The 118,685-nt window shown below is 49.3% G+C and overlaps 2 long non-coding RNA genes across 4 annotated transcripts in view; both read right to left on the reverse strand.

Moving 5' to 3' along the window:
* LOC141582550 (uncharacterized) overlaps positions 1-665 on the reverse strand; it is a 3,489-nt gene extending 2,824 nt beyond the window's left edge. The window contains exon 1 of the long non-coding RNA XR_012515412.1: positions 391-665. This is a non-coding gene — a long non-coding RNA (uncharacterized LOC141582550). The remainder of the gene's footprint in view (positions 1-390) is intronic.
* Positions 666-6,701: 6,036 nt separating this feature from the next.
* On the reverse strand, positions 6,702-106,539 carry LOC141583474 (uncharacterized). Of its 3 annotated transcripts, none has more exons than XR_012516091.1 (4): positions 101,907-106,539; positions 71,500-71,596; positions 16,158-16,315; positions 6,702-8,659 (listed from the first exon to the last, which is right to left on the reverse strand). It is a non-coding gene; the product is annotated as an uncharacterized LOC141583474 (long non-coding RNA). The 3 variants fall into 3 exon arrangements; XR_012516090.1 differs by lacking the exon at positions 6,702-8,659 and adding an exon at positions 12,124-13,816; XR_012516092.1 differs by lacking the exons at positions 6,702-8,659; positions 16,158-16,315 and adding an exon at positions 68,680-69,798.
* Positions 106,540-118,685: the final 12,146 nt, after the last annotated feature.

Below are 118,685 nucleotides of genomic sequence, written 5' to 3' on the forward strand. Positions count from 1 at the left end.
AGATCGCGCCATTGCACTCCAGCCTGGGTAACAAGAGTGAAACTCCGTCTCAAAAAAAAAAAAAAAAAAGCGAAATAATAAGTCGCAGGGAGAAGCCTGGCAGACGCCACCCTCATCGAGTGATCAGAATGGACGTCATCAGGAATGGGACAGATGGAAACCCTGCTCCCGCTGTGGGGTGCAGCAAGGAGACAGCATCACAGAACAGCCTGCAGAATTCCTACCACAGACGCAGGACCTGAATCTACTCATGAGAAACGTCCGAGAACCCTAAACTGAGGGGCATCCCACAATAGCACCGTGGTCGGAACGTCAAGGAAGTGCCCAGGAGCTGCTGTAGACAGAAGCCGACGGGGGAGACTTGACAGCTAAGAGAAGCATGATTCTCACCTGCACTCTTTGCTGCAAAGAACATCACGGGGAACGTGGCAAAACAATGAGGCGGCTGGAGATGACGCGGCAGTGATGCTTCAGCGTCTGTTTGCTGAGTTTGGTGGCTATAGTGTGCTTAGTTAGAAGACGACTTGCTTTACAAGAAACAGGCACTAAAGAATTTGATGACCAGGCGCCGTGGCTCACGCCTGTAATCCCAGCACTTTGGGAGGCCGAGGCGGGTGGATGACCTGAGGTCAGAAACTCGAGACCAGCCTGGCCAACATGGTGAAACCCTGTCTCTACTAAAAACACGAAAAGTAGCCCGGTGTGGTGGTGGGTGCCTGTAATCCCAGCTACCTGGGAGGCTGAGGCAGGAGAATCACTTGAACCCGGGAGGCAGAGGTTGCAGTGAGCAACGAGACTCCATCTGAAAAAAAAAAAAAAAAAAAAAAAAAAAAGTTAATAAAATGCTAAGAACTTTATTTAAAGAAAAATGGTGAACCTGGGGAGTGATTTCAAGTTACTCTTAATGGTTTGAGGAGGGGAGGAGAATCACTTGTACTGTACTTGAAACTTTCCTGCATGTATAACATTGCTTCAAAATGAAAAATAATTAAAACTTAACAGGTAACAAAAAGTGAAAGGGTCTTGGCTCTGGCTTTGGGAGAACGTTTCAAGGCGTGTGTCTTTGTTGGTGCGAGGGCTCCCTCTCGTGGTTATTAAGGCACAATGCAGCATGCAGCCCCAAGTCGGGTCGGACACTCGGTTTACAGCTTCGGATGTCCTTAGGGGTCATCACGTCCAACCCCTTGTCTCTGGCCAGGGTTTCTCCTCACCTAGACCATAAAGTTACCTGTATCTTCAGCCTCCAGAATTCCAGAATCCCTTTGTGGTCCCACCACTGGGAACTGCCCTGAGGGCTGGACCGCTTGCAGGTTCTCTGGCATGCAGGTAAGCTCTGAGCCAGTGTGATGAGGGGCTGGGCGGGTCACAAGGGCCGCGGAGGACAGTCTCGGGCACATCCCCTCCCTGCTCGTAACTTCAATTTCTTCATTTCTACATTGGAAACCATGAAACTTGCCCAGACTTTCACGGGAGCTAATGAGAGGGAAAAAAATGGGTCCCAGGTCCCAATTAATGGGTGACTGCATGTCCAAGGTGCCTGGGGAAAGCCTGATTTACACTGTGTGGCATAATTACTAACGACCCCTCATTCTCGCTCACAAGTGTCTCTGTTTGGAAGATACATCATCTGGTCATCCTACCAAGTATAGATGACATCCCGGGTGAAGGATAAATCACACAGTCACTCCGCCACCTGTGGACTCACTTCCTAATGGATTTTTGAAGCGTTTATTCCCACCCATTCCACTTTGGACATGACCCTCATCCAAGCGATTAATACAAACTCATGTGAGTCTCGCTGTTAACAAATCACGAGAGTGAGTCTCGTCTGAGAGGGGAGCTGAGTCAACCTTTGGGGGCCGGGGACTTGGTGGCCAGCTGGCAGGGCAGCAGCTCTTTCTCCAAAATTCCAGGAGCCTGGGCAGGAAGCTGGGGCCCAGGGACCTGAGCGTGTAGGTTACAAGGTGAATTGTTGAAAAAGAGATTTAAGATCATAGTTGAGTTTTGTAATGGAGGGAAATGAAAGCAGTATCTCTCACCCTCTTTCAGGAAAAAGGAATGCAAGCCTGAGCGCTAGGGTGGGGCTGAGGTGGGCGAGGGGTGAGAAAGGGTAGCAGCCTTTGTGTGTTTTGGGGGCTGTCACCAGATCTGGTCCATCCCAGGGTGGGTCTGGCTTTTCCTGGGGTAGGGGCAGGCCTGGGAGGATAGGGTGCTTTCAGGATCGGGGAGAGGGTAACAGGGTACCTGGAAGATGGTGGCTGTGAAGAGCCGGCTGGGAGAGGAGACGAGAAGGTCGTGAGTTCCTGAGATGGGGTTCTGTGGCTGCTCCCCAGTGCAGGCAGAGCCTTGTTGGGCTGGTGGGGGAGGTCAGGGGACTGGACGGGGGTCTTTGGTGGCCCTGGGCACAGCCAGCAGAGTGGAACATCTCAGTAGCTGGCTCCATGCAGCAGGGGCCAGAAGACAAAGACCAGGTCCTATAGCAGACGTTTGCAGAGGAAGGGGCAGCATCAATGTCAATGTCACAGCCTGGGCTGTGAGCCAAGCCCTGCCCCATGTCCTGGAACACCACGGCCATGAGCAACTTCTTGTAGGGTTGAAGAAGGGGTGGGGATCTAGGGTGCTGCAGAAATGCTATAGAAACTGGCCCTTGTGGGTCGCATGCGTTGGCTCATGCCTGTAATCCCAGCACGTTGGGAGGCTGAGGTGAGTGGATCACCTGAGGTCAGGAGTTTGAGATCAGCCTGCCCAGGATGGTGAAACCCCGTCTCTACTAAAAATACAAAATTAGCCAGGCATGGTGGTGGGTGCCTGTAGTCCCAGCTACTCAGGAGGCTGAGGCAGGAGAATCATTTGAACCTGGGAGGTGGAGGTTGCCGTGAGCTGAGATTTCACCATTGCACTCCAGCCTGGGTGAGAGCACGAGACTCTGACTCAAAAAAAAAAAAAAAAAAAAAAAAGAAAGGAAAGAAAGAAAGAAGGAAGAAAGGAAGGAAAGAATAAAAGAAGAAGGAAAGAAAGAAAGAGAAGGAAGAAAGAAAGAAGGAAAGAGAAACCGGCCGTTGTAAAGGGAGTGTGGAAGGCATGTGGATGCAGATGAGCTTGACTTAGAAAACTGAAGAACTGGGACATTTCTTCCACCCAAGTGTAAAGAAGACTTCAGGCCAGCTGCAGGAACTCAGTGAGCTTGTCTGAAAGGGACCAGGCTCCCGGGAGCTGGGCTTGGGGTGCCGTAGAGACTTGCAGTTCAAGTTTCATTTTCTTTTTCTTTTTTTTTTTTTTTGAGACGGAGTTTCGCTCTTGTTACCCAGGCTGGAGTGCAATGGCGCGATCTCGGCTCACCGCAACCTCCGCCTCCTGGGTTCAGGCAATTCTCCTGCCTCAGCCTCCTGCGTTCAAGTTTCATTTTCATTCATTATTTTTTAAATGTACATTCATTTGCAAAGGGCATATGCCCCAGAAACCGGGTAACATGAGTTTATATGACAGCAGGCCGCTGGGAAGTGGGTCGTTTAGTGGGGAGGCGCCTTCCACAGCCAGGTGCTTCAGGACACGACCTCAGGCCCGCATATCCACCCTGCAGAGAGTGACTATTGCCAGCATTTTTCAGATGGGGAAAAGAGGCTTCATGGAGCGCTGCGACCCAGCTGAGCTCTTACAGGCCGGTGAGTGAGGAGCCTGGGATTTGTCTGTCTGTGCTGTGGCCACTGCACCCCACCCGCACCGTCTCCAGCTCGCCGCTCGTTCCCTGGGCCTCTTTGGGTTTCAGGCCCTGGGCTGTGGCGAGAGAGCCCGTGAGGAGGCCTGGGACACTGCCGCCCTGTGGAGGCACCTGGTGCTGGCCTGGGGGCCACTGATGGGTGGCAGGGGCAGCAGTCAGAAACAAGAGCTGTTCGTTGCCCGGGTGGGGGCAAGCCAGGGCCCTAGGGCGCCTGTTTGACTGTCCCCGGCCTGGCCCCAAGCCTTGCACTTGAATCCCACCTTGCAAATCTTGCCAACTGGAACCCTACAGAGAAGAGAGTTCTGGGAAAAGCAGTTCTGAACCTCAGGGGAGAGCAAAGGTGCCAAGTGACACCCTGGTCCCGCGCAGTGCCCCTGGGCCTGGCCTCACCGCTCCGGGTGCAGAGTCCTCCTTTGCCAGGGAAAATTCGTCGCCATCGCCCTCCACAAACGGGCATGTGCAGGGAGCCTGGCAGCTGCTTTGTGCCCAACACCGTCACTGAGTCCAAACAGAAGGTGTTACCTTCAGACGTAACTTACAGAGAACACGTGGTGCTACCGTGGGCTGGGAGAGCTTCGTATCAAGGTAGTAGCTTTGTCTTCACGGTCCTCAATGTCCTGAGGGAACCGTCAGGCCTCTCAGGGGAGCTGGGGGCTCTGGGGGAAAATGCAGGGGGAAGACGGCTTGGCAGCTGTCCCTGCCCCGACACACACTGGACAGGGACACAGACCAGCCCCATCGTGCCCCTGCCGCAGCCTGGAGGAAAGTCATGTAATTCAGCACTGCAGCCTTTCAGGGGGCCTGGGGCTCCTACGTTCTGAAGGGAAAGAGGAAGGAGGGAGGGAGACGGGGCAGGGAGGGAGGTGGGGACCCATTTCCATCTCTCTGTGGTTTCCTCTCCCCATCCTCCCCCTCCTCTCTGGCCATCCTAAGGGTCCCTCAATGCTGCACGGGTTACAGAGTCCCCATTTCTCCCTATGGCCACTGCTCTGGCATTAAGACGTGGGGATGAGAGGGGAAGAACAGGGCCCTCTCCCTGTCCCCCAGAGCTGGCCCTGCGGGGGGCTCAGGAGCCTCTCTCTAGAGCAGGCTCGGGTGACCTGGGCAGCTGCTTTCAGAGTGCTCTGTGCCAGTGGCCTCAAGCTTTCTCTTCCTGGGGGGAAGCACTGCCAGAAGGAAGCCTGGCCTGGGGGGTACTAGAATGAAGCCAAACTCCATCACCCTTCTCTCATGCCCATCCCTACCTGTCCCCAAACACCCCCCACCCAACTTTTCCCACAGAATTAGCCAATTCGAAAAAGCTTCTCTTCCCAGGGCTGACAGCGGGGCAGCCGCACGTGGGGTGGGCAGTGCTGGGACAAGGAATAAAGATCCGGATCTGAGTCCAGCCCCTGCTCGGGGATGGCTGTCAGCATCTGGACACGTTTCTTTCTAAGTTTTGGACCTGAGTTTCCACCTGTGATGAGCAAGCTCGTGCCCACCTCACCAGCCCGTAGGCAAGATGGGTGGGAGGCAAATTGAGACCCCAGTGCTGTGCCAGGCGCACGGTAGACATGCAATAAAGTATAACGTGGGATAGGTCTTTTTTTCTGAGACTGAGTACCACTCTGTCGCCCAGGCTGGAGTGCTGTGGCATGATCGCAACTCACTGCAGCCTCCACCTCCCAGCTTCAAGCAATCCTCCCACCTCAGCCTCCCAAAGCTCTGGAATTACAGGTATGAGCCACTGTGTCTGGCCTGTATGTATTGTTTTTGTTTGCTTGGGACATGGTCTCAATCTGTCACACAGACTGGAATGTAGAGGTGCGATCTTGGCTCACTGCAGCCTTGACCTCCTAGCTCAAGCAATCCTCTCACCTCAGTCTCGCAAGTAGCTGGGACTACAGGCTCATGCCACTATGCCTGGCTAACTATTTATTTATTTATTTATTTGTAGAGATGGGGTTTCACCAGGTTGCCCATGCTGGTCTTGAACTCCTGGACTCAAGTGATCCGCCTCCCCTGGCCTCCCAACGTGCTGGGATTACAGACTATATATTGCTAAAGAAAGAAAAAGCACTAATGCCTGAGGGCTAGAGAGAGCTTGCTGAGGAACCGGGAACCTAAAATGCTGCTTCTGGGAAACAGTGGCCTGGTAAAGGGGTGTGGCCAGAGGACAGCGCAGAGCAGAGCCAGGAGAAACTGCTCTGGGGGAAGAGGACGATCTGGAAGCCTTGGAGGGGGTGTGCGGAGAGTGAGCTATTGACGTGTTTCCAGCACCAGCTCCTCTTGGAGTGGCCCCACCTCTGTGATGACATCTCCATCCCCATCCCCTTAGCTCCTGGGCCAGAAACCCAGGAGGCAGCGTTAGTCCTCCTGCTCATCCCATACCCAATTCATTGGCAAGCCTTGCTGAGTTTTCCTCCTACGAAGCTCTTGCATGTGCTCACGCCCTGGCAAACCATGAGAACAGGAGAGGGATGGACGTGAAGGCTGGGCAGCCAGAGGGGTGGATGGCAGTGGCCCTGAGCCCGGCTGCGTTTGCGCAACACGTCCTGGTATGTGGCCTGGTATGGAACACAGACCCACTTTGCTGTGCTGAGGACGCAGGCACCTGATCGAAGCCTGGCCCCTTTGCTTCTTCTAAGATGGAGGTGGATTATACGTGAGTGGTGAGCCAGGTGCGGTGGCTCATGCCTGTAATCCCAGCACTTTGGGAGGCCGAGGCGGGCGGGTCACCTGAGGTCAGGAGTTCGAGACCAGTCTGGCCAACACGGTGAAACCCCATCTCTACTAAAAATACAAAATTAGCCCGGCGTGGTGGCAGGCGCCTGTAATCCCAGCTGCTCGGGAGGCTGAGGTAAGAGAATTGTTTGAACCTGGAGGGCGGAGGTTGCAGTGAGCTGAGATAGTGCCATTGCACTCCAGCCTGGGTGACAGAGTGAAATTCGGTCTCAAAAAAAAAAAAAAAAAAAAAAAGTGAATGATGAGCAGAAGTAAGGGCAGTTCTGTGCCCATCCTAGCAGCCAGGTCAAGGGCCAGTAGCAGCCACCTCACCAGGTAACCCCTGCAGCGTGGAGCCGGCTTCCCTCACTCCTGTGCATTGCGTATGCTTGGGTTTCTTGCCTTCACATCAGCTCTGAGCACTACTCAGGAGCCCTCCAACGTGCGCTCTGTTTAATACCTGGTTGGTTTCTATTCGTGTCTGGCTACCAAATAAGCTGCAATGGAACCCAGGAGTTCAGAGACATGGGGGATGCCTCAGGATTTGGGCGGAGAACTTCTGGAAGGAGGTGGGACTTGAACAGAAGTTTAAAGGAAGAGAGAGGGCTTTCCGGGGGGAGGGCCGTCTGCCCACAGTGAAAGGTAAAGCTCTAATAGTGAGCAGCAGTGAGGTGAGGGAGAGTTTCTGGGAACAGAAGGAAACTTTGGAGGCTCCCCAATGTATAGCCCCTTCCTGGTAGGACCAGCCCTGACTCTCAGTACCTATCACTGTCATGTCACCAAAATGAAAAGTGCCTCAAGATTCATGGATGCACGTGGCTTTCCTGAGGGAGTATAATTAACTCACTTCATTTGTTCGTTCTTCAGATTTAATTGGGTGTCTGCTTAGTGGCAGGTGAATGGGGACACTGAGGTGGATACATGTGATCCTTGACCAAGCCAGATTCAGTTCAGAGCGGCAGACAGGTACCAAGACAAGGCAGCGTGACAAGGCTATGCTGGGGAATTGCAAAAACTTTGGGGGCACGGAGAAGGCAGCAGGGACCTCTGCTTGAGATGAGTCGGAAAAGACCTTCAGAAAGTAGGTTTCCGTTCACACTAACATGTCAATGACTAATATCGCATGAAATCTGTTCCTGAAACAGATGAGCAAATGAATATCTGCCTCGCTAGCCTGGAGTCAGGATTGATAGACAGGTTTTGGCAGCCAGCAGGGAAGCAGGATAGTGCTGTAGTTAGAAGGGTAAGCTTTAACACCAGAATACCCGGCTTCAAGTCTCAGATCTGCTATGTATACCCCATCTGACCCGCGCCAGTGACTTCGCCTCTCTGAGCTTCTTTCCTTAACTGGAACAGAAGAATAAAAGGAAGATTTACCAGGCTGGGCATGGTGGCTCACGCCTGTAATCCTAGCACTTTGGGAGGCTAAGGCAGGCGGATCACTTGAGGTTGGGAGTTCAAGACCAGCCTGACCAACATAGAGAAACCCCATCTCTACTAAAAATACAAAATTAACCGGGCGTGGTGGTGCGTGCCTGTAATCCCAGCTACTTGGGAGGCTGAGGCAGGAGAATCGCTTGAACCCAGGAGGCGGAGGTTGTGGTGAGCCGAGATGTCACCATTGCACTCCAGCCTGGGTAACAAGAGTGAAACTCCATCTCAAGAAAAAAAAAGGAGGTGGGATTTACCTCGTAGAATTTGGGGGACGATGAACTAAGATAATACAGGGTACCCAGCACCTAGTTAACACTCAGCACACGTCAAAGAAAAAGTCAAGCTCACCGTGAAGAAGAGAGAGGATAACGAAGGAGAATGAAAGGCCTCGAAAGTTAGGCCGAGAAAATAAAATGTAAATAATAGCAACCAACGAATGTACGTACAGATGTGCTCTTCTTCCTCATTTCATCTTCCTGACAACCCTGTGAAGCAAGTCTTACCTTCATTTTCAATTCCATATGTTGCAACCCCTTCCTTTTATAGAGGAGGAAACTGAGGCTCAAAGGAGAAGCAATTTCCCCAAGACCTCGTGCGCAGCGTGAAGATGCAGTCTGGGTCATCGGGCCACGCCCCTGTGCTCTTGCTTGAGCCTCGTGATGTGGCTGCCTGGGAAGGCTGCGTGGAGCCCTGCAAGGCTGGGAGGCTTCACTGGGCACTGCAGGTGTGGCTGATGAGGAGACAGAACTGGCCGGAGCGGAGGCTCTGCGCTGGGGGGCTCCCAGAAGGGTCCAATGGCGATCCCTTGGGGAAGACAGACAAGTGGGCAGGGAGGCGAGGCAGATGCCTTACAAATGAAAATGCAAAAGCCAAATGCTGTAGCCTTTCTGGGGCGTAGGGCTGGCCTGCAGGGACTGGAGGCAAGGCCTGGTGGCCGAGCTCTGGGCTCCTGCACTGCGGGAAGATCCTCCTGGGGTCAGGCTTTTCCGCATACCTCCTCTTGTCCAAGTAGACACTATAACTCCTGCTCTGCCATTCAGAACACAGGGGCTCGGACGAGTGCAGTCACTGGCCCAGGGTCACAGAGGAAGAAAGTGGCAAACCATCACTCAAGCCAGGTTCTTCTGTCTGTGATGCTACATTCCTTTCAAAACATGATCCTAGCAGCTAATGAGAATCGTTGATGACTAGAAGCCACAGACAGTGCCGAGCGCTTTACTTGGATTACCTGTAACCTGTATGTCCCTCACTTGTTTTATAGAATAGGAACCTCAGGCTCAGAGAGGTTATATGAGATGCCTGAAGCCACACAGCATTACCACCCAGATCTTCCTTGACCCTGAAGCCCATACTTCTTCCTCTACAGCCTGTTTCCCAAAGTGTGTTCCATGGGATGCCCATTGGCATCCTGGCAGTGGAGGTGTTGATGAACAAACATTTTGGGAAACATTGGGTTAAACAGTGAGCTTCATATTAAGTTTCTCAGAAACTGTAATAATCTATTTTGTGAATCTCTGACAATGGAAATGGGTGTACACAAACTGATTAGGTCCTTAAAACTCTTTTATCATTAAATATTGCATTGGTTAGAAGGATGTTGAGTTGCAAATGGGAGAACCACTTCCCTCAGTAACCAGGACGGAAATAAGCAGCCCAGAGCTGATGTGGTGGCTCTGACATGGCACTGGAATGCCAACTCCTTCCAGCTTCCTGCTCTGCCCTCCTTAACATGTAGCTTTCATCCTGATAGTTGCAAAAAGCCCCTTCAGGCACCACAGCTACATTCCAGGCAGGAAGCAGGAGAAGGCAAGGTGCAAAGGTGAGTTTGAACCTTTATAGCCTGTAAGCACCCTCCAGCTGACTTCTGCTCACATCTCATTGGTCAGAAGTACATCACATGATCACTCTAGCTGCAAAGGAGCCTGGGAGAGTGAGTATTTCTAAGAAGCACCTTATCAATTGGATGGAATCAAAGGCCGATGGGTAAGAAAGGAGAGGATGGATACCACAAAACTCCTCCCGGAATTAGCGTTCTGTGAACCTAATTTAGAAAACATTGCTCTATACTCAAGCACTGCCCCCTCCACTTTATTTTTCTGCTCAGATTTCCCCCGCCTCCTACTCCACAGTTGATGTGCTCCAAGTACATTGTGGGTTGTGCAAGACTGAGGAACACAGATGTCCATCTTCCCTATTTTATTACCTATCTGCTGCTGGAGGGCAAGGACATAACTTACTTTCCTAGGTATCTGCGGCAGGGCAAGCCCTGGCACAAAAGCCAATTAATCCTACAAATGGCATGCAGAGGCAGAGAGTGGTGCAGAATGCCCTGCTTGGTTAGTTGAAGCAAGTACCAACTTAAGCCAGTATAAACAGAAAAGCAGACTCTTTAAGAAGGACCCAGAGGGCTCTGGGGAATACAGGGCCGTAATGCTGGCAGGGCTCAGGACAGGATGGGACAGTCTGAAAGCAAATTAGGATGCCAGGAAGCCTCTCTCCACATGGGTTATTTCATTCCCGTCTTAGTCCCTTATGGCTGCTATAACAAAATACCATAACCTGGGTGGCTTAGAAGCAACAGAGCTCTATTCCTCATGGTTCTGGAGGCTGGGAAGTCCAGGACCAAGCTGCTGGCAGATTCAGTATCTGGTGATGGCCTGCTTTCCGGTTCAGACATGGCGCCGTCTCACTGTGTCCTCGCATGATGAAAGGGGCGAGGGTCTCTCTGGGGTCTCCTTTATAAGGGCACTAATCCCATTTACGAAGGCTCCACCCTCCTATCTAGCCACAGCCCCCACCTCCTAATAGCATCACTTTGCAGGTGAGGGTTTTAACACATGAATTTAGAGGACACGCACATGTTCAGACCAAAATTGTGCACTGCCGATAGCCCACGTTTCTCTGCACCTCTGTCTAGGAGGCAGGAAGAAGATGGTGGCCCCTCAGTTCCCAGTGTAAATGAGCTCCAGACCCAACTGACCCACTTGGTCCAATTCCTAAGCCTGGAGAAAGACTGAGTAGCCCAGTTGGGTCAGGTATTACCACCTGTGTCTTCCCAGGGTGGGCCAATCAATTGAGTCCACCAGAGCGGGATGGGGAGGAGATAGCAGGGCTCATGCAGTGCAATGAGTGAGGGACTCTTAAGGCAGATACCCGAAGATGTGACCATCTCAACGTAGGATGTTGTCATATAGCAGAGGTCAGCAGATTATGACCCATGGGCTAAATCTAGCCTGCCACCATTTTGGTAAATAAGGTTTCATTGGAACAGCTATGCTCATTCATTTATGTCTTGTCTGTGGCTACTTTCGCACTGCAACAGTGCAGTTGAAGAGCTGTGACAAGGAGCACGTGGCCTGCAAAGCCAGATATTTTTTTTTCTGGCCCTTTGTAGAGCCAGTTTGCCAATGCCTGTATTATAGGGAAGAAGACTGTCTGTCTAGGAGCCAGATAGGGGGCAAGGATCTGTTGTTCACATCTGTATCCCCAAAGGCCACAGCAGGGGAAGCTAGATGGATGGATGGATGGATGGATGGATGGATGGATGGACAAACGGATGGACAGATGGACGGATGAAGTCCGAAGGCAGAAGCTGGAGTTGCTGTGAGTTCTCAGACCACTTCCCTGGATTTTGAGCAGCGCAGAGGGACGCTGCGGAAGGGTGTTTTTTCCTCCTCGTTCGCTCAGCCCCACATCTGCTCTTAATTGAGGCGTAGTGGTACAAGCCTGATTGGGAATAGCAGGGGCTGGGATGTGGTGAACATTAGGGAATAGTCACTTGGCGGGCTCCAGAGCTGCCAAAAACGAAAGTGTGCCGCTTGGCCAGATGTTTGCTCATTACCATCCGCTCTTCCTCAGAAACGTTTTAAGGGAACATTTGTTTGTTGAGGAAACACAGCTGTTCCCAGGGAACTGGGTTTCCCTCCTTTGGGCAGAGAAGTGGGGGAGGGGACTGTCTGGAGAGGGACACTGGGACGCTGTGGGTGGGTGGCAGCGAAAGACTCTGTGTCCGGCCAAGGGCAGGGTTCCATGAGGACAGCCCTTCCAGACATCCATCCATCCATCCATCCATCCATCCATCCATCCTTCCATCCATCCATCCATCCTTCCATCCATCCATCCATCCATTTTTTAGAGACCCTCAGTCCTCGTGCTCACTTTGCAGCGTGACTTTCTCCACACTCGTGAGAAGGAGGGACTGCTAGCTGGGTTTCTCAGAGAAGGAAGCAAGGGCTGGAAGGTGAAGTGACTCGACCAAGGCTCCCGAGTGGCCGAGCCCTGGCCTGCAGCTGGACTCTGGACACTAAGACCCCAGCCCGTGCACAGGCCCCTCATGCTCCAGCTTATTCTGGGATGTGTCTCCTTTGGGTCTCAGCCTCCCAGCCTGCTTGCACTTCTGTCTCTGCATCTCATTTTTCATTTCCTGTATCTCTTCGTCTTTTCCTTCTCAACCCTGGACTTCTGGGTTTCCACTTGATTCTGCCAGCCTCCCGCTCTGCCCTTCTGGGGGTACCCTGCCAGCATCTGTGGGTGTGCAGCTCTGTCTGAGTGGGGCTCTTCCTCCATCGGTCTCCCTTTTTCTCTGACTCGCCCCCCCATGTCCCTCTCCACCTCTGTCTTTCTTTGTGCCCAACCGGTGCCCCAAGACACCATCTTGTGTCTGGGGCAGGGTCTGTGCGATTTTTGCCTCCACTGGGGAAACTTACTTCTCTCTCTCTCTCTCTCCTTGGCAAATATTTCTGGTTTTTTGTTTTGTTTTGTTTGTCCAGATAGTGCTTTCCAAGTTGTGTGTTATGACCACGGGCGGATCATAAAATCTGTCAATAAAAGCTAGGTTGTGATCAGCAACTAAAAAAAAAAAGAAAAAAGAAAAGAATAGAAAATATCCGAATGTGTTACACACACTATTTTGTGAATTATTTGTTTCAGTTCTCTGCATGGATCTGGATTCCAATGTAAAATATTTTCACAATGAGATTTGGTTAAGAATATTTGAAAACCATTGAGTAAAGGTGCTTTGGCCACAAGTAGCAGAAAGTCCGATGCAAAAGGCCCAAAAGGAAGGAATTAGTTATCACCACTACGAAAAGTCCAGGGGGCGGGGCTGGTGAATCAGGGGCTGGACGATATCATCAGGGAGTCAGGTTCTTTCCTGTTTTGTCTTTGATCCTTCTCAGTGAGCCAGCTTTCTGCCCTCACGGTCACAAGGAGGCTGCTGTGGCCGTCTACCCCGACAGGTCCAGAAGAGAAGGAACCTTTGTAAAAACCAGGAAATCTTTCCTCTCACATTTCACTGGCCAGGACACGTGCCCACCCCTTAACTCATCACTGACAAAGGAGGCAGGTTTACCATGAATGGTTTTCACAAACTAGCACGGAGCCCTTCCTGCAGTGGGTGTCTGTGCAGAGGACAGTGGGCAGCAGAGGCCAGGGGCCTGTCTTGCCAAGGAGAAGATGGAAAAGCCTGTGGGCCGGGCTGCCACCATCTGCGCCGGCCTCTCACTGTCCCTTCTGCCTGGGTGCCTGCCAGTGTCCCTTTAGTCCCTCTTTTGGTCTGTCTTGAGGGGAGGCCATGGCGTGTGTGGGGTATCGTTTAGGCTCTCTGTGTTAGTTTTCTGTAGCTGCTGTGACAAATCACCACAAACGGAGTGGCTTAAAGCAACAGAAATAGATTTCCTCACAGTTCCGGAGGCCCGAAGTCCCAAATCAAGGCTGGCAGGCTGGGATCCCACTGAAGGCTCAAAGGGAGACTCCTTCCTTCGCGCCTCCAGCTTCCGGTGGCTGTGGTCATCTCGGCTTGTGGTAGCATCACCTGTCTCTGCCTCTGTCTCCCCACGGCTGTTTCCTCTTCTCTCCATCTCTCCTCTGTGTGTCTTTCACAAGAACACTTGTTATTGGATTTAGGGCTCACCTGGGTAATCCTGGATGATGTCATCTTGAGAGTCTCAACTTTAATTACATCTGAAAAGATTTTTTTTTTCCAAATAAACTCACGTTCACGGGTTTCTGGATGTGGGCATATATTTGAAGGTCACCCTTCGACCAGGGCAGTAGGGCCTGTGAGCTGTTAGAAAGACATCTCTGGGCCGGGCGCGGTGGCTCAAGCCTGTAATCCCAGTGCTTTGGGAGGCTGAGTCGGGTGGATCATGAGGTCAAGAGATCGAGACCATCCTGGTCAACATGGTGAAACCCCGTTTCTACTAAAGATACAAAAAATTAGCTGGGCATGGTGGCACGTGCCTGTAATCCCAGCTACTCAGGAGGCTGAGGCAGGAGAATTGCTTGAACCCAGGAGGCGGAGGTTGCGGTGAGCCGAGATCGCGCCATTGTACTCCAGCCTGGGTAACAAGAGCGAAACTCCGTCTCAAAAAAAAAAAAAAAGAAAGACATCTCTGATCCCCCAAGAGGGTTATAGGGCCCTGTTGTTACTAGTCACCGTGAGCCTCTTAGAACACACTTGGAAGCTTCTGCTGATGAGGTGACTTGCAGTGGGACCCTCAATCATTTATGCTGATGAGACAATTCAGGATAAGGACTGGCTATGTCTGGAGAAGCAGTCGTGGCATTAGAGAGCTGGGATTTTGAGTCATAGGATATCAGCCTGACCTCTGGGGAGGGGAGGTGGGCTGGAGATTGAATTCCGTCACATGGGCAATGATTCCATCAATTACGGCTATGTGAAACTCCAGTAAAAACTCTGGACACTGAAGCTTTGGTGAGCTGCCCTGGTTGGCAGTCCTCTGAGTTGGTCACATTCAAGCCTGAGAGGGTGATGTGTCCCTGAAGATGGTGGGGGCTTTGCATTCAAAATCCACCCATACCTCGTGTACATGTCTCTCTCTCTCTCTCTGGTTGGCTCTGATTTGTAACGTTCTGCTATAATAAAACTATAATGGCCAAAAAGACAAATGTGGTAGGATTCCACCTGTACAAAGCACCTAAGGGATCATATTACAGACACTGAAACTGTTTGTTCCAGGAGCTGGGAGGGGTGATGGGGAGTGGTTGTTTGATGGGTATGGAGTTTAGGTTTTGGAAGGTGACAAGCGTTCCCAAGATTGGTTGCACAACAATGCAAGTGTGCTTAGCACTGCTGAACTGGACATCTAAAGATGGCTAAGATGGTAAATTTTACGCTATGTGTATGTTACTACAATTTTAAAAATTATAATAAATATAGTGCTTTCCTGAGTCCTGTGAGTCTTTCTAGCAAATTATCAAATCTGAGGGTGATCATGGGAACTCCTAAATTTGTAGCCAACTGGATAGGGTATGAATGGCCTGGGAAACCCGTGAACTTGCAGCTGATGTCTGGAGTGAGGACAGTCTTGCAGAGGACTGTGCCCATTACCTGTGAAGCGTGGCCGAGCTCCACATCAATGAGGAAAGGGGAGGAAGAAAGTGAGAGCTGACTTTTGCACCAAGTGGCCTTAGGATCCCACCCAACCCTGAGTTGCTGTGATTCCTCTAGGAAGAACCCCAGCTCCGGAGCACTGTCCCCTCACCCCTGCCCACCACCACTAATCTGCTCCACTTACCAGTGCTGGGATCCTGCCCCTTGATTCCCTTTTTAGGATGTGTGTGTGCATGAGTGAGCATGTGTGTGTGAGTAAGCGTGTGTGTGAGTGGGAGCATGTGTGACCCTGTGCATGTGTATGAATATATGTGAGCGTGTGTGTGTCCGTGTCTGTGACCATGTACGTGAGTGTGCATGTGTGTGACCATGGGTATGAGTGTGAGCATGTGTGTTTGTAAGCATGTGTAAGGATATGCATGAGTGCATGTGAGCATGCGTGAGTGTGCATGTATGTGAGCATGTGAGCCGTGCATGTGAGTGTGATCACGTTTCATCATGTGCATGTGTGCATGTGTGAGCATGTGAGCCTGTGCATGTGTTAGTGTGAGCATGTATGTGTGCATGAGTGTGCATGCATGAGTGTGTGAGCTTGTGCATCAATATGTGAGCATGTGCATGAGTGCGCATGTGTGAGCATGTATGTGAGTGCAGGTGTGAGTGTGCATGTGTGAGCATGTGTGTGAGTGCATGTGTGAGCGTGTGCATGAGTGTGTGAGCATGTATGTGAGTGCAGGTGTGAGTGTTCATGTGTGAGCGTGTGTGAGTACATGTGTGAGCGTGTGCATGAGTGTGTATGTGAGCATGGATGTGAGTGCAGGTGTAAGTGTGCATATGTGAGCATGTGTGTGAGTGATGTGTGAGCATATGCATGAGTGTGCATGTGTGATTGCATTCTCTTTCCATCAGGACTGTGAGCTCCTCTAGGCCTAGAACTAGACTTTTTACCTTTCTGTTGCTTGCACCACCAGAGTGTTTTCTGATGAACGGATCCAGCCTTCTCTCTCTTTCCAGCCTGAAGGGCTTCCTCTTTGCTGGGCACTCACTGCCCCGCTTCCATCGTAAGAGTCTGCCTCTTTGAGTTTGTGCTGGATTGCTTTTGGAGTCTTTGTAGACAAAGGAAGGAGGAGAGCTGTTCAGCTACAATCCAGCACAGTGACTAACAAAACAAACAAAACACCGCCTGGCAGCGCCCCAAGCTCACCACCCCCGCCCGTGGTCCTGAGGCCACAAGGAGGGGTCAGACCCTCCTTCCCAAGGATGACCTCGCAGCCCCTGGGGAAGCAGACTGCTTAATTAGAACACCTTTAGTCAGAAACGCTCATCCATTTATAAGGAAAACAGCAACAGGCTTTTAAGGACATGCCATAAGTTTTACAGTTATTGGATATTTCAACTTGTTTACAAAAGCGATATTGTTAAATGGCCAACGGCCAGGCCCAGTTGTTTTTCCTCCTGTGCCTTCTGACAACAGGAAAGCATATTATCTCCCCCCAGCCAGCTCCCGGGAGGTGTGTGCAACTGCATTCCATTTTGCTATCTGTTTAATTATCCATTCAGCCCGGCTTACACTAAAGCTCTTTCTCGTTTGTTCACAGCCAGATCTGCTCTGGAATGCAGCGAAGAGCTCCTTCCCGCTTTCTCAGCCCCTGCAGCAGCTCCCACTTCACTCCAAGAAAATGCCAGCCCCCTGAGAACCTGTCCTTTTGGAACAGTGGATCAAAAAGCTGACCCAAGAGACCTTAATTTAACACCTCTGTGTCACGGGCTCCTTACGAATAGAAAGATACTGCTTTAGAAGACTGGTTTGCAAGCCAGACTGCTGGGCCCTAGAAGCCTTGGGAAGATTGGAAAAATAAACCTTATTGACCTCACCATTTCACGTTCTGATTTAGAGGGTGTGGGCCCTCTAATCTGACTTTTTTTTTTTTTTTTTTTTTTTTTGAGACAGAGTCTTGCTGTATCGCCTAGGCTGAAGTGCAGTGGTGCGATCTAAGCTTACTGCAACCTCCGCCTCCTGGGTTCAAGCAATTCTCCTGCCTCAGCCTCCCGAGTATGGGATCAGAGGCACATGCCACCACACCCAACTAATTTTTGTATTTTTAGTAGAGATGGGGTTTCACCATGTTGGCTTGGCTGGTCACAAACTCCTGACCTCAAGTGATCCATCCATCTTGATGTCCCAGAGTGCTGGGATTACAGATATGAGTCACTGCCTAGCCTAATCTGAAGTTTTGAAAGCTCCCGTAGGTACCTAGCAGTGGCCAGGCTTGGGGACTTACACCTGTAATCTCTGCACTTTGGGAGGCGGAGGTGGTAGGCCGAGGTGGGCAGATCACAAGTTCAGGAGTTCGAGATCAACTTGGCCAACATGGTGAAACCCTATCTCTACTAAAGATTAAAAAAAAAAAAAAAAATTAGCAGGCGTGGTGGTGTGTGCCTGTAATCCCAGCTACTAGGGAGGCTGAGGCAGGAGAATTGCTTGAACCTGAAAGGCAGAGGTTGCAGTGAGCCAAGATCATGCCATTGCACTCCAGCCTGGGCAATAGGGCTAGACAAAAAAAGAAAAGAAAAAAAAAACAGGAAAGAGGGGTTCCAAGATGGCTGAATAGATACAACTCCAGTGCGCAACACCCAGCAAGAGAGATGCAGAAATCTAGAGATCTCCTAGCTCCAACCGAGATACCAGGTGCATTTCAATGGGTCTAGTCCAACGGTGAGCAAAGCCCACTTAGGGCAGACCGAGGCTGGGAGGGGTGCTGCTTCACCCAAAAAGTGCATCAGACCAGCGAGTCAGAGGCTCCCCCTCTGGCACTCGGGTCCAGATACAGTGCTTCCCCCAAAGCCTCAGCAATACATAGAACAGGGGATCTTTGCCAGCCAAGCTCCAGGAATTACAAGCACGGAGTTGAATAATAATCCAGGACGGTGTCCCGGACTGGCGCACAGACCTAAACAGACACATAAGCCCAAAAGGCAGCTGGGAGAACCTGTGGACTGAGTTGTTGCCCCCTCCCCCTGCCCCGAGAGAGAGAGGGAGCTGCAAGTGGGAGCGGCTGGGTGGGCTCCTACCCCACGACTAGAGAGAGAGGAAGCTGAAAGTGAGAGATGGCTGGGTGCTGCTGGGCAGGTCCCTACCCTCTCCCACAAACCCCGGAGGGCTGAAGCTCTGACTCTAGCGGGTTGTGCAGCCAGTGCCACAGTCTGAGCTGAACCCTGAATGATCCAGCCCAGTGGAAGAAGGGCACAACCCACCATTAGAGGGGTGGGACTGGGCTACTTTTTTTTTTTTTTTTTTTTTTTTTTTTTTTTTTTTGAGACGGAGTTTTGCTCGTTACCCAGGCTGGAGTGCAATGGCGCGATCTTGGCTCACCGCAACTTCCGCCTCCTGGGTTCAGACAATTCTCCTGCTTCAGCCTCCTGAGTAGCTGGGATTACAGGCACGTGCCACCATGCTCAGCTAATTTTTTTGTATTTTTAGTAGAGACGGGGTTTCACCATGTTGACCAGGATGGTCTCGATCTCTTGACCTCGTGATCCACCTGCCTCGGCCTCCCAAAGTGCTGGGATTACAGGCTTGAGCCACCGCGCCCAGCCTGGGCTACATGTTTTAACAAAAAACACAGGATGCCTACGTAGCAACGGGGCTGCATTCTTGACAACCCAGCAGCGCCTATGGGTCAGCAGAAGAGGCGGGCCTAATCTCCCAGTATAAACAAAAAAGACACAGGAAGCTTCCCTAGTAACCTGAAGGAGGCCCTAGAAATCCAGTAGCGCCTCCACAGGCAGACAGCCGAACTCATCAAGCAGCTCCCTGACAACACAGCCAGGTAAACCCACAAAGATGGGGAAAAACCAGCACAAAAAACATGAAACCATCAAAGACCAGAACACCTCTTCTCCTTCAAGGGATCGCAACTCCTCAACAACACAGGATCACAACTTGACTGAGAAGCAGTGCGATGAATTGACAGAAACAGGCTTCAGAAGGTGGAAAATAACAAACTTTTCTGAGCTAAAGGAACACGCTCTAACTCAATGCAAAGAAACCAAAAACCTTGAAAAAAGGTTAGACGAAATGTTAACTAGAATAACCAGCTTAGAGAAGAACATAAATGACTTGATGGAGTTGAAAAACACAGCACGAGAACTACGTGAAGCAAACACAAGTTTTAATAGCCAAATCGATCAAGCAGAAGAAAGGATATCAGAGATTGAAGATCAACTCAATGAAATAAGAAGAGAAGGCAAGACAAGAGAAAAAAAAGTGAAAAGAAATGAACAAAGCCTCTAAGAACTATGGGATTATGTGAAAAGACCTAACCTACGCTGGATGGGTGTACCTGAATATGACGGGGAGAATGAATCCAAGCTAGAAAACACGCTCCAGGATATTATCCAGGAGAACTTCCCAAGCCTAGCAAGGCAGTCCAAAATTCAAATTCAAGAAATACAGAGAACTCCACAAAGATATTCCTCAAGAAGAACAACCCCAAGACACATAATCATCAGATTCACCAGGGTTGATACGAGGGAAAAAATGCTAAGGCAGCCAAAGATAAAGTCAGGTCCCCTACACAGGGAAGCCCATCAGACTCACAGCAGATCTCTCAGCAGAAACCCTACAAGCCAGAAGAGAGTGGGGGCCAGTATTCTACATCCTTAAAGAAAAGAACTTTCAATCCAGATTCTCATATCCAGCCAAACTAAGCTTTTAAGTGAAGGAGAAATAAAATCCTTTATGGACAAGCAATTACTGAGAGATTCTGTCACCACCAGACCTGCCCTACAAGAGCTCCTGAAGGAAACGCTAAGCATGGAAAGGAACAAGTACCAGTCACTGCAAAAGCAAACCAGTTGGCAAAGACCAAAAATACAATGAAGAAAACGAGCCAACTAATGGAAAAGAAAACCAGCCAGGAACAAAATGGCAGGATCAAATTCACACATAACAATACTAACATCGAATGTAAACGGCCTAAACACCTCATTCAAAAGACATAGACTGGCAAACTGGATAAAAAGTCAAAACTCATCAGTGTGCTGTACTCAGGAAACTCAGCTCACATACGAAGACACGCATAGACCCAAAATAAAGGGATGGCAGAAGATTTACCAAGCAAATGGAGAACAAAAAAAAAAAAAGCAGGGGTTGCAATCCTAGTCTCTGATAAAATGGACTTCAAACCAACAAAGATCAAAAGAGACAAAGAAGGACACTACATAGTGGTAAAAGGAACAATGCAACAAGAAGAGCTAACCATCCTAAATATATATGCACCCAATGCAGGAGCACCCAGATACATAAAGCAAGTTCTTAATGACCTAAAACAAGATTTAGACTCCCACACAATAATAGTGGGAGACTTCAACACTCCACTGTCAATATTAGATCAACAAGACAGAAAATTAACAAGGTTATCCAGGACTTGAATGCAGAGCTGGACCAAGCAGATCTAATAGACATATATAGAACTCTCCACCCCAAATCCACAGAATATACATTTTTCTCAGCACCACATTGCACTTACTCTAAAATTGACCACATCATTGGAAGCAAATCACTCCTCAGCAAATGCAAAAGAATGAAAATCATAAGAAACAGTCTATCAGACCACAGCGCAATCAGACTAGAACTCAGGATTAGGAAACACACTCAAACCTGCACAACCACTTGGAAACTGAACAACTTGCTTCTGAGTGTCAACTGGATAAATCATGAAATGAAGGAAGAAATAAAGATGTTCTTCAAAACCAATCAGAATGAAGACACAACATACAAGAATCTCTGGGACACCTTTAAAGCAGTGTCGAGAGGGAAATTTATAGCAATAAATGCCCACATGAGAAACAAGGAAAGATCTAAAATGGACACCCTATCATCAAAATTGAAAGAGCTAGAGGAGCAAGAACAACAACAACAACAAAAAACTCAAAAGCTAGCAGAAGACAAGAAATAACTAAAATCAGAGCTGAACTGAAGGAGACAGAGACATAAAATCCCTTAAAAAAAATCAATAAATCCAGGAGCTTGTTTTTTGAAAAGATCAACAAAATAGATAGACTGATAGCCAAATTAATAAAAAAGAAAAGGGAGAAGAATCAAATAGATGCCATTAAAAACAATAAAGGGGATATCACCACTGATCCCACAGAAATACAAACTACCATCAGCGATTACTACAAACAGTTCTATGCACATAAACCAGTAAACCAGGAGGAAATGGATAAATTCCTAGACACTTGTACTCTACCAAGACTAAACCAGGAGGAAGTTGAAACCCTGAATAGACCAATAACAAGGGCTGAAGTAGAGGCAGCAATCAATAGCCTACCAACCAAAAAAATTCCAGGTCCAGATGGGTTCACAGCCGAATTCTACCAGACGTACAAAGAGGAGCTGGTTCCATTCCTTCTGAAACTGTATCAAACAATACAAAAGGAGGAAATCCTCCCTAACTCATTTTATGAGACCAACATCATCCTGATACCAAAACCTGACAGACTCAACTAAAAAAGAAAACTTCAGGCCAATATTCATGATGAACATTCACGCAAAAATCTTCAATAAAATACTGGCAAACAGATTGCAACAGCACTCAAGAAGCTTATCCATCACGATCAAGTAGGTTTCATCCTGGGGATGCAAGGCTGGTTCAACATACACAAATCCATAAATGTAATCCATCACATAAACAGAACCAAAGAAAAAAAAACACATGATTATCTCAATAGATGCAGAGAGGGCCTTTGACAAAATTCAACAGTGCTTTATGCTAAAAACTCTCAATAAACTAGGTATTGATGGAACGTATCATAAAATGATAAAAGTTATATATGACAAACCTACAGCCAATATCATACTGAACGGGCAAAAGCTGGAAGAAGTCCCTTTGAAATCAGGCACTAGACAAGAATACCCTCTCTCACCACTCCTATTCAATATAGTATTGGAAGTTCTAGCCAAAGAAATCAGGCAAGAAAAAGAAATAAAGGGTATTCAATTATGAAAGGAGGAAGTCAAACTGTCTCTATTTGCAGATGACATGATTGTATATCTAGAAGACCCCATCATCTCAGCCCAAAATCTTCTCAAACTGATAAGCAACTTCAGCAAAGTCTCAGGATACAAAATCAATGTGCAGAAATCACAAGCATTCCTATATACCAATAACAGACAAACAGAGAGCCAAATCAAGAGCGAACTCCCATTCACAATTGCTACAAATAGAATAAAATACCTAGGAATGCAACTAACAAATGATGTACAGGACCTCTTCAAGAACTACAAACCACTGCTCAAGGAAATAAGAGAGGATATAAACAGATGGAAAAACATTCCATGCTTATGGTTAGGAAGAATTAATATTGTGAAAATGGTCATACTGCCCAAAGTAATCTATAGATTCAATGCTATCCCCATCAAGCTACCAATGACCTTCTTCACAGAACTGGAAAAAACCACTTTAAACTTCATGTGGAATCACAAGAGAGCCCGCATAGCCAAGACAATCCTAAGCAAAAAGAACAAAGCTGGAGGTCTCACACTGCCGGACTTCAAACTACACTACAAGACTACAGTAATCAAAACAGCATGGTACTGGTACCAAAACAGAGACATAGACCAGTGGAACAGAACAGAGTCCCCAGAAGAAATACCACTCATCTACAACCATCTGATCTTTGATCTTTGACAAACCTGGCAAAAACAAGCAACGGGGAAAGGACTCCATGTTTAATAAATGGTGTTGGGAAAACTGGCTAGCAATGTGCAGAAAGCAGAAACTGGAATCCTACCTGTCACCTTACACTAAAATTAACTCCAGATGGATTAAAGATTTAAACATAAAACCTAACACCATAAAAACACTAGAAGAAAACACAGGCAAAACCATCCAGGACACAGGTATAGGCAAGGACTTCATGACTAAAACACCAAAAGCAATGGCAATAAAAGCCAAGATAGACAAATGGGATCTAACTAAAATTCAGAGCTCTGTACAGCAAAAGAAACAATCATTAGAGCGAATCGGCAACCAACAGAATGGGGAAATTTTTTTGCAATCTACCCATCTGACAAAGGGCTAATAACCAGAAACTACAAAGAACTAAAACAGATTTACAAGAAAAAAACAAACAATCCCATTCAAAAGTGGGCCAAGGATACGAACAGACACTTTTTCAAAAGAAGACATATATGAGGCCAACAAACATATGAAAAAATGCTCATCATCACTGGTCATTAGAGAAATGCAAATCAAAATCACATTGAGATATCATCTCACACCAGTTAGAATGGTGATCATTAAAAATCTGGAGACAACAGATGCTGGAGAGGATGTGGAGAAACAGGAACACTTTTACACTGTTGGTGGGGGTGTAAATTAGTTCAACCGCTGTGGAAGACAGTGTGGCGATTTCTCAAGGATCTAGAAATAGAAATTCCATTTGACCCAGCAATCCCATTACTGGGCATATACTCAAAGTACTATAAGTCGTTCTACTATAAAGGCACACACAAGTTTGTTCACTGCAGCCCTGTGTACAATAGCAAAGACCTGGAACCAACCCAAATGCCCATCAATGATAGACTGGACAGGGAAAATGTGGCACATATACACCACGGAATACTATGCAGCCATAAAAAGTGATGAGTTTGTGTCCTTTGTAGGACTTGGATGAATCTGGGAACCATCATTATCAGCAAACTGACACAAGAACAGAAAGCCAAACACCGCATGTTCTCACTCATAGGTGGGTGTTGAACAGTGAGAACACGTGGACTCAGGGAGGGGAGCATCACACACTGTGGGCAGTTGTGGGGGTAGGGAAGAGACAGTGGGGGGTGGGGAGGGTGGGGAGGGATAACATGGGGAGAAATGCCAGATATAGTATGCACTTAAATAAATAAATTTTTAAAAAAAAGAAAAAAGGAAAGAGAAATAAAGGAGAAAGGAAAAGAAGGGGAGGGGAGGGGAGGGGAAGGGAGGGGAGGGGAGGGGAAGGGAGGGGAGAGGAGGGGGGAGGGGAGGGGAGGGGAGGGGAGGGGAGGGGGGAGGGGAGGGGAGGGAGGGGAGGGGAGGGGAGGGGAGGGGGGAGGGGAGGGGAGGGGAGGGGAGGGGAGGGGAGGGGAGGGGAGGGGGGAGGGGAGGGGAGGTGAGGGGGGAGGGGAGGGGAGGGGAGGGGAAGGGAGGGGAAGGGAGGGGAGGGGAGGGGAGGGGAGGGGGGAGGGGAGGGGAGGGGAGGGGAAGGGAGGGGAAGGGAGGGGAAGGGAGGGGAGGGGAGGGGGGAGGGGAGGGGGGAGGGGAGGGGAGGGGAGGGGAGGGGAGAGGAGGGGGGAGGGGAGGGGGGAGGGGAGGGGAGGGGAAGGGAGGGGAAGGGAGGGGAAGGGAGGGGAGGGGAGGGGGGAGGGGAGGGGGGAGGGGAGGGGAGGGGAGGGGAGGGGGGAGGGGAGGGGAGGGGAGGGGAGGGGGGAGGGGAGGGGAGGGGAGGGGAGGGAGGAGGGGAGGGGAGGGGAGGGGAGGGGGAGGGGAGGGGAGGGGAGGAGAAGGGAGGGGAAGGGAGGGGAGGGGAGGGGAGGGGAGGGGAGGGGAGGGGAGGGGAGGGGAGGGGAGGGGAGGGGAAAGGAAGAGAGAAGAAGCCAGGCTTCCACTTAAGGGCTGCGCAGGTACTAGCAGCTAGAGCTGGAGCCCTTTGGCCTTGATCACCTCTGCCTGTCTTTGCCCTGAAGTTCTGTGATGCTCTCTCCTGGTGGAGGGTGAGGGTGAGTGGTCAAGTCCCCTGCTCTTCTCACCAACACCGGGTAGGAACTCCACACCTGCCCAGCTGGCTGGGCTTGAGCGAGCTCACACCTGGAGGAGTCATCTCAGGTGGACAGGGCTGGGAAGCCATCCTGCAGCTATGAGTAACTGGGAGGCACGGATGAGCTGACGCAAGGGTTTTGTGAGGGTCTCTTTGCGGAACATCTGCACTGGCTCGGCTGTGTCTGCGGGACCTGGGAAAATGTATCCCTGGCCCGGGTTTCACTGGGAAAGCACCTCCAGACGAAGGTGGACTTGGCCACTGCTGCTGGCTTAGCTGAGGGCTGTGGAGAGGAGGGTAAGAGGCAGGGAGCTCAAGGTGAAAGACCCTGCTCCCAGCAGCCTTGGTTTGTCCCCAGAGAAGTGACCCCAGGGAGAGGGGCCAGGAGCTCCCGCATTCAGACTTCCTCAGCCCTTCCCTCTGCGGTAGACGGAGCGAGGACATTAACAACGGTAACAATCTAGTGGATTATTACTCTCTTTCCTTTCTTTCTTTCCTTCCTTCCTCCCTCTCTCCCTCCCTCTTCCCTCCCTCCCTCTTTCTTTCTTTTCCTTCCCTCCCTCCCTCCATCCCTTCCTCCCTCACTCCCTCCCTTCCTTCCTTCTCATTTCAAAAGCCTTCACATCTTTTCCTACAACTGTACACTAGGGACAATCCAAACAGCCTGTGAGAGGGTTAAATGAGACAGCACATGTTTATGACCTGGCATGAAGTCATGGGGCAGAGGTATAGCTTCTTTCTGTCTTCTCTGATGTTTTGCTGAAATGACTGACAGTAGATAAATAGGAGAAAAACGTTTACAAATATATTTACATGTATGTGAACATGGCAGTCCTGAAAATGTGAGATTCAAAGAAGGCCCAGATGGTTGAGGCTTCAACACTCTCTTGATGACGGGGAAGGAACGGGCGAAATGTAGGCAATTGTGAGGGATGGTGAATAATTTCCAGGGGAAATGAATGAGCCCAAAGAACAATGGCCTGAAACAAAGTTCATCTGAGCTCTGGGGGAGGTGGCAGGAAGGTGAGGGGCAGCCCTTCACTGTGAGCAAAGGTTGTCTCATTAGGCAGATAAAGACTCCCAGGTAGCCTTTCTGTGGTGCCCTCAGAAGAACGGATGAAAAGCCTGTTTGGGCATGGTGACGACTTTTAGTTTCTTCTCCAGTGGTTAATCTTTCCTGGTTATTTGGTGAGATTCCTGGGTAGGGGGAGGGGCGTCCCAAGACAGTTGCATTTCTTTTGGAAAGAAGTTTCCTTAGTCAGCTAAGAAAATTTCGGAAACAGTCTCCCTCTGCACTGGGATTGTGGGAAGAGAAACAGAAGGTTAGAAAGTTAGACCGCCGTTAAGGCCTCCAGTTTTTCTTATTTCAAAGTGCTCCGCATGCCAAAACGTCATGCTCTGTGGTATTGTTCTCTGTGCCCCAACAAAGTTTCTATCCTGGAAACTTCCTTTCTCTTCCCTAACTAGGTCGGAGCTCTTCCCTCCTGGATGAGCTTCCCCGATTTACCAAGTCCACGAGCTTTCTTGTCCGTTGAGTATGGTACAGAGGGAAAGGGTTGGGCCACAATGTCCCCTAGAGCCACAGGCTGGTCTTGACTCTTCCACAACCTTTTGCAAGTCACTTTTCTGCTGTGGGCTTCAGTTGACTAGCAGTAAAAATGAGTAGCTGGGCTAGGTGACTCTGAAATTGTCTTTAGCTTGATCAATCTTAACCTCGCATTGACGTATATCACACAACCACAAGTAGACTGATGGCACAGTTGAACAAACATGGGCTTTGAAGCCAGACAGATGAATGTTCAAATTCCAGCTCAGCGCCTTACTATCTGTGTGACTTTAGCAATTGCTTAATATCTCTGAGTCGCGACTGCCTGTCTGTTATGTGAGATCATAAACAGAGGTCCCAAAACGTTATCCCGAGGATGCAGTTGGATGATATATGTTATGTGCCTAACGCATAGTCTAAAGCTCAGTGAGTGTTGGTTTCCACTCTCTAATTTGCTGTACCCACCGGGTGGTCCCCCGGGTCACCGGGTCAGATATTCCCTGCCCCTGTTGCTTTGCTGTCCCTGGTCAGGCAATTGGTGAGTGAACAAATTCTGGCTGAGCTCTGCTCTGGACATGCATTGAGAGGGCGGTGGCACTCTGTTGCACTCAAGTGGTTTCAGCCTTGCCAATGGAGATAGGTTGAAGATATGGCCTGGACACGGGGTCTGCTGGCATCTGGAGGCCACAGATGCTGCTAAATATCCTCCAGTTTACACGAAAGCGCCACAGCAAAGGATTACCAGCCCCTGGTGTCAGTAGCGCCTGGGTTGAGAAACCCTGGTGTCGGAAAACAGTGAGTACGCAGGGATATTCATGGGACACCGATATCGTCTGCTACAAAAACCAGGACCCAAAGTGGGTGTATTAGTCCATCTTCACACTGCTGATAAAGACATACCTGAGACTGGGTGATTTATAAAGAAAAAAGGGTTTAATAGACTCACACCTCCACGTGGCTGGGGAGGTCTCACAATCATGGCGGAAGGTAAAAGGCACATCTTACGCGGCGGCAGATGAGGGAAAGTGAGAGCCAAGTGGAAGGCATTTCCCCTTATAAAACCATCGGATCTCATGGGACTTACTACCACGAGAACGGTATGGGGAAAACTGCCCTCACAATTCAATCATCTCCCACGGGGGTCCCTCCCACAACACACGGGAATTATGGGAGCTACGATTCAAGATGAGGTTTGGGTGGGGACACAGCCAAGCCATCTCAGTGGATGAAATGACTCTGTCTAGCTCACACCAAGAGTTAGCAACAGCTGGAAAAGAGAAGCTGGATCTTTGGGTTCATCAGCTAGGGCACTTTCTGCCACCTTGCCCGTTATATCTCAGCACCCAGACTGTCAGGTTTCCTGGCCCATCCTCCTTGACATGGTTTAATAAGCAGAAGTGAGCATGTCATGAAAAATACCAAAGGGTTCCAGTCTACTTTTTTTTTTTTTTTTGGTAATAGAGTCTTGCTCTGTCGCCCAGACTGGAGTACTGTGGCATGATCATACTTCATTGCAGCCTTGAACTTCTGGGCTCAAGTGATCCTATTGCTTCAGCCTCCCAAAGCGCTAGGATTACAGGTGTAAGCCACTGTACCTGGCTCAAATCTATGAAATTTTAAGCCCTTCGCTGACAGAGAGACTTAGCCCTTTCCTCAGACCTGAAATTATGAAAACATTCCCGCCCAATAATTAATGTAAGAAAAATTTAAATGTTTAATAAGTAAAAGCAAGCAAAGTGAGCTAGGAATAAGACACCTCTGGATGTTCATTATGCTGGATTCCTGGACAGTTAAAGTAGTTCATGCATTTCCCTTTGGCTTGTGGCTCCATCTCAGTGGTGCCAGGGACATCGGCGTGCCGTGTTACACATTACAGCCTAAATGCCTGGGTGAGGCCAATGGAATCCTGCCTTCCAGGCGAGGGCTTGATTCCTGGCCAGCAGAGCTGAGAAAGCCAGCAGATGACTATGTCCACTATTTGAGCTGCCAGCGGCTCTCTCACACTCTCACACACGCCTGCAAATGCGGAGCTGCCAAAACAAGTGGTTCTATGCGAGGGAAAGGAATTTATTCAATTAATTCCTGCAATTACTTAATGAATTCTGTAATTAAGTGTTTTCGGTAATGGGTGGGTAGGTGGAAAATCATAGCATCCTCTCTGCATGGGGAGTTGCCTTTGAAAGGTTGCAGCCAGTTAGGATGGCCCAGAGAGGGAGTGGACAGAGGGAAGAGGATGGTTTGTGGCACTACCTGAAGGGGATGCTTCTTCCCTTGTAGCCGCAGTGACCTCAGAGCTCAAGGAGCATTAGGAAGACCCGGGCTGGACGGCAGTTCCATGGAATGAGATCAGCTCCACCCTCAGTGTCCCTGTCTGTGAAATGGGGGCTAACACCATCTTTCATGTATCTTTTCTTCCTTCCACTGATGACAATTCCCTAAGGTCCTGATGTGTGCCAGACTCTAAGCAAGGCACTGGGGCGGTAACTGAGGAAGAGAGAGGAGGAGGGGTGTGGGAGAGGCCGTGGAAAGCGAGGCCTTGCAGAGGGTCCGCAGGTTGGGCAAGAGTTGGTTGGGGGTATTATTCCGTTTTGACAAGCCCTGGGCCAAGACTCCATCTGTGAATCCACCGTCTTCCCCACCTGCTCACAACACCCATGGCCTGCCCTCCCCTTTCTTGGCCACATGTCCGCTTCCACCCGGCAGCACCCAAGGCTGGGCTTTCCCCCAAGGATGCCGTGGGATGCCATGACCTCAGGATCCGAGGCATCCTTCACCCCTCCCACACACCTCTTCTCCCTTATCTGCTCAGTCCCTGTCTGCCGCCTCGTGGTTGCCGATGTTTCAACTACTTTATTATTGGTTCGTTTTCCCAGGGGTTTGCCTTGCCTCGAAAGCTAAGCTGCACTGCGCATGCCCGTTAGGATGGCTATGGTCAAAATAACAGAAGATAAACGTTGATGAGGATGTGGAGAAATTGGAACCTCTGGGCATTGCCGATAGGAACGTGAAATGGTGTGGCTGTTGTGGAGAACACAATGTTGGTTCCTCAATAAATTAAACATGGAACTTCTGTACAATCCCGAAATTCCACTTCTTAGTACGTACGCAAAAGAATGGAAAGCAGGGACCCTGACAGGTACCTGTACACCCAAGTCCACAGCAGCATGATTCATAACAGCCAAAAGACGGAAGCGACCCAAGTGTCCATAGAGGGATAAATGGAGGAACAAGATGTGGCGTATCCATACAGTGGATTATTATTCAGCCTTGAAAAGGAGGAAATTCTGACGCATGCTGCAACGGGAGAAACTGGAGGACATTACAGTAAGTGCCACGAGGCCGCGTGTTGAAAAAGCAGCCAGTTAGATTCAGCCTCCTACCGGGAGGAATCGCCTCTGCTGAGGTGAAGTCGCGATGCTGGAGAGGTACTGACGGGAAGAGTAAAACCCTCGGGAAGGCACAGAAAGTCCCTCTCCCTCCTCCAGCCCTGCTGCAGGGATCCAGCTCCCTGTATTGCCAGGGTTTAACAGGGAGCAGTTGGCAAAGCAGGAATGTGGTTTGCGGAGTCCCAGTCTTTGGGTCACAAAGCAGAATGTAGAAGGGTGGGTTCGGAACTGAGATAATGGCCCAGTAACTGACACGGAGCGCGCCTGAATCCCAGAAGACATCACTAAGCAGTGAGCGAAAAACTCATGGAGCTGCCTGACTTTAGCTTCTTGGCATGGGAGAACGGGGATGCCTCCCGGTGTGAGCCGCTTGTTCCTGATCTGCTTTTCTGTGATGAACCAGCCTCTGTACTGACACAGCTCTTGCCCCCCACAGTGCCTAGCACAGGGCTGCCACATTGGTCGACATTAATCAGATCGAACAGAAGACCCCCCTCACAGCAAGTGTGGTCTTGAGGGACTGGGACCCTGGCTCAGGTTCCTGGGATTAAGTATCTGCTCCCTCCCTCAGCATGCTAATTCAGGCTAGTTTTTATCTCTCCTATCCTCTGTTTCCTCAACTGCAAAATGAGGGTATCAAAACCAGTTATCTGGGCCAAACATGGTGGCTCATGCCTGTAATCCCAGCACTTTGGGTGGCGAGGCAGAAGGATCGCTTGAGTCCAGGATTTCAAGACCACCCTGGGCAGAATAGGAAGACCTTGTCTCCATAAAAAATAAAAATAATTAGTTGGGCATGGTGGCATGTGCCTGTAGTTCCAGCTTCTCAGGAGGCCAAGGCAGGAAAATCACTTGAGCCCAGGAGTTTGAGGCTGCAGTGAGCCGAGATCATGCCACTGCACTCCAGCCTGGATGATGGAATGGGACCCTGTCTTGAAAAACAAACAGGCCTGGCACGGTGGCTCACGTCTGTAATCCCAGCACTTTGGGAGGCCGAGGTCGTCGGATCATCTGAGGTCAAGAGTTCGAGACCAGCGTGGCCAACATGGTGAAACCCTATCTCTACTAACAATATAAAAAATCAGCTGGGCATGGTGGCAGGTGCCTGTAATCCCAGCTACTCGGGAGGCTGAGGCAGGAGAATCACTTGAGGTGGGGGTTGCAGTGAGCTGAGATTGCACACTGCACTCCATCCTGGGTAACAAGAGTGAAACTCCATCTCAAACCAACCAACCATCCAGTTGTCTCACTGGGTTGTGTGATGCTGGGCCCGCTTCACACACAGTAAGCATTCTTTTAGCCACTGGTGTTGGCCATCAGTTTACATGCTGCTGTTCTGGCAGTCGGGTTTTGAATTGTCCCTCAAAAAATCCAGCTGCACTCTGTGCCTCACAGAGAGAGCCAGGCTGTGCAACTTACCTCCCTGGGCTCAAGCCACCACCCTGATAACCTGCCTAGTACCTACTCCCAGGCCCCACCATTCCTCCCCGTTTCTCTGGGTTGCTCATTTCTTGATGTCTTCTGGTTGCCTGAATAATTTCCTGTTGCTACGGCTTCATAGCCATGCGTGCTACGGTGCCATGTCCTGCCGCTAACTGGACTTCTTTTTCCTGCAGCTGGCTCTTGTTCTGTTCTGCATGCTCTTCCTTTCCAGCAGTCTTGTCCCTCTGCCTGCTCCTTGAGCCCTTCCATGGCCTTAGTGAGACCGGCCAGGGATGCTTATTTCTGTGAGGCTGCTCTGCAGCAGACATTCTTTTCTTTTTTTTAGACAGAGGCTCACTCTGTCACCCAGGTTAGAGTACAGTGGCATGATCTTGGCCCACTACAACCTGCACCTCCCAGGTTCAAACGATTCTCCTACCTCAGCCTCCTGAGTAGCTGGAACTACAGGCTCGTGCCACCACACCCAGCTAATTTTTGTATTTTTTTTAGTAGAAGTGGGGTTTCACCATATTGGGCAGGCTGGTCTTGAACTCCTGACCTTGTGGTCTGCCTGCCTCACCTACCAAAGTGCTGGGATTACAAGTGTGAGCTGCTGCATCCGGCCAAGCAGCAGACATTCTTTTCTTGTAGCTGCTGTAGCTTAGTGGCTTAAAGTAACATGAATGGACTCTCTCATGGTTCTGGAGGCCAGAAGTCTGGCATCAAGGTGCCAGCAGGGCCATGCTCCCACTGAAGCCTCTAGGGAAGAATGTTTCCTTGCCAGTGCCAGTGTCTGGTGGCCTTGGGAAAGTTCCTTGGCTCTTGGCAGCATCACTTCCATCTCTGCCTCTAATCTTCTTTCTCTGTCTCTGGGTGTCTTTTCTGTCTCTGATGAGGACACTCTCTTTGGACTTAGGGCCCACCCTCCTCCAGTATGATCCCATCTCAATTTTCACCTGCATTGTATCTGCAAAGACCTTGTGTCCAAATAAGATCACATTCTGAGGTCCTGAGTGGACATACATTTTCAGGGAACACTGTTAACACATAACACATGGCAAGCTGGAGAAGAGGGCCCTGCCTCCCAAGAGACTCCTTGATAATCCATAAAGACAAGCTGAAGACAAAGCAGTGGCTGTCCCCATTTGGACTCAGGGGAGCCACTATCACCTCTGAGGCAACTCCAACATTTTAGCCCCTGTGACCACCCAGCCCCTGGTGCCCAGTGGTCCCTGCTGGACTCCCTCAGGAGGTACTGTGCCCCACCCCTTGCATCTCACCTACATGCTATTGGCAAGGACCCCTGTCAAAGCACACACTGTAAGAAAGCCATTGCAGGGCCGGGTGTGATGGCTGACGCCTGTAATCCCAGCACTTTGGGAGGTTGAGGCGGGCAGATCAAGGGGTCAAGAGGTTGAGACCATCCTGGCCCACATGGTGAAGCCCCATCTCTACTAAAAATATAAAAATTAGCTGGGCATGGTGGCACATGCCTGTTGTCTCAGCTACTCTGGAGGCTGAGGCAGGAGAATCGCTTAAACCTGGGAGGTGGACATTGCAGTGAGCCGAGATCACGCCACTGCACTCCAGCCTGGGCAACAGAGTGAGACTTTGTCTAAAAAAAAGAAAAAAAGAAAGAAGAAAGAAAAGCAAGCCATTTCAGTTTGGGGACTGGTGGTAGAGTGAAGGAAACAGGAAGAGGGTTAAACAAATAAAGGCAAAATCTTCACCATCCACAAAACAGTATGCAAAAACCAGGGCATTCCTCCAGACCATCAATAAATAATCCAGACCACAAAAATAATACATTAGACAGCTGGGGCAGTGGTAGCATGTGAAAGACTGTGGAACTTCCTAAAATTAATTTTCTTCATTTTGGTTTATTAAAATTGCACTCATCTATTCTCCCCTGTTAAATATTTTATTTTTTCATATTAATGGTTGCAATTTCAGCTTGTGCCTGTTTCTGTCATTAACACTGTACCAACTTAATATCATTAGTAGTTTTTCCCTTAATTATGTGACTAGAGAAGAAAAACATCAAAGTTTCCGTGAAATTGGAATAGTATATCTAAATTGCCTCATGTTTATTTTAACATTAACAGTAAATGAAGCTAATGGGCTTTTATATTATTAAAAGCACTCATTTGTGTCCTGCCTGTTCTAATATATAACAAACCTTTAAAAGATGTTAAGTAATTAGTTATTTAATAGGGATGGGTGGAATAGATCAAAAGAAAGGAATCGTTGAGAGTAACCCACGTGTGTAGTCTCGGGATTTGTCCCTTTTAGAGCTTGCAAACGGGATTCCCTCTCCCCATGTCCCCTGACCCACTGTTAATGTGTTAGCTCTAATTTATAATGACCCTGGAGTGTTAAAGCAATAAAATCTATTGCTGCAGCCCTATGGAAGACACACGTGTGTGGGGGGCAATCATGTTTGCAATTATTTCTGGGCAACATCCATTCATAATTCAATACCTGCTCACGGCCCGTGGTTGCTGGAGCAGCTCAAGCCCGTGCTGGGCTGGGGCTTCAGAGGCCCTCTGTGGGAGGGAGGCCGGTTTAGCCCTCCTCCCTACGTCCCTGACTCGCAGCTCCTTGCCTCGTAGCTGGGGTCTCTTGGGAGGATGCCAGTGAATAGAGGCATGTGTCTGAGTTAGGAATGCAATGAGACCTGGGGAAGGGCTGTGGCTGCCGGCTCTCGAAGACGTACTAGATTGTTCTCACTCTCCTCCTGAAAAACCTGCACTGGCTCCTCGTGGCCGTCCCTGCTAAGGCCAAGCTCCTTACGGGGCATGTGAGGCCCCCCCCCCCACCTACTCAGTGCAAGCTGCTGCTTTTCCTGACGTTTGTGCTCTGTTCCATCCAGCTGTGTCCAGTGCACGCCACGTTGTCCCGCCTCCTTGCCCCTGCTCATGCTGTCGTTTTTCCCTGAAATCGCCTTCGCTCCTTCGTCTCTCCATTCAACTAGGCATTCTTTACGAATCAAATTCCAGATTCTCCAATAGGCCTCTCCTGGTCCCTCTGTGTCCTGAATTCCCAGAGTAGTGTTTCCCAAGCTTGAGCATGCATCAGAGTCTCTAAGAGGGCATATGGCAAAACGGCCCTAGAGTGGTAGATTCAGAGGTCTTGGGGATGCCTGAGAACTTGTATTTCTCACCAGTTCCCAGGTGATGCTCATGCTGCTGGTCTGGGGACCCCGCTTTCGGAACGCCCAGAGCATATCTAGTCGCTCCAGATCATTAGGCACGGTGCTTGTTACCCGTATTTGCTTAAAGTGTCCTCTGACAGCGTCATGTAGCTTGTCTCCTCAAATAGACAGCAAGATCCTCAAGGGCAGGGACTTTCTATCCTCCAAAACACCACTAGCTCAAGGATGGGCTCATGGTGTGTGAGCCGATGACTCCTGATGAACTGGTTGGCTAGTTGCCATGTTTCATTCACCTGGAGAAATCTCCACTTTACAGGTGAGAAAGCTGAGGCCTAAAGATGAAGTAGATTGCTGGAGGTCACATAGATGTGACGTGACAAACAAGATTTGAAGCCAGGTTTATCCCCAGAGCCTGGCCAATGCCTTTTTTTTTTTTTTTTTTTAGACAGTCTTGCTCCATCACCAGGCACCAGGCTGGAGTGCAGTGGCGCGATCTCGGCTCACTGCAACCTCCACCTCCCAGGTTTAAGCAATTCTCCTGCCTCAGACTCCCAAGTAGCTGGGATTACAGGTGCACACCACCATGTCCAGCTAATATTTGTAGTTTTAGTAGAGACGGGGTTTCACCATGTTGGTCAGGATGGTCTCGATCCCTTGACCTCATGATCCACCCGCCTCGGCCTCCCAAAGTGCTGGGATTACAGGCGTGAGTCACCGCACCCAGCCAATGCTTCTTAATTAAGTGACGTCAAACATGAGGCCCCTATTTTAGGAGAGTGACTGCTTTCATCACTGATAAGCTAAGGAGTTTGGGTTGCTTATTTCGTCAACGGTGGAACCTGAGATGCTTTCCCCTGGGTTTCGTGATCCTTCCTTCTGTCTGGGTAAAATATACGTGGGAAGTAAGCTGCCAGGCTCCTGCTTCCCTGCTAATCAATTGCTGCACTTTATAGCCCTAACTTTAGGTTCAGTCTCAGAACCCTTCTCACTGCACCAGTGCAATGGATTGGCATTTCTATGGCAAGATGAAGCCCGTTCATAATCTGTCCAACTTCTCCACTACGCAGGTGAGAAAACTGAGACCCAGAGAAGAAATGCCAACATCTATAAAAGGCACTGCGACTTCCTCATTCTTCTCTCCTGATATCTTGCTCTGAGGGAAAAAACCATGTCTTGAGGACACTCAGTTAGCCTATGGGGAGGCTCAGGGGGTGGGACACTTAGGCCTCTAGCCAATAGCTAAAAGGGTGGTTTCCTTGGAAACAGATTCTCCACCTCCAGTCCGACAATCTGGAGTTTTTTTAACCGGCACATTTAATCCACTTACATTTAATGTTTAGTCCTGATATGTTTGCATTTATTTCTTCTACATCATTTTGTGCTTTTTATATGTCCCACCTTTTCTGCTTCTTTTACTCTCTTTTCTTGCCTTTTTTAGATTAATGAAATACTTTTGGCCATTCAAAATGGCTTCCTCAATTTGAAAGATACATCTTCTATTTCTATTCTTTTAATAGTTCACCTAGAAATTACAACATATGTATTCAAAACTTATCAATAGCTAATATAAATCAATAACCTTAACTGTCTCCCAAACTATAAAAAGAACTTAGAACACTTTAAATCCATTTCACACCTGACTTATGGGTTGGTGTTTTCATATTTTAGATTCTATCTTTTATTTTAATCCCACGTAACATTATTAGCAACGCTTAAAGCAGTGAATGTTTACTTGGTCTTTTCTGCGCAGTTCCCAGTTCTTCTGTTCTTTGTTTGCTTTCATACTTCAGCTCCTCATCCTGGAAGAACTTTCCTTTTCCCTTTAGTCCAAACTTTGGCATTGCCTTTAGTGAGGCACTTCTGGCAGCAATTTTCTTTCTTTTTTTTTAATCTGAAAAGCCTTAATTTTACTTTGTACTTGAAAGACACTTTCACTGGCTACAGAATTCTAGGTCAGAGGTTGTTTTTGCTCAACACATGCTAAAATTTTGTCTTCTGGCTCCCAACTGTTGCTGTTGAAAGTAACCTGCTACTCTAGCTTTTATCTTTTGAATATGTTGTAGTCTAGTTTTTCCCCTTCTCTGACAGCTTTAAAAATATTTGAATCTTCTTAGTCCTATATATTAAGAAAAAATATGTGAATGCTATACATACTGTTACATATCCTATAGAAATAAATCACTTACTTATAGAAGAAAAATTTCTCTTTGTGTTTGGTGTTCTCCAGTTTCAGTCTGACAAATCTGCATGTGAATTTCATTTATTTGACCTTTATAGGGTTGATTGGTCTTCTTAAAATCATGAATTGGTTTCTTTCTTCAGATCTGGAAATTCTTAGCCATTATTTTCTAAATTATTGGCTCTGTCCACTTCTCTCACTCTCCTCCTTCTGGAGTTCTAATTTGATGTATATTACGTCTTTTCATTTTTATCTCCCATCCATAGCTCTTAACTTTTTTTCCATATTCCCCATCCCCTTTTCTTTTTTTGTTGGATTCATCTAGTCCACTGATTCTCTATGCAGCTGTATCTCTATGCTGTTTTACTTATCCACTGTTTCCTTATCATTTCCAGATGTGATATTTCCTTCTTTTTAGAATCTGCTAAGTCTCTCTTTCAAACATTTTCTTGTTCCCTGTAGATATTATCAATCTTGTCTTTTTCCTCCTTCTGAATAGTAGCATCATTTCTTTATATTCTGTACCTGCTAATTTTAATATCTGAAGCCTTGCAGATCTGTTTCTGCTGCTGTTTCTGTTGGTTCTCACCTGGAGCCTTGTTTCCTTGTGTGCTCAAGTTCCTGGTTATTTTTGGTCTGAGTTGTTTGTTCATTTTCCTCAGAAAACTTATTTTTGGTACTTCTTTGAGGTTTGGGATGAAAAGATCTGAGCAGCTTCTGCCAGGTACCCTAAAGACACCTGAAGACTACTTTAAATTAAATTAATCATAATGGTTATTCTGACCATTGAGGTGATGTAAATTTGGGCTGTAAATCTAGTTTTCATGAGAAATTATTCATGACTCACTAAATTGTAACCCATTTTTGAGGCTCCATCTCTGTTTTGGAAAAGGCTGCCTACCCCCACAGCCATGTGAGAAATTCTCTATGTGCCTTCTCATTTGACCATCGCCCCTGTCCCGGAAGGAGGGTAGTGGTGTGCCATTGCACAGACGAGAACTGAGGCAGTGATTTGGTCCCAGACCCCAAGCATCCCCATGGTAGCTTTACATAAAAATATGTAAAGTAAGAAGGATTCACTTGAAGTAACTAAAAGGTTTTCTCCCATTCAAATGTTAAAATAATATTTTTTTAAAGTATAAAAAAATGGAAGGATTGACTAAAAGGGATCCAAATAGGAATACAAGGTAAGAAAAAAATAGGTAGATAATAAAAACCTAAAAATAAGAGGAGGAGGTCGGGTGCTGTGACTCACACCTGTAATCCCTGCACTTTGGGAGGCTGAGGTAGGTGGATCATGAGATCAGGAGTTTGATACCAGCCTGGCCAATATAGTGAAACCCCATCTCTATGAAAAATACAAAAAAAATTAGCCAGACGTGGTGGCAAGCGCCTGTAATCCCAGCTACTGGGGAGGCTGAGGCAGGAGAATCAGTTGAACCCAGGAGGTGGAGGAGGCAGTGAGCCAAGATTGTGCCACTGCACTCCAGCCCAGGCAACAGTGTGAGACTCTGTCTCAAACAGAGGAGGAGAGAAAAAGAGGAGGAGAGGGGTGATTTTAAGACAAAATTAGGGATTAAAGAGGAAAAATCCAGTTACTATCAGGCCAGAGATAAAGAGTCCTGAGAACCCCTGCAGGGAGTGACAGCACCTGTCAAGAGCACTCCCACTCTCCGCCCTCTGGACCCCTCTGCACTGCAGTAAGAAGAAGGGGACAGCCCGAATTATCACATTTTATAGACAGGTAAACTAAGGCTCAGGGCACTGACATACCTTGCCTGAGGTCACCCTGCCATGAAGAGCCAGGCCAACACGAGGCTTCCCCTTATGGAGCTTATGGGAGCAGAGGGACAGCTGAGACCTGAGCATTCACAAGCTGCGTGGTCAGTGCTAGCATGGGGATGTGCAGGGGGCGGGGCCAAATCACTACTCCGTCCCGAACCTCCAGTCCTCATCTGTACGCTGACATTTCAACTACTTTATTATTGGTTCATTTTCCCAGGGGTTTGCCTTGCCTCCAAACCTAAGATGCACTGTGCATGCCGGTTAGGATGGCTATTGTCAAAATAACAGAAGATAAATGTTGATGAAGATGTGGAGAAATTGGAACCCCTGTGCATTGCTGATAGGAACGTGAAATGGCGTGGCTGCTGTGGAGAACACGAAGTTGGTTCCTCAAGAAATTAAATGTGGAACTTCCATACAATCCAGCAATTCCACTTCTTAGTATGTATGCAAAACAATGGAAAGGGCAGAGGGGAGGGTCAAATAAGAAGGCACACATGGAGGTGGGGACAGACAGCTTTTTCCGAAACAGGATTGAGACTCAAACTGGGTTACAGTGGAGTGGATCATGAGTAATTTATTTTAAAAAGGAAATAGGGTCGGGCATGGTGACTCACAGCTATAATCCCAGCACGTTGGGAGGCCGAGGTGGGCGGATTACGAGGTCAAGAGATTGAGACCATCCTGGCCAATATGGTGAAACCCTGTCTCTACTAAAAAATACAAAAATTAGCTGGGCATGATGTCGCGTGCCTGTAGCCCCAGCTACTCAGGAGGCTAAAGCAGGAGAATTGCTTGAACCCAGGAGGTGGAGGTTGCAGTGAGCCGAGATCACACTGCTGCACTCTAGTCTGGGCAACAGAGCAAGACTCCATCTCGGAAACAAAAAGGAAATAGAACAGAATAAAAATCTTATATGCATCATATGTAATAAGAGGATCACTTTGTGAAACCTACCTACTAATAACTCTGTGGTGTGTGTGTGTGTGTTTGTGTGTGTTGTGTGATGCTGGGTCATGTGGGAAAGTATTTTTTTTTTTTTAAATTTACTGTGGGTTATGTTCAAAGAACTCTGAAGGCCACTGACCTTCCAAGTGGTCAAGAGCAAGCCTTTGAAGCCACACAGGTCTGGTTGAAATCCTAGCTCCCCCTCTTCCTGCACTGTGTGACACTTCCTTCCCCTCCCAGGCTGCTGCGAGGGCTGATGAGGCAACGCTTGTGGACAAGCTATTAGAACAGCACCGGGGACGTCCTAGGACCTCTAACTACTGGCACCTGTTCGTGTTATCATTGCCCATATCATACAGCAGGACCTCAAAAGAAGAGCTGCCCCTGACTGAAACAGGAAGGGCAAAAAGAAGGTTGTATTGTTGCTGCTGTTCTTTTTTATTTTTATTTTTTTTGAGACTGGAGTCTTGCTCGACTGTCACCAGGCTGGAGTGCAATGGCGCGATCTCAGCTCACTGCAACCTCCGCCTCCTGAGTTCAAGCGATTCTCCTGCCTCAGCCTCCTGAGTAGCTGGGACTGCAGGTGTGCACCACCACACTTGGCTAATTTTTTATATTTTTTAGTAGAGATGGGGTTTCACCAGGTTGGCCAGGCTGGTCTCGATCTCTTGACCTTGTGATCCACACGCCTCGGCCTCCCAAAGTACGGGGATTACAGACTTGAGCCACCACGCCCAGCCTGTTCTTTTTATGTCAATAATGATCATTTTTAGGCATTTGTGTATTAGGTGCCAACCTCATTTAATCCTTGCAGCAGCTAGGTAAAGTAAATTCTATCACTGTTTCCATTTTACAGCTGAGGAAACTGAGGTGAGGTCCCCAGGCCCTCAGTGACTCCAGCTTTGAGCCTCCCGGTTGCTCCCTCACTGCGGATCTGGGGTCGCCCTCTGCCCGGTCTGCAGGTTTTCCATCCTCACTGCTCTGCCCTGCTTTCCTCAGGGCACCAGCCCTTCTGCTTGCTAGTGCGCTCCAGATGTTTCTTATTCAAAATCCCTCCCCACACCCAGGCTTCCCAGAGGGTGCCTTAAGTGCTGGCAGCGGCCAGGGAGCTGGTCACAGGGGATGGTGAGCTGGGAAGACCCTGTCTTTGAGGCTGGAGCCAGGCCTGGAGGCTGCGACTCTGTCGACCTCTGCTCCAGCCTGTGTGACCAGAGAACAAAGCTTAGCTTCTGCCATCATCCCCTGGACTGAGAATGCACCAGAAAAGGGGTCCTTCCCAGGAGCCTCAGCTTGAGAGATGACCCCGGCTCTGGAAGTTGAGAGCCACCATCGCTGGAGCGAGGCGCACGGGCAGCCTCCCAGCTCAGTGTCAGCTGCCGGCTCCTACCACATCGATCATCCAGTCCTTAAGACATATTAAAATGGATTTAAAAAGACATTTTGCATTTTCTCTCCTTAACACCCACGTTATTGCCACACATCGGCTTTTGTTTTAATTAAAATTGGTTTTGAAATCCTCCATGAAACTTCAGTGGGATTGTTAAAGGCGGCAATTTCCTTATCGGCAGTGCGTCCCCACAACATACTGTAATAGTTATTTTCCAACAAAGCACAAGTCTTATTAATTTAGCTCAATCAAATCAGCACCACGTTAATTTACGGGGCTGTAAAAATCTGGCAGTGCCGCTCTAGATCAAGGAACTTAGGGCAAGCAAGACACCAAGTGGGATGTTTATTTTGTACAATGGTCCCTAACTGCATTTCTGTGATTTAAAAGCTTTCCGAGGCGTGCGATGATAATATTACATGCATATAGAATTGTGTGTTTGCCATGCCTCATTACTCCCCACAGAGACCCAAAATCATCTGGTATTCAACTCCTACCTAAAATATTTCCTTTTACATACAAATATTTTTTCTGCTTTAAATGGCTTCTCTAACTTTTTTTTTTTTTTTTTTTTTTTTTCCTGGAGCTGTAAAGCAAGATTGCTTCCTGCGTAGGCTTCTGTTTTGGTCCAGTATTGATCCTTAGTGGGAGTTGCTAGGTAGGTGGTTGGCTTTCTCCTCCTTCTTTTCCTACGGCCAGTTCCTGCCCTATACAAAGCAGGTGCAGGTTTTCGTGGGGTTGATTTTGAATTTTCTGCTCATGCTTTCCCTCCCCTTTCGGATTCCTGCTTCTGGGTGTACTTTTACTAAAGTCTTTCTCAACAGCTAGGAATGTTTCTCTCTCACTCACGTCTTAATAACAAAGCTTCATAATAATTATTAGAATGCTTTGCCAAGAGAGGCAAGCTTAGCAGCCAGTAGAGGATTTGAAAGGCAGTGTGGGTTGGGGAATTGCAGCAGATGTGGGGTGGAAGTGAGAGATGAAGGCTCAGGGAGGGCAAGTGACTTGCCTAAAGTCACACAGCAAGTTACGAAATCCGCTGGACTCCAGGACTCCTCCGAGACCCTCTGGGATTCTCTAAGCCCTAGTTTTCCTCTTCTGAGATCCTCCAAGACCCAATTTTCTCATCAGTGGAATGAGAACCTTAAGAGTTGCTGCTGGGAGTTTAGCACAGGGCTCAGTATACAGTGGCTGTTAAGCAATGTTGGATATGGCTTTAATTGTCTTGCCCTTCCTCAGCAAGGGCAGGCCTACTTTTTCAAGTGCCCCACTCCAAATCACGGAGCTGGACTATACTCAAGTACAAGCTAAGAGCTACTGTCATCTTAGACCTGCAGAGCTTCGCTCACTCTGCATACAAACGTGTTTCCATCCGCTCCGGGAGGACACACGCCTGTCCTGGGGATACAGGATGGGCTCTGGAATCCTATATATGCCTTAACTCACGGACACATGACAACCTGTCTCAAGATGGGCAGGCAAGGAAGCCCATTTCATGGATGAGAAAACTGAGAGTAGCATAGAGTTTCAATGACCGACCTAGAATCAGACAGACAGGCGGCAATGGCAAAGGGGAGATTCCAACCCAGGACTATGGACTCCAAGGTGAGTGTCCTTTCCAGCACGCTGGCAGCCTCTGGTGCCCTGGCCAGTCTGCAGGTGCCTGGGTGGATGGTGGCGAGGTTTATGTGGGGAAGCGTGTTTCCTGGTGGTGGGATAAGGAGCTGCTGATGTGACAGCATTTGAAATGCGACACAGGTACCCGCTGCCTTCTCCGTGCCTATGGCCAGGCTTAGAGAGGCCTGTTCTCTAGGTTAAGTCTCACCTTTCCCCCACGTATGTACTTATCTATTAATTCTATGACCCACATGGCCCGGGAATGTTCCTTCTCTGTCCCATTAGTGAGAGTGAGTTTCTGGTTTGCCTAGGCAGCAGGAGAGGCCTAAGGGCTCCGCAGGGCTTTGTGCTAGTCAGGGGTGGAGAATCTTCTGCGTGACTGTCAGATGCCACCACATCCTTAGTGACAACAGCATGGGACTCACTCCAGAGATGGTCCTTACCACTTCTGGACAAAGCTCTTATTTGAAATTCATCTTTCCCGGTGTAAAACCCATGCCAACATCTTCAGTAAAGCATTATCACTTCACTGTGAATGGCCAGACACCCTCCCCAATCTGCCCAAGGCCAGGAGGTTTCAGAACCCCCTGGTGATGGAGAGTGTGACAGTCATGCCAAGCACCAGCTCAAACCCACATATGCTAGCTGAGGCCAACAGTCTGTGGGCCAGGGCAAGCAAGGTCTTATTTCCTAGGAGGGTGGAGAGACAGAGATGAAGTGTCAGAGATGAGAAGACAGGGAAGGGGCGTGCCAGGCCTCGGGCAGACGCAGCGCCTGCTGCTGTGCATGGCTTTGAGGCATTGGCTGGGGAATGCTGCCCAGACAGGTCACTGCTAAGAGGCTCAGTTCTAGGTAAATTCGAACCCTTTGACTATGTACCAGGGAAGGATCACTACAATGGGAAGATGTGAGCTGACAGTGCCTACTGGATAAAGTTTCAGAGGCAGCTTCAAAGCTGGACAGTGAAGTGAAGGCTGCAAACATCACTGTCCACGTGATTCAACAACTGCTTTGAGAAACCTGCTGTGTGCCCAGCACTGGGGTGGGCTCTGAAAGGAAGAGGAAGCAGAAAGCCCTCTCCAAACAGGCCCTGTCTTCCCAGAGCCTGCCAGCTGCTGCAAGGCTGCAAGCTCCGGGCCCGTACCTGTGTCCCCATGAGAGAGCCCGTTCCCATTTCTGCTGCCTTTGGCTTCTCCTTACATGGTCTGCGCTGGCTCTGGGGGCTGGGCGCAGGAGGGAGTTGAAACGCCTGCAGAGGAGGCTGCTCTTTGGACAGCCTAGCTCGGCCCCTGTAAGCAAACGCCAAGCCTGCGCAAAACGAGGTCCTGTTGCAGAATGACCAGGCTGGGAGGTTATCATTTGCCACGGAAAAGGTGGCAGAGACTTGGTTGCTTTCAAAATAGGTTCCTTGGACAAGGCTCCAGCTAGGTCTTGGAATTTCTTTTGTGTGCATTTGAAGATGCACCCTTGGGGCAGACAGACTTCACAAGGACCCTAGATGGGTGAACCGATCGCAGGATGGACTTCAGCCTTCATAATTCCCTGGGTTGGTTATGCTTGTGCAGTGAACAGCCTGTACAATTGTAATTGGTGGCTTTGATGGCCAGCTGCATGGTCAAAGCTCCCAGATCCCTTCAGCTGTTACCAGCGGGAGGATCCAGGCCTAGGCTCTCCCTTGACATATAGATCACCCCAGATCTACGCCGAGACTCCTTCCCAAAGGTGGAGGAAGCTGTGCCCTAACACCTCCACCCTACATAAAACCAACTCACTCAGAAACTCAACTTCACACCCCATGACCTCCCGCTGCCTTGGCTTCATGGAGGGATCAGTGGGCATGGCAAGGGCAGGAGAAGACCCTCGAGGACCCCTTCCACAGTCAACGCCAAGCCTTCTCCCGTTCTTGCCGCTCTTTAAGAAGGCTTTCTAAAGAAGAGGAACCTTCCGTGGTAGCAGATGGCGGATAAGTAGGAATGGTAAATAGTTTTAATTACTGCATAATGTAAGTGAGACAATAAAGGAGAGGCAGTGGAAGCAAGCTGCTGCCGCCGAGGCCCTGAAACTGTTGTGGGGCCCAATTTGTCTGGCATGTGCTGTTCTCAGTCTTGGGAGGGCTTTAAAGAGAACGCCGAAAATATTAATTGCCCGCCTCACTGGCCCATCCATCTTCACAACCGAGTAACACGCTTTTTTAATTTCAGGGGAATCGTTTTCAAATGGGAATCATGCAAATGAGTATTTTAGCTATTCATTTGTTTTACTGCGAGCGCTTTGTGAGCAAATGGCCTACAGCTTGCAATGAATTAAAAGACATGGGCACTGGAGACCGATTTTTAATACAAAGTCTTGACTCGGAGACGACCCCGACCAGCAGCACAGAAAATGTTGGCATAGCAACTTTGGGCATTTTCATGCAAATTGGCTTCTATATAGATGATACGAATGCAATGTTTTCCTTCAACTAATCATCATAAAATTAGTTTCACTATATTTAAATGCCTCCACTTAATGCATTATATCCATATGCATGAAATTGCCTCCGCTAATGCAGTACATAAAATGCCAAAGATACAATGAATAGCCAAATTGCAAGCAGTTATGTTATCTCCCATAAAAACGACTCCCCTCCCCCCTTCTTTTTTTTGTGAGTATGGGTGTTATTGAATGTGTGGGCGCCAAAGGCATCTATCACAAGTTGATATTAGCACGCAGACTCTCTCTCTCACACACAGGAAGCACATCCCGAAGTCCTCTACAGTTAAGTAACGGTAAGGTTGTAACACAATCTAACAAAAGCCAGATGAGGGACGGGGCTGGCCAGGTTGTGGCGGCAAAACCAAAACTCCCCTCACCGAGTCTGCACCCAGAAGACAGAGTGGAGCAGAGTGCACTTGGCTTGCCTGGCAGTGGAACTGGCTCCGGGAGGGGTGGTTTCAATGCCGCATCCTCAGCCACACTTTGGATAGGGAGGACTGAGAGGGATGAATCTGAACGACACATGGAGACCCAGAAACTGACATGAAATAGTCAACAGTGGAGCTGCCATTGCTAAGATCGGTGCTCAAGTCTGCACCTGGCCGCCTGGAGAGAAGAAAACTGGTAGAACATGATCTAAGTCAGTAACTGAGAAAGGATCGAAGAGGAAGGAAGGGAACATCCATGGAACACCTAAGTTCTCGGCACGGTGCTTGATGCTGTCCATCTGCTATGTCATGTCACCTTTACAACAAAAGTTAAGAATTCGACATGATCATCGCTGGCCTTGAGGAGTAGGAAATGGGTCTCAAAGTTGAGGAATACTTGAGGTCACAGGACCAGTGAGTAGCAGAAGGATTTAAACCCAGCTCACTCTGATTCCAAAGCTGCACTTGCCTCTGTGCCAGGCTGTCCCCTGCAGGAGATGAGAGGAGCTAGCTGTCCTGTCTGCAGCAAGGCAAGGCCAAATGTGTAGAAGAAGAGACTGGTTTTATGTCTTTCCATTACCTCTTGGCTTGTGTTCTCTATCCATATCTGATCAGTTTTCAATCTGGATCCCAGATTCCTCCAGGGTCAAGGGGACTAGGCTTCTTGTGGACAGAGAACAGTGCTCCCCAATCCGCTACCTGGGCCTCTGCCTCCTCCAATCCCACCAGGAAACTGAGGCTCTTCACTCCAGCCTTGGAGTATTTAAAATTTGGCTTAAATAGATGGGTTCTACTCATGTTCAGGGTAGGAGTTAAGAGGGGGAGAAGCAAAAGGTACAACTGGAAAAATACAAGCCCTTCCTTTCCAGCTGGAGATGGAATTCCACCTCGGGAATGCTCTGCCTCTCTTTCCTTGGAGGACTCTGTGTTTGGCTTAAGTGGGTGGCATTTCCTCACCAGGAGGCACGAGGTAGCTTTGGAAAACAGGGTGGCAGTTCCTCAAAGATTAAAAATAGAATTATCATGTGATTCAACAATTCTGCTCCTGGGTATATACCCAAAAGAAGTGAATTTGGAGCTCAAAGAGAGATTTGCACAGTACTGTAGCTCCTAACCACAATACTCACAGGGGCCAAACAGCAGAAGCAACCCACATGTCTACCAACAGATGAATGTGTAAACAGAATGTGGTCTAGCCATCTAATGGAGTATTATGCAGCCTTGAAAAGGAAGAAAATTGTGTCACATGACACGACATGGATGAACTTTGAGGACAATATGCCAAGTGAAAAAAGCCAGTCACAAAAAGAGAAATACTCCAGTGGAGGTTGCAGTGAGCCGAGATTACACCATTGCACTTCAGCCTAGGCAGCAAGAGCAAAACTCCACCTCAAAAAAAAAAAAAAAAAAAAAAAAAAAGATAAATACTCCAGCCTCAGCAACATAGCAAGACTCTGCCTCTACAAATAAATAAATAAATAAAATAAAATAAATAAAAATAAAAAATTCCAGGCGTGGTGGGCTCTGCCCGTAATCCTAGCACTTGGAAAGTTGAAGTGGGAGGATCTGTTGAACCCAGGAGTTCAAGGCTGCAGTGAGCCATGATCACACCATTGCACTCTAGCCTGGGCAACACAGTGAGACCCTACCTCTTAAAAAAAAATGACAAATACTGTATGGTTCCAATTATACAATGTACCTAGGGGTGAAATTCATAGAGACAAAGTAAAATGGTCATTGCTAGCGCTGCAGAGAAAGGGGGTGTGGAGTTAAGGTTCAATGGGTTTAAAGTTTCTGTCTGAGAAGATGAAAAGTTCTGGAGGTGGATGGTGGTGACAGCTGTACAATAATGTAAATGTTTTTAATGCTACTGATCTGGGCCAGGCATGGTGGCTCTCGCCTAAAATCCCAGCATTTTGGGAGGCTGAGGCAGGGGGATCATGAGGTCAAGAGTTTGAGGCCATCCTGGCCAACATGGTGAAACCCCATCTCTACTAAAAATACAAAAATTAGCTGGATGTGGTGGCATGCACCTGTAATATCAACATCGCTTGAACCTGGGAGGCAGAGGTTGTAGTGAGCTGAGATCACGCCACTGCACTCCAGCCTGGGTGATAGAGCGAGACCCGTCTCAAATAAAACAAAAAACTACTGATCTGTACTCTTAAAAATGACTAAGATGGTACATTTTATGTTCTGTATATTTGACTACAATTAAAAATAATGTAAAATTTTTTAAAAAATGCATGAAGTAGGAAGACATCTTTCCTACCCCAAGCATGTCACAGAAGTCAAGGGACAAACTCTCTGAGAGGCTTGATGAAGAACAGACTCTTGGATTGCTCGGGCCTGGCCACCTCTCGAGAAACACTTCTGTATTCAATACAATTTTGTTGAACTAGATTTAGTGACAAAGTGAGGGAGGCCCCAGGAGTGGCAGATTAACTAGGTCTGATGCATGGATCAGAAACTCTTCCAACCTCGTTTAGGTGACCCATCCACATTTCCTTCTAAATTTCTGCCTTTTGTCATCTGTCTTACCTGAACAAACCCTTCCATCTATGAGCGACACACAAATACTCCTATTTAATTTATTTCCATTGATCTTTTTCCTTTGCTTCCCCTCCACCAGTGGCTTTCTCACCACTCAGAATCGTTATGGCTACTGTGCATTTGCAAACATTAAATAAGTTGGCACACTCTTTTGCAAATTGAATGATTTAGCCTAAGCATTAGCCTACCTGTCATCCTAACTAATGTGTCTCCTCTAAGCATCGGTCCTATGGTTCCAATAGCAGCCACCAGGTGGCAAGTTTTGGAAAACTCCACCTATATCAAATATGGTAAATGCTGCCTCTGGTGGCTGTTTTGAGACTTGCAGACATGATGCCTAGGGGGCAATTAACCAGGATTTGAGGGGACACATCTGTATTAAAAGGCCAGCCTCAGCAAGGCGCGCAACGCCTGTAATCCCAGCACTTTCGGAGGCCAAGGCAGGTATATCACGAGGTCAGGAATTCGAGACCAGCCTTGCCAAGATGATGAAACCCTGTCTCTACTAAAAATACAAAAATTAGCCAGGCACAGTGGCGGGCACCTGTAATCCCAGCTACTAGGGATGCTGAGGTAGGAGAATTGCTTGAACCTGGGAGGCGGAGGTTGCAGTGAGCCGAGATGGCACTCTAGCTCTAGTCTGGGCAACAGAGTGAGACTTTGAAAAAAAAAAAAAAAAAAAAAGCCTCTTTGAGTGACAGTAAGTGTAATGGCTCTGAAGATGCCCCCCAGCTCCAGCTGCTGTCACACCCTCTGGTGCCTTGAGCTCCCAGTACACCGATGTCTTGTGTCTAACCTACATCTGTTCCAGGGCTTCAGGCTTCAGCTCTAGCTGTACTCAGTGGACCACTCTCTTTCATGGCCTCAATCTTGAGGTAGGATCAAAGGTCCAAGCTCATTCTGCTTCTCTGCTTCTACCATCTTTCCCAGATTCGGGTTTTTAATTGTCCTGTCATGGAATGCTATTGTGGCTTTGTTCCTGGCACACCCTCCCCAGTGCAGCTTTCTTTATAGTTTCCGCCAGATCGGTACCTCCTGCATCTGGAGGAAGCTGGATCTCCAGCTGCATGGAATCATGTCATCTGTGATCAGCAAAGGGGTTGTTGCCCTTTGGAGAACTTTCTTCGGCAATTAATAGTGTTCTCCTAGTTTACAAGCAGTTAGAAAAGAAACAGTGACTGCTAAAAGTCAGTGAGGATTCATTAAGAAGAGTTACCCCAAATTCACCTGGCTTCCCTTCTGATGGCATGCTTTAGGCCTAATGCATTTGTATTTCTGCCAAGCATTTTGAAAGTCCCTCTTGTTGGACTTGTGAACAAAGTGGAGAGGTGGGGCAAGAAGAGAGTTTAAACACGCAGATTCACAGGTGGTTAATCAACCCTTCACACAGAATACGGAGCAATTGATTAGAGGGAGGTCTCTGGTGAAACTGTAGAGACCCATCCTTATGTCTGTTCTATTCTGCTTTTCACTCCCTTTTCTGAAGACTCTAAAGGCAAACTTTCTGAATCCCCAGGCGTGGGCAGAAGCCCTTGAGTGACAAAATCTGGATTGGAAAAGTGTTTAATAGGTTACCAAAAAACGGACTGAATGCAAGCAAGTGAAACTGAACAGATAAAAAATGTGAAGTTTCCCATTTAGGTTCAAACAACCAATCGCCAGAGCACGAGCGTGGGAGGGCGGACACTTGATGTGACAGCAGGTCCTTATTTCAAATCCCTAAGGTTTTAGTAATCTGTAAATGAAGTCCTAACTAAAGATGTGGTGCATCTTGCAAGGGAGGGAACTGAAACAGAAATTTAAAAAGGAAAGACGCCATACAGCTGCTAAGAGAACTAATGTCAGGTTTGATTGTATCAATGCAAGTGTGGGGTAAAGATGGGGGTGGGGCTGGACCCACTGTCATGGTGCCCATCAGACAGAGCAGCCCTGGAGCCTAAGGGAAGCTGGGTTGCTGCGTTGAGCTGGTCAGGGATCCTGCAGTCATTTCATGAGTGACACATGAGCTGCAGAAGGAAGCAGGCACCGCTATATCCCCAAGAGTCACTGAAGCCCCTGACGCAGACAAGGTGCTGGCTGTGTTTGTGGGAAGAACAAAGGCATGAACGATCAGAGGAGTCAGGAGACTTTCTTTGACTGTTTCCAAGAGGGAACCGGGTCCAACAGTGGCAGTGCCCCAGAATATCATTGGTCCTCTGAACTGCCTTTTAATGGGCCCACCCATGAGCCTTCTCTGAAAGCCTATTCCTAGGAATCCACTATGAGTGGTTTGCGCATCTTAGAGTGGAAAGAGACGTTTACTCCCCATTCAAATCCCTTCTCTACCATTTCTGTGTGAACAGGCAATGACTTCACTTCTTAACTGCCAAATGAAAATACGACGCCTGCCTCCTTAAAGGTTTGCTGTGAGGATTAAAAGAAATGGCACATGCAGGAACCCAGCACCTAATAAAGGATCAGAAAACGTGCAGAATGAATGAGTTTCCGCTGACTCCTCTCATGCACCCCGATTCCCCGCTCAGCATCACTGTTGACAAATATCCCTCGGTCCACCAAATTCTTTTCCTCCTTCAGGCGCTGAGCCTTCGCTCTCCCATCAGGAAGCCTCCCTGGCCACTCCCTGCCTCTTCTGTTTCCCCAGATGACTTACTGTCCGTTCTCACCTTGTTCCCCAGCTCACCTGCAGGACCAGAGGACATCTGCCAGGGCTGGCCCTCCAGGTCTGGGCTCACTGCCTCCCAGGACAACATCTCAGTGCTGCTAACCGGACCGGGGCAGTGTGGAGTGAGGAGCAGCACCCTCCCTGGGGACTCTGGAGACCCGGACTCCAGCCCTGGCTGTTCCAGAACTAGGCAATTCCTGTCCCCTCCCTGGGCCTCATGGAAGCCTCTCCAGACTACCCCTCGCATGTGGTAATTCTCTGAAGTACTGGGATTCACGGCACTGTCAGTGACTACGAGGTAAAGACGGGGATCCCAAGCAGAAGGGGCCACCTATGTGACAGCCATTTTTACCTTCCAAGGAAGACTCGGGTCCCTGGGGACAGTGACACGCTCTCCCTACCAGGGTAATTGTCCCAGTGTTTCCCCTCCTGGTGAGGACACTCAGGTCTGTAGCCTCCTTCTGGATGCTCTGATGTCCCATCTCAGACAGATGCCCTCTGAGGCTTCTTGACCCTCTTGTTTCCTTACAAGCAGAAGCACCCTGGCTGGGGTCTCTAATCCCCAGAGACCTTGAGAAGCTCCTTTTCCTCTCTGAGCCTCATTTTCTCCATGTATACAATGAAAGGATTGAGTTAGATCAGTTCTGAGGCCCCTATCAGCAATAATGTCAAAATTATTTACCTTAGGGGGGACCCACCCCCAATAATGGAGGCAGAACTATCAAAACAGGACCTGGAGTTAGTAAACAAAGCTTATTAAATGGAACTCTCAAATAATTATTCTCCCAATCTCAATCAAGAAACCCAAATAATCTGGCTTCTCAATTTGCTCCAGCAATTTCCTTGAATTTCTGCTGTTGATTAGTTCGGGTAGCCAGTTAATGGAGGCTGGCACACCAGAGCCATTCATTCTGTTTTCTTAGAGGCAGGCTCCATTTTGGAAATCAGAACCAGGAGGTAATGGCTTTGGAAGTATTGCCAACAGGGGAGGAGGGAAGTCCTCACACAGCGTCATCACTGCCTGGGATCTCACAAAGATGACCACACTGAGGGTAAGAATGAAGAAGGATAGGGAGGGATGTCCCTGGCAGAGGGTGCCCAGCCATAACTGGGGATGGAGGTGGCTGGATGTCTGGTGAGACAGAGCTGGAGGCAGCAGAGCACAAGGGCAAGCTGGCTGGGATCTGAGGCGTCCAGGCACATCTCTTGCAGGGCGACAGAGGGGCCAATAATGGTAATTCACACTTAGGTACTGAGCGCTTATGCCAGAGGAGGCAGAAATTCTAATTCCAGGGACAAAGTTAACTGGCCACCACAGAGAACTGGCAGATGTCAGCGAAAGGAGTAAAGGCTCAGGCACCCAGAGGCTCAGAGTACATCCATTCATTCAAGAAATATTCATTAATGACCTACTATGTGCCAAGCACCATTCTAGACTCTGGGGATAGAGACTGAAACCAGACAGAAGAGCCCTGCCCACGTGGTGCTAAGTCTTGTGGAGGAGTCAAGTACAATTAATTGTGTAACATAATGGCAGGGAGGAATTGATAAGGGCCATAAAAAATAAGGCAAGAGAAAAGAACGGAGGCCGGGCGCGATGGCTCACGCCTGCAATCCTGACACTTTGGGAGGCTGACGCAGGTGGATGACCTGTGATGTCTCTACTAAAAATACCCAAATTAGCTGGGCATGGTGGCAGGCACCTGTAATGCCAGCTACTCAGGAGCTGAGGCAGGAGAATCGCTTGAACCCAGTGGAGTGGAAGTTGCAGTGAGCCAAGATCATACCACGTCACCCCAGCCTGGGCAAAAGAGTGAGACTCTGTCTCCAAAAACAAGAAAGAAAGAAAGAAAGAAAGGAGGTGGAGAGTGATGGGACTGCTATTTCAGATAAGATGGTCAAGGAAGGCTTCTCTGAGGAGGTGACAGGGAGCAAAGACCAGGATGAAGAAGAGTGAGCAAAGGGCCAGAGAGACTATCTCCATTAGCCACACTCAGTGATTTCTGCTGATGTCCTAACGGCCAGAGCTGGGTCACTTGGCTGCCTCTGCACAGTCACTGGAAGGGAAAAGAGGGTTTCACTGAGGGTAACCAGGACAGCCAGTCAACACTCTGTGCCCTGGGTCATCTTATTAGAGCCTCCCAGTATGCAGGGTGGCTCTGTGGGGACGTTCACCCTGGGTCACCCGAAAGACCTGTTTCTTCTCTGATGAGAAATAGCCACATAGGGAAACAGGAAAATCCAGCTCCAGGTCTAGCTGTGCCACAAACCCGCTGTGTGACCTCAGGCCAGATGCCTGTGGTCTCTGGGCCATGCTGGAGCCACCATGAGACAGCTTTCTGCTTAAAGAGTCTCAAGTTCCAAGTGCCACCCCCTTTCAGCCACCGTGAAGTCTGACATTTAGAGCCACTAAGAACCCAGCTGGGTCTAGGAGGGGCACACAGAATGGGCACCTTCCCGAAAAACACACAAGTACTGAGGGGCAACCCAGTGGCAGGTGTGGGACAGGGGTGGAGTGAGTGAGGCTTCACCTCCCCCAGAAACACAGCTAAAGCTCAGTAATCAAGATACATCCTATTTTAATGCAGCCTTTTAAAAAATCAAAATCAATGCACAAAAGCCATGATGAACAAAATATGAAAACTTTCAGTAAAGACAAGATCAGGATTACTTACCAACTTTTCCTTTGCAGAGGCACCAATATGGCTATGCTGTGTGGCACTGTTGCTGACCTTGTCTTTATTTAAAACTCTGAAATTTTGTTTATCGTCCATTTAAAAAACATATCTGCCAACACTTTGGGAGGCCAAGGCAGGTGGACTGACTAAGCTCAGGCGTTCAAGACAAGCCTGGGCAACAGGTGAAACCTCGTCTCTACTAAAATACAAAAATCAGCTGGGTGTGGTGGTGAGCACCTGTAGTCCCAGCTACTTGGGAGGCTGACGTGGGAGAATTGCTTGAACCTGGGAGGTGGAGGTTGCAGTGAGCCGAGATGGTGCCACTGAACTCCAGCCTGGGTGACAGAGCGAGACTCTGTCTCCAAACAAAACAAAACAAACAAACAAAAAATATCACATTAAAATCTTGTTTGATGACTGAGTATTTGGGTGCCTCCTTAAATCTTGCTACCAATGCAGTTGCCTCACGCGCCACCATGCCCAGCTAATTTTTTGTATTTTTAGTAGAGACGGGATTTTACCATGTTGACCAGGATGGTCTTGATCTCTCGACCTCATGATCCATCCGCCTCGGCCTCCCAAAGTGCTGGGATTACAGGCTTGAGCCACCGCGCCCGGCCTCCCGCTATTTCTTTAAGAAGACAACATGCCATAGCCATTAAAAATTTAGTCCCACAAATTAGTAGCGCCTCTCTGAAGTGCCATAGTTATTTAATCATAGTAAATTTGGGCCAAACCCTCTCCTGGGCTTCCAGCACCTGCCTCCACATCCCTGAGGAGTTCAGCCCTCAGGACAACGCCATTCATGCCAAGTCCCTGTGCCTATGTTCCCCTAGCCTGCTGGCTCACAGGGGGATAAAACACCTTAGCCTCATTACTCAGATGGCTAATTGCAAACTGATTTAATTAAAGTATACAGATATTTCCCCAAGTTAGTTACATTTCATATCACTCCATTAGGAGTAATTGGCTGGGATGGGGAACTGCGGAAAGGGAGGCGGGCCAGGTTGGGGGGGGGGAGCGGCTGGGAGCTCCCTCAGTTGGTGCCAGGCTTGTTGCCCAACTATGGGGGGCCAACTAAAGGCATTCCTGGCACCACAGAGTCACTGAGTGAGACCCACCTCCACTCAGCAGATTACTGGGACTGCCCCTGGATCATTTTAATCACAAGCACTAACTGTTCGCAGCCTGGGTCGGGAGCCTGGTTCGAAGCTTGCCTCTGCACTTACCAGCTCTGTGACCTGCAACAGTCACCTAATTTAGCTGAGGCTCGGCTGCTTCCCCTTTACATGGGAATTGTGTAGCGCTCACCTCAAACGGTGTTATGAGATTAAATGAAAACAAGCTTCAAAAGCCCTTATCGTAGTACCTGGTGCATCGTTAATGCTTAATAAAGAATGATGTTATTGTTTGGGGCCAGGTGTGTGGCTACCGAGTGACAGGTATAGATGGTAGAAGAAACGGGAGCCTCAGAGGCAGCAATGGTGGAGTCTGGTCTCAGGTAATGCCCTTGACTATCGGCAATCTTGGGCAAATTGTTTCCTTCCCTGAGCCCCAGTGTACTCACCTGCAAATTACCGGAAGGAGTCAGAGACTCTGGTCGGTTCTCCCCATATCCATGAGTCCCTTCTTCCGTATCCACACAGCCCTGACCGGGGCAGCCATGTACAAGCTACAAAACCTACATTTCCCAACCTCCCTTACAGCTACGGGTAGCCGAAAGACCAATTTTGGTCAATGAGGCAAAAGCCGAAGTGGTTCCCTTCTTGGGCGGGGCTCAAAGAAGTCTCCTTTAAGAGGAAGCTGATGGCCAGGCGCAGTGGCTTACATCTGTCATCTGGGATGGCACTCTGGGAGGCCGAGGCAGGCGGATCGTCTGAGGTTGGGAGTTCAAGACCAGCCTGACCAACTTGGAGAAACTCCGTCTCTACTAAAAATACAAAAAATTAGCTGGGCGTGGTGGCACATGCCTGTAATCTCAGCAACTTGGGAGGCTGAGGCAGAAGAATCACTTGAACCTGGGAGGCAAAGGTTGTGGTGAGCCGAGATTGTGCCATTGCACTCCAGCCTGGTCAACAAGAGCAAGACTCTGTCTCAAAAAAAAAAAAAAAAAAAAAAAAAAAAAGGAAGCCGACTCTGCTGACAGGCACCCTTTCCCCTCCTCCGTTCTCCCACCTAGAATGTGGCCCCGATGGTTGGAGAGCTAATGGCCACCTTGTGATTACAAGGTGACCTTAAGGGTGAAAGCCACTAGCAGAGACACTTGCCAGAGAAGGAAGCTAGGAGACACTAGAGTCTTTGACGGCACCTTGAAGTTGTGGCCCCAGTTCTGATCACCTCTGGATATCACAGTGCAAGAGAGAAAGATACGCCTCATCTTTTGTGTTTTGTTTTTGTTAAGCCTTAGGTTTTTGAGTCTTTGTTATCTGCTGCTGAATGCTATCCATAACTGACAGTACTGGCTTGCCCTATCAGAGTATTAAAAACTTGATAACTGAGCTGGTCGGAGCGATCTGCTCACCTCCCTTCTTCACCAGGAGGGATTCCTCAGCCTGCAGCAATGTTCTTGCACTCCTATCTGTCTCCAGCTCCAATCTACTCCCCCACCTCAGGGTCTTCACTAGGATCCAAGACCCCATGTTCCTAGCTCCTTCTCATAGATTGCAGGCCCTAGATCTGCCTGCTTCTCCAGTGCCTGCACAGCCAGCCCATTTGCTGATGCCCATAGCAGTACAGAGAGACTGGGGAGATTTGTATATGACAGCTCTGGTGTGTTGGAAATGCAAGAATCTGCTCCTGAAACATCTGTCCCCTCGTTTCGTTGTGTGACCTTGGGAAATCAAGGAAAATCTCCAAATCTCTCTTTGCCTTGGTTTCCTCATCTGTAGTGAGACATATTTGTAGTTAGTTGCTTTTAAAGGCATCTGCCTGCCAGACACAGGTGACAAAATTTTATGGGTCCCTGAAGCAGTGTCCTAGAGGGTCTGACTCCTGCACCTTCTTCTACTGAGTAAACAGTAAACGTCACTGTCTGTCTCTCTGCAAGGGTCTGATTAATAGAAAAAGGATTTGTGAGACTAGTCTTAAGCGGTAGCAAATCTGGTGTACTTTGTGCTAAGAATTTGTCTTTCTGGTTCTGTAATGGAGAGAGGGGCGTCACAGGAGAGCATGTGGCTTTAGGACCCCTATAAGCCCGCTTCTCAAGCCGGCCTGCCAGGCTGGTCAGTTACAAACTTTGCCGAGGGTCTCTGAAACCAATACTGGATGAAATTTCTCTGTTCTGTGTCCTTAAGAGTTTAACCTTGTGACCATGTGGGGATCCCTTATCTTGGTTTTAACCATCAGGAGAACAGGAATTTGGGGGTTCGTGTCATAGATAGCCTAAAAATTATCTTGAGCAGTTAAAAGCCTTGGCAAGCTTGAAATGGGCTCTTCTAGGCTCCTTCCGAGAAGACGAATAGAAATTGCTCATTACTCTAACTCAGTAGCTAAGGCTTTGTTTTTTGACAATGGCAGCCTGGGTTCTACTCTTGGCTTTTGGAATGGAATGATTCGTTTCTGGTTTTTTATTTATGTAATTTTGCCATTTATTGAGGGTCCCCCCTACCCCCTGCCCATGGATAGCTTCTGATTTCCTGTCTTGAATGTTCCTTTCCCTAAACGACCCTGGGGGAGCTTCTAAATCTTATTTAAAAAAAGAAAAGAAAGAAACTGCTTACCATCCCTTTGAGACACCTATGTGTCCATGGTTAACATATAACCTTCGTTAAAACTGATTGATTTCAGTGGAAAGTTACCTGTGGTAGAATTCAAAAGCCAAAAATATTGGCCCCTTGATGTGGCTAACATTGGATAATTAAAAATTTTAAAGGATTTTTTAAAGAGTGCTATGGTTACAAATCAGCTTAATTTAGAGTGGATAAACAAGCTATAGGTATAGTTAAAAGGCCTTTATGTTTTTTCTCTTCTTGGAACTTGTTTTTCTGGATAAAGGTGTTTCCTTCTCAGTTGACTGAATTATTTTTCTCCATTTTTTTTTGTCTTGCCACTCTTTATGCACACACATGAGAGGACTTAAGATAACTTCTGGTAGCCTGGGACTCATTGGGAAAAACAGAGTAGGCGCCACAGACCCCGTTTTAGGCGGAGGAATCCCTCTGTTTTCCTCATGAAACCCCAGGAATTAAAAGTAGATCAGTCCCTCTCAAAATCAAAGGCTCTGTTCTGTTTTGCATTTTGTTACCTGACAGTTTGGAGTTTTAGGGGTATCAGCAATTACTTCTCATTATGAGAGAATTTTGGTGTGTAATAACTAGGTAGGAAATATAATTTCGGAGATGACTGGTAGTAGTTATGGAGGGATACTTGACTCTTTGCACATGTGGATCAGAGACACGTGCTCTCGGCCACCGGGGAGATAGGGAAACATCCCCACCCCCAACTGGAAGATGAGAGTCCCAGGAGAGGTGATGCCCGGACTACAAAGTGGGCTGCTTGGCTTTGGGTTGGCTTGAGTGGAATGCAGGGTAAAAGCACTGCCCGGTCCTCTCCCGAAGCACTTCCCTCCTTTGGGGGATCCAGGATCCAGTATAAAACGGCACCGTTAATTTTGGGGATCTGTCTTTGCCTTCGGCTGCCTATGTGGCCCTAGAAATGCATGCTTCCCTGGCCCTGTTCCTCCAGGGGCTCCACCCTGAAGCCAGGCATCCAATTAAGAAACTGGCAAAAAAAAAAAAAAAAAAAAAGAAAAGAAAAAAAAAAGAAATTGGCAAATGAAAAATCTTAGTTTTTCATTTGTCTGTATGTATATGTGTTGTGCATGTGTGATGTTTATATGTCAAACAGCTCTGATTAATTGGCTTAGAAAAATAAGCGCTTAAATCAAATATTTTGTCAGAAAAATAAAAACGTTAATATCTTTTTGTTCACGTGACCTCCATAATCTTTTGGAAATAGACAGTTTTAAAGATTATTGGTAAAATAAAATATCTTGAAAATGTAGACATTTAGTCTAAATTAAGGTCAGATATCATATTTGCTAAATGCTCTAAGGTCAAACTGTTTCTTTGATTTTGAAAATTGTTTGATTTACCTACTTTGGAGCATTAGATTGTAGATAAGGCCTGGGGACATATGGAGAGCGGTGCTCACCAGCTATGCTAAGAGTCAGACCTTATCTTCATTTCTGTCTGATGTCCTAGGCTCCACCCCAGTAGGTAATTAACATTGTTTACTTAACAGGTGTTTCACTAAAAATAGAAGTTGCTGAGAGTTAACATTGTAACATATAGTTGAGACCACTGGAGAAAGTTTTACGTACAAGGTGCATAGGGAGAGTGTTTTTGGTAAAAGATTCTAAGAAGGCATGGGAATATGGCTTTTGTTAAAGGGAATGTAATTTTATCTAGTTCAGAGGGTTTTAAAGATTGTCTTAACCTAAAAGAGTAACGGAACAAAACCGAAGGTGTAGGCAAAGTGAAAAGGGTTTGTAAAGGGTTGATCTTGTAAAAATTCTGTGGGTATAAACAACTTGGCTAAGACTTAAAGGAAATTATTTAGCTTTTTTCCGTAGGTCAAAACATTAAAATGATACTGGTGTGGGGCCAGAATCTGAGCCCATGTATCTGAATAACAGGGTTATTAGTGCCTTAGAAACAGGTTAATAGTGCCTTAGAAAATTGATCTGCTGTTTGATGGAGAATTGTAAAGAGTTCTAAAAAGTTTATGAAACTGTTAGCCTTATGGTCAAGCTAATTAAAACTGGATAAAGAGGGGGGGTGGGGAGCTGGGAAGAGATAGCATGGGGAGAAATGACAGATACAGGTGAGGGGACAGAAGGCAGCAAACCACACTGCCATGTGTGTACCTATGCAACAATCTTGCATGTTCATCACATGTACCCCAAAACCTAAAATACAATAAAAAATATAAAAATAAAAAAAAAAATAAAAAAACTGGATAAAGATATAAAATTTTATTTTAAAAACTACCTTTAACATTAAAGATGCACTAATGAAAACATGGAATTTGGTTTTCTCCTTCAAAGGTGATTTTTATGTAATGTTGAAAGATAATAAAAGGGATTTGTTTTCTCCTTTGGGTAAATGACAGGAAAAAAGGGAGGAGCAAGAGGCGCAGAGGCGGTTGGTCTCATGCTGCCGTTATTGAGTCTTGTTTGGAAAGCTCAGTCTCCTCTATCAGAGCAAAGGTTTTCTTTTTAAAAAATTTGGAGTTATCATTTCGGCCAAATGAATGACTTATGGTGACCTAGGATTCTGTTTTGTGATATCCAGTGTTTTAAACCTTTGACATTTGACACACTTTCCAAAATCAAATTATAAATTATATCTCTTTCTCGCCTAATCTTTTAGATATTAGGTCCTCTAAAGTACAAAAATAACATTTGGCTTATTTGGTACAAAAATCATACAGGAAGCATTGTCAAATATGAAAGGATGTTTGGCGTTCTTCGGTCTGTATTTGTGTAAATGTATTATTGGTATATGTTCCAAGATTATGTAAAACTGCTATAATTCTGAAATGAGTTAGGATGTGTTATCAGTAATCATTATTATGTTAAATGGCTGTGTGCCACAGAGATAAATTTCCCTGTCAATTGTGCCTTTAACTGTGCTGCTGCCCTAAAATGTTTTTGTCACCCACAGACAATTGTTGTTTGGATTTGGTCCTCTTTAAAAGATGATTTTATAATCAGCTATAAAATTTAACAGGTGCTGTTTTTTTTAGCGTGTGTGTGTGTGTTGAGACAGTTTCATTCTTGTTGCCCAGGCTGGAATGCAATGATGCGATCTTGGCTCACTGCAACCACCACCTCCCAGGTTCAAGCAATTCTCCTGCCTCAGCCTCCCGAGTAGCTGGGATTACAGGCACGCGCCACCACGCCCGGATAATTTTGCATTTTTAGTAGAGATGGGGTTTCCGCATGTTGGTCAGGCTGTTTTCAAACTTCTGACCTCAGGTGATCTGCTTTCCTCGGCCTCCCAAAGTTCTGGGATTACAGATGTGAGCCACCACACCTGGCCCAGGTGCTCTTAAATGTGGGTTTCTGATTAATAACTCTGGGAGAGTGTGACATCAGGATAGAAAAAAACCAGACTTTCAAATAGAAGAGTGAAAGGTGTTTGGTTTTCTTTGGATTGTATTTATATAAATATGTTGTTGGTATGTGTTCCAAAATTATGGGAAACTTTTATAATCTTGATATAATTTAGTATACATGATAAATAATTATAATTGTTATGTAAAATTGTTGAATGCCACAGAAGTAACCAAAATTCCTAGTCAATTGTAGCTTTAATAATGTCTATAGACTTTTGTCACCCACATCTTGCTTTGGTCCTTTTCAAAAGGCAGTTTATAATCAGATATAGGACTCACAGTGCAGGTCTCAGATAACTTTAAAAATTGTGCTATTGGAATAGAGACAAAAAACCAAACTTCTAGGACTCTCATGGAGAGCTAATGTGTTAAACATTGCTACACCTTTTGTTTTCAGAGTCAAGAGAACTTACTTCTTTAGAGCTATATGCAACTTTTAACAAGTGAGTAAAATATACTCCTGTGAACAAAATTTGGAGTGTATTTTTTCCTATCTGATTTCTCCAGAATTTGGAAACTCTTTGTGAGTGTTCTCAATTTATGGCAGTACAGCTAATTGCATAGGTGCAATAAGAATCTGTTTTCTTTTGTAACGGGATACAATTGGAGAAATTGGTTATTTTCCCAAGGCTTTGACTGGAATGGCATGCTTCTTTAAAGAATCAAAGTTGAGGCCAGGTGCGGTGGCTCATGCCTGTAACACCAGCACTTTGGGAGGCCGAGGCGGACGGATCATGAGATCAGGAGTTTGAGACCAAGCCTGGCCAGCCCTGTCGCTACTAAAGATACAAAAAATTAGTCAGGCGTGATGGTGCACGCCTGTAATCCCAGTTACTTGGTAGGCTGAGGCAGGAGAATTGCTTGAGCAATTGCAGGGAGCCCAGATCGCTGGGAGGCGGAGGTTGCAGTGAGCCCAGATGGCCCCATTGCACGCCAGCCTGGGTGACGGGGCAAGACTCCATCTCAGAAAAAAAAAAAAAAAAAGAATCAAAGGTGACTTATAGAGCCAATTAAAGCCCGTTGGGGCATCTGGCCTCATACCTTGTCCGCACAGAGTCCCTGTACAAGGTTCCAGACCTGTGGTAAGTAAAGAATGTCACTTTCTAACAGGCCCAGAAATCCCAAGTTATCTTGGGACCTCAAGAGGAGAGAATTTGCCAAACTCATTGGTATCTGAGGGTACAAACTCATGGCTCGGCTCAGCTTTTAAAAAGTCTTATCTGAGAGTCTCCATGGAACAGAGTTCTATCAAAGCCAATTTAAAAGCCTAAGTGAAAAATAATTACTCTTGCTGCATTTTATGCAAGTAATCAAGCCAAGTACAGTAAGAGGAATGTTTATTTTGTAAACAAATCAATTCGATCATGATTTGTTTTTAATAAAAATGGGGACTGGAGAGAGAAAAACTATACTTCAAAAGAAAAACATAGTACACTGTTGTTAGCTGCTTTTGAGGATTTCTTTCCTGCAGTTTCTACTACATTCTAAATTCTTTGTGGGTTAGAAGTCCCCAAACTAATGCTTTGAGATCTTTGGTTTTAAAATCGGGACTTGTACTTCTCATCCCAGGACTCGTTATTTACCTTATAGTAGGCTGTTCACTTTAACACTGCAGTAAAACTATAGATGAGAACACTAACGCTTCTGCCGCCCATCCTCGAAGCCCAGCCAGGCCTGCGTGAGTACAGAGACGGTTGCAAAGTGGTTCCACTCTTCTCACCTTGGGGTTCACTCCCATTCCCACTATGTCCCCTGTCAGCGGGAGGAAGCCAGAGTGATCAAGGGCCTTTCCCCATCTTCACAGCCTACACCTTAAGATTAAGGTGTTCAAACCCCAACGGGAGGGATTGAAACCACCTTTGCAAAATTATGACTGAGACAGTAAGAGAGATCAAATGTAACTGACTCCACCTTGCTTCTAATCTCCAACCTGTCCTTGTTCATTCCTGCGCATAGGCTGAACTAACTTTGGGAGACACCTACTTTATAGCATACAGTTTAAACAAAGACGGTAATAGCCCTTTCCCAAAACAGACTTCCTTCTTGCCTGGGACTAGATTGCCTTTGTGAGACTAACATTAGCCACAAGATCAGAAATTATGGTTTAGGATTTATGCAGCTGGAGGCTACAAGATTCTGACCCTCCCTAAACTCCTCCTAAGATCAGGGCTTCAGATATTTTGCAGACCCCGCATTGATGGATCAGCTGGCATCACCCAGATCAATAAATTGGCTCCTCTGTTCCTGTGGCCCCCACCCAAGAACTGATTCAGTGCAAGAAGACAGCTTTGACTCCCTACGATTTCACCCTGACCAATGAGCACTCACTGGCTCACTGGCTCCCCCAGCCCACCAAGTTATCCTTAAAAACTCTGCTTCCCAAATGCTCAAGGAGACTGATTCAAGTAATAATAAAACGTTGGTCTCCCAAACAGCTGGCTGTGTGTGAATTACTCTCTCTCTCTTGCAATTCCCCTGTCTTGATGAATTGGCTCTGTCTAGGCAGCAGGCAAGGTGAACCCTTGCGCGGTTACATCAGGGGGCAGCAGGGGACTTGGAGTCAGGCTTCTGGTTTGCCTCTGCCTCCAAGACCTTGGCCAAATCCTCTCTCTTCTCTGAACCTCAGTTTCCTTTTCTAAAACAAGAAAGTGTTGCACCCCAGATCATGCTGTCTATAACCAAACCTGGGGTGGAGAGAAAAGCTGGGTTTCACAGACACCGCAGATGGAAGGGTTAGGAAAGGAGCAGGCTCGGGTGGTGGCTTGGACTCTCGAGTGCTGTCAATCACTCACCCGAGTCTTCATCATCCTTGTGCACGCATCCTCCTTCCCCATTCTAGGTCTGCAGCCTGGGCCAGGCTTCTCACTCCTGATCAAAGACACAGGTAGCCGAGGAGACTCCCCAGGAAAGGGGTCCACAACGCAGGTCCTCCCTCAGCTCCCTCCTCCATCACCCAGAAGCCACCTCGACAAAGCTGACGTGTGGGGCGCTGGCCCTGGGCACTGCTCAGGGATGCTGGATCACACAGTCCCACCTTCCTCCACCCCTGACCTCCGGCCCCTTCCAGATCAGAGCAGAGCATCAGGAGGGCTACCTGGCTCAGCACCCAGCTCCCCAGCCCTCTTCCCGGCCCCTCTGCCCCCGCTCACCTCGCTGATGTGTTTACTTAAGGCTGAATTCTATATCTGAAAGTTCATTAATTTTTTGTGGGTGCCAAAATGCGGATCATTTGTGCTTATCCTCAACTAAATAAGTCAGGTCATAAGAGGTAATGCCATGGGTAGTGGAATGTAAACAAACACATTCTACCTCAATAAACATGCTAATTTCCAGCTATAATATTCACAAGTAAAAGATCTATCACGCCGACCCTATTTGGCAAAGGCAGCCGGCCTCATCCGTCAACGAGGGAGGCTCCCGCCAGTTCGCTGCAGGAGGGAAATAGTACAGCTTAACTTGCTTGATGACGCCCTCGGGGAGAAACATGAGCCTCATAAATGAGTCTGGAAATGTGATAAAAGGATAATCTTGCATAAATGAGCCTACATCATCATTACCTGCACCGACCAAGGCCAGGCACTAGGTTTTGAGTGATGTAGTCACATTTCACATAAATGAAGGCTGTGGAGTCAGTTCGCCAGCAGGAGCCCTTTGTCCTGCTACGTCCCACTGGTCACCCTAGCCTGAGGCTTCCATGCAGGATTTTGTGGGGCCAGGGGAAGGCTTCAGCCCTAGCTGGGCTGAGGCTGGTGGTGTTGCCACTGAGGGCAAAGGTAGCCCAGACCCTACAAGAATGTGAATGTAGCCCTTGATGAATGGGTGACATCAAACAGGGTCTTTCCCCAATCCAATCCATAGAAAAACTAAGGAATCTTTTATTTACTCAGTAACATGTATTGGACACCTATTGTAAGCCAAAGCACCAAGTTGCATACTTGGAACACCCCCACCCCACCGCCAAAAAAATATGAAGTTCTTGTTTTAATAGTTCCCAGTCAGCTCAGGGAGGCAGCACACGCCCTCGCATCCGTGTGGGTCTGTGCCTTCTAAGTGCAGAAGGCGCTCAGAAAAGGGTGCCGTGGTGTGCACGTGTGTTCGCTCAGATTTACGTATGGAAATCCTAAGCCTCAAGATGAGGGCATCAGGAGGTGGGACTTTTAGGGGGTCATGAAGATAGAACCCTCTTTAATGGGATTTTAGTGCCTCATCAAACAGGCCCCAGGGAGACCCCTTGCCCCTTCCTCCCTACGAGGTCACAGTGAGAAGACAGCTGTCTACAAGGAAGCTGGTCCTCACCCGATGCCAAATCTCCCAGTGCAGATTTGGACTTCACAGCCTCCAGAGCTATGAGACATGAACTTCTGCTGTTTATTAGCCACCCTGTCTGTGGTATTTTGTTACCACAGCCCAAGCCAACTAAGACATAGGGAAAGATGTGCTGGGCCTGGGGTGGGGGGGCAGGGAGGGGTAAATGACGGCAGGACACTCTGGGTGCTAAGTGGGGAAGGATCAGACCTGCACCCATCCATCTCCCTAAAGCCCATTCAGTCCTCCCTCCCTGGACAGTGGCCCGGCCCCACCCACAGCAGTGCGACTTCTGCTGTGTTCCTTGGTCCTTCTCAGTATGTTCAACAAAAGACGGAAAGATGGGGACCAATTCATAGAACCTTGTACACAGCTCGGCGAAAAGCTGGTGGAGTTCTAGATGCTCCTTCCTAATCTTCCCTGGCCCCCATCCCCAGAGTGGGTGCTGTGGGTGCCCCACCCAGGCCCCTTACACATGACATGTCTGGGACCCCCATCTCTCCACTGCTGTGAGTGTTGGTTGCTAACGTTCATGGTCACCCTTTTCTGCAGAAAACTGCCTTTGGCCGAAGAGAAGCCACCTCACCTAGAAAGGTACCCCTCAAGGTGAATGACATGGGAAGAGCGTTCAAGGCAGGGGGAAATCATGCCTTTTGATTTACAAAGCACTTTTATAGATCACTTCACAGCAAGTAGAACCAAGGACGTCAAACAGAAAGAATTTCCTTTAGAAGCCCGCAGACCGACCTCCAGGGTGAAGGGTGGCCAGGCTCTCCCTCTGTAGTAAATGCTTATTTCAGTAATGAAAGAAAATGTGTAAGTGGGTTAGCAAAATAAGTCTGAACATCTCTCCAGCTGACAACATTGGTCCATCCTCTTGTTTCCCCTGGTGCCTGTACCCTCATTAAACCAGCAAACCCTTTGCAGCAGGGACTGTGGTCATCAGGGAGTCTGTGAGACCTAGCTCTGCTCTCTGCACAGAATGATGCTCAGTGGCTGTTTGACGCGTGCCCTTGAACTGTCAACCTGAGAGGAGAAGGAGGGGATCATCAAGAGCAGGGAGGATTTGGGTGTGTAAAGAAGACCTTCATTCATTCATTCACCAAGTAACATTGTGATGAGAGAGTAGAATTTGTGACCAAGAAATAAGGAAGAGAGAAAGCTAGTGCACGTCTACTGTAGGCAGAAATTGTATTAGATTCGTTCATAGGGGGCCACTTAAACCACCAAATAACCTGGAGGTGGGGATTATTATTGCCATTTGCAGATGAAGAAAGTAGGTGGAGACCGCGGGGCAACTGACGTCCCGGTGCATCTAGGTTCAGAGTCTCGGGTCTTTTCATCCTTTCTCCCTTCCTTCATCCCCCTAGGAGGATATTTTTAAAACAGAGTTGCAGAGACCTGAAATGGATTAATCAGATCTTTACAGAAGCAAAAGATGGAAGGGCAGACCTCTGGGTGTCCTTTTCAGCAAAGAATCCTCTGATTCAGCCCACCTAGGCCCCTGAAGGGTGCTCAGAGGAGCCCTGCTGGGCAAGCCAAAGGCAGCCTTCCTGAGGTTATGTCTGAAACCATGCCCCCACCAACAAGGGAGCTGTACTCCTAGGGATTGAATGATTCAGAATCTGTTGTAGGGTTAATTTTCTGAAGGAAAAAAGAGGTATAAACACTGTAGGAGGACTGGGCTGATGAGCTCATTGGAAACCTGAGCTGCAGAAGTCTTAGTCAAAAATGCTGGCTGAGAAATTGCCGGTCCCTGCCAAGCCGGGCGAATGGAAGTTTGCACATTCCCAGGCTGCGTGTTTCAAATACTTTCCGTGGTTTCGCCAGTGGAGGGTGATGAGGGAAGAATTTGTCATTATCGACTTGGGTCTGCAAAACAGCTTGGCTGGCAGGGAGCTTTGAAATCACAGGAGGTGGAAAACCTGACTCATGATCTTCAGGGACTTGGGAATGTGGGTTGTGGGGGAGATGGGAGGAGGGTGAGAGGCAGCCAGCCAGGGAAGAGGTGGTTCTTTTGACTTAGACTGCATTCTTGTCGGCTAACCTTGGCCACTGCCTCCACTCCCTCTGGTGTGAAAGCCCCGTGCAGTTTCCCAAACGTTCTTCATAGGTGCAAACATTTGCTGAGCACCTACTAACTGCTTTCCATGCATCCTGCTGAATATCTGATACAACAATCCAAGAAAGTTGGCAGAGTGGGCATTTGTACCCATTTTTGTTTTTCTTTTTCTCATTTTTGAGACAGAGTCTGGCTCAGTCGCCCAGGCTGGAAGGCAGTGGTTCAATCTCAGCTCACTGCAACCTCCGCCTCCCGAGTAGCTGGGATTACAGGCACATACCACCATGTCCAGCTAATTTTTGCATTTTTGGTAAAAATAGGGTTGTACCATGTTGGCCAGGCTGGTCTCAAACTCTTGACTTCAAGTGATCCGCCTGTCTCGGCCTCCCAAAGTGCTGGAATTACAGGCGTGAGCCACGGTATCTGACCCTGCACCCATTTTTCAAAGGAGGGAACAGTTAAGAAGGTGAAGGAACTGCCCCATCCTATACAGCAACTGGCCAAGACATCAGTTCATCTGCATGTCGACTGCCTACCTTGCGCCGGGCACTGGGTCAAGAACTGGGGTGGAAACATGGAGACGAAAAGGCCCTTTTCAGAGAAGGGCTCAAAGTTTCACAGATTCAAACTGTTCGGTGTTTTTTTTTTTTTTTTTTTTTCAAGACATCTATATGTGCTGCCAATGTGCTATTACTAAGCCACGTGACGGGGGATGAACAAAGCAGATGCGGACGCAGACGACACCGGGGAGAGGAGATGAGAAGAGAAACACCGTGGCAGGAGGAGCCCTGCTGATGTGTCAGGGGACCAGGCTTCTCAGTGTGGCCTGTTGCTCACTGACGGTGTGACCCAGGACATGCCGCTGGTGCCCCTGCAGGTCTCCGTGTGTGAGGAGCGCCCTCTCCATGGAAGCTTCCATTTGGAAGCACTGTTCCCTACACACAGCCGCCCTCTTGCCGATGGCAAGCCCCTGCCACTCTCTGCCTGAATACCTTTCCTGGCCGCAGGAGGAGGCTACCCCCAAGGTGGAGCTGGCCAGAAACACTGGGACGTTCATGCCCCCCAGAGCAACCCTCAACAAAAGACAAGAGTTGGGGGCTGAAGACCCCAGCCTCCTCTCCCTCAGACAGGAAGATTCTGAAGACACGTGTTTCACGTGTCCCGGGACTCCCTGGAGGCATCTGCTCGTAGCCACCCTGCGTTCTCTCCTCGCCATCCCTGGCTCACATCCCCAACGGGGCTCGCTGGGACCCCTCCCAAATGAACTCCATGCACTCAGATCCTTGTTTCAGGCTCTGCTTTTTGGGGAGCAGAACCCATTTGGGGAGCCAAGTCATCTGTCTGAAGTGGGGAGTCCAGTCCGGAAGGGCTTCAGCCGTCTCTGGCTCCCACCCCATGATTGTCTAGAAAGAGCGAGGGAGGCCCAGAAAGGAGAATTTGCCAACTGCCTTAATGTGACTCTCCTGACCCTGTCCCCAGTCCTCCAGGAAAGCAGCGCTGAGCCCCACTGCCCCCGCCTCCAGCCAAGAGCAAGGGTCAGGGCAGGTGCCCAGGGGACAGGAGAGCACAGATCGTGGAACACCAACATGGGGTGCTCTGGGCTGTGAGTCCCCTGATGATCCCTACCCAAAGCCTAACTAGCCCCTCAGATGCCCCAAGGAGAGAGGCTTTGGAGAACAGGAAGCCAGTTCTGCAGAGGAGAACAGGAAGCCAGTGGGGCCTGAGGGCCAAAGAGCCCTCACTTGGCCTGGCTGCCCCCCGACTCCCTCTGCCACGCACATCACATGCCAGGGCTAAGCCACCAACTGCCCTCGGCTCTCCTGCCCACGCCATTCCCTCTAGCTGGGGTGTGCTCCCGCCCCTCCCTCACAAACTCCTTCAAAAAGGAACTCCAGCCCAGCGCAGTGGCTCACGCCTGTAATCCCAGCACTTTGGGAGGCTGAGGTGGGAGGATCACCTGAGGTCAGGAGTTCAAGACCAGCCCGGCCAACATGGTGAAACCCCGTCTCGACTAAAAATACAAAAATTAGCCGGACGTGGTAGCAGGTGACTGTAATCCCAGCTACTCAGGAGGCTAAGGCAGGAGAATCACTTGAACCTGGGAGTTGGAGGTTGCGGTGAGCCGAGACCATGCCATTGCACTCTAGCCTGGGTGTCAGAGTGAGACTCCACCTCAAAAAAAAAAAAAGAAAGAGAAAGAAAGGAAGGAAGGAAGGAAGGAAGGGAAAAAACCCCTGGCCAAGTGCGGAGAAGCTGGGTTCTGTCTGGGAATGCAGGTTCTCGTTCCCCTCTGCTACTTCTGGGCTGTGTAACCTTCGGAACCTCACCTGTGTGGGCCTCGGTTTCCTCATCCGCAAAGTGGAGAAGACAGGCTTTCCCTCCCAGGCTCAAAGGTGATGACCTAGGTTGTACCTTTTTATGGTCAAACACAGATTTTATCAGCAGGAGGCCCAGAAGGACATGAAACATTTTATGTCATCTTGAACAGGGACTTCTTGGAGGCAGCGGGCCCCAGGCTACGGAACACAGGCGGCTGCCTGTGGTTGTCTTTCTTCTCAGGGTTTAAGGCCCCGCGTACTCACGGGGCACCTCCTTGCCCCAGACCTCATTACCCAGCCAGCTGGGCCCTCAGACAGTCATTGTTCCTCTTCCCCGGGTGTGGAGCTGCCACACGCCAGCATGGGAAATTCCTCCTTTCCCTGCTCTGCGGTCAAACCCCAGCCAAACCCCAGTCCCATCCTGGGACGGCGGACCCCTAAAGGGAAATAGAGGCAGAGTGTTCTGGCTCCAGGAATCAGCTAATGGAACTGTGTTCATTACCATGTAAATGACTTTAATAGCCTGGCTCCCCCTCAGACAATTATTTAGGGGCTTGAGGCCTGGGACTGGAGGACCAGAGGGAGATGGGGGTCTCCACTCAGGGAGGGGTGCAGCATTTCCTTGGCCCAAGAGCTCCCTTCGATGGTTCCTCATGGGCGGGGGTGGACGCACAGTGGCAACCAGAGGGAAGGATGACTTCCAACCTGACCCTGGCCCATGCGGATCCTGGATGTGACACCGAGCTGCAGGCGTCCAGTTCATCCTGGAAGGCAGGGACGGAAAACGACCTCAGACAATCTCTAGCCACTCCCACCCCTCACTGTGCCTAGGGAGAAAGAGAAGCCCAGGGCAGGTGAGTGACTCGTCCAAAGTCACTCCGCAAGGTAAGGGCCAAGCAGGGGCTGGCACCTCGGTTTCCTCGCTCCTGCCCAGGAGTTCTCAAACTGGACGCCCGTGGAACACAGGGTACCTGAGTGTCCTGCCTGGAGCGTCATATGGTGAGATTTTGCTCAGTTTATAGAGAAAAGAATAAAGGGAAAGGGAAGCATTTTCTTGATTTCTGGGTGTAATTTCTGTGGGTTGTTTTTGTTGTTACCTTTTTTTTTTTTTTTTTGAGACACAGTCTTGCTCTGTCACCCAGGTTGGAGTGCAGTACAGCAATCTCTGCTCAGTGCAACCTCTACCTGCTGGGTTCAAGTGATTCTCCTGCCTCAGCTCCCTGTAGCTGGGATTACAGGCGAGCACCACCACACCTGAATCATTTTTTTGTATTTTTAGTAGAGATGGGGTTTCACCATGTTGGCTAGGCTGTTCTCGAACTCCTGACCTCAGGTGATCCTCCCACCTCAGCCTCCCAAAGTACTGGGATTATAGGCGTGAGCCACCACACCCAGCTCTGTGTATAATTTTTAAATAAGATACCCCACAGATATGATATGTAATCATATTTTCTTCCACAAATTTTTTTTTTTTTTTTTACTATGGAATTGATTATGTAAAATGTCATGGTGTTCTATAAAGGACACTGTGACTTTGAGATTCTGTACCCTGGGAGAGACCCTCAGCCTTAAGCATTTATTTTTATCTCAATTTTCCAGATAGGGGAAGAGAAACAGATACTAACAGACTTGCCCTGGGACTCTAATGGATCAGTGCTCTTTATGCCCTATGACTTGTTAGAAGTGTGTGTAATACGTTCTGAGAGAGTGTAGAGCAGGACTCACAAGGGAGGTGGGGAAGAGTGAGGTTCATGACATGCAGAGATGTTGCAGGGACGGTGCGTGCATGAGTGAAGCCCTCGAGCTGTGCTGAGCTGGCCCCGTGACACCGCTCCTGGCTGCTCACAGGTGCAGTTGTGGACGGGAGGTCAGCTCGCACTGGCCTGGAGTGGTTTACTATAGCCTGGCAGTTCTGTGGCCACTTACTAGCTGTGTGACCTTTGGCAATGGCACTATTCTCAGAGACTTGATCTCCGTTTATGTGTGTGTGAGACAGGGTCTCATTCTGTCACCCAAACTAGACTTGCACTCCTGGGCTCAAGCAATCCACCAGCCTTGGGCTCCCAAAGTGCTGGGATTACAGGCGTGAGCCACCATGCCTGGCCTTGGTCTCCTCATCTAAAAAAGAAGAATAAGAATGCTTACCTCGGCTGGGTGCAATGGCTCACGCCTGTAATCCCAGCACTTTGGGAGGCCGAGGCAGACGGATCACCTGAGGTCAGGAGTTCGAGACCAGCCTGACCAACAAGGATAAACCCCATCTCTACTAAAGATACAAAATTAGCCAGGTGTGGTGGCACATGCCTGTCATCCCAGCTACTCAGGAGGCTGAGGCAGGAGAATCTCTTGAACCTAGGAGGTGGAGTTTGCGGTGAGCCAACATCGCACCATTGCACTCTAGCTTGGGCAACAAGAGTGAAACTCGTCTCAAACAAACAAACAAACAAACAAAAAAGAATGCTTACCCCACAGGATGGCTGAAACTATGAAATCAGACGGTGCTCCGCACCTGCCTCGTGCAAAGTAATCATCCGCCTCCTCCGGCTTGGTCTCTGCCTCTCTCTGTAAATAGAGCTACATGTAAATATGCTTAAATTAGGTTCAGGTGCACAGATGTGGGATAAATGCAGTCAGCCATCAAAGCTCCCCCAGCGCCTTCCTTGCACCCCCAGTTTCATATATCCTCCCTGAGACCCAGAGTGCCCAGAAGGGCTCCAGGCTGAGGTCGCTCACACCCCCTAGACTTTGCCTGGCCTGTGGGCAGACCCTGCTGTCTTCTGCTTGGGCGCCCACTGCCTGCCCCCCTCTGCCAGCCCCTAGTTCTGCCCTCAGCAGCCTCCACTGTGAAGCCTTCACTGCTTCCAGAACAGGGGGCCCTTTGGCCCTGATTGACTCTGTGGAGGCCTCAGGCCCCTCCCTCTCCCCTTCTCTCTGTGGCATCAGATGGATGTTCCAGCGCGACCTCAGCCTGGGGTTACTTCCTGGAATCTGCTGGAAGGAAAAGGTAGGGCCGCTGAGCCTCCGCTTCCTCCCCTGGGAATGGAGGAATAACACCGTGTGCACCGAGACCGTACGAGGGAAAGGCGCGGGGGCTGTGAGCTCGTCCAGCAGCAGGGATCGTTAGCCCTTGCAATGGGTGTAACATACAGGCATGAGTGCTGATGTGCAAAATATGCCAGGCTCTTCTTGGCTTGGCGGAGTCTGGCATGCTGCTTCCTGGCCCTGGCTGCCATCTCCCCTTCCCTTCCCGTTTGACCTTGGAAAAAGCCCCTTTCCCTCCACCTGGGCGTGGGTCAGCCCCTGCTCTGTGCTCCACACTGCCCACCCTCCCTGTCCCAGCACAGCTCCCAGAAGACTGCCGTGGGCTGCCCACCCGCCTGTCCCGTGCTGGACTGAGCTCTAGGAAGGGAGGGGCTGTGCCTCATTCACCTGACTCTGGACTGGTTTTGGCTGCAAGGAACAGAAACGAACTAATACTTCATTTTTTGTTTTGTTGTTGTTGTTGTTGTTAAGACAGATTTTCACCTTTGTTGCCCAGGCTGGAGTGCAATGGCACCATCTCGGCTCACCACAACCTCCACCTCCCAGGTTCCAGCAATTCTCCTGCCTTGGCCTCCCAAATAGCTGGGATTACAGGCATGCGCCACCACCCCCTGCTAATTTTTTGTATTTAGTAGAGACGGGGGTTTCTCGATGTCAGTCAGGCTGGTCTTGAACTCCTGACCTCAAGTGACCCACCCGCCTCATCTCCCAAAGTGCTGGGATTACAGGCATGAACCACCTCACCTGGCCCTAGCTAATATTCCTTAATTGAAAAGAGGAGTTTGCTGGAAGGCCATGAACATGGTTTAAGAGGAGCAAAGAAGATGCAGCTAGCCTCAGGAAGGGCTGGAGCCAGAAAGGGGTCGCACCCCACACTTCCCCTTCATCTCTCATCCCTGCTTCTTTCTCCTGTCTCTGCCGGATTTTAAAGTGGAAGTTTCTGTTGATCCCCAAAATGATAGATACACCGTTAGCAAAGTGACAAGTGAACTACCCGCAGTGCACAATGTATAAGTCGGTGGTCAACACCGCTCGGACACCCTTAAGTCCCTCACCCCTCCGGCAGTTACGAAGGTGTTGGGAGTTAGAGGTGGAAGAGTTGGTGGAAGAGGAGCCTCTGGAGCTGTGCCTGGTGATGTGTGTGTCCTTTCCATCAGGATGAGAAACAGCGATACCTAACACTGAAGGAGGCTATGTGTGCCAGCCCCCGTGCCAGGCATTATGCATGCGTGAGCTCACTCAACCCCCCAACAGCATCTGGGGAAGGATCTCTTAGCCCCATTTTGCAGTTGAAAAATCAGGGCTAGGAAAATTATGTAACTTACCCAGTAGATTGCAGAGGTGAGATGCAAAACCAGGCTGCCTGGCTCCCAAGCCCCTGCACCCAGCCCCAGCTGTACTGTGTCATGTATGTGTCTGTGGGTGTAGTGCACAGTGTACTGTGTGTGTTAGGCACTGTGTGTCCACCTGATGGTGTTGATACAGGTGTGCACATGCATGCATGTCTGTGGACACATGTGTGTGCCCCCAGGGGTTACGCACGCATGCATGTTGGCAGGGTAGCACACTGCTTGCTGCGGAAGACTGACGGGGGAGGCACTGGCACACTTGTGTCTGGCTCGTCTATCTCCCATAAGAGCGCTGGTGAGACTTTAAACTTTACCTCCCTGCTTTTTTTTTGTTTAAGACAGAGTCTTGCTCTTGTCACCCAGGCTGGAGTGCAATGACACGATCTCAGCTCACTGTAACCTCCGCCTCCTGGATTTAAGCAATTATCCTGTCTCAGCCTCCTGAGTAGCTGGGACTACAAATGCGTGCCACCATGCCTAGATAACTTTGTATTTTTAGTAGAGATGGGGTTTCGCCATGTTGGCCAGACTGGGCTTGAACTCCTGACTTCAGGTGATCCACCTGCCCTCCATTGAGGCAATGGCCCTGGATCAAGCTGGGGCTCACCAGCTTCCAGGCCTTCTCTGACCAGGGCCTCTACTCCAGGAACCAGGTGCTGATTCAGGGAGCAGCCGGAATAGAGGGGTGAGCAGCGGCCCTGAGCAAGCTGGTGCTCAAAGAGGGCTGGAGGAGTCAGTGAGACCTGCTGCCCAGAGTGCTGCTCCTTCCTCTGCACGCTGTGGCATGACCTGTCTCTCAATATGACCAGTAGTCTAGAACGAACGGTGGAGGCAGGATTTTAAAAAACTTTTTAAAATAATTTTTTTAGAGTTGGGATCTCACTCTGTTGTCCAGGCTGGAGTACAGTAGTGAGATCAGACCTCACTGCACCTTGAAATCCTGGGCTCAAGTGACCCTCCTCCATCAGCTTCCCCACACAATGGGATTACAGGCACAAGCCACCATGCCCAGCTATAATACCTTTCTTTAACAAATACTATGAGAAGTTAAAATTCATCACATAAATTGCCTTCGTCATTCTGTTTAACATTTTGCCTATTATAGATGATACAAAACCATAAACCATCTGTCTTCCATTCAATCCAACTACAAAATAGAAAGTTTCCCACTTAAAAATAGGAGCACCTTCAAAACATTCTTCCTGCAAGTCAAGACATTCCAAATAAAAATTATAAAATATCTAAATTAAAATTTGCTTGCCATTTGAACTGTCATTACTTGTTCAGCTCCTTTTTTACTTTTGAGACATAAAAATAATTGGTTTCCAGTGTGCAATAAATGAACTTTGCTAAAAATTCTGTTTTCAGCTGGGTGCGGTGGCTCACACCTGTAATCCCAGCACTTTGGGAGGCCGAGGCGGGTGGATCACTTGAGGTCAGGAGTTGGAGACCAGCCTGGCCAACATGATGAAACCCTGTCTCTACTAAAAATACAAAAAATTAGCCAGGCGTGGTGGCAGGCGCCTCTAATCCCAGCTACTCAGGAGGCTGAGGCAGGAGAATCACTTGAACCCAGGAACTGGAGGTTGCAGTGAGCTGAGATCATACCATTGTACTCCAGCCTGGGTCACAGAGTGAAACTGGGGCCAAAAAAACAACAACCCTGTTTTCAATACCTGAAATTTGATACAAGTTTCAAAAGTTAAAATTTATTTTGGCATACTTGTTGAACACTGATTAAAAGCTTTCAATTGCTTTCAAACAAAATTTAGAGGACTCATTTACAAAATGTTCAAATCCATTGTATACCCTTAAAATGATCTACAAGGCAATTCTTCAAAGATTCGAACATGTAAAAAATTCAACTGATGACAGACCTCAAAAACAGAAAACATATTGCTGAGCAATGTTATAACAAGCCATGTTGGAGCCTGAGGCCAAAGAAAAATCAATCATACCAATCTTGCCTTTATTTAAAATTTTGATATTTTGTTCATCATGCATTTTTGCATTAATTTTGATTTTCAAAATATTATTTAGAAATATTGGTTGTCTTGATTACTGTGTTTTTTTTGTTCCCTCTTAAAATCTGTACCTGAGGCAGGTGCCTAGACCCAGCCCTGCCGTTGTGCTAAAATATGTTTTATATTCATCATCACCTTTGCCTAAAAATATCATAGTGTAATTACTCCTTTATGTATGCATTTATATACATATATAGCTATAAATTTATAGACAAGTACAGTTTCTACTTCCACTGATACTCCATAACAGCTTGTTTTATTCTAGGTTTCAATTACATGTGCACCACCGCCAATTTCAACTTCATTTCTACTGTGGATTTTTCTAATTGGATGTGAGTATTGTTTTGCTGCTATGTTCTACTGAAATATATATCCATATTTACAAACACAAATACTTCTGTCTTTAATGTTGAACGTTTAAATGGAATTTACAAGAATATTCTCAATAATGTCAGATGTTTCACCCTCACTGGAGTGAATTTCCCAAAGCTTGATTTTAATTTCATCATTGGAACCAACTGATTTTTCTGTTTGAAGCACCTGATGAGATTGATGTAAAACAGCTGAGGGCTGGCGTGTTTGGTCGCTCGGAGCAGAAGCCCTCCTCCTGACTTGGCTCAAGTTGGGGGAATTTGCCGTGGGGAAGATCACCGGGAGCTGGGAGGGAAGTTGCAGAGATCTGAGCTAGATCCCTCATTAGATAGGATGCTGAAAGACCACGAGGGATCTAGGGCAAGTCCACATGCCCAGCCACGGAACATTTCCCTGTTGTCAACATCCGTTTTCTTCTGCTCCCACCTGCTAGTTCTTTCCGGGTAGGTCAAGTTCCTCAACCCAGCAAAATGAACAGCTTAGGTGAGTTCTCGAGCCAAGTGGGTGGCTGGCCTGTGGATTGGCTGTCTGTGGGTCGAATGTCAGCCTTTTGTCCAATCAGCTGAGAACAAGGGGGCAAAGGATGGAGCAGGCTCACTTGGGACAAAACACGGCAGCCTGGAGCACATGGGCGTTTTCCTTAGGACAGGCTATGGTGATGGCCTCAGTGGGCACTGACTGCTGGCCCAGGTCCAGCCTGCACACAGCTGCTGCCTGGACTCAATGACTCCTCCTCTTCCAGGCAGCTCTTCTCTCTGCTGATTGCCTGTCTGACACTGATGCCCTGAGGTAGGTTACTGGAGCCAGTTCTCCATGTCCACTTAGGTGGACAACCTGGCAGGGAAAATGTGTCTTCCATAGTGATCCGTTATTCCCCACCCTGAGACGACATTCCCAGAATTACTAAGGGGAAACTGCCAGCCTCTGCCAATGAAGCCTTGGCATCATCTCAGGACTATAACAGCTATATTTGTGGATCCCTTGCAGGACATTTCTTCATCTCCCTTGCAGCCCTCACAGACATGGCACACTCAACGAGGAGGGAAGATTGTTGAGTGAGACTTCTAGGAAAGCCCCTTGAAAGGGGACAAGCGCCGGGTGCGGTGGCACTTGCCTGTAGTCCCAGCTACTCAGGAGGCTGAGGTGGGAGGATCACTTGAGCCCAGGAGTTCTGGGCTGTAGTGTGCTATGCTGATGGGATCACATCAATATGGTGACCCCCCTTGGAGTGGGGGACCACCAGGTTGCCTAAGGAGAGCTGAAACGGCCCAGGTCAGAAACGCAGCAGGTCAAAACTCCCATGCTGATCAGTAGTGGGATCACACCTGTGAATAGCTACTGCACTCCAGCCTGAGCCACATAGTGAGACCCAATCTTAAAAAAAAAAGCGGGGTTGGGGGGGACAAGCTCAGCCAACGCATGCCTTTGGAGCCTCCCTGCTCCAGAACTGTGGGTGCCCTATGAGAGGCAGAGCAGCCAACTTGGGACCACGAGTGGCAGGAAGGATTCTGGGACCTTGATGGTACTGACAACCCACTGACTTGCCTACCACCATATTCCTTTTACTCAAAGAAAGGAGGCCGGGCGCGGTGGCTCAAGCCTGTAATCCCAGCACTTTGGGAGGCCGAGGCGGGTGGATCACAAGGTCGAGAGACTGAGACCAACCTGGTCAACATGGTGAAACCCCATCTCTACTAAAAATACAAAAAATAAGCTGGACATGGTGGCACGTGCCTGTAATCCCAGCTACTCAGGAGGCTGAGGCAGGAGAATTGCCTGAACCCAGGAGGCGGAGGTTGCGGTGAGCCGAGATCGCGCCATTGCACTCCAGCCTGGGTAACAAGAGCGAAACTCCGTCTCAAAAAAAAAAAAAAAAAGAAAGGAAAAGACCCTTCATTTGTTTAAGTTGCTGTTTGGGGAATCACTCTGAAAGCAATTCCTAACTCACCCAGCCTCCAAATCTCTCCTTTCCCACAATTCGATGAAGCCACCAGGAGGCTTATGTTCCATTCCCGAGTGGTGACCTTCTCCCTCAGCCATGATTTCCTCAACCAGCCACAAGAAGCAGCAGTTCTTAGACACAGAACATAGTCCTAGGAATCATGAGGAGGGAGATTCACATCCCAACACTGCAGGAACTCCTGCTCTGATAGGGCAGAGGCAGAGGGGACATTTACTGAGCATCTATTATGGGCAAGAGGCTTCCAACTATTAGGACTTATTCAATACTCACAAGAACCCTGTGAGGTAGGCATTTGTCCCATCTTATCCATTAGAAAACTGAAGGATGAGGCGACTTGCTTGGTCACACAGCTAGGAGGGTGCGGCACAGCTGAGGATGGAGTTCAGACAGCTGACTCCGCGGCTCTGTTCTCTCCACCGAACTGTGTGGCAGAGCTGTAGGTAACCCCCCAGCAGTCTGGGGACAGCCCCTCCTACCTTTTGGGGGAATTGTTCATGCCCTCCTCCAACCCTAATAGGGGCTGCCAATCACAGGCCCTGGAGTGTTGGTACAAAATCCAGGTTAGGTCAGTCAGTGACCTTCCTTGGAACTTTTTGAATTGAAGTTAAGGGAAGAGGGGACGTCTCTCTGCGAAAGTGAAGCGGGGACATGTGAAGCCAGGCTGGCACATAGAGGAAAGCAGTCTTTATCCAGAGAGAGTGGTATTGACATGCAGAGAGAAGCACAGAGAACCTGGCGGGTCTCCTCCGCCTCAAGGCAGCTACACCCTCCTTTGCCCCATGGTTTGGTTGTGTGAGCCTATACACTTTTTTATTGAGTTCGTTTGAATTTGATTTCTATCATACAGCTGCCAGTGGGAATGCAATATGGTTCAACCACTTTGGAAACTGATAGTTCTGTGAAACCTGGACATGTACATAAGCTGGGGCCCGGCAATTCTACTCCTAGGCCTAGGGCCAACAGAAATTAGTGCACCTGAGGACTTGTGCTAAAGAGCGTTCGGAACAACACTGCTCCCAACAGCCCCAAACTGGAAACAACCTAAATGTCCATCAGCAAGAGAATGGATTTAGTAAACTATGGTATAATGGAATGCTATACAGCAATGAAAATAAGCAATGTACATGCAACAGTATGACTGAATCTCACAGACATCAGATTTAGTAAAAGAGTACATACTGTAGATTCCCTGTCTGTGAAATTCAAGAACAGGCGACACTAATCAATGATGACAGAAGTTAGAATAACTGTGACCTCTGAGGATAGGGGTGGTACTGACTGGGAGGAAGACACAAGGAAACTTCCTAGAGTGCTGGATATGTTCTAGATTTTTATTAGGGCGGCAGTTACAGAGGCAAAATGTCATTGAGCTGTATATGGAAGATTACAGCGTGTGGTGCGCTTTAACATATGTACAGTAAACCTAACCCTCAATTTAAAAAGCATCATCATACCCCTAAAAATAATTAATAAATAAATAGCAGCATCACCGTGCCAGACTCTGAGCCCGGCCTTTGCAGGCCATGTGCATACAGTGACTAGTTCCCACTGTCCTCCCGCTGTGTGACAGGGTGGAGGAGCTTTTACAAAGCCAGGTTCTAACTGTCTGTCTCGGGGCTCAATGAGTTGTAGCTTCAGACTACAGATTGAATATTTTCTCTTTTATCTGAAATGTTTGGGAACAGAAGGGTTTCAGATTTGGGATTTTGGGGGGATTTTGGAATATTTGATACACATAATGAGAAATCTTGGGGATGGGACCCAAATCTAAATACAAAATTCATTTATGGCTCATATATGCCTTATATGCATAGCCTGAAGGCAATTTTATACAAGATTTTAAATAATTTTGCAAATAAAACAGAGTTTGTATGCGTCGACACCTCGGAAAGCAAAGGTGTCATGACGTCAGCCACCCCTGCCGACAGTCGGTGGTGGTTTGGCGCCACCATCATTCTTGACTTTGAATTCATTTGCTGCCAATAAGCAACTGGGGACACTGGGTAAACTGTGTGTTGTGTGCCTGTGACACCCCACACGAGGTCAGCTGTGGAATCTTCCACTTGGGGCATCACGTGGGTGCTCTAAAAGTTTTGGATTTTGGCACATTTCGGATCTGGGACTTCAGATTAGGAATTCTCAACCTGTGGTTTATGTTCCTTGAAGCAACATGAAGAGTGGGAAGGGTCTACAACCATCTGATCTTCGACAAACCTGACAAAAGCAAGCAATGGGAAAGGACTCCCTATTTAATAAATGATGCTGGGGGTCCGGTGCAGTGGCTCATGCCTGTAATCCCAGCACTTTGGGAGGCTGAGGCAGGCAGATCACGAGGTCAGGAGTTTGAGACCAGCCTGATCAACATGGTGAAACCCCATCTCTACTAAAAATACAAAAATTAGCCAGGCATGGTGGCACATGCCTGTAATCCCAGGTACTCAGGAGGCTGAGGCAGGAGAATTGTTTGAACCCAGGAGGCAAAGGTTGCAGTGAATCGAGATCATACCACTACACTCCAACCTGGGCAACAGAGCGAGACTCTCTCTCAAAAAAAAAAAAAAAAAAAAAAAAAAAAAAAAAAAAAAAAAAAAAAAAACACGGTGCTGGGAAAACTAGCTAGCCATTTGCAGAAAACTTCCTTATACCTTACACAAAAATCAACTCGAGATGGATTAAAGACTTAAATGTAAAACCCCAAACCATGAAAGCTCTAGAAGAAAACCTAGACAATACCATTCAGAACATAGGCACGGGCAAAGGCTTCGTGACTGAAACACTCAAAGCAATTACAACAAAGCCAAAATTGGCAAATGGGATCTAATTAAACTAAAGAGCTTCTCCACAGCAAAAGAAACTATCATCAGAGTGAGCAGGCAACCTACAGAATGGGAGAAAATTTTTGCAATCTACCCATCAGACAAAGGTCTAATATTCAGAATCTACAAGGAACTTAAACAAATTTACAAGAAAAAAACAATCCCATCACAAAGTGGGTAGAGGATATGAACAGACACTTCTCAAAAGAAGACATGTATGCTGCCAACGAACCTATGAGAAAAAGCTCATCATCACTGGCCATTAGAGAAATGCAAATCAAAACCAGCATCTTATGCCAGTCAGAATGGCAATCATGAAAAAGTCGGGAAACAACAGATGCTGGAGAGGATGTGGAGAAATAGGAACACTTTCACACTGTTGGTGGGAGTGTCAATTAGTTCAGCCATTGTGGAAGACAGTGTGGCAATTCCTCAAGGATCTAGAACCAGAAATACCATTTGACCCAGTAATCCCATGACTGGGTATATACCCAAAGGATTATAAATCATTCTACTATAAAGACAAAAGCACTTATATGTTTATGATAGCACTACTCACAATAGCAAAGACTTGGAACCAACCCAAATGCCCATCAATCATAGATTGGATAAAGAAAATGTGGCACATATACACCATGGAATACTCTGCAGCCATAAAAAAGAATGAGTTCATGTTTTTTTGCAGGGACATGAATGAAGCTAGAAGCCATAATTCTCAGCAAAGTAACACAGGAGCAGAAAACCAAACACCACATGTTCTTACTGGTAAGTGGGAGCTGAACAATGAGAACACATGGACACACTCGGGCCTGTTGGGGGATGGGGGGCAAGGGGAAGGAGAGCATTAGGACAAATACCTAATGCACGCAGGCCTTAAAACCTAGATGACGGGTTGTTAGGTGCAGCAAACCACCATGGCACGTGTACACTTGTGTAACAAACCTGCGTGTTCTGCACGTGTTCCCCAGAACTTAAAGTAAACAACAAAACAACAACAGAAAAAAGTGGGACGGGAAAGGGAGAAGAGAGAGGAGGGGAGGGGAAGAGAGGTAGAAAAAAAAAAGAAAGCAAGAGAGAGAGGAACTTTTTGTGCTTCCCTTGGAAATGATAGTCCTGCAAGGAAAGCTTTCATTCATCTCAGAGATCTGGAGAGCTCTGAGCTACAGCCTCAAAAATGTTGCCGGGGTAAGAAAAGAGAGGGAGAAATTGATTCCAGGGACCCTCTCCTATTCATAATACGTGGGCCTTACACTATCTTCCAAAGCATGACTTTGCTGTACTACAACTCAAGTTCCATTCAATTTCCATCACGGACATTGGTAAGGTTGGGAGGGGAGTGGAAGCCCAAAGAGGGGGAGAGACGAGAGGAAAAGAAGACACAGTAAACTCTTTTCAGAGACTGCTTCACCTCAGTGTATGGCACCTACCGCAAGCTCCCTGACTGACGGGGAACAGAGAGCCTGATGTTGCTGCCCTAGGGGTGATGGGCATTGGGTAGGCATGGGGTCTGTCCTGGCCAGCAGAAGTCCCTGACACTGTCAGCGCTGGGCAGTGTGCACGCCCTGCACCCAGATAAACAAGAGACCAGCTCCCGGCCTCATGGAGTCCCTGTGTGCCACGGTGAGATGGTGGGTTCTGCAAGAGAGTGCCACCTACATCTCACATGATCTCATCTCCCCTGCCAGTGCCCAGGCCCCAGGATGCTGAACGTTTGCCTCACTGGCCAGCTCTATGGGTGCCTTGACTTCAGAGGTCAGGCCCCCAACCCTCTGCTGAAGGACAGCTGGGCAAAGGGTCCCACTCACCAGAGCCGGACACGTGGCCCAGGCTGGACTAGTGAACTTCTCTCCTGGGTTACAGATGAGATGCCAGAAACTTCCCTCCCTCTAACTGTGGGTGCTAGTGGCAGTCCTGTGAGGTGCTAGGGCCAGGCCGGTGAGGAGGCCCCGCAAGGCAGAAGGTCAGTGGTGGCCGTGACAATGCCCCTGTCACATCTCCGACTGTAAGGAGCATCATTGACCAATGGCTTCAGCAGCTGAGCCACAAAATCTATCACCAAGGTGTGTGCCTGAGGTGGCTGCACTCCCCGCAGGCTCCTTGAGGTCCAGGACAGACCTGCATTGTGGTTGGATGGCCCTGCCAGCCTCCCCTGGCTTCCCTCCCCATCTTCCCTCACAGCCGTGTTCCCTAATCAATCTCTTGCACATCGAATCCTGACTTGGCATCTGCTTCTCAGAGAAGCTGGATTCACTGCAAGTCCTGACCCTGCAGGCCAGTCCTGGCTGTGGGACGTTCATAGGCACCAGATCCAACCTAACCGGGACAGTGCAGCAGCGGGTACCAGTCCCCATCAGGCCAGCACCCACTCCTCCCTCCCGAGTAGCTGGGATTACAGGCATGCATCACCACACCCGGCTAATTCTTTGTATTTTTAGTAGAGACGGGATTTCTCCATGCTGGTCAGGCTGATCTCAAACTCCCAACCTCAGGTGATCTGCCCAGAGGATTCACATCAGAGAATTCACCCCTCCTGGGATTCAGGGCTCGTCTCTCCCTTCACCCTCACAAGCCATCACCCTCTCAGACAAACCCAGTTCTGTCACTCTTTCCACATACAGAGGTGAGTGTGTGGGCCCGGGGCAATGTGGAAGTCAAACAGAAAGAGCTGGTTATATATTCCTTCATGCCTGCCTTTTAGTATCCAGGAATCTATCAAATCCTTTGTGCAAAGCACAGGGACAGCAGAATAGTCCAGACGCGTCACAGGATTTAGAGACAGATGAGAAGTGAGGACTACGTTTGAACCTTTGCACTCCGAGCTGTGTGATCTGGAACAAATTACCTAGCCTCTCTGAGCTCTTGTTTCCCCAGCTGAAAATGGGTTGTATGAGAAATGCATGTTAGGGAGCATGGGCTGACCATAGCGGACTTCTACAAATAGCCAGGGGTATGACTGTTAGAGCTGTAGTTTTGTTTTGTTTTGTTTTGTTTTGTTTTTTGAGGCGGAGTTTCGCTCTTGTTACCCAGGCTGGAGTGCAATGGCGCGATCTCGGCTCACCGCAACCTCCGCCTCCTGGGTTCAGGCAATTCTCCTGCCTCAGCCTCCTGAGTAGCTGGGATTACAGGCACGCGCCACCACGCCCAGCTAATGTTTTGTATTTTTAGTAGAGACGGGGTTTCACCATGTTGACCAGGATGGTCTCGATCTCCCGACCTCGTGATCCACCCGCCTCGGCCTCCCAAAGTGCTGGGATTACAGGCTTGAGCCACCGCGCCCGGCCAGAGCTGTAGTTTTTACTTCTGTCCTTGAAAGAGTCAGACAGTGATCTGGGCCTGACCCTTCATTCTGGGCACCCAGACACCAGCCTCCCACACACAGCTCAGCAGGTGGGGCCGTTGTGCTGGGTAGCCACTTGGCTGCTGAAGATGGGCTGGCTGGGGTGGGGGTGGGGGGTCCACTAAGAGTCTGGCCCAAGGCTCTTGTCTTCCCCCTCCACTGCCAGGCCTCCTTCCGTGACAGCAGTCCCTAGTGAAGGAGGAGGCAGAGAGGAGTGGGAACCAGGGCCTCGCAGAGGGATGTCTAGATGTCATGCGGGGAAGGCTCAGTGTTTAGAAGGACCCAGATGTAAAGCAGACATGGAGCCAGTTTTCGAGTAGGAGGAACAAAACAGGACATCTTCGACCCAAATTACCTGGGTAAACTCTAAGCTGTCTACATCCCAGGAGACATTTAGAGACAAAGTTGCCAGGAGGTTCAGAGGAAGGAGAGCACAGATCCAAGTGGGAAAATTCAGGAAGTCTTCCTGGAGGAGGTGGCATTTTAGCCACATCTTGAAAGGTGCTATGGGGGACTACAGGAGATGGGGGGACGCTCTGGGAAAAAAAAATCCCAGCACAAGCAGAGGCTAGGAGATGGGAAGGATGGGGTGGGTCATCTGGAGTGATACAGGAAAGAAGAGTGAAAAATGAGGCCATAGGGATTCTGGGCCTAAATGCCAAGGCCAGGAGTTTGATCTTTATTCTTCAGCAGAGGGGCGGCAGGATGAGATTCTGAGCAGAGAGTGATGCTCTCAAAGTGTAGTAGCAAGATGGGTGGCCCAGGGCATTTTGGAGCCCTAGGGGTCCCAGGCAAAGGCCCCAGAAAACTTTTTAGCAGCTTTTGCCTCTATTTTAAATGACCCCCACCTCCTTACCTGTGTTTTCATCAGGACTGAGGGTTAGGGAAGCTCTGCACTCTATGTGTCACGAGCCTGTCATGTCCCTGCTGTGTAACCACTCCCAGTACACAGGTACGCTCACACACACATGCACACACAAACACACACCTCAGAGGCCAAACAAAAACCTGCACCCAGGCCAAGGATGCATGGCCAGTGTTGACCACGAGAGGCCGCCTCTGACATCCCCGAAGAGGGCGAAGCTGAGACTGGGCTAAAGAACCAGCCCCAGGCAAAAAGGAGCCTTTTTTTTTTTTTTTTTTTTTTTTTTTTTTGAGACAGCGTTTCACTCTTGTTACCCAGGCTGGAATGCAATGGCGCGATCTCGGCTCACTGCAACCTCCGCCTCCTGGGTTCAGGCAATTCTCCTGCCTCAGCCTCCTGAGTAGCTGGGACTACAGGCACACACCACCATGCCCAGCTAATTTTTTGTATTTTTAGTAGAGACGGGGTTTCAGCATGTTGACCAGGATGGTCTCGATCTCTTGACCTCGTGATCCACCCGCCTCGGCCTCCCAAAGTGCTGGGATTACAGGCTTGAGCCACTGCGCCCAGCAAAAGAGGCCTTTAAGACTCGCAGTGGCTCATGCCTGTAATCTCAGCACTTTGGGGGGAGGAAGGGCAGATCACCTGAGGTCAGGAGTTCAAGACCAGCCTGGCCAACATGGTGAACGCTCATCTCGACTACAAGTACAAAAAATCAGCCAGGCTCTGGTGGTGGGCACTTGTGATCCCAGCTATTCAGGAGCCTGAGGCAGAAGAATCACCTGAACCTGGGAGGTGGAGGCTGCAGTGGGCCGAGATCATGCCACTGCAATCTAGGCTGGGCAACAGAGTGCGACTCCAACACACACACACACACACACACACACACACACACACACACACACACACAGGACGAGTCCACCTGCCTCATTTTACATGTGAAGAGACTGAGGCTCAGAGCATGGCATGGTCCAGGAGAGGGAGGTGGGAGTGGCCACCTTAACAGTGGACACGGGCAGATGGCTCTTAAATGGCAATTTGGAAGTCAACAGAATTGAGAGCAAGGAAGAGGTGCCCTGCATGCATGCCAGCACCGCCATGCTAGCATTTTCACCACTGCTACCTCAAAAAGGATTTTCCTCATCACCTGCTACCATGCCTGCATTTCCACCAGCAGAGACTCACTCTTTTGGTTTAAAATCCATCTTGTGGCCTGGGCGCGGTGGCTCAAGCCTGTAATCCCAGCACTTTGGGAGGCCGAGGCGGGTGGATCACAAGGTCGAGAGATCGAGACCATCCTGGTCAACATGGTGAAACCCCGTCTCTACTAAAAATACAAAAAATTAGCTGGGCATGGTGGCGCGTGCCTATAATCCCAGCTACTCGGGAGGCTGAGGCAGGAGAATTGCCTGAACCCAGGAGGCGGAGGTTGCAGTGAGCCGAGATCGTGCCATTGCACTCCAGCCTGGGTAACAAGAGCGAAACTCCGTCACAAAAAAAAATAAAAATAAAAAAATAAAATAAATAAAATAAAATCCATCTTGTCCAACCAATCTCCTTGTAACTATATAAGCCCCATAAGGCTACAGGCTACAGCCTCGGGCCCTGCGGTGGGAGGGTCTGCACTGAGCAATGGGGATCCTGGGGAAGCCCACAGGGAATCCACTGTAACCTGGGAGCAAGGGAAATCAGCCTCCTTTTCCCGTGAGTTTGCCCTTCCCTGTTCCTGGAACGCTCTCCCCTGTCTCTCCTGGTGAAGAAGCCCCATTGATCCTTCAACCTCCTCTGCTAACTCCCTCAGGAGATTTGCTGATGTCGTCTCAGCAGCTCTTCAGACCCACCCCTGCCTAAGCTCTACCCACTCTGATTCAGGCCTGTCCCTGTCCCGTAGCCTTGTCAGCCTCTGGGAGCTAGTCCCGGGCAGGGACTGTGAGCTCTTCATTGCCACACTCCAGCTGGTGCGGACTGCCCCCTCACTGCTCTTTGAGTGGAGGGAAGCAACACGGTGCCGGAGGGTTGAGCCTGAAGTCAGCAGGCGGGTGTCCTCATCCCAGCTCTGTCATTCACTGGTACAGGTAAGTCCCTTCCCCTCTCAGGTTTCTCTACATTTTTTTCTACTCCATGAGAAGAGTGGGCCAGAAATACCTGGAACCCCTTCTCTTTATACATTCTGAGCCTGAGGTTTAACTCGTAATGGCCTTCAGAAATGTCAGGTCTTATTAGCAGATAATTCCCAAGGCCTAGAGTGCCTAGTTTTCACCATGTGGGATTGACATCTATTCCTCGGACTACCCTCTGTAAATGGGCGCGGTGGCTCAAGCCTGCAATCCCAGCACTTTGGGAGGCTGAGGCGGGTGGATCACGAGGTCAAGAGATCGAGACCATCCTGGTCAACATGGTGAAACCCCGTCTCTACTAAAAATACAAAAAATTAGCTGGGCATGGTGGCGCACGCCTGTAGTCCCAGCTACTCGGGAGGCTGAGGCAGGAGAATTGCCTGAACCCAGGAGGCGGAGGTTGCGGTGAGCCGAGATCACGCCATTGCACTCCAGCCTGGGTAACAAGAGCGGAACTCCGTCTCCAAAAAAAAAAAAAAAAAAAAAAAAAACAAACAAACAAAAAAAACAGTAGGCAGCAAGAGCTCCTCAGTACTGCATGTGGAAGAGAGTTACACAGAAGTGTTTGGACTAGTGCAGCAATGAGGCTGCTAGGGCAGTGTTCTCAAATTCCGACCAGAAAAGGTAGAGGTGCTCCAGGAAGTATTAATTTGCGTTTTCTGTGGTGCTTAGAAAGCCGTTGAAACTCTACAGTGGTAACAATGGACCATGAATGGTGATAGGCAGCAGATAAGATTTTGGAGAACTTTCAGGACTCCTCAAACTTTGCCAGTAGATGCCGATGCCTCAGGCCGGCCTGGCCTCTCAGGCCTCAGACCCCTGCTGCCCAAGCCCCCAGCTCTCTCTGGGCCTTCCTGGGCTCTTGCCTCTTGGCAGAAGCACTGGTGCTGAGGTCACACGCTTTCTTTAAATGAACACAAGGCAGGCACCGCCTAATGATGCACTCTGGATGATGACTAGAAATGGGACCTGGCTTTCCAGCCTTTGTCTGCAAGGCCACTGGGTTGAAGGGATGGGAGGTGAGGGTGGAGCTCAGGAGACCCGCCAGCTGCCAGCCCAAGGGTCTGTGTTTGGGCAACATCAGGGAAAAGACCCGTGGAGACAAACAGAGCAAACTGGTCTCCAGCTCACAGGGCCCGCTAGGTTGCTTTGCCAAACAGCTGGGCCTTGAGTGGGCAGGGGCTCACAGGCACGCACGCTTCGAAAGCTCCAAATTCTTCCTCCTCCTCCTCTTCATCTCCTCCCCTCAAATACAGAGTTTTTCAGGCATGTGGGAAGCCAGGATGCTCACACCTGGTGCCCACCCATGCCAACAGACAAGTCACCTCTTACCTGGCCTTCAAATTCCCCTTTTGGTCAAATAGAGACAAGAATTGCCCACCAGCAACCACACTGGAATCCCCTATGGTCTTCCAAGCTTCTGAGCTTTCACAGATGCCATTCCCGCACCCCCACCCCTCTGCCCTTCCCCAGGCCGCCAGTGCCAAGATCCACTCTCCTAACTCAGCCTCCGGGCCTCCCAGCACGCCTCACTCTCTCTGTCCCTGTTGTGCTTAATTTGGGGGGCGGGGGTGAAGCAAGCTCTCTGAGCAGGGTTCTCACACAACCCTCCTGAGCAGAGAGATTCATTACGGTGTCATTTGCAATAGAATAAAATTAGAATTTAAATGTTTGCAATTAGGGAATAATAGTTCTAATAATAATGACAGTGACACTTTTTTTTTTTTTTTTTGAGACAGAGTCTCGCTCTGTCACCCAGGGTGGAGTGCAATGGCGTGGTCTTGGCTCACTGCAACCTCCACCTCCTGGATTCAAACGATTCTCCTGCCTCAGCCTTCTAAGCAGCTGGGACTACGGGCACCCACCACCACACCCGGCTAATTTTTGTATTTTTAGTAGAGACAGGGTTTCACCATGTTGGCCAGGCTGGTCTCAAACTCCTGACCTCAGGTAATCCGCCTGCCTTGGCCTCTCAAAGTGATGGGATTACAGGTGTGAGCCACCGCACCCGGCCTTGTCTGATACTTTGAGTGATTCCCACACTCACACCATATTGAACCCTTACGCAACTTATAAAGGAGGTGCCATTATTATCCCCATTTTACAGAGGAGAAAGCTAAGGCACAGAGAGGTTAAATGGTGGGGCTGGGATAGGATACATTCATTTTGTGGCATTTTTATGTGATCATTTGCAATGGCGATGTGCATAAGTTTAATGTCATGAAGAAATACGTGTGTTATATTAAGGGGGCATGTATGCATAGGTATATCCACACTAGACAAAATATGTAAAAATAAAATATGCTTTTAAAAGTTGACTAAAAATACACCAAGATGTCCACGGCAGTTTCCTCCAGGCAATGAGTTAATAGAGAATTTCTGATTCTTTTTTTTTTTTTGTACTGCTCTGTGTTTTCTGCATCTTCTACAATAAGCAAGTGTTCTTTTAAATCATGAAAAGAAGCAGGTATCATCTATTGCCTTTGAGGCATTTGGGAGTAGAAATTCAGACCCAAGTTAGGTCTGACGAGAGTGCAAAGGGTAAAGAAACCTTGATCTTGAGAGTGCCCTTCCAAGCTCTTCTCTGACTTGGCTTTCTGGGCTGAGAGGCTGTTTCAGCCACACAGGATTCATTCATTCATTCATTCATTCACTTCACTGATCAGAGGCCTGGCATGCGGGGGGATACAGAGACAACCAGCCTTGTTTCCAGTCCTCTCTGAGCTCAGACTGGGTGATGCTGAGGGCCCGAGCAGGGAAGGACAGGGGCAGCGTGGTCACTGGGCAGCAGGAGAGGAGTCAGAGGCAGAAAGGACAGCACAGGGAAGGGGTGGGAGGAGGCGCCTGCAGGACCATCCAAGCTTCTGACTTGGGCTGTGCATGTCAGCAGAGGCCCTCAGGGTCACCCTGTTCATGGCTACATCCCCAGAATAAATGACTAAAGAAGCGAACAAACAAACAGAGAAAGAAAGAAGGCAAACGACAGACTGCAGAAAACTGGCAAGCTGTATCACAGACAAAGCATGAACGTCTCTAGTGAATGGCTTCTAAACATAGAGAAGGAAAAATCTAACACCTTCCTAGAAAAATGGGCTAAAACTATTAACAGGCAATTCAAAGACAAAGAAATGCAAATGGCTCATAACCCTGTGAAAATATGATCAACATTGCTCAAACAAAAGAAATGCAAATTAAAACTACTCAGAGATACCATTTCTTACCTATCAGATTGGCAAAAGTCCAAAAGTTTGGCAGTGCGTTCTGCTGGCACTCCCAGCAAGAGCTGATGGGAATGTGAGCCAAGCCAGCTCCTCTGCAGGGAAATTTGGCAATAGCTAGCAAAATTGCGTGTATGTTCAACCTTTGATTCAAGAGTCCCATTGCTGGGAATCTACCCTAGAGAGACATTAGCAAAAATACCGAAAGATGTAAGCACAGGCTTTGAATTGCAATTCAATTTGTAATAGCTAAAGGATGGGAGCAAGGAAAATGTCCATCAGCAGAGGGCTGTGGTTATCAGCACAATGTGAGGACTATCTTGGCCGACTCCTGGGGAGAGACAGCTGGGGTGGGATGAACAGCGAATACAGCAAGGGCCAGGGAAGTGTCATGGCGTGCTAAGCTTTACCTAAAAGGAAGGCAGAGCCAAGTGTGGTGGCATATACCTGTGGTCCCAGGTACTCGAGGTTGAGGCAGGAGGATTGCGAGAATTTAGGATTTCAAGTCTAGCCTGGGCAACACAGCGAGACCCTCATCTTAAACAAAACAAAAACAAAAAAAGACGCAGCCAGGCGTGGTGGCTCACGTTTGTAATCCCAGCACTTTAGGAGGCCAAGACGGGCAGATCATAAGGTCAAGAGATTAAGACTATCCTGGCCAACATGGTAAAATGCCTGTAGTCCCAGCTACTCGGGAGGCTGAGGCAGAAGAGTCACTTGAACCTGGGAGGCGGAAGTTGCAGTGAGCTGATATTGTGCCACTGCCCTCCAGCCTGGTGATGGAGTGAGACTCCATCTCAACAAAAAAAAGAAAAAGAAGAAGAAAAAAGAAAAAAGGACAGAGAGATATGAATATATATGCACTATGTATGTGATGCATGTTTGATATATGTCAAATTAATGTAATAATAAAGAATAATTTTTTAAAATTAATAGTTATGGGTAAGGAAACTGGTTGAAGGGGGCATCAAAGTTAGACCTTTCTGAATATATTTTGTATGATAGATTTTGGAACCAGAAATAAAATCGAAAATCTTTAAATAAATGTCTAAATACAAAGTTTTCAAAATCCTAAAAATCTAAAGCAAAATTAAGCAAATAAATCTACACACTGAATTAGTGATTTAACCACCGTTCAAATTAAACTGAGGCCAGGTGCAGTGGTCCACCCCTGCCAGCACTTTAGGAGGCTGAGGCAGGAGGATTACTTGAGGCCAGGAGCTCAGGCCCGGCCTGGGGAACACAGCCAAACTCTGTTTCTCATATATGTAGTAGCCATGTGTGCTGGTGTGCAACTGTAGTCCTAGCTTCTCAGAAGGCTGACACAGGAGGATGGAGGAGATGGAGGCTGCAGTGAGCTATGATCATGCTACTGTACCTCAGCCTGGGTGACAGAGCTGGACCCTGTCTCTAAACATAAGAAAAAAAAGTGCCGGGCGCGGTGGCTCAAGCCTGTAATCCCAGCACTTTGGGAGGCCGAGGCGGGTGGATCACGAGGTCAAGAGATCGAGACCATCCTGGTCAACAAGTGAAACCCCGTCTCTACCAAAAGTACAAAAAATTAGCTGGACATGGTGGCATGTGCCTGTAATCCCAACTACTCAGGAGGCTGAGGCAGGAGAATTGCCTGAACCCAGGAGGCGGAGGTTGCGGTGAGCCGAGATTGCGCCATTGCACTCCAGCCTGAGTAACAAGAGTGAAACTCCATCTCAAAAAAAAAGAAAAAAGAAAAAAGAAAAAGAAAAAAAAGTAAACTGAGGCACAAAAAAAATCTTTTTTTTTTAGACAGAGTCTCACTGTGTCACCCAGGCTGGAGTGCAATGGCACAATCTTGGCTCACTGCAACCTCTGCCTCCTGGGTTCAAGCGATTCTCCTGCCTCAGCCTCCTGAGTTAGTGGGATTATAGGCATGCACCACCACACCCAGATAATTTTTTTGTATTTTTAGCAGAGACGCAGTTTCACCGTATTGGTCAGGCTGACCTCCAACTCCTGACCTCATGATCCACCCACCTCATGTAATCCCTCCCAAAGTGCTGGGATTACAGGCGTGAGCCACAGCACCAGGCTTAAAATCCTAAAGAATTTATAGGAGCAGATTATAATTGAATTGGGCAGCTCCAAACTAGAAGCAAGGGAATGCAAGGGGTGTGATTCCAAATATGTGGGATTACAGGCACACGCCACCACACCTGGCTAATTTTGTTTTGTTTTTTTTTTTTTTTTTTTTTTTTGAGACGGAGTTTCGCTCTTGTTACCCAGGCTGGAGTGCAATGGCACGATCTCGGCTCACCGCAACCTCCGCCTCCTGGGTTCAGGCAATTCTCCTGCCTCAGCCTCCTGAGTAGCTGGGATTACAGGCACGCGCCACCATGTCCAGCTAATTTTTTGTATTTTTAGTAGAGTCGGGGTTTCACCATGTTGACCAGGATGGTCTCGATCTCTTGACCTCGTGATCCACCTGCCTCGGCCTCCCAAAGTGCTGGGATTACAGGCTTGAGCCACCGCGCCCGGCCTAATTTTGGTATTTTTAGTAGAAACGGGGTTTCACCATGTTGGCCAGGCTGGTCTCAAACTCCTGACCTCAGGTGATCCAACCGCCTCGACCTCCCAAAATGCTCGGATTACAGGTGTGAGTCATTGAACCCGGCTATAATAAAACATTTTTAAAGACTAGCACCTGAAAAAGATGTGGAACAATTAAAACGAAAACATTACTAGGGGAATGCAAAATGCTACAGTCACTTTGGAAAACAGTTTGGCAAGTTTTTATAGAATATGCTTAATATGCAAGCCAGCACTTCCACACCCAGCATCTACCTTAGAGAAGCGAAAACTTCGATTTGCCCCCAAAAAGTGACGCTTCCAATTAGTAATAAGATTCTTTCTGGTATTTTTCAAGACACTCAAGTTAAAATTTAAACTTTAAAGGCTATTATGGCTTCAGAGATCATACAGGCATTCTGAATAAGAATTTGGTAGTTTTTTTTTGTTTTTTGTTTTTTGTTTTTTTGAGACAGAGTCTCACTCTGTCACCCAGGCCAGAGTGCAATGGTGCAATCTCAGCTCCCCATGCCCAGATAATTTTTTGGTATTTTTAGTAGAGATGAGGTTTCACCATGTTGGTCAGGCTGACCTTGAACTCCTGACCTCATGATCCACCCACGTCAGCCTCCCACAGTGCTGGGATTACAGGCGTGAGCCACAGCACCAGGCCCATGCTGTCTTTAAGTTACTTTGTTTGAAAGTCATTTGGAATAGTTTTTCTCTTTGTGGTATTAAAGTAAATTAAAATGAAGACCAGGCCTAAAGAATCCCTGAGCAAACAAAACCAGTTACGTCTCATAAGTGACCTCAACCTTGCTTGACGTGCAAACATAAGCAAACTTAACTTGAGCTATTTATTGTAAATGCTTATATTTTTTAAAAAAAAAAGAATACCAGAACCTAAGCGTAATCAGAAGTAACCAACAAACTTATATGAGAGATTTTCCCATGGGATGATTAAATAAGGCAACTGTATAACTATAACCAATCAAATATATATATATATTGCTTGACTTCTGTGTTCCTCCTATAAAAACCTACCCCTTGCATTCCCTCGCTTCTAGTTTGGAGCTGCCCAATTCATGAATTGTCATCTGCTCAATTCTTTAAGATTTTTGGGCCTGGAGCCACTCACTGCCCATGTGATTGCTCTGAAAAGCCTCATCAAGACGCAGTGGGTAGGGGAGGCTGGGGGAGACACAGTCCTTTTCCTGGGAGAGCCTTGGTCTAGGATGATGGGGGAACATAGATCTCACCCCTAAAAGTTCCCAGGCTGGTGGTGGTCCACACTCCTTGCGGGTCTCAGGTCTGACGACCTCCCCAATGGGTGAGCCTTTATTATAGCCTACTTTCCTCAAGATAAAGTTACAGAAAATAAACATGCTTTAACTATTGCTAAATATGTCGAGCAAGGAGGCTCGAGGTGGGTCCAAACTTGTGAGGGGAAGCCGGGCATGGTGGCACGGGCCTGCAGTCCCAGCTACTTGGGAGGCTGAGACAGGAGGATGGGCTGAGCCCAGGAGGCTGAGCTGCAGCGACTTGTGATCGTACCGCTGCACTCCAGCCTGGGAGACAGAGCAAGATCCTGTCTCTTAAAGAAAACAAAAATAAACCAGACTTGTAAGGGAAAGGTCCAGATTCAGCAGCAAAGTCTTGAGAAGAAAAAAAAACTTTTCAAGCAAAACGACTGGCCCCGCAGGGTGATTTAATGCCATTGCTAGGCTGTAGGGGGCGCCGGAAGAACATAGCGTCCACGAGCCGCTCCCGGCAGCGACGCGAGCCTGGGGACAATCTGGAAAGTTTCAGAACGAGGTCCCCGACCCTCGGCTGGTCTCTCGCGGCACTTCGCGCACAAAAGTCGAACTATCATCAGACCTGCCTCGCGTGGGTTTTAGGGAGATCAAGTGTGAGCACGTGGGTGAAACACCGTCAAGGCGTTACTTGTAAGAAAAACAAGGACGGCCGCCTGAAGGCAGAGCACACGGGCTGGGTCCTCAGGGGACTGTCGGGGCCGGGTCTGGCAGCGCAGTGGAAGGAGCACCTACCGTCGGAGGACACGGTCTCCATCCCGACTCCCCCGCTGCAGGGCTGTGTGGTCCCGGGCGGCTCCCGGCGCCTCTCGGAGGGTGCGTTTCCCCTGCTGTGAGATGGGAACCGCCCCTCCCTCCGCTGCCGTGACGACCGAATGAAAGCCGCGCGGCGCACCTGGTGCCCTCCGGCCCCGCCCACGGAAGCGGCGCCAGAGTGAAGGGCGTGGGGAGGGAGGCGGGCTGGCTTCCTGGGGCTGCTGCGGGGAGGCGGGGAGGCAGCGGGGTGCCTGGGATCTGGACCGCTGAAGTGTGAGCCCCACCCCTGTTTTTTTGGTTTTTGGTTTTTTTGTTTTGTTTTTTTTTTTTTTTTTTTTTTTTGAGAAGGAGTCTTGCTTTGTCGTCAGGCTGGAGTGCAGTGGTGCGATCTCGGCTCACTGCAACCTCTGCCTCCCTGGTTCAAGCGATTCCCCTGCCGCCTCAGCCTCCCCAGTAGCTCGGACTACAGCCACCGGCCACCATGTCCCACGCCCAGCTTATATACATACATGTGTATATATATATATACATACATATATATATATATACATATATATATACACATACATATATATATACACATACATATATATATACATACATATATATATACATACATATATATACATACATATATATATATACATACATATATATATATATTTTTTTTTTTTTTTTTTTTTTTAAGTAGAGACGGGGTTTCACCATGTTGGCCAGCTCAATTCCTGACCTCGTGATCCGCCCGCCTCGGCCTCCTAAAGTGTTGGGATTACAGGCGTGAGCCACCACGGCCAGCAGGTGTGGACCCTTGACAGCTGGCTGGCACCTGAGCACCAGAGCTGAGGGTTTGGCCTTGCCCTCAAGTCCTAGTTGTGCATCCTGCACACCGGCGGACCCATCAAGTCATTCACCTCTCCCACCTCACCTTCCTCTCCTGTAAAGCACGTCCGAAGTTAGTTAGAGGCTGGCGGCCTCTCCCCGGGTGCAGTTTGCCCCTCAACTCCTCCCATCCCAGGGACTGTGCAGGTGCAGAATCTGAGAGGAGGGAGAGAAGGGGAAAGCTCTGCGAGAGGAACTGGTTCCTGTCTCAGGCCCGGAGGGGACCTACCCAAAGTCTCCCAGGGAGGCAGAGCCAGATGGCTTCCTGGAGGAGGTGGCCTTCTGGAGAGCAAAGAGCCTCCTCTGCACTTAGTAGTATCTTCATGTTGGAATCTGTTTCCCTGTCCCTCGTTCTGTGACGTCCTGCCAGCTCTCCTCTCATTCACTGGGGTGCCTGCATGTCCTGAGTTCCCAGGAGGGGTCGTCTTTGAAGGCCAAACATTAGACAATCCTGTTATTAAGGGACCACGGAGAGGGGAGGGCTGTGGGCGCTCCGAGCTCTGGACAGAAGGCTCTGGAGAGTCCAATACCACAGCCCTGGGGGCATCCTTAAGCAGGGTGCACAGTCGGGAGTGGGGAGGGAAGAGGCTCAGGCCTAGGAAGACTTGTCCCAGGGGAGAAAAAACTAGAAAGCTTTAGGAGAGATGGTCAGAAGAGCCGGGGCTAACTGCTCAGTCGGGGCGTTTCCTGGGGTGGGGGCCCCTCCCTCTTAATAGCGGCTTGAGGGCTCCGGGCAAATTCCTGGTGGCTCCAGCTTCCAGATCCATCCAGGCCTTATCTTTCAGTGATATATACTGACATTTTTATGGAAGAAATAATATGAAGTCTGGGATTTGCTTCAAAATAATCCAGTTGCTGGGAGGGGTGAGAGGTTTATGGGAAACATAACTGGCCACGAGCTGATGATGGCTGAGCGGGTCCTGAGGACGTGGGCGTGCCTCGTCGGTATACATGTACCGTTCTCCATAATCAAAAGCGCGGACGTCCAGGGTCAGCCGTTTCTCTCCAGCTCCGCGCTGGCTGCCCGGGGCCCAGCGCCCTGGGCTCCCCACGGGTGGCCTCTTCCGCGGCGCCCTGTTCCCCGCACGGCCGCCAGAGGGAGCCTGCCACCGCGCGCGCCCCGCTCGCTCCCCGCACTTGAAGGCCACACTCCATCTTGTCCCTGTGGCCTCTCGGGCTCCTCTGCAGCCACACTGCCCGGCTGCTCAGCCTCCCGCACGGTCCCAAGTGTCCCTCATGACACTTCAGACATTGCAATAACGCATGGGACCTAGACGAAAAGCATTGCCTGTAGAGAATGTGTATAATCGCTCATATTGTAGATAGGTCTATTTGTTGATTATCTGAAGCCCGAATCCAACTGGGCACCCTGTTGTATTAGGTCCGGCAACCCTCCCCCGAATACCCTGGGAGCTCCTGCCCAAAGAACCATGTTGTCGTCCACAGTGCCTGGTATACAGTGGCACCCTCCCTAGCAGAAAATGGCCAAAAAGCAATCTCTGAGCGGAATCGGCCCCTGCCGCATTGCTCGAACGTCAGAGCCACTTGTTTCCGCCACACGGGGCCCTTTTGCAGTGTGCGACCTGCCCAACCGTGCCTGGCAGCCCCGCAGGAGACCAGAGGAGCAGGCGCTTCCTGAATGAGAGAAGTTGGCCCTCCCAGCGCCTGCTTCTCCCCAACAGAGGGCACGGACTGGCAGAGGAGGACTATGGCCTGGCCTTGGCTTGCTGCCCTCTCTGGGTGCTTTCTCATTCAGGCCCCATCTGGGGTGGGCCCAAATCCTCGCAGTGCCCCATGGGCGTGGGTAGAGGGGCTCCGTGCCAGGCGCCAGCTGCCCCCGTGGCCTGAGGGTACCCACTCAAATCATTCCAAGTAAACATTTGACCAGCCCTGCCCCAGCCCTCATCCCACGCTGACACTTGGCCCTTGTTCCTGTACAGGCCCCTCTGTGTCCCGTCCTTTGTGGCTGACATTTCAGCAGGGCCCTGGAAAGACCGGAGTGACCCCATGCCCCATCCCCTTCTGAAGACAGGCTCAAGGGAGGTGGTCCTGGTGGCGGCAGGCTCTTGGTGGGGGAGTCCCAGCAGACGGGCCGTCGCCTGGCTGGGCCAGCCACCTCCCTGAATACCCAGCTTGGGCTGCAGGCTACGGAGCCCACGGGTCTGGCAGTGGAACCATGGGACCCCAGCTGACTCGGCGGCTTTGTCCCCAGCCTGGAGTGATCTGAGTGACTGAGGCTCCTTCTTTGCTGAGAAGCCACAGATAACGCTGGCGACAGGGCCTGATAAAGCGGCTCTCAGAGGCCCTGCTATTCCCACAGGCCCCAAGGGCTCCTGCAGCCCAAGCCTGTCTGGAGCTCAGTCCCGCCCTGGGGGCTGCCCCTCGCACCCCGACCCTCCACACTGGAGGCTGAGGAGCAGGCTGGCAGACCCCTCCCTGCCCAGATCTCCTAGCACTCAGGTTTCCACCCCAGTTTCTGACTCAAAAGTCCCTAATGCCTCCGGGCCTGAGTGCAGTAAATGAACCCTCTGAATTATTCCCGGGAAGAGAATGTCAAAGACACGTCTCCCTCCGTGGAATTCCAGACTGTGGCTCCTGGGGAGCTGTCGGGGATGGAGATTGGGAGGCCTGTAACTTCTTTCTGGATCTCCTCAGAGGACATCCCAAGTCACTTTCTAAACATCCTCCTTGTTCATGTCACCAGAGCCTAACTCTATGCCAGTCTCTGCAATAGGCACAGGGGATGCGGGAACAAATAAGGTGTGGTCGGCCGGGCGCGGTGGCTTGCCCCTGTAGTCCCAGCACTCTGGGAGGCTGAGGTGGGTGGGTTGCCTGAGCTCAGTAGTTCGAGACCAGCCCGGGCAACATGGTGAAATTCTGTCTCTACTAAAAATACAAAAAAAATTAGCCTGGCGTGGTGGCAGGCGCCTGTAGTCCCAGCTGCTCAGGAGGCTGAGGCAGGAGAATCACTTGAACCAGGAAAGTGGAGGTTACAGTGAGCCGAGATCGTGCCACTGCACTCCAGCCTGGGTGACGAAGCAAGACTCCATCTCCAAAAAAAAAAACAAGTGGTCCGTGACCACAAGGACCTTCCAGGGAGAGGGGGCTGGAAGATCTGCACCCCCGCAGAGGTCTGACCCAAGTCAGCTCTCTACCCTCAGCCTGCAGAGAGGCCTGGCCTGGAGTGGGAGGTACCTGAGGGGGTATCTTGCCAGCCTTGAGGGAGTTGCGGGATCCTAGAGATTCAGTGCCACAGGGCTGGAGACTCGAAGCATGAGGGGCCTGTGAACAAGGAGTGTCCAGTCTGATGGAGGAGGCAGAGGCCCTGTCCTAGGGAAGATGCAGTCTCACCGGGGTGTCAGAGAGACCCTTGCGGAGGGCACTGCCAAGGAAGATGCTCCTGACAGCAGCAGTCCCACTTCCTGGGGCAGTGTGGGAATGCTGAGCTCCTGGCTGAACCATGGTAATAACATGGGACCTACTGCTGGGGCCACCCCATGGCAACCAGCCTGAATAAGGACCTTATATATGGTGGAGGGTGGAACGGGAGGTCCCGGCCTGGAGCACAACCCAGCTCTGCCTCTCCCTCGCTGTGTGACCCTATCTGAGGGCTGGAGGCTCATGGGGGACTTCTAGAAATAGAAGCTCCAAGCAAGAGTCCTAATGGGAAGGCCAGTGTGACTGATGGAAAAGGCCCAGGCTGCCTCCCCTCCCCAGGGGGGACGGGCTCCTCTCCAGGCAAGGCTGGGAGTTCTGTGGACAGCAGAGAGGAGGCACCCAGGCTTCCTGTACCTGTGGACCCAGGAAGTGCCTTCCCCTATACAGGGCCCCTGGCCAAAGGTTTCAGCTGGGCCTCTCACCAGGATCAGGGACCTTCAGCTCATAGAGGGAGGGCCTGGCATCTCCAGGTGTCCAGGCTTCACTCCTGCAGGGCCTCCCGCCCTCTCCTGTAAACCCCTTCCCAGCCAGCTATCCCTGAAACCACCGCAACCACACAGGCTCAGCGCCAAACACCACGCACCCCAGAACACCCCTTCCCTGGCCCTGGCTCCCCCGGGTGTCTGCATCCCGTTCAGAGTGGATCTTCAGCATCCATGCCTTCATCCCTCACACAGCCATTGGACACCCCGTGGGGAATAAAACAGACACAACTCCAGCCTTCAAGGAGCTTCCAGTTTCGTGCAGGGGAGCGGACTGCAGCGCAAGAATCAAGCCAATGACTAGGAGATCGGACCGCAGGGAGTGATCGAGGCGGCAAAACGGGCCAGGCCACAGGCTGGGTCAGGCAGGTGGCGGAGAGGAGGCGAGCCAGGGGAGGTCTTCCTGAGGAGGTGACACTGAAACTGACAGCTGAAGGCTGGTGAGAAGGGAGGGAAGATCAGTTCCTGTGCTCGGCCCGGGGGGGGGTCTCACATTCACCTCTGGACCTCTGGAATCCTTCCCTCGAGCCACCCCTACCTCACTGATCTGGGGTATTTCCATGGTAAGCAAGAGAAGGTGTGGCCAAAAGAAGAAGGGGACCCCAGACTGTAACCCTGAGGTCGGAGAGACTTAGGCAGTGGAGTATACCCCACGTGGTACCTGGCAGACGGGTACAACGGACGCCCACCCCCATGCTGAGCTGATGATAAAAGTACTTGTCTCATTAATCTTATAACTGTGTCCCTTCTTCAGCGCAGGGAGAGGACACAGACCCCTGGCCTTTGCTCAGGAAGGGCCTCCCCACCTGAACTCAAGCAGGAAGCTTGGCTGGTGCCCTAGGTAGCCCGGGCCTTCGGCCTCTCACTCTCCCCACCTCCCCTGGCCTAGCCCAGCTCTTCCTGTGTGGCCTTCCCACTCTGGGCCTGGGGCAGTGACTTTGGGGCAGGGCGGAAGGGCAGAGTGGTGCAGCTGTCTCCAGCCAGTTGATCCTGGGGGCACTGCGGATGTGAGCCAAAGGAGGCTGGGGGTGGGGATTGCCACTCCATTGCCGGGTGAACCCAAGGCTCCCAAGCTCATCTCAGGGGAACATTGTCCCTCTGCAAAGGGAAGGGACGGCTCCCCGACTCCAGGGTCTCTGCTGCACACACCAGGCCTGAGGACCTGCACACCAGCAAGTTGCGTTATTAAATGATAAGCTACCAGTCGCGGTGGTTCACGCCTGTAATCCCAGCATTTTGGGAGGCTGAGGCAGATGGATCACCTGAGGTCAGGAGTTCGAGACCAGGCTGGCCAATATGGTGAAACCTGTCTCTATTTAAAATATCAAAAAAAAAAAAAAAAAAATTAGCTAGGCATGGTGGCGCATGCCTGTAATCCCAGCTACTTGGGATGCTGAGGCAGGAGAACTGCTTGAACCTGGAGGCGGAGGCTGCAGTGAGCTGAGATGGAGCCACTGCACTCCAGCCTGGGCGACAAAGCAAGATCCTTGCTTTAAAAATAAATAAATAAAATACATGATGATAAGCACAATAATTTTCTCATTACGAAGCAAAGTAACAGAAACAATAAAGCAAAAACAAAAAAAATACAAAACAAAATAAAACCCAACAGCACAGCACAATATCATCTGACCCTGGCTGATGCTCTGTCACGGCAGTCAGAGCAGGTGATGGCAGTTGATGTCAAAACAGGCTAGACAAAGTCTGGCGGCTGGAGGGCTCCCCCATCCCCCAGAGTGGTGCTAGGGAGGCAGGAATATTCACAAAGCCCTATTCTGAGGCAGGCATAGCTACATTCTCAATCCCATTTCACCTTCACCAGCTCGCTAGGCATTTCGAATCCCCTATTTATTGAAATATACATATGGTACAACTTGCATGAATCTCAAATTGTCTGATGAACTCAAGCTTAATGAATTTTCACATAGGTATAAACCCATGTGACACCAACCAGATCAGGATATAAATCACTTTCCCCAGCACTTTGGGAAGCCGAGGCGGGCGGATCACCTGAGGTCGGGAGTTCAGGACCAGCCTGACCAACATGGATAAATCTCATCTCTACTAAAAAATACAAAATTAGTTGGGCATGGTGGGTGCATGCCTGTAATCCCAGTTACTCCGGAGGCTGAGATAGGAGAATTGAGGCAGAGGTTGCAGTGAGCCGAGATCGCACCACTGCACTCCAGCCTGGGCAGCAAGAGCGAAACTCCATCTCAAAAAAAAATAAAATAAAATAATAAAATAAATAAATCAACCACTTCCAACATTCCAGAAGTTTCCCTCAGTCCCCCTCCCAGTCAGCACCCCCAAGGGTAACCACTATTCTGACCTCTCTCACCACAGAGTAGCCTCACCTGTTGTTGAATTCAGCTTAATGGAATCACACAGCTCCTATTCTTGTGCGTCTGGCTTCTTTCACTCAACAGAATGTCAGATTCTTCCACGTCGCTGCATTTATCAGTAGTTTATTTATGCTGTTGCTGTGAAATAGTCCACTGTACAACTATCCCACAGCACTTCGGCCATTCTTCTGGTGATGAGCCTCGGGTTGACTCCTTTAGGGCCATCGTGACAACCCCCACAAATACCTTGTCCATGCCTGCTGGACACATGCACTCATTTTTCTTGGGTCTGTAGCTAGGAGTGTGCCTGCTGGGTAAGGGGGTGGTGTACCTTTAGCTTTCATAGCTATGTGTGCAGTCGGTATATTTAGCCCCATTTTACAGATATGGAACCCCATTTCACAGATATGGAACCTCATTTTACAGATGTGGAACCCCATTTTACAGATATGGAACACAGAGCATTTAAGTAGCTCCTCCAGGCTGGGCACGGTGGCTCGTGCCTGTAATCCCAGCACTTTGGAAGGCCAAGGTGGGTGGATCACCTGAGGTCGAGAGTTTGAGACCAGCCTGACCAACATGGATCTCTACTAAAAATACAAAATTAGCCAGGTGTGGTGGCGCGTGCCTGTAATCCCAGCTACTCAGGAGGCTGAGGCAGGAGAATTGCTTGAACCCAGGAGGCGGAGGTTGTGGTGAGCCGAGATGTCACCATGGCACTCCAGCCTGGGTAACAAGAGTGAAACTCCCTCTAAAAAAAAGCAACTTATCCAAGTTCACGCAGTTACTCAGAAGTAAAGCCTCATCTGGAATTCAGAGATTTCGGAGTCCAGTGTCTCCTTAAGGGAGGCCAGCTTCCTCTCCTGTCCTTTCATCCTACCTTTTCAGACAGGTCGAAGAGGTTCGAGGATGCGGGGGAAGGAGAGAAGCCCCTCAGACAGCCTGCTTGGTAATGAGCTCCTGGGGGATGTCCATGCTGCCTGAGATGGCACAGCGCCACCGAGGCAGGGGCTGGACAGAGGCCGACACGGAATAAGTGGGGAAACCTGCGCCTTGAGGGTCCCCCATCCCCCCACCCCCTACTGTGCGGCCCCTGCCTTCTCCAGTCTCCTCCCTGCCCTCATCTGTCCCCCTCACTCCAGCCACACCACCTTCCTTGCTATCCCCCAAACACCAAGCATGTTTCTGCCTCATGACCTTGACACCTGCAGGTCCCCCTTTCTGAATTTCTGCCCTAGACATCCGCAAGGCAGCCCTGAACCCACACTTTTTCACGGCCGCTGCTCAATTCCCTCGTCTAAAAGAACACCCCCATCGTGCACCGCCCCACCTGGTTACCTCCGTCTGACCTTCTGTCTTGTGTATATGGATTCATTGCCTATCTTTCCACCCTGGAAAGTGAGCTCCACAGGGCAGGGCCTCACCATCCTGTTCGCTGCTCCACTCTCAGTGTGTGGGCAATGCCTGGCACCTTGCGGGTTCTCTAGAGATACTGAATGACAGAAAGAATGAATGAGGCCGGGCGCGGTGGCTCAAGCCTGTAATCCCAGCACTTTGGGAGGCCGAGGCGGGTGGATCACGAGGTCGAGAGATCGAGACCATCCTGGTCAACATGGTGAAACCCCGTCTCTACTAAAAATACAAAACATTAGCTGGGCGTGGTGGCGCGTGCCTGTAATCCCAGCTACTCAGGAGGCTGAGGCAGGAGAATTGCCTGAGCCCAGGAGGCGGAGGTTGCAGTGAGCCGAGATCGCGCCATTGCACTCCAGCCTGGGTAACAAGAGCGACACTCTGTCTCAAAAAAAAAAAAAAAAAGAATGAATGAATGACCTCATGAACAAACACAACACAACCCCTCAGAGCAGCTGGCAGCAAACATTGCAAGTCAGGAGAGGCTTTTGGTGCCAGGCTTCCTGTTGACGTCCAAGTCTTAAGACAAAGCTCTCACCTGGACATTGGTCTAAGCCCCAGGGCAGAGTGAGGCGGTGCCCAGCCTGACCTTGGTGGCCCCAGGTGCTCAGCCATCACAGCCAGCTCTCACAGGAACCTACAGACAAGGTTCACCAATGAGGATCTGGGCCCCAACTGGGCTGACCAATCAGGATGGGGGAAATTTAGGCTTCCTGGGTGACAAGGGGGAGCTGAGAGCTACGGATCTCTCCAGATGTCTTTCCCCGGGGTCGGGGTGGGGGGCAGAGATCATCTTCAAAACAGGTGGGTCTAGGAATAATTGGAGGGGTCCTGGAAGGATCCCACTTTCCCCATCCCTAGCCGAAAATACATTCCTCATTCCTTATTGCTAATGTTGGCTTGGGAAACCTTTGGCTTGTATTACAGTTCTGGGCCCCAGTTTGTTCCATCTGTAAAATGGGTAGAACTAGGCCATGAAGTACCACAGAGAAACGGCCCAAGATCAAGGGTCTCTGGCATGAATTCTCACACCTCAGGACTGCTGCGTAGCCTCTGGCAAAGTCCTGCTATCTCTGCGCTTCAGATTTCCCACAAGTCAAATGAGGGAGGATCTCCAAAGACTGAAGTCTTCTCTTAGTCATTGTAAAGTGACTGACCTCCCGTCCTTTCTCAAGAAAGGGCAAGTTCAGCAAAGAAGGCAGAGGGGGGAAGCCTGGGGAAGAGGGTGAGAATGTGAAGCATGAACCTCACCAGTGTGACAGCGAGATCCTGACCCAGGCTTCCCGGAGGCCTCCTGTCTGACCCCCCAACCAAATGCCTGGCCGAGACTCGGTGTGGCTGGTGGGATGGGGAGCTGTCCGTTCAGCCACTCCTCTCTCCTCCTGTAAACAGGGCTCTGAGTTCCCAAGGGTGTCCAACAGCAGACTGCAGCTGGGGACCCTCTCCCAGAGTCTGTCCAAGCTGCTCACAGTTCTACCAGGTCCTCTAGTTGCCACTAAGATAGGAAAAGATAAATTCACTTTTCCCTCCAAGTCACAGAGAGACCTAGTTTTCAGATGCAGAAGCTGAGTTCTTCTTCAGGATCCCAGAGATCATTCATGTGAACGCATGAGGTTGCCCTAGCCTGGACTTGCAACATTTTGGTGTAACTTCACTGAATCCTCACACACACCTGTAAAGAACAGAGCATTATTCTCCCCATTTGACAGATGCAGGAACTAGTGCTCACAGAGGATAAGTGACTTGTGCAAGGCCACACAGCTAGTGCGTAGCAGGGCCAGAATGTAAAGCCAGGTCTGTCTGACTCCAGACCTGGGCCTCATGCTTTCTCCCTTGTCAGAGGAAGGGGTGTGATCTTGTGCTCTGGGGGTCCAGGAGCCTGAGAGATCATTCTACCAGCAAGGGCAGGGGAGAGGGCTGGGGCCTTTGCACCTGCTGTGTGCTTTATCTAAAAAGCCTTCCTGGCTGGGTGCGGTGGCTCAAGCCTGTAATCCCAGCACTTTGGGAGGCCGAGGCGGGTGGATCACGAGGTCAAGAGATCGAGACCATCCTGGTCAACATGGTGAAACCCCGTCTCTACTAAAAATACAAAAAATTAGCTGGGCATGGTGGTGCGTGCCTGTAATCCCAGCTACTCAGGAGGCTGAGGCAGGAGAATTGCCTGAACCCAGGAGGCGGAGGTTGCGGAGAGCCGAGATCGCGCCATTGCACTCCAGCCTGGGGAACAAGAGCGAAACTCCGTCTCAAAAAAAAAAAAAAAAAAAAAAAAAAAAGCCTTCCTTTAGAGGGGAGCATCACACACTGGGGTCAGTTGGTGGCGGGGTGGTGGGGGGCTAAGGGAGGGACAGCAGGGGGTGCGGAGGTCGGGGAGGGATAACATGGGGAGAAATGCCAGATGTAGGTGACAGGGGATGGAGGCAGCAAACCACCTTGCCATGTGTGTACCCATGCAACAATCCTGCATGATCTGCACATGGACCCCGGAACCTAAAGCACAATTAAAAACAAAAAAACCTTCCCTTAGAAAACTGCCTCGCTGAATCCCACACTTTACTCAGGTCTCAGCTTCAGGGTTACTGCCCCAGGAAGCCCTTCCTCTGGGCTACTGAGTCTCACATAGAACAACTCCTCCATCTCCCGCGATGCCTTTCCCCCTTGGCCCAGGCAATGGGTCTCCCTGACACCCACCACCCTCTGCAGCACGAGCTTGTCTGAGATGTGTATTCAAGTGTTTGTTGTTTGTCTCCACCAAAAGAACATGAGGTTTTGCCTGTCTCATTCACCACCCCATCCTCAAGGCCCAACAGTGTCTAGCGCATAGTAGGTGCTCAATCAACACTTGCTGGGAGAGGGCATCAGTGACTGCCTTTTTCCTTAATAAGGTTAAGAAAACGGGGCATCTCTGATCTGCTAGGCCTGGAGGAGAGGGTTGACCCTTGAAACCTTGGACGTCTCCTTCCAAGCCTGTCGCCGCTGTCAGTGGAGAGCCCAGCGCTGGCACCGGGAGCCGAGGCTCTCTCTGCAGCTTCCAGGGCGCAGGCCGTGAGTGGCAGATGAAGCAATCCACTAAGGGCTGGGGCGCTGGCCCCACGGCGCTCTGGCTCCGAGCCCAGTGCTCTTTCTAAGAGCCGGGGCAGGGCCCCGCCGCGGGAGAGGGATGCCGAGGGCCCCGCGCCCTCGCCGCGCGTCCCCCGCGGAGCCCCGGGCCGCCCGACCTGGCCCCGCGCCCGGGGCCGCGCCCTCCCTCCCCGCCCGCGCCGGCGCCGCCGCCGCCCCCTGCCCCGAGCGCGGCCCCCGCGCTGCCCGCGGCTCCTTCCCCAGCGGGGGCCGTCCCCGCGCTCAGGACGGGCGCACCCGGGCCCCGGCCGCCCGCGACCCCCCGGGCTCCCCTCGACCCCGGCCCGCCCGCCCTGCCCCCAGACTCGGGGCGCCCGCAGGCCCCGCGGGGCACGGGAACCGGCAATTTCCCCGGCCGCCGCCCCGCCCGCCGCCCGCTCTGTACTTAGCTGATGACGGGTTCCGCGGCCCTCGGCGGGGCGGGGGGCGGGCGGCGGGTTCAGGGCGGGCGAAGCCGGCCCAGCCGGTCCCGTGCTCGGCTCGCAGGCGGCCGCCGGGCTGTGTCATCCACCAGGAATTTCTGTTTTCCCCTCCGCGGGGCTGGAAGAAAAAACAATAATTAGGTCACTGGGCAGGCGGCAGAGAGGGTGTGGGACAGGCCAGTGGCGCCCTGTTGGGCAGGGAAGGGGTTGGGGAGGACGGCGGGGAGGGGACGGCCCACAGCGCTCTCCTTCCTGCCCTGCCAGGCCTGCCCGCGGGTGCAAGCAGAGGCAGCGCTGGCCGCGTCCACCGTGCACTCATCCACAGGCCTTTGCTGGGCACCTCTTGTGCACCCAATTCGATGCGAGGCGCTGGGAATTCAGCAGTGAGCAAGACAGAAGGAAGGACCTGGCGAAAAAGATAAAAAAAAAGGCGGAGAGGCAGCCAGGCGGTGACCACACAGTGGGAGGCCACGGCACAGGCCGAGGCGTTTCAGGGTATGTGGATGGGAGCCAGGTAGTTAGGGAAGGCTTCCTGGAGGACGTGGCACCTGCTCAGAGGCTTGAAAGAGGCATGGGCCTTGTTGAGGGGAGAAGCAGGTGGGGTACTCCAGGTGGAAAGAGCGCAGGTGAAAAGGCTTGGAGGCGAGAAGACAGAGCGCACGCCGAGGACTGAGAGCCTGAAGGCGCGGCAGAGAAGCATCGCACGAACTTTCAATCCTCAGGGTGGCTCCACCGATTAAAGACGCATATTTTTGATCCCATGGGGCCCCTCAACACAAGCCAGCTACTTTAGTGCACAGCTGAAGACATAGCCACGTTTTCCTACATTAAAGGAAGACTGGTTTGGACTTACTGAGAGGTACTAAGTCCGAGTACTGTACCTATGAGTGACTGAAGACATTTTCTAGGGGTCATCTGGACTTAGCACATTTCTCTCCTTCACTCTGACCTTAAGGCAACCCCCTCCCCCCGCCACTCCGATGGGACGGGATGCCAGGGCAAGGGCACCTGCCTGAGTCGTTCGGAGGATGAGCCGTGAGACTGGGGAGGTGGGCAGTTTTGGGGTACAAAAGGTCTTGCGGGACATGGTAGGGAATTCAGGCTTAAGGGAACCAGGGAGCTGTGGTTTACAGCAGGGAGGTGGGGGACAGGATCAGATTTCGGGAAATTTAATAGCTGACAATAGCCACTATTTATTTGGCTCCTATTACATGCCGGCACAGGACAGGTGCTTTACACACATTTCAGTAAACTTGACAATAATCCTGTGAGCATGGTGCTAAGTCTCATTTCACAGAAGAGAAAACAGGCCAGGGAGGTCATCTGCCACAGGTCGCTTGCCCATAAGGGGCAGACCCAGATCTGCAGAGTGCTGGGCTGTGTTGTGGGAGCTCCGGCGAAAGAAGCAGGCTCTGCCCTTACCCTCAAGGAGCCTGTTTTCTGCTGGCGGAGATGAACGTGAAGTGCCTTGGTCAGGGTCATGTCAGAGTGGAGTTGACTGCTCTCTGGTATGGCCCCAGGGGTAGGTTGTCCAAGACTGGGATGGCGATCCTACTTCGAGGGTTGTCCAGGGACCCAGGCTCCTTCCATCTTGCTGCTCTGCCATCTTGGGATATCCACTGTGGGCTCCCGCCCATATCTGCATTTGGGGCAGAGGAAAGGGATGGGGGGACACGTCCTCTCCCTTAGGTTAAGTTGCTTCTACTTACAACCCTCTGGCACAACTTAGTCACATGTCACACTTAGGTGCAAAGGCAGCTGAGCAATGTAGTCTTTTTTTTGAGACAGAGTCTTGCTCTGTCACCAGGCTGGAGTGCAGTGGCGCCATCTTGGCTCACTGCATCTCTGCCTCCCAGGTTCAAGCGATTCTCCCACCTCAGCCTACCAAGCAGCTGGGATTACAGGCACATGCCACCATGGCTGGCTGATTTTTCTATTTTTAGTAGAGACAGGGTTTCACCATGTTGGCCAGGATAGTCTCAATCTCTTGACCTCATGATCCACCCACTTCAGGCTCCCAAAGCACTGGGACTACAGGCGTGAGCCACCCACCTGACCAGGCAAGATAGTCTTTAATGAGGCAACCCAGGGCCCGACAGAAACAAACAAACTTTTCACACTGTAGAACAGGCTTGGTGAACATTTTCCGTAAAGGGCCAGACAGTCAGTATTTCAGGCTTTGCGAGCCATACATTCTGTGGCGTTGCCTGCCCTACTACAAAAGTGTGAAAGCAGTTACAGATACAGAAATGAATAAGCCTGTCTGCCCTTGCAATAAAATTATATTTATGGACAATGAAATCTGAATACCGTATAGTTTCTATGACTCACAAAACATGTTATTTTCAATCACTTAAAAATGTGGGGAAAAAAAAAAAAAACCAGGCATGGTGGCTCAGGAGGCTGATGGGCAGATCGCTTGAGTCTAGGAGTTTGAGATCAGCCTAGGAGGACCCTGTCTCTACGAAAAAATAAAATTAAATTAAAAAAAAAAAAAAAAAAAAGCCCGGCATGGTGGCTTGCACCTGTAGTCCCAGCTACTCTGGAGGCTAAGGCAGGAGGATTGCTTGAACCTGGGAGTTCGAGGCTACGGTGAGCCGAGACTGTACAATTGCACTCAGCCTGAGTGACAGAGGGAAACTCTGTCTCAAAACAAAAAAGTAAAAAAGAAATACTTCCGTGCTTTCGGGCAGCACAAAAATAGGCAGCAGACCAGATCTGGCCTGTGAGTTATAACTTGCTGACCCCTGCCACAGAAGAAGGGAAGGATGGAGATTAACAGACGACCAGCAGCTTGTGCTACAGTAATCACACATTAGACAAGGCCACGTGGAAAGTCCTGGGCTCTGAGAACTTGAAGAAGGAATGAGGCTCCCTGGAGGAAGTGTAGGACTTTGATAACAGGGAAGGCAGAGAAAGGTCATCTGAGCTGAAGGCACAGTGATGAGAAAGGCCTGGGCGCACAGAAGTCAGGCCACCACACAGTTGGAGGGATGGAGAGGGAGGGCCCAGCTGAATGAGGATGAGCCTCATCCAAGTCTGCCAGGCTGCAGGCTTTTGCTTCCTATGGGCAGTGGGCAGGTGGGGAGTCATGTGATCACAGCTGTGCTCCGTGAACTTAATTTTGAGTCATTTCATATGGCTCTGTTCCTCCAAGAAGCCAGCTCTGATGTCCTTAAACCCATCTCTTTCTAGCCTGGGCCCTTTAGCAGGATCCCTATGGGCCTCGGGTCGTAGAGCCTCTCCTTAGTGTCTACGCAGGAGGATGTAAGTTCCTGGCGGGAAGATGGACAAAGCAGTATCCCTCACAATAAGCAACACGAAGTCCTAGTGGACGAATATATCATACAGGCCAACTGGCCAGCATGTTACACACGCTTTTACTTTTTTCCAGAACAAGCACACACACACACAATCTCTCTATCTGCATCTGTACATGTATCTCTGTCTAGATCCTCATTTGTCTCTGTATCTGAAGCTGTATTTATGTCCAAGGCCACATGCATATATGAATCTATAACTACATCAATAGAGCCACCACTTACCCAGTATCCGAAGCATCACTTTAAGAATAGAAGCCTTAGTGCCAAAAAAAAGGTAAAATACAGTTGTCCCTCGGTATCCATGGGGGATTGGTTCCAGGGCCCCCATGCATACCAAAATCCACAGATGATCAAGTCCTTATATAAAATAGCATATTATTTGGGCCGGGCGCGGTGGCTCACACCTGTAATCCCAGCACTTTGGGAGGCCAAGGCGGGTGGATCACGAGGTGAGGAGATTGAGACCATCCTGGCTAACATGATGAAATCCCATCTCTACTAAAAATACAAACAACTGGCCAGGTGTGGTGGCACATCTGTAGTCCCAGCTGCTTGGGAGGCTGAGGCAGGAGGATCTCTTGAACCCAGGAGGTGGAGGTTGCAGTAAGCCAAGATCACGCTGTTGCACTCCAGCCTCGGCAACAGAATGAGACTCCATCTCAAAAAAATGAAAAAAATCAAAATAAAATAGCATGTTATTTGCATATAACCTGTACAATCCTCCCACAGACTTTAAATTATCTCTAGATGACTGATCATACCTAATACAATGTGATTGTGTGAATGCTATGTATACAGTTGTTATACTGTATTATTTATGGAATAATGACAAGAAAATCCTTTTTACACGTTTAGTACAGACATAACCATCCTTCCCCCCGCCCCAAATATTTTCAACCCACAGATACAGAGCTGACAGTAGAGTGAAGGATGAAACCAGCCCCGAGTGGCAAAGTGTGGGAGCAGCAAACTTCACAGCAGAGATCATCCTTTACTTCCTATTGACAGCCGTAGTTTTCTTAATAAAAACATGCCCACGTAGAACGCTTGATTTATCTGAACAACAACAAAATACTTTCAGTATGGTTATAATAAAAACATTAATTTTTCTAAATATGTTTTCTTCTGAGCCCCATTTCACGGGATTCTGTGCGAGTCAGACTGGGCAGGGGAGGCAGCCTCATGTGCAGTAAAGAACCTGAGCTCCGGCCGGGCGCGGTGGCTCAAGCCTGTAATCCCAGCACTTTGGGAGGCCGAGGCGGGTGGATCACGAGGTGGAGAGATCGAGACCATCCTGGTCAACATGGTGAAACCCCGTCTCTTCTAAAAATACAAAAAAATTAGCTGGGCATGGTGGTGCGTGCCTGTAATCCCAGCTACTCAGGAGGCTGAGGCAGAAGAATTGCCTGAACCCAGGAGGCGGAGGTTGCGGTGAGCCGAGATCGCGCCATTGCACTCCAGCCTGGGTAACAAGAGCGAAACTCCGTCTCCAAAAAAAAAAAAAAAAAAAAAAGAAGAACCTGAGCTCTGAACTCAAGACCCTGGGGTCAGGGCTCATGGCTTTGCAGCTAACACCCTGTGGGACTAAACAAATCCATCTCCCCTCTGGGCTTCAGTTTTCTCAACTGGCCAACGGAGTCATAATATATTTCTAACGATGAAGCTCAAGGAAATCAGACAGGGGAAAATGCTCTGTTAAAACTGAGAAAGGGCCAGGTGCGATGGCTCATGCCTAGAATCCTAGCATTTTGGGAGGCTGAGACAGACACATCACCTGAGTTCAGAAGTTTGAGACCAGCCTGGCTAACATGGTGAAGCCTTGTCTCTACTAAAAAATACAAAAATTAGCCAGGTGTGGTGGTGCATGCCTGTAATCCCAGCTACTCAGGAGGCTGAGGCAGGAGAATTGCTTGAACCCAGGAGACAGAGATTGCAGAGAGCTGAGATCACACCATTGCACTTCAGCCTGGATGACAGAGGGAGACTCTGTCTCAAAACAAAACTCAAGTAGGATGTCCTGAGTTTTCCATGGGTGCTGAACTTGAAGAGCCTGGCCTTGGGCTTTCATTCCTGCTTCAGCTTCCATGGCTATCAAATGGGCTGACCTCCTAAGGGTGGCAGGGGAAAGAGTGATGGGAAGGGGACCAGGGACACTGTGAGCACTTGACTGATATGTGCTGTATCAGTTACTCATTGTTATGTAACAATTGCCACAAAATTTAGCAACTTAAAACAACAGATATTTATGATGTCACAGTTTTCTGGTGTTGGAAATAAATTTTCAGTGCCACAAAAGAAATAGCACTCGAACATAAATTTTCTCAGCAAGGCAATTTACGTCTACAGAAGGGTATGTCTCCCGGTTGGAGCAATGGTGAGAGCACACTTGAACGTGAGAGGAGAAGGGGTTCTTATCCTTGAGGTAGGTAGCCCCTATCCCTACTGCTCTGTCATTCCCCTATTGGCTAAGGTTGGACTGCACAGTCTAACCTAATTCTGATTGGCTATTTTAAAGAGAGCAGGGATAGGAGCCAGACTGGCGGGGTGAGCAATTTCAGTGGGAAGGACAATGATGGAACGGGTGACTAAAGGTGACTCAGGTCAGAGCAGGTGACCAGGGGTGACTCAGGATGGAGCAGGTGACCAGGGGTACAGATGTGAACTACTCATTAGAGCTGACAGGAAGGTTGTTTATTGAAACTAGCGGCAAGGAGACAGAACGAGGAAGATAAACTTTAAAATGGAGACGAACAAGGAAACCGAACATACTGACAGACTGATTCTTAGAAGAGAAACTTAGAACTGACTGTATTTGACACTGGGTCAAGAATCTGGGCATAGGTTTCTAGCTGAGTCCTCTGCCTCATGGTCTCTCTCAGGCTGCAGTCAATCTGTAACCAGGTCAACAGTCATCTGATGGCTCATCTGGGGATGGATCCTTTCTAAGCCTACTCATGCGGTTGTTGGCAAGATTCTGTTTTTGTGGGTTGCACGCCTGTGGGCCTCGGTTCCTCTCTGGCCTGGCTGGCCTCGCTGGCTGTTGGCTGGAGACTGCTCTCATATCCTTGCCACGTGGACCTCTTCACTGGACAGCTCATGACATGGCAGCTGGCTTCACTCCGAGAGAGCAACAAAGTGCCCAAGGTGAAAGCCACGGTCTTTTTGCAACCTAATATCAGAGGCAACGTGCCATCACTTTTGCTGTATTCTATTTGTCAGGAGCCACTCACTAAGCCCAGCCCACACTGGAGGAGAGGGCATTCCACAAAGGCATTAACACCAGGAGGTGGAGACCACACGGGACCACTTTAGAAGCCCCCTAGTACACTCGCCAAGCCTTGCTCTGAGCCAAGCTCAAGCTCTAAGATAGAGTGAACTCTAAATGGAGGGAGATGGGGGAGAGGCCAGAGAAATGTGTTTCCTGGTGGGCTTCCCTAGACAGGGCCCCCGGGCCTGCCCACCCTGATCTTTATCACCAAGGCAGGACCTGTTTGATGGCAGGGGGATTTGCAGCCAGCAGGAGCTGCATTCCAGGGCTGACTACTTAACATTCCAGAGGAGCTCTCAGTAATTAGTGTCCTGCCCATCCCAGGCCTGGACTACCCAGCTCCCCTGCGTTCCCCTGGCTCGGCCAGACGACTCCCTCGTAGCTTTGGGTCACATTGAGAGGCCCAGAGACGGACTGGATGTAAGCAGGGTCACACAGCAATGAGTCTGGTAGCAAAGTAGGGACTGGGGCCCACATCCTCTTACCTACAGCTTGTGGGCAGGGGGCAGCTGTGGACAGAACCTTAGGGCCGAGCCCCCTGGGGGTGAGATGCATTAAAGCAAACCTCAGGCAAATCACTGTTTCTCTGAGCCTCTATTTCCTCACCTGTAAAAGTGGAGGGAGCTGGTTCTAAGATCACATGGCACGTGACAGACTCCTTGAGCAAACTTGACACCTGCTCTTCTGAGCCCTCTTTTTGACTAGGCCTCATCCTTAGACCCTGTCTTCAGCCTGTCTAGCCCAGTTTTAGCAAGAATCCTGTGGCACTGATTTAGCAGGAATCCCCCTACCCGTGATATCTCCTCTTAGTAACTTCCACCCACTGACAGTGTGCTCCCACCCCTCTTTTGGCTAGCTGGCTGCAAACCCTCAGCTGTCTCTGCTGTATTTGGAGTTGAATGTAGTCTCTCCCCTATTGCCCTGTTGTGACAGTCTTGACAACTACCACAATAGTCCTAGATAAAGTCTTCCTTAGGGAAAAAGCCAGTGGGGGCCCTGGGGGTGGGGGATGTGCTGACTCACAACTAGAATACCAGCATTTTAGGAGGCCAAGGTGGGAAGACCACTTGAAGCCATGAGTTCAAGACCAGCTGGGGCAACACGGCAACACCCTCATCTCTCTAAGAAAATAAAAGTTTTTAGGCCAGGCGTGGTGGCTCACACCTATATTCCCAGCACTTTGGGAGGCTCAAGCAGGTGGATCGCCTGAGGTCAGGAGTTCGAGACCATCCTGGCCAACCTGGTGAAACCTCATCTCTACTAAAAATACAAAAATTAGCTGTGTGTGGTGGCAGGCACCTGTAATCCCAGCTACTCAGGAGGCTGAGGCAGGAGAATCACTTGAACCCGGGAGGTGGAGGTTGCAGTGAGCTGAGATCATGCCATTGCACTCCAGCCTGGGTGACAGAGCGAGATTAGCTCAAAAAAGAAAAAAAAAAAAAAGAGAAAAAAAATTTATTTAATGAGCCAGGTGTGCATATGTATGCCTATAGTCTCAACTACTTGGGAGGCTGAGGTGGGAGGATCACTTAAGCCCAGGATTTCAAGGCTGCAGTGAGCCATGATCTCACTACTATACTCCGGCCTAGGCAATAGAGCAAGACCCTGCCTCTTTTTAAAACAGAGAAAGAGAGAAAGGCCAGTGGGGCCAGAAGTCTCTGGATACCCTTCTTGTCTTCTCTGGCTCTCATAGTTGGGCTTACTACTCAGCCCCTGTGGCCTTTGGAGCAAACGCCCAGTGGCCCTTGATTACACAACTGGAGTCTCACTCTGTCACCCAGGCTGGAGTGTAGTAGTATAATCTCGGCTCACTGTAACCTCTGCCTTCCGGGTTCAAGCAACTCTCCTACCTCAGCCGCCTGAGTAGCTGGGATTACACGTGTGCACCACCATGCCCAGCTAATTCTTGTATTTTTAGTAGAGACGGGGCTTCACTATGTTGGTCAGGCTGGTCTCGAACTCCCAACCTCATGATCCACTCACCTTGGCCTCCCAAAGTGCTGGGATTACAGGCATGAGCCACCATGCCCGGCCTCTTTGGAGACAGTTTTATTTAAACCTTCACGACTGTGTCCCAGGGCCGAGCCAGTTGCCTCTCATTCCAAGCTTGAGTGAGCCTCACAAGCAACAGGAAATGGCAAACTCCCAGAGGAGAGACGACTGGCAACAGGCCACACCTCACCATCACCCAGGTCTGTCTGTCTTGCTGGGCTAGGCTCCAGGCTCTGTGAGGCACAGACCCTGATTTCTGTCCTTAAGAAGAGTCTAAGGTCACTGGGAGGCCAGCAGAGTCATTGGTGTAGGGGTCACCCCACAAAGAACCCTGACAGAGACTTTTGTAGCAATCTTAAATGAAGTCATTCAGAACTTCACAGACCTGCATTTAGGATTGGAGAAAGGAGAAGACATAGATGAAACCCACACCCATCACAGAACTGCACTGCCTGCCGGGGGTTCAGCATGAATTCAGACATTTTTAAATCCTGTGATCACTATGCGAGTAGCACAGTTATTTTCAGTTTTATTTTGGAGGATTAAGAGCATTAATTTGTTCAAGATAAACATTTACAATCTATACAGAGATCAGGAAAAAATATCACTCTGAAAGGATATTATTGGGACTGTTGGCCAAATTTGAACCATCAGGAGTTGGCAAGCTACGGCCCTCAGGACAAAGCTGGCCCGGCCGGCTGCCTGTTTTCATAAATAAAGTTTTATTGGAACACATCCGTGCCGGTTCCATTTCACTTTATCTATGGCTGCTTTTGCACAGTGGGGCGGAGTTGAGTAGTTGCAATTGGGACCATATGGCCCGCAAAACTGAAAATATCCGTCTCTCTATAGAAGATATTTGCTGACTCCTAGATGAGATAATAGCAATGTATCATTGTGAAATTTCCTGATTTTGATAACTATATTGTTGTTATAAAGAAAAAAAAAATCCTAGTTCTTAGGAAATAACCACTGAAGCATTTAGGGCTAAAGGAACATGTCATCTTCAACTTACTGTACTCTTGTGCAGAAAAAAATGTGGATGCATTATGCATGTGTAGATATAAACAGAGACAGAGGGAATATGATAAAATGTAGGGCAGAAACTATTTGGGGGATCTCAGTGAAAGCTATACAGGAGCACGATACAATCACAGTACATTTTTTATAGGTTTGAGATTATTCTAAAATGAAACAATTTTTAAATTCATACTTTGACATTTTGCATATTGTTTTGACCTTTCTTCCTTTTTTAAAATATAGGGAATCTAAAAAGAAAAAAATAGTTCCCTGGGGTTCTTGTTGACTCTCAAGCCCTGCCTCTCACCACACACACACACACACACACACACACACACACACACTCCTGTACCCACCCACACACTCACACTATACATTAACACACACCTCCCGTACCTACTCCCATACACATATACACACACATTATATATTACCACACACACACCCTGTACCCACCCACACACTCACACATTGTACCCACCCCCCACACACATATACACACATACAATACATTGACAAACACAAACCCTGTACACACACACTATACATTAACATACACACACCCTATACCCACCCACACACTCACATACACTATACATCAACACACACACACCCCCTGTACCCACCCCACCACACACATGGACATACGCACACACCATACATGAACACACACACACTCAAACCCTCCACACTATACATTAACACACACACAATACATTGACACACACCAACCTTGTACCTCTCACACACTATACATTAACACTCATACCCCTTGTACACACACACACACACTCTATACATATACACACACACCCTGTACCCACCTACACACTCACACACTCTCTCTATATATATACATATACACACACACCCTGTACCCACCTACATACCCTATTCACACACACGCCCCACCTGGTCACACACAAACACACACACACACATGCACACACACACACACACACACACACAGACACACACGCACTCAGGCATGTCAGGGTCCCAGCAGACAGGTGTATGGCCCTCCCGCTGCAGAGGGGGAAGGGGAGGATCGCAGGTCGAGGGAACGAGATGACCGAAGGGAGTCCTCTGATAGGAGCCAGGCGTGCTCCAGGGAAGAGGCAGGAATCACGTTAGGACTTTAAACTCAACCATTGAAAATGGTGAAAATAAAAAGGCAGAGCGCTTCCAGTGAAGGCGCAAGCCCAGTAAAGGGGCGGCAGCAGGTGATACGAGGCATGGCAGGGCCTAGGGGCTGGGTCTTTGCCCGGGTGGCAGATGCCTGCAGTGCTGAGGATTCTGGGGGATGCTGCACCCCTCCGCTGCCAGCGGCTCTGCTGGCGTCCTCCGGCAAGAGCTTCGTGGGCTTCTCCTCCACTCAGGCCGGACGTTCCTCAGCACCCAGCCCCTGAGGTAATTTGCTAAGTTCACCTACATATGGCAAAAGCTCAAAACCCCTCCTTTCTTCCCCATTCCCGCAGACCCCCGGTTCTCCTCCGTCAAGGTCACCTTTGCTAGTGCAAGTATGTGTGGTTTTTTTCTTTACACAAATAATAGCTTTCTGCATTTACAGGCATGCACCTTGCTTCTTTCACATATTGTTAGATCTTGGATTATTCCATGCCAGTCCATGCCATTATGACAGCTCCATTCACATGTCATAGGAGTTCCTCCAAATGGGATGTGGGGAAGCACACAGCTCCCCAGGCCTTTGCTGGAGAGAACGAGACAGAAAGCAAGCTCTTGTCTACTGACTGGGAAGCATGGGAACCAGGGACCAGGGCCTGTGTCTGTCTCATCTGCCTGGGATGCCGTCTTCCTTCTCGTTCAAGATTCGGCGCTTGTGTCCACTACGCCGTGATGCGTTCCCTAACCTCTGGATTCAGAATTCATTGTTCCTCCCCTGTTCCGTGCAGGTGGCCAGCAGATCCCCCATCATCTGCAATCTGTAGTTAAATTGGTTGCACACCGCCGGGTGCGGCGGCTCATGCCTGTAATCCCAGCACTTTGGGAGGCCCAGGCAGGTAGATCATGAGGTCAAGAGATCGAGACCATCCTGGCCAACATGGTGAAACCCCGTCTCTACCTAAAAATACAAAAATTAGCTGGGTGTGGTGGTGCACCTGTAGTCCCAGCTACTCGGGAGGCTGAAGCAGAAGAACTGCTTGAACCCAGGAGGCAGAGGTTGCAGTGAGCCGAGATTGTGCCACTGCACTCCAGCCTGGCAGAAGAGTGAGACTCC

Source organism: Saimiri boliviensis, chromosome 2, assembly GCF_048565385.1.
Source record: "Saimiri boliviensis isolate mSaiBol1 chromosome 2, mSaiBol1.pri, whole genome shotgun sequence".
NCBI lineage: Eukaryota > Metazoa > Chordata > Mammalia > Primates > Cebidae > Saimiri > Saimiri boliviensis.